Source organism: Uloborus diversus, chromosome 7, assembly GCF_026930045.1.
Source record: "Uloborus diversus isolate 005 chromosome 7, Udiv.v.3.1, whole genome shotgun sequence".
NCBI classification, from domain to species: Eukaryota; Metazoa; Arthropoda; class Arachnida; order Araneae; family Uloboridae; genus Uloborus; species Uloborus diversus.
In genome coordinates, this window is record NC_072737.1 from 121,820,535 (window position 1) to 121,951,675 (window position 131,141).

The following is a 131,141-nucleotide window of genomic DNA, read 5'->3' on the forward strand; positions in this document are numbered from 1 at the left end:
CGTATGATTTTTTCGCTTTATTCTTTTTAAATTAATTTTCAAAGTCTTGTGGATATTCTGGCCCATGTAGAAAGAAATGAGAATTCAAGAAGCATTACTAAACGTCAAACATTAATGCAAAATACGTAGTTGGTAGTTCTAAGCAGCCATTTCCACGATGTTGAATTCGATATTTATCAATTCTTGATAAAACTAAATAATAATTGTGGCCTAACAAGAATAACAATTAATGCTAGGAAATTCAATATGACATTACAAATTGTTATCGAAAGAAGATGATACTTTTTTGCCTTGCTTGGCTAGCGCTTATTGTTTTCCATTTGTAGCTGAGTTATTTCTCTCGAATTCCCGAATCGGTTAATTTAAAAATTTTCTGTTTCGATTTTTCTAATTTCTGAGTTACGATTTAATTGTGTCATGTTATGCAAATCATCAACAAAATTCTCACGGATATATGGTGGTAGTTTTCTTTTCAGTTGATTGACCATTATTTCTTTTCACTTATCGAATTCTGGAATCTTACTACCATTTTATTCCACTCATGATAAAAATTAAAAATGGTTTAACTAAAAACGCGAAATCTCGCCAAGGCTACTTTGCTCGCACTATACTAAAACTATAACCCTAAACAAATTTGGCGAAACCTTTCAGCTGAGAATAAAAGGAATAAAGTAAATTCTTTCTCGGTTATTCATTTTGTTCTACGATAATATATTCAAGAAAATATTTTGCATACTGTCCATTCCAACTAAATGCTGCTGTAAAATATGGTAAGTTTAATTAATTTAAGATTAAAAAAAACCCCATATTCTTACAAATTCATACAAAACAATAAAATTTTTTACCTTGTATAATGTTATCCAAGTTTGTTAATCCAGAATTTTCGCTTTCACCAATTATTAAGGAAATAATGAAAACTAACATTATTTTGAGAAGCTCAAGAATACTACTAAGGGACGAATTAATTTCTGTAGCTGAAAGTAAACTAAGACACATCGATTGCGTTAATAAATACTCGGAACAAACTGCCTGTGTTTACGTCAACAGACACACGTGGAACGCAATGTGGCAATGTTTTAGTTTCATTTGCAGTTTTGTAAATCACCGCAAGGTAGCGTATTCGAGCGCTGGAGTTCCGAATAAAAGGTTTCTGTCGGGAAAAACTAGGGACATTGTGTTTTTTTGTTCCTAATTAGTACCAATGAGAGGAGCATTATCTCAAAAGTCCCTCTCCCCCCAAGTTGGTTTTTCCCGTGTTTCTGATTATGAGCATATCTTGGGCGCTGTTCCCTCCAAATGCATCAATATTAAACTATTTAATTCCTAAAAATCTATTCTTCAACCTGAATTATTCAGCAAAAATTGTATTCGCTCAATAAATCGCGAAATTACGAATAATATTTTGTTGAAAATGTGTATTTTCTATTGGTTTTAGAAAACCGCCTACATTTTTCATAACATCTCAAAACAGCTGGGGAAAAGTAGTAAAACATATTTTAACTTTTCAAACGATATAATTCTTGTCTCCTCCCCCTGCTACACTTAAACATTCGTTTTGAAAGCATTTCAATAATGACCATATTTCAGTCACTTTTTATTTTAAACTCATTAACTTTGCATCATTTTATTTTTCAAAATATTATTTAAAACTAATATATTTAAGACATTTTCGAAAACATATTTATTTTAAAGAAAAATCTCCTGTTTTGAAAATAATTGAATAGAAGTAGAAGCACTGTTTTTAACCCCTATAACGGTGATTTTACGTATCACTCTTAGGAAATATCTATGAACTCTAACAGATACGTACTAGAGAATATGCGACCGTCACTGTCGTATTATCATCACAAACCTAACACTCACCTCCAATTAGTTTAATTAATTTTTTTTCCCATTGTTTTTCATCAACAAAATTCGAATCAATAAAATTCTTTAAGGCAATAAGAGTAATATAGAGTAGTATTACTCATTCCTCATGCATTAATTCTTCATCATGGTCTACAATTGATGCATTGTGACAAGAAATATCCGTCACAGTTCTCGCACATCGCTGCGGAACGTAAACCTACACAGGGCCAATGAGAGGCCGTGTCAGCCTAGTCGGAAACTAGGGGTCTGACCTTTGGGTGGACTCAACTCGAAATCAGACCAGTTTTTATTTTAAGTTATATAGAGGAAGGGATTCGTCTTGGCTCTCAGCAACCCTGAACCCACCCTCGTATATATACAATGTTTGCCACAATCATGCTTACATGAGCCTGACACCAAATTTAAAAGTTCATTTGGTGCAAAAGTTTTTACAGAAGTTTAATGGCAGAAGTTTTTTTTTCCCTTTCTGTTTTCGCTAAATTGACTCCAACTTCCATCCCATTCAGATTGTTGGTAAAATTGTTCCTACTTTAGTGCCGGAATTGCAGGAAAACTAGTAGTACATGTTGTTGGCATGCCCTGGTTGTTAGAGGTAACTTTGACGGATCAAAATTTGATTGCAGGGTTTACTTTTTGGGTAGGCTCATTAACTTATAGTAATGAGCTTCATGCAAGTCCATATCTGCTCATTCCGAAAAGTCCAAGAGTAAAATATTTACTTCAATTAGTAGTTTGTCTATTGAAATATTTTCTAACAAAAATGTTGATGCTTGCTGTTGAGTTTCCGTTGAAGATTTTATCATTTCAATGGCTTTTGTCTTTCCCAATCCATAAAAGCATGATTTTGTGTCACATCTAGTGATTGCAGGAGCAGTCAAGAGACTTCTAATGTTGCTGGATTAAAATGCGAATGTTGTAGTAGACTTGGTTCCTTGCCACATATATAATCTTGTAAAAAATACATTTCTTTCTTTTCCGAAGTAAGAGGGAGTCACAAAGACAACTTTCGAGCATTCTTTAAACTTCTGAATACTTAATTTTACTATATTTACATCAGCATCATTTTACGCTGTCAATTCTGGTAATCTTTTTTCTGGCTAGCTCTAAAACTATTGTTTGCAGCAGTCTTTTTTTTTTCGTTTCTCGTATTTTCTAAACAAATTTCCTTTTGTGTCATGCATACTGTGATGTCCTCAAAATGCAAAGCACATGAATTTTTCTTTGAGGCTCTTCTACTTAGCTCTTCGTTTTTAGTAGTTGAATGATCTGGATATCCTTCAAAGATTACAGTGACGTTTTATCCATAATTAGAAACAATGTAGTTGCAATAGAAATTCAGAACTGCTCATAAGTGGTGCTATGTGGCTGTCTTACATAATGGATTAAATATACTACGTTAAGATCAAAAACAAAAAATTATAATGTGAAACGATAACATAAATTATAATCAAGGCAAGTGTGAATTTGACAACTTTATCCATATGCCTCTTAAAAAACCTTTTTGACAATGTCAATAACACTCTTAATTATCAATTAAAAAAAAAAGTATCTGAAAACTTGACCAGTTCTAATGTTCCCCTGTATGAATCTTACGTTTTGAACAAGCAAAGTTTCTAACGAAAATTAGTCACATTTAAGTACACATTGCACTGCATTTTGAACTACCCAAAAAGTATAACCAAAGGGTTAAAACATGTGTTACTACTTTTCTTCAACTGTTTTGAGACATTATCAAAAATTTAGGCTTTGTTTTCTAAAACCAATAGAAAATACACATTTGAAACGAAAACTGTTTCATAATTTGACAATTTATTTAACTAACTTGAGGGGGGAGCCAAAAGGGGAGGGGGACTTTTGAGATAATACTCCTCTCATTTGGTACTAATTACGAACAAAAATACAGCCTGTCCCTAATTTCTACCAACAGAAACATTTTATTGACGGGGGTAAGAAGAAAGTTTCTAGTGCATCAGCAAGTTGTTGTTTGCCATCCTCTTGCGACTTCAATGCGTAAAGTTGACTGTATAATTCTATATATGTATATATCTTTGGAAAACTTGAAAGCTGCTCCAAAAACTACGGTGCCTGTTTTATTCAAATCATAAATGTCAAATGTAAAAAGCATCCAATACTACATCTTTAAAAAAGAAAAATGAGGTAATTTTGCAAATTACAAAAAAAAAAGTATTATAAAAAATTTAAATGTTAACTCTCATTTATCATGTTATAAGGACTCAAAATATGTTAAGTTTAAAAAATTTGAAAAATATTTAACATAGACATAAGCGTTTGCTTAAAACCCTATAATTGTATACTTAAGGGGGGGGAAGCTCAAGGGGAGAGGCGGGGACTTTTGGGAAAATACTACCCTCTATGGGTACTAACAACTGCCAAAAATTTAGCCAGCCCCTAATTTGTTCTGACATATACCCTTTATTGACTGGGATAAAAGAAGCAGCACAGTCCATATTGATTTTTCTCAAAATTAATAATATAAATTTTCAGATGAGGTTCAGTTGCATCACTCTGGAAGCTCGCAAAACCAGGTGACATTACACACTGGTTTGATTTCTCTGGCCAATGAACCTAAGCCAACTTCATTTTTGACCATAGTCCACTAGCAATATTGACATATTTACAGCCAATAATTGAAATGCTTAAGAATATAAGTCAAAAAACAAATGTCCTTCATGTCTTTTGAGATGGTTCAAGTTGCAGTATGGACAAAAAAAGAATTTCTATTTGTTTAATGAGCATGGTTTCTGTAAAGGAAAATGGAACGTTTTTGAGAGTGGAAACGAGCTGATGGCATTGGTGCAGCCTTGAAACGAGGAACTGATGATTTAGTTGCCCAAGGAGCAAAAATTCACAATGCCGAGTCTTTTTTTCATGAGCTCAAATGCCGTACAACTATCGATTTGTTTTTATTGATAAAGATCAGGTAAAAGTTATTGAAAAAAATCTTCCAGGCTTCAACTGCATTCCACAATTGCCAGAAACCAGAAAAATGCGTCAAATTACTATATAGAGAAAGAATGAGCTAAATTATGGAAACATTAGCCGTATCTGTTCCTCAACTGAAATGAAAGACAGAGGGTTTTGTAAGTGTTTTGAAAGTCAAGAATTTCTTATGGAACAACAAGAGCCCAAATTTACACCTCAGCATCATCAGAGACTGATGAGAATATCATTTCTGAAGAAAATGCTGATAATGTTTCAACACATTCGGTTTAAGATTCCATCACTGAAATTTCAGCTGGGTGTTATGTTCTCGTTGTATTTACGACAATATGCACCATAAACCGGAGAGAGATCCCGCGGGGCACACAGTCACCCCACTCTAATCCAAACACCTATTGCAGGGTAAATAATTATCTGCAATCAATCACCCTATCAATATCTTCCTATGCAACATTCCCCTCGGTAGGTGAAGTGTTATTTTTAGTTTTCTTTCTGCCGGTTAAGCAATCATTTCTTAGAATTCACGTGTTAATGGGGTAACTCACTCTCCCCACGCGACTGTTACTGCTTCGAAATTTCTCGTTCTAAGCATCGTAGAGTTTTACGTTCTCTAGCTCTCTTTTTGCATTTATATTGCCTGGCGCATACAGGAGTGAACACGTAAACTTGCAGATTATGAAAAGATAGAAAATGGTGATTTGTAGAAAATTTTAGATAAAACTGATTGTGGTAACTCAGTCACACCCCGCGATCTTTTTTGTCACTGTTAGGTGCGTGATCTCTCTCCGGTTAAGCACTTTTGGGGCCAGGTACAGGCTTCGACTGACTTAGGAGTATTTGTTAAGTTTCTGAAAGATAAGGAATCGGAAAAATCACTCATGGTCAAAATTCCTTCATTCGTTAATTGATGTTCGTACTTTTCTGACGCTGAAAATATACTTATATTTCAATCTTGTTAAAATTTTAATCAGGGTGTCTACCCACCTGGAAATGTCACGGAAACTTACTTTTGTAAGTAGAAAACCTGGAATTTTTTTTAAATTATAACCTGTTTCATAAGATGTTTTCTTTTTATACAGTTTAGTAAAATTAATTTGGATAGAAATTCATGAACTTGAAATTACTGAAAGAAAACACTTATTTCCTTAAACCAGTTCTTTAGCACCTCCTTTTGTTCTTTAGTTTTGCACATTCCAGTTTCCTTGGTGGTTGAGAATTTTACACCCCCTAACAATGGTAGTTAGGTTGCTACTGCAACTACCAATGAAAAATCTTAGTTTTCCCATACTAGTTACAAATAAGCTCTTCAAATTAAGGGTAAACCAGTTCATAGATTATTGTTCAACTTCAGTATTACTTAGGTGTTTGTGTAGTTCTTTATCTCTGTAGAGACGAGTTTGCTAATTTATGTTTAAGTGCTTTGAAGCAATTCCTCTTAAATCAGAGTGAATCAAAGAAAAGTTTTCGTCTGAAATTTTGTTCGATTCGGTGGGTAGAGAACTCTGCTGCTGCACAAAGGGCTTCAGACATTTTGGCGCAGTTAAAAGTCTGTTCAAAAGACAGAGGTTGCAAATGTTGAATCGAATACAAATACCTATGACACAGTTAAATCGATGTTGAAGTGTAGTGAACCTTTGGAAGCAAAGTTGGGTTTCTTTATTTCGGTGGCATTAGAATTACAAGGTTTTTTAATATGATTACAGGCTGATAAACCATTGGCCCTTTTCCTGTGTGAAGAGATGTATTTGATATTTAGCACTTTAATGAAGCAATTTCTTAAAAGTTCTCAAAGTCCCCCCCCCCCCCAAAAAAAAAGTCAGTTGATGGATGGATGTAATAGTTTGAAATTTACATTAAACAGTGATATAAATGTAACTTATATCACTCAGGGAGCAGTGGTGGAGAGCATAGAACGCCCTCCCCCACTGCTCCCTGGTATACAAATTGTGTGCATAAGTCTTTGGTTAACTCAATGAATCGGAATAGAATTTCATGTTGCAGGTAAAATGTACCCCCCCCCCTTTTTTTTTAAAAATTAGGATTGTTTTATTTTCCCCTCTAGCTCTTTTTCTTGCGAAACTGTTTTGTAATTTTTATTTTAATTATATGATTAATTTTTGGAAAAAAAATAAAATGAAAACTTTTTTTTTTAATCAGTCAAAATGCCGTTCTTTAGCTGCTGTGCCCCGGCCAGAGCCACTCCTACCAATCCCTTTTGTTACGCTACTGATTACAACATCAGTAATGAAAAATTTGAGAGGGACGGTGCCCTCCACCCCACCCCCGCTACCCTACTGCAATGCACCCCAAGTGCTTGGTCTGAAGAAATGCCGTCAGAATTCGTTTCTTAGCAAGAAAGGATACATTCTTTTTAAAAAAAGTTTTCTTTGTACATGACAGCTTTATACTTCCTATTTGACATATTTCATCGGTGTTATATAAGTATTTTTTTATACATAAAACATATCTTAATTATGAAACATAAAAATGGATGATGCACTTAAATTATCAATTGCTTCTAAATGAATTTTTAAGATAAAACTTTATTTATATACAATGATTCAAGTACATTCACCAGCATTTTTCTTGATTTTACATAACGTATGTTAATTGTAGCACATATTATCAAACATTTCAAAATATTTTTGTACAAAAAACAATGTTTTCTATACAAAGCATACCATGAAACTTTTATTATGAACAAAATCACAGTTTATATATATTAAGAAATGAAACTCTTCTAAAATTAAATACACTTCTCTTGATATCTTTGCTCTCTTTTTAATTCTCATCCAATGTAAGTGTGTTCAGATCAACAAGCACAATATGGCCTAAAAAATAAAAACGAAGATTAAATGCTTATTTTAACGCATATTTTAGTTATTTGCTTATATAATTAATTATTTACACAATTATTTATAGGTATTGATTTCATAAGATATTGTTTTTCTCAACAAATTCTGCAACTGTTCATAAAAGTATTTCAGTGATTTTAAGGGTTTTTCTTTCTATAATATTCACCTTTTTAAGGGTTTTTTCTTTCTATAATATTCCACTTTACCCAAAAGTTGTCACTCCGCATAAGTGGTCAAATGTTTTTGGTCTTTGAGTGACGACTTAACGAAGTTTTACTGCATGTATTAAGATCTCTTTTCAAGTATCCATTTGCTTTATCATACAAACTTGCATTTTGTAAGGAAAATTCTTAAAATAATTATCTTTAATTTCTTTCACTTGGAAGAAACCTGCCAACCCCGGTTCCATCTTTCAAAGTTTCATCCACATTTTACGTTCTAAGGAATCTATTGTACTTTCAAAAATAATTTTTAGCTCAAATAGAATTATTTAAAACAAACAAAGAGCTTCACTTTTCCCAAAAACATGCAGAAAGGTCCTTTTTTAAACAATTAAAGAAAGTATACTATTAGACAATTTTGACAAAATTTATCACATTTTATTCTTTAAAAATAATTTCTTGCTAATGCTTATTTTAAATTTATTATACACTTAACATTTACAAAACATTAAAGCATAAAAAAAATAAATAAATAAATTGTAAATACTGATATTACTGAATAAAATTACTATTAGTTTTTTTTTTTTTTTTTAACACTCCATTTTTAATAACACTCACATTGATTTATTGTTTCATTTGTAAAAAGGTAGTTGAATTTACCTTTGAAAATCACAGGTTGCAGATGTAAATTTGTTTCTTACAAGAAATGTAGCTATTGCTTCAGCGACCTATAAATGAAAATTTGAAAATGAATTTTAAAAAATTAGTATGCCTTAAAGTTCAGTCCATCTTGCAACAAACATGTTATTATTTTCATTCATAAATTACTAAAAATGTTGCCTCTATTTCATCAAAATGTAAATAATAAAGTTTATTTATCTTTTTTACTGGCTTTAAAGTGAAACTGTAGCAATGTTTTAAATTTATCTAAACTTTTAAGATCAATTGTAAATTTATTTTTAAAAAAACGCTTTGAGTTTCACTTTTTTCTTTGATTGACTCGAAAAATTCCTGCACATACTTATGACTGAGCATAAAACTAATAAACCAAGTTGCCATACATAGCTGTTTATTAAGATTAAAAAAAATACAGGGTTGCCAACCTTGAAGAAACTATTTGAAGAGCATCTGTGATGATTTTGAGGAGCATTTTAAAATTTTGCGGAGCAACTCGGTATTTTGTATAAAAATCAATATAAAAAAATGAAACCTCTTATCTAAAGTTATTTTTGTGCTTTGATAATCATTTTAAATACTAGATTAAAAATAATTGTCTTTAAATTAATAAAACTGCTTTAAACATTATGTCATGCTTTGAGTACAAGCATCTTTAATTTACCATATTTATACGCTTTTAATAATAAACTTGCAAAATAAAATGAAAGTAAATTTGATTTATTAAAATCTTTGGTAAACTTGGTCAGAGTTAACACCAAACGGGAAATGCAGAGCAAAATAACCTCTTTGCGGAGCTGCGGAGTTTCGCTATTTTTGCGGAACAACTCCGCAAAATGCGGAAGTGTTGGCAACCCTGAAAAAATAATATTAAGTAATTATAAAGTTAAAATAGATTAACTTGTTTCAGCTATAGTATAGAGTAAGTGATGCTTGTGAATTATTTTTGTTGTTTTACTTCATGCGACATGTCTGCTGGAAAGGGCAGTAGTTTGGCCTCTTACGTCTTTGGAAACGGTTTTAACCCGGCTCTAAGATATTGTACTTTCAAGTTGCAGAAAATCGTCAACATCCATGTTGTATGATCATGTGCCATGTAAAAGGTCACTTGAGTACTTATTTGTCTTGGATATGCTTGACAAAATTCAGCGCCTCCATCATGGAAGCTACATGTAAAGATTCTTAATATGCTGATAGTGGTTCTAATGAAAGAATGATAAAAATCCTGGAAAATGCACATAATGTCTGCAAATGGCCAAGGAGTGTGAATATGTAGTGTTTAGTTTCGTGTTAATTAGGATGGCTTACCTCAATATTTTTTTCTTTCTACATTAAACAATTATTTGATATAATAGAGAGCATGGACAATGGGAGAAAATGAATAAGGGATCTTTTCTCACATGCAGGGCTGAATTTGAAATCTGCCGGCCCCCTCCACTAAAGTGATTTATCCAAGGTCAATTTAAATACTGAAAAGCACTTATTTTCACAAGGCTTTAATTTTTATGAGCCTGTAGTAATAGCGAAAATTTAAGACTAGTGAAATATTCGCAATAGTTTTATTTTCATGAAAATATATGTGTATTAGGGTGGTCCTTATTTTTGAAGTTGTAGATATTTTACGTGCCACCCCCTCAATTTGTTCCATTATACAAATAAATGATCCTTGCAAAATTTTAAGTCAATCCATGAATATTAACCCATGCCCCTAGGGCCCCCTTTTTTGAGTTTCAAAGAAAAAATTGTGGATTTTCTCATTTTTATGTGAAAGTATTCTTACATTCCAAATTTAAAGTAATTTTGAACCTCTATAGATGCTGCTACTTCCAGGTTGACCATTCTCTCACTTTCATTCTGTAAAATTTAACATGTTACAGAGAATAAAATGTACACCAATGGCCTTGGGTCAAGCAAACCACTCTTCTTCGCCAGTTCCAACCAAGCGGCAGGGGAACGTTTCTTCCCATCAAGATGGACACAAGGAATTCAATGGGCCATTAATGAATGGCCTAGGCCAGTAATGAACGATCTTTGACAACAAAAAATTGCCTGCACCAGGCTTTGGGGGTGTTGATTTACAAAATTCCCTGTGTATGTAATAGGTGTGGCAAATAGGGTCGCTAGGTTTCAATGCAATAAATGTAAGTAATGGCACTTATATTTAAATTTGCTGTTCTTTAGTTATAAATATACGTTGATGTTTATGTAATTTTTAATTCTTAAAATATAAATTTTGAAAAATCCTCGATTACTCGAACATAAAAATATACTGTATTTTCCATACGTAAAATATAAATTTAAAAAGTATGGGAATAGTGTAAAAATCTATACTTTAAATTAATTTTCTTCTATTTCAGTACATTATCCTTTATTATCATCAAATTCACCTTGCCATTCATAAGATTTAAAAACCAAAATGGGTATCTATCCTAATCTGTTGAACCTTTTTTCTATATCTGGTCTACCACAATGCAAAAAATCTTGACAGCTATTGATATCTGCTTTCCTTTCATCACTGTTAGACAAATGCCATATTAGGGATAAAGATGTTGTTTATTTACAGCCTAAGTAGATGCAGTAAATTTAAATCCAAATAACTTAGTGATCAATCGTACACTCCTTAAGAGAGCAAGAGAAAATCTTCGAGAGGTAAAATTAAATTTCATGAATTTAAATTTAGGTTCTGTAGTTATTCACTGGGATACAAAGCTACATCCAGATATAATGGGGAAAAAACGCCGACAGGCTTACCGTGATAGCTTCAGGTCCTAATATTGAACAGCTACTTGGAATTCCTTAGATATTTCTTCAGTTGTATATGATATCTTAGATGATTGCTCTTTATTGGTAACTGTTCAAGCTGTAGTGTTTGATACAACTCTTGGCAATACCGGCCGTATAAATTGTGCATGCAATTTTTTGAGCAAAAAACTGAATAGTGACACATTACATTTGGATTGCCATCATCACGCACTTGAAATCGTAATGCATGTGTGTCTTTAAAGAAGGTCTTGCCTTTCTTAGTTCTAGACCCGATATTCTATTATTTAGGCTCTTCAAAATTTTCTGGAAAGATCTCCGTCATTCAGAACTTATATTTCAATCAAGTACACATACCACTTAAATTCTGAAAGACGAAGTTAATGACACATTATTGTTAGTAAAAGCAGAATTGAGAAAGATTACAGAGAATTCTCATAACTTGCAATAATATTTCCTTGTGAAGTCCCTCTTAGAAGGATATGTTTTTGGCAATCTTCAGCTTATGCCTGAGCCAGATGGGTGGCAAAAGGAATTTATTGTTTGAAAATTTATATTTTTAGGAAACAATTTAAATTGACCTTACATGAAGAGAAAGCCCGTAAATGCCGTTTTGAATCACTGTTTTACAGTAAAATACTGTATGAAGATATGGTTTTTTGCAGCAACCCAATCTAGGCTCCTTTAAATAATATAATGAGTCTAAAGAACTAGTAGCATGGAAAATGATTGACTATCGGGGAAAAATGCACATGATTGATATACATTCAGAAAAGCGTATGATTAAGGTAAAGTTTCTAAAGCACTATTTCATTCTTATTCAATGTAAATTCTTTAGATGATGTGAAGTAATTAAAAGGATTAATTTTAGTGCTACCTCACTGTAAAAATATTTTGCAAACCTAGGAGAAACAATGCACAGGGTCTGAAGTAAAAACTCGAAGATTTGTGGGAAAATTATCAAAAGTGTTAAAGTTCAACATCGTAGGGGCATGTGTTATTATTCACCGATCAAGTTCAAATTTTGCATATATTACTTTTTATTATAGTGTCACAAAACTAGGGGGCGTCACTTGTTGAATTCAGAATTTTTTTTTTCCCATATTGCGTATATTTTCCCTAGAGTGTATGTACTCTTTATACTACTTCTAGCCATGTAGTGCATGCACCTCATGTTTTTCCTTTTAAATATTGCAAATATTTTGACTACTATTAAAATTTGCAATCACAAACTTTTCAGGCAATCTGTGAATATCTATGGGGTTTAAATCTACACAAGGCTTACAGAGTTTTTTTTTTAATTCTTCTTAGTTTGTTTCAAAAGTGTGATGATTTCAAAAACTATTTATTGCAATTATATTCTGCCAGTTAGTATTTGTGTGTGTGAAATTTTGCATTCGATTTTAAACATTTTCATAAGATAGTGACAACAGCATTAAAATGGATAAAAATAGAATTTAATTCATTTCTTCGTTTACGAAGCAACTGCACAAAATTAACTGAGAAATAAAAAACACCGTAGTTTCAAAATCATTCGGTTCACTTACTTTTTTTTCAATATTCAAATACATATATTAAAACTATCAAATTGTGGCGTTTTAAAGCGTCATATTTTGTAATATTAAAAATTCAAAAAATATTGTGATTTGTTCTACAAATAAGTGGTTTCTACAAATAAATAGACAAGCAGTATTTAGCAGCTTTTCCGAAGGGAAGCAGTAGGTTAGTTTTAACTAACCTACTGAGCAGAAGTAATAATCCCAAACTACTTTTCAACTCTTTAAACATTCAAGTAATGTTTTGTGATGAGCACTCCCAAAAGGAATAAAATGCTCTTTTTTAATCAGGAGATAATGGTCACTCAGCCCTTCCAATGCTGCACATAGTCTTTTTAAGAGAAACTAGATGTTATGTCTGTTTTACCTGAGGCTCTCTTCTAGATGCGCTTCGAGAGGACCTTCGTTGAGTTAAGGGAAAGAAATTCTTGGAAGGTATAGATCAAAGTGTTTTCTATAGAAGATGTACTCCGTCCCTGGCGCAAGCTAAAACTGAAACTGGTTACTTATTTCTGGAAGTGTGTCACACCACATTTTCTGTGGTTTCGACAATTCAGTTTAATTACGGCTGCTGACAAGTTAGGATCAGTTATGTCGCTGTTTTGGGGAAAATTGAAAAAGAACTGATGTTTTATTTTCAAAAAAAATAATTTAAAAAATGAGATTGAAGCAAAATTTGCTGCCCTTGGCAGCTGTTTACTCTGCCTATTGGGAAATTAGGCTCTGCCCACATGTGCATAAGCAGGCTTCGACAAATACCGGGCATCAGGTTTTCCGAGGGATTTTTTAAAAGAATAATACCTTGACAACTAGTTTTTCCAGAACAAAGAATATTTAAGACATTTTTTTTTTACAGTGAATTTACCTAAAAACTCAGTGAAATAATTTCTTGGGCCCTTAAAATGTTTTCCTGGCTCCTAAGATTTTACAATTTTTGTCAGTCTAGGAACATAAGTATTATAAATAATAGATTGTTTTAATGGTTTTAAATAAAACTTTAAATTTCATTTTCAGGATTCAAACATTCTACATCACCTCTTCTTTTTTAAAAAAAAGGCTTAGACAAATTAGTTTATTTCATTAGTACTTCAATTAAATGTAGTCAAATACAATTTCAATAGCTAGTGCATTCAGTTCTGGAGCAAAATCATGCATGAAAGCACTTCAACTCACTTCAGCACTTTCTGAGATTGTTTGGTTGTTTCAGTCAGTCAGTAACAAAACAACCTGTACAATACCAATGCCCCCTTAGTATAAATGCCTGGTGCTTTCGCCCTTTTTAACATAGAGCAGAAGTAAACCCAAATCAAGGGAACGAGGGTAAGCAAATTTTGCTACAACTACTACTGCCATCTATGGAAGGTATTGAAAATTAATACCTAAGAACTCAATTAGTTAATTTTTAAATTTAAATTTTGAAACTAACCAATTAACAATTTGATTTGAATTGTTTGGATACATCGCCATAGCAACGTCTTTTGTCCAATTACCACTAGGTTCATGTTGCCAGTTGTACCGGAAGTCAGCATGGGAGTTGACTTTTAGGGGAAGTACACATTTTGAGGCAATTGCGATAAACATTTAGTATTGAGGGGGCTTATTTCAGGCTATGTAACATGTTGCATTATTAACGTAAAACATCGCTCTGGCTCAAAAGCAAGTAAATATTGTAAAAAAACTTTGTAATCACACCTGGCATAAACACAGCTATGTTCTCGGTTTCAGACTCTTGGCAAAAGCGCGTCTTTTCCTATGGGGTCAAGTCGGAGTGGAACTGTCCCCATTGCCCCATTTGCCTGAGTCATTTTGGGCATCTAAAACTGGTAAACTGCAAACGCAGTAGGCACGGGGTGATTCAGGGTGCAATGCTATGCAATACTTATTTCAGGAGTTCCTATCACCAAAAGCGTTGACATACTCCTTCAAAAGTTGCAGAGAACTTCTTCCATGAAGAAACAAACTCTCTAAAACAACCCCCCTAAAAATTTTAATGGCTCAGTCTGCCATATGAATCCCTGCTAATTTTCATCCCTGATACTATATTTCATTTTTATTTCAAAAACTCACAATTGATGCAATATTTTTTTTTCCTACTGTTTGTACACACATTTATACCTCAACAAAATATTAAATACCTTATCAGGATCATCTTCATGCACAGCATGACCACACTGTGGCAGAACTTGCATTTGAAATTTACCTGTAAAATATAGTAAATATGTTATCTCAGAAAATTGTGACAGAAAAAAAAAGCTACTGCATAGAAAATATAAAAATTAATTCAAATGAAAACTTGAAAGATCAAAATGCATTCCTTTAAATCAGTATACATATTCCTCACCTTGCATTTGTCCGATTGTTAAATCTTTGTCAAGTCTGTCAACACCTATTTGTTCAAAGTACCACAATATTATATATGGCTACATAATAAAATTTAGCTTAAAATGTAAGAAATATTAAATGCAAACTTTCAAAAATGGCAATTTACCATAAGCAAAATTTACAAATAAAATCTGACGTTACAAAAAAGTAAAACTTTTGGTCTTTCAGAATTAAAAAAAAAAAAAAAAAACATTTTTGTACCAGTTTAAAAACAAAACAAGTTGAATAATTTTGATGAAGTATTTTGAACTAAAGATGAGTTTTAAAAAGGTCCCAAATTATAAATAAAACAATTAAAATGAAACTAAAAATCTTGATTATAAGTCATAAAAGATTTAACGAATTAAAGATCTTTTTCTTTAAATCACAATAATTATCATGTTGAGTATCTTAAAAAGCAAATTGACACATACACACACACAAACAAATGATTCACAAAATCTACAGTTAAAAAAAAAATAAATAAATAAAGTTTCACATATTACAATTAAGACTCTCATAAATAGTAAATAATTGTACAAAAAAAAGTTAAAAAATAATGCAACTTAAATTTCACAAGTATGATAAGCACTTCTGCAGATAAAAGCTACATTTTAAATTCTTTTTGTTTTGTGAGTGATTTTTTTTTCTCTTTTTTTTAAAAAGTAAGATGGCTTACCTGCTAAAAGTAGCAATTTGGGGATAGAAGTTGATAAGAACATGTTTGATAGTCCTTCAAACCAACCTAATAAATAGCATGCATAATTAGACATCTTTAGTGCAAACCTGTTACATAATGTATACAAGACTTGACAACAAAATTACTGCTTGCCAAATTTGTTAGATTATAAGAAAATATGGCTTTAAGACAAAAATACAATTCAAAAATACACTAATTGTTCCGTTAAAATTTTTTTATTAATCAGGCATTAAATTCGTCCTCAAACATTATTTCTTGAAAAAGTCTGTAGTTATCAAAAATTTTAGCAAAAAGAGCAACATTGTTTAAATACCTTTAAAAAAAAATAATTCAGGGTGTTTGTTTTTTTTTTTAATGTATAAGGGAACAAAATAGCATACCTGACCAAAATTTTTCTGTCTTTGATAACTCTATTCTCCAGACATATTTGGGGGTAAGAGAAGGCTAAAATAAAACATAACACAAATGTAGAAAATATTTCTACACAAAAAGAAAAAAGTGGAGGAGGGTAAAGCCTTTACATCTACAAGTATTAATTTATTAATAAATTTAAAGAAATTTACAATAAATAATTCATTTACCGTGTTACAGGAACACAAGAATGAGAAAAAAAAAGGCACACACAACAAACTGACAAATCATAAAAGAACTTAAAATGAAACATTTATATTGCATGCTCTAATTTTAAGAGCTCTAAATTGCTGGTCTTAAAGGCACCAAATGCTTAGAAAAAACTCTGAATACTTTATAAAACTTTTTAGCAGAACTGTTATGCACAGCATTCTGTAAGTAGTTAAGTACAACAGAACACAATCTATTGTATTACTGATGACTTTATTGGAAAAGTTTTTTTTTTTTTAATTTATATAAACATAGATCACTTAAATATTTTTAAGTATGAATGTTAAAAATAGTATGTAAGTAAGAAACTGAGTAAGGAGAATATTACTTTTGAAAAATAAAACGTGTTAACTATCTATTCTACACCAGTTCAAGGGCTTTAACTTTATAACTATATTATAAATCCCAAATGTGGGCAGCAATATTTAACATTTGAGCAAACTAGATCATATTAAGCAAATTAAACTGGTACGTGTTTTGGAATAAATTCATGTTGAGATATTGATTTATAAATACCACAAATTGAAAACAAATTATCTTGCACACAAGAAAAAAGCTGAAAATAATTTTATATTTGATATAAGAGTTAACTGATACCAGTAGCACAGTCAAAAATACCATTTGTGGGTTGGTTTCTTGATCAAAAATACATCCTGCATGGGGGGGGGGGGGGTTGAAAAATACCTTCTGAAGGGGAATCTTTTAAATCAAAAATACCTTTTGAAGGTTTTTTTTTTTTTTTTTTTGATCAAAACAGCCCTTTCATATGCATAAACTACTGTATCAGAATTTGCATTTATGTTAAAACCAAGGGCTCTGAGGGGTGCTTCTCCTCCCTCCCTTCTCTGCCCTACTGACTGATACATATCTGCCTTCATTTTAATTTTTTAAGTGTTGTTGTATAATTTTTGTTTCATTTGATAATTATTAAAACACACAACAATCTGTTTCTTATAGATTAAAGAACTAAATTTTGATATTAATTGTTCAAAATTAGATAGGTTTATACGTCTTGCAGTTAATTAACCACACTTTATCTATTGGAATTAGATACCGATTGGATTTTAAATTTACATTTAAGGGGTGCAATAATTATTAATTATTTGTTTCACTTTTCTCTTTTGTTTGTACTCTTACGTATCCCAAAAATATGTTGAATTCAAAATATTTTCCAATTAAAAAAGCATTAATAGTTGGAATTCACTGAAACATAACTTATATTGATTTCAGAATGAATCTGATCTTTTTCCCATAAATAACAGCATTTTTTTTTTTCACACAGAAAGTACATCTTGTTTTGGGGGAAATTGTTTTAACCATTGGGAAAAAGTTTGAAATAAACAGGAAATTAACATAAATAGCAAATGCCAACAAAACTCATATTCATTAAATAAGCATAATCATGCATCAGACAGTATGATCAGGCTTGTAATTGCGAATTCTTCTGTGTGTGTGTGTGGGGGGGGGGCTAGGTTATAAATGGAATGCTAATTATATTTTTAAAACAGCAAAAACATGCCTAATCAAATTCACATTAACTTATAATAGCCAGGGAGAGACAATTGCCTCCTCCTGATCTCTCTAAATAAGAGAAAAAAGAGTGTCGCAATCTGCACCAGTTGACACAGATTTTTCATAACTGCACCCCAGTATCACAAAGTGACTAAATATAGAACAAAGAGATACTCACAGGGCTATTGGGAACTTTAAAAGCAGTTTGAGAAGTTGCAGGTGATTTGTGCTCGTCATCTTCTTCACCTTCTTCTAAAATGCTGTCAGAAGGGGCAACTTGTCTTGGAGCTAAAACATCAATGTTAGCTTGTTCACTGGAATTTTGAAGATGAATGTCCTTTGTAGCAGGTTCATCAGTTGCAGAGCTAAAAATGAAAAATAAATTTAAAGATTGTTGTTTTAAAATTTAGAAATAAGTACAGTTCACTAAATAAATATTTTATAAAATATAATGTAATTACAATAATCAGCTACGATATCTAAACTGCTATTATCAATTGAGACGTCTGAAAAACTCTACATTTTTTCAAAGTAAAAAGGAAGTTAGACTGGTTTGTTCACTTCTAGATTGTGCAGTGATATATGTTCTGTTTCAATCTAATATAAATAAAAGTTGATTGTATGTGACTATCTATGTCATCGCTACTCCTTGGAAAAGACAGAAAACTGAGCATCAAACCAGGTATCTATAGACTCGAAAATTTTCTGGCTACTTGCTTGACTTGGTTGCATAATTATACAACTTTAATTAGTGGAGATATCAATTAAAAATATTTTCCATTCTTCCTCACAAATTAACTGGTTCTCCATTTTTCCTTTTGACATCTTCGTTTCAACCATCCTTTCTTTCTTTTCAAGGCTATATCGCTGACACATTTCTAGCTAAAATGGACCACATAATAAGGCAGGTTTTTTTTATGCTTTTGAATTGTCTCATTCGTTCTGTTAGAGGAAAATCAAAGCTGCACTGACCTTGGAATGGCTCCAGCAAAAGTGGGTCAAGTAAGAGGTATGCCCACATCAAAAATTAATCTACTGTCCATCAATTATTGTATCACCGCAGGGAGCAAAGTGGGGTGAAGCTCACAAAGTACACCAATTTTGGAGAAGTAAACCAATGCGCTGCAGGCGGCTAATATAGCCGACCTGGCGGATGGTTTAAGACTTACGAACTGAAATTTATGAAGTTGAAATTTTCATTCTGGCTCATTTTATTGCAGGCAAGTAAAAAAAAAAGTTAGATAGCTTCTGAAATTTGTGCTGCGTATGGAGAAAGTGAGAACACAATTTAAAGGAGGTTACAGAAATTTAACTGGAAATTACAACCTCACAGAGGAGTTGACTCTTTACAACCTTCACCTGTAAAGGAGGATATCTTAAAAGAAGTTAACACTAAAGATCCACATCACACTGTTCAGCAACTTATGAATTGAAACTATGAGTATATTTTATTAATACAGACAACTACAAGAGAAATGGTTACAAGGCAATAATGTAACAACAAAAAGTTCATGGGCAAGCCAAATGAGCCTCCTAAAGTAATATCAAGACAGTCCTTTACAACAAATGTATTTAAATGCCATTGCAGTTCATATGAAATCAGCAGTAAAAAACAAGATTCTAAACCCAATCACGGGTAACAAATATTTTATCACAGAAACAAGCGTTGTTTAAAATGCTAGAAGTTATACATCAATCTTTTCATGGAAATCATTTATTCTTTTAAAAAGAGAGAAAAGGAGCAAATTAGAAAAACAAATTTATTTACAAAATAATTATATTTTGCAAAAATATTTCCTTTAGTAATTAAGACAAATTAGAATTTATGCTTCTTAAACTCTTTTTTTTTTTCTTTTCCATTTTCTATTAATGAATAATTTTACTGTTCTACATGATTTTTGGCCCCAAAACAAAAATATTAGCATCTTATAGCATTTTCGACACTGAACTCAAATATGCAGTTAAATTTTTTCTGTCACCCACCAATTTTTTTATAAGCGTTTTTTTATTAGGTATGTTACACAATTTGCCCAAAATTGCATACATATTAGCAATATGAACTAATTTGTTGAAAATTCAAAAATAACTGTTTCTTCATATATTTAATAATGGAAAGTTTTCTTTCCTTTTTATTTGGTCAAGTCACCAGTCAGTTTAGACAGGGTAGCGCCGCAATGCTTAAGCAAGCAATGTGATTGTGTTCTTTGGATACTTTAGTTTGAATGAAGATCTTGCTCAAAGTGGATGCAAAATAAGTTCATTTAGTTTTAACTGTAACAAAATATTTTGTTTGTTAACATTTTTAGCAAAATTTAGTTCAAAAAAGCCACGGACGTACTCCAATCATCCAGATAACTTTTGTTATGTATGTGGTGAAGTTACGTTTAAAGCACAACAAAATTTTACTATGCTTTTTGAAAAGTGCTACGAACTATATTCCAGATGTCAAATTGGCGATGAAGATAAAAAGTGGGGGCCTCATATTTGCTGTTGTACCTGTCTAAGAAGACTCCCGGAGTGGGCAAAAGGAAAATGTCATAGGAAATTTGCAATACCAATGGTGTGGCGGGAACCAGCGAATCATACCACAGATTGTTACTTCTGTTTGACGAACATCAAAGGGGTCACAAGCAAATCAAAACACACAGTAGCATATTCAAATTTGCCATCTGCTATACGACCAGTTCCACATAGTGAAGATTTACAAGTGTTGTGGAAATGTGAATTTCCACAACATTTTATGATTTCAGATGAAGACTCTGAAAATGATGTACCGAATGAACCTGATGAACAAGAAGATTCTCCTTTTCCATCAAGTTCTTCTTCTTCTGAGCCACATTTCTTAAGCCAAGGGGATTTAAACGATTTAGTGCCTGACTTGAACCTATCTAAGAAACATGCTGAGCTATTGGGATCTAGACTGAAGAACTGGAATTTACTTCAATCAGAAACAAAAGTATGTTTTTTTTCGCAATTGTCAAGACAATTTCAAAATGTATTTCACCCAGGAAAATGATTTAGTCTATTGGAACAATATTTCTGGCTTGTTTCAGGCAGTGAATCACGAATATATTTCAAATGATTGGAGACTTTTCATTGACTCCTCTAAAAGTAGCTTAAAAGGGGTACTATTACATAATGGCATTAAATTTCCTTCTGTGCCAATTGCTTCTGCTACGAATATGAAAGAAATTTATGAGAGCATGAAATAATTTTGGATAAATTCAATATGATGAACACAAATGAAAGATCTGCGCAGATTTAAAAGTAGTTGCTTTATTTCTCGAGTTACGACTTGGCTACACTAAATTTTGTTGTTTCTTGTGCAAATGGGATAGCCGTAATAGAAAACAACATTACATAAAAAAGCAGTGACCAAAGCCTAAGTCCTTTATTCCTGAAGAAAAGAATATACAAGAAGTTCCACTTGTAAAATTGGATCAAATTTTATTACCACCGCTGCACATCAAGTTAGGGCTTTTTAAAATTTTGTTAAGGCTATGGATAAAGAGGGTCCTTCATTTGCTTTTTTAATGAAAAAGTTTCCTCAAAATTGTCATGCCAAAATTAAAGAAGGAATCTTTGTTGGTCCCCAAATTAGAAATTTAATCAATGATTCAAGCTTTGATGATGTGTTAACTCCAATTGAAAAGGAAGCATGGTCGTCATTTAAGAGTGTGACAAAAAACTTTTTGGGAAATTATAAATTTGAAAATTACGAAGAAATAGTGATCTCTTTCGCTCATTTAAAACGATGGGATGTAACATGTCCTTAAGAATTCATTTTATGCATTTTCATCTCAACTTCTTTCCCGAAAACCTTGGCTCTGTCAGTGATGAGCAGGGTGAACATTTTCACCAAGACATTTCAGTTCTAGAAAAAAGGTAGTAAGGAAAATGGAATGTGAGTATGTTGGCTGATTATTGTTGGTCACTTAAGAGAGATGTTCCAGAAGCCAAATATTCCGGAAAATTGTCATCCGCAGCCATTTTTCAATCCAGGGAATTTGATACAGGTAATAGCTTAAGATATAAATATGTGTATAACTGTAATGTAGGGCATGTGTGTCACAAAAAAACTGTGGGTCATAGAAAAATTCTGATTGTGGATCTGAAATCAGCATTGAAAATACTTCTAGGATCACATATTTTTTTTGTTCGTGGGCCAAAAAAAAAAAAAAAAAAATTGTAAAGGGAATTGTGGACACAATGTTAAACATCATGACATCAATTTTTTGCAAGAAATTTTGAAAAAAAAAAAAAAAATTCAGAAATAAGATGGAAGGAAATCTTTAGAAAATACAACAGTCCTCTTAATGGACTAAAAATTAAAATTTTGTTTTGGCAGAAATTTTTTTGGCTTGTAGTAATTTTACGTAAATGCATTATTAAAACAGAATTTTTTTTTTTTAAATCTCACCTGAGAACATAAGAAGGAACAACATGAGAATCTTGCTTAACAGTAAGTGTAATACAAATAAAGAAAGCCACTTATGTGCATCTATATATAAGTTAATATAAAAATAGAAAATCTCAAATGGCATATTGAAACGTAAAGAAACTTGATGCTTTTGATATCATCTGAAATCAACTGCTAAAATAACAAAAACTGAATGGAATGTGCAAAAGGAGCATAGATACATTAGAAAAATGCTTTAGAGTGAGGAGAGGAACATTTTAAATATCTACATCTATTATAGCTTGTAGCAAACTAATGCAAGAAACAGTTATAATAGCGATTGTTGAACCTTTCTGGATTTTAGATCCTGATTCCCAAAATAGTTAAAATATCGTATTGTGCGATATTGAGCTTGTTTTTCCAAATTCAATTTATGTTTAAGCCAATTTTTTTTTTCTTCATCGATCTCAATCAAAGCATACTTGGGGGGTGGGAGACAAAATTTTCTGGGTTTCAGGTCTGCAGGATTTCAAAATTGAGTTCCTATACTGTATTAAACTTACCTATACTTTATTTGCACTGCCAAGTGAAGGTTTTACACTGAATTTTGCATCATTTTTTGCACGAGATATCAATTTTCACCATGGAAATTTTAAACAATAGGTACTTTATAAGAAACATTCTTAAATTTGATTTTAAAACATGCTCCATACAAAATTACAAAGAGAATTTAGTTGAATTTTGTTGAGAATATTAAATGATTATCATGCCGTGGATCAAAAACACATTTATTAATGTTGAAGAAACTATCTACATAAACAATGAAAAATATGTAATACTTAATAACTAAAGAACCAAAGTAGAGTAAGCACATAGACTATTTATAGTTTTAGTCCAGGATTAGTAAGTTAACCAATTAATATGCTTCTAATGTAAAACAACCAATGAGAAATAAATGAATAAAATATAGACAACAGAAAAGGATTAACTTAAGAAAATTGAGGACCTCAGAGAGAGCTTCAAGTAAGCCTTGACCAATAGCAAAACGTTATTTTTCCAAGTTTGCTTTAACCAATTAAAGTGCGATTATAGATATTTCAACACTCCCCCCATAATCGCACATTATACAAAAAGAAATTAAACACATTTAAAATTACAAATTGACAACAGTTCCTGAAACTTGAGTTTCGGCAAAGCTTTAGTTAAAATATCAGCCACTTGCTTACTTGTACAGATATATTCTATTTTAATATTATTTGCACTTAAAGCATTACAAACAAACTTTAACTTGATATCTATGTGCTTCATTCTATCAAAATTATTTTCATTAGATACAAATTTAATGCATGACTGGTTGTCTTCAAAAATAACAAGAGTTAACATTTGAGATCTCACAAACAATATTTTTTAACCATAGAAAATTTTGTAATCCTTTGCACAAAGCAATAACTTCAGCTTCTGTTGATGAGAGAGAGCTATACATTTTTGCTTATTGCAGCACCACAATACAGGACAATTACAAAACATTATAAAGTATCCAGACACTGACTTTCTATCGCTTGAATTTGAGCCCCAGTCGGCATCAACGTACATAGACAATTTACTGTAACTTAAATCGGACTTTTTGTACTCAATTTTCATATTTAATGTCCCTTTTAGATACCTCAAAATTTTCTTTAATGCACACCAAGCGGAATCAGTCGGGTGCTCTTGAAGCTGACTCAAACAATTTACTGCAAATAGAATGTCAGGTCTAGAAACATATGCTAAATACAACAAGGAACCCACAAGTTCACGATATGGTCCATGAAAAACATTACCTATTTGAAAGTCAGCAGCAGTAGATTTTGGCTCCATAGGAATAACACTAGGTTTACATTCTGACATATTATATTTAAGCAACAGATTTTCAATGTAAGACTGCTGATCCAAAAATAGAGAATTTGAAGTAAATTGCATTTTAATACCTAGAAATTCACTAGCTTTTTCTATTTTCGACATTTGAAATTTACGAGATAAAAGAGAAATAATAACATTAACTTCCTGATTATCTGAACCAGCAATTAGCAAGTCATCTACATAAAGAGCTATTATGACTTTCTTTCCCTTTACATTTCTTATGAAAATACATGACTCACTGTTTAGTTGTGTAAATCCTAACTGTATTACAAAGTTAGAAAAATTTTGAAACCACTGTCGAGGAGCTTGTTTCAAACCATACACTCTTTTTAAGTTTACATTTCTTACCCGAGTTGTCATCGAAACCTTTTGGTTGATCCATGTAAACTGTTTCTTTTAGATCACCGTTCAAAAATGCAGTTTTAACATCAAGCACAAAAACATTTAGTTCTTCATTCAGTATAAGTATTAAAACAACACGTAGCGCAGGAATGCTGATCACTGGCGAATACGTAAAAGAAAAATCCCGGCCTTCCTTTTGCATGAATCCACGAGCTACAAGTCTGGCCCTGTATTTCCCGTCTCTTTTCCGTCGGAGAACCCATTTGGAGGAAATAGACTGTTTGTCAGGAGGCAAATCTTCTAAATCCCAGACTTTATTTTCTTTCAAGCATTGCATCTCTTCAGTCATAGCTTCTTTCCATCGCTGTTGCTCATCCATTGGAAGAATAACATTTCTTCAAACGTGATTTCTTGGTGAGCAAACATTGCTTCGTATACTTCAGGATTAGGATAACGAATAGGCGGCCTTGAATGTTGTACAGATTTTCTTTGCATATTTTCAGCATCACAAGTTTCATCATCTCTTTCATGATTTCCATCTGAAAAATTCTTCTCTTGAACATCATCATGTTCAAAGTCAGATTCACTTGTGTCAACATTTTCAAAAATATATTTTCTTCTTTCAATCACAACTTTCTTTTCTTCATTAAACTTCACATTTCTAGACACAGTTATGCGTTTTGTCACTGGATCCATCAGACGAAATCCCATTGTAGAATAACCAACGAAAATCATTTTCTTACTCTTTTTATCCAATTTCTTTCTTTGCGATGCAGGAAGAAGCATATAAGCGTTGCATCCAAATACATGTAGATTACTTAAATCTGGATCTCTTTCATACTTCAAGTAGAATGGCGTTTGGTTTTCAATTGAACTGTTAGGTAACCAGTTTAAAAGGTAGGCTGCAGTAAGAACTGCTGGTCCCCACAATTTCTTTGACAAATTGTACTCGTAAATCATTGCTCGTGCTTTATCCAAAAGACTTCTGTTAGCTCTTTCGGCCACTCCATTTAAAGATGGAGTATATGGTGGAGCAGGGTCGATTATAATTCCTTGACTATTAGCATATTTAGCAAGTTCTCCTGTGACATATTCCTTAGCATTGTCACATCTGATTCTTTTAACTGAAGTGTTAGTTTTTAAAAACTGTATCAGTTCCTCGGCCACATCACTTTTTCTCTTGATTAAGCGCACTTCCATAAACCGTGAATAATCATCAACTATTGTCATGAAATATTTTTCACCCGAATATGTTTCTGGCTCAAAGGCTCCACAAACATCAGTATGTACCATGGTCATTGCTTTTTCTTCTCTTTCTCTAGGACCCTTTCCCAATGGTGAAGCACTTTGTTTAGCTTGCACGCAAACCTCACAGAAAGATGTTGACGTAGGTAATCCTAGGACATGTAAAACTTTATTTGAAGAATGTCCATATCTACGATGCCACAAATCATTTTCAGTAGCGGAAAACACACTTTCATTTTCAGGCACAAAATCACTAATGTATATTCATTCCACTGTCAACACGATGACCAAACACAATACAGTCATTTTCATTTCCTATAAATACTTGTTCATTTTTAAACACCACAGTAAGTCCTGCTGCTTCAATTTTTCTTACAGACAGCAGATGAGAACTAAGATCAGGAACAAAAAGTACATCTTTCAGAGTTATCTGAACTCCACTAGAAGTTTTCCCTAGTATATTTCCAATGCCTTTCACTTCAAGCAGTGTTGATTTTGAAGCACATTTAATATTTCCAGAAGCAGGCTTCAAAGAGGAAAACCATTCCTTGCAAGAAGACATATGAGACGTACTACTTGAATCAATAATAAACGTATTAGATCCTGATTCACCCGATATAAAAGATAACGCCGGAGATTGTTGTTGTTTGTCATGTGATTTAACAGTTTTACAGTCACGTTTATAATGTCCCGATTTTCCGCATTTGTAGCACACATTTTTCTTCCTACAAAACTTAGCAGTGTGTCCTTTTGTTTTGCAAAAACCGCAAAAGTAATCCTTATTAGTAGTTTTAAAAGCAACATTGTTAGAGAATGATTTCACATATTCACTCTTATTTTCACCTTTAAAATCATGTATAAGTGCTTCAGCGTCAATAAGTCTTTTAGTAACAAAATCTAAATTCAAAGATTCACTTGGTTGATTCTCAAGTGGTATTCTAACAGTTTCATATTCTTTTGGCAAAGACATGAGAATGTAAACAATAACATCAAAGTCACTTACTTCCGTTCCGGAGATGCGTAAATCACTAACTAAATTTAGCATATCGTCAATGTGACTTCTCATTGCAGGGTGGCGACAGGAACTGTGAAAAAAAGTTCCCTGACTTTTCCCTGATTTCCCTGATTAGGTTCACCAAATTTCCCTGATTTACGTTACCAATGATAATGTTTTCTTTCTTTGCTCTACTTGAAATCCATTGTATGTTTGTATAAAATGCAGTATTTTAAACGTTTTAAGTTGTGTAAAGTTGTTGAACTAAAGATATTTTAAAAAGATGCTACTTTTTTAATAAGATGGTTTTAAAAAACATATCAAGTCAATTTTTTTGGGAAAAAACCCCCTACAAAACAGTATATTAAATTTTTCTACACGGAAAAATTATAGAAAATTTAAAAAAAAAATATATTTTACTTCCAGAAACCACTTAGCATAAGAATTTTGAGAAACTATTAAAATTACTCTTAAAAACATGTGTATTTATGATAGAACTAAAAAGTAATTGAAATTATTTTGAACTAAGTTTTCAAACAGTATAATAATTGTTGCAAGAATAACAAGTAATAGTAAAAGAATTGAAGTAATGTAGTTGTTCTTATATAACTAATTGACATATTTATGCAAAACAGATGAAACCATTTGACATCCATTCATAAGGAGCTTTTCTCTCATCAATAACATAGGTTTTAATGAATGAATACAGCATTTTAACAATAAAAAAATAAAGATATTTACTTAAGTACACAAGTTAACTCTATTTCAAATGATTTCAGTATGTAATGAAAAAAAATCTTAGATTGCTTTTGTAACAAACAACTTTGAAATGCAAGAAAAAAAATCAATTAGTTAATTTCAAAATATATGAAAGAAGAATACAATTTGGTTATAAAATTAAAGAATCCCTTAAGTCTGAAGAAAAGAAAACCTTTATAATCTGCGGTGACAACAAATAGTATAACAGCAAAAAACAAAGTTTTTTTTTTAATTGAAAGTTCAATTCTAGTAATTAAATTAAAAATGTGAAGAAGTAATAACTTTTAAGGTTTTAAGGTCTTAATTCAAAAATCAAAGATTTCTTCTTGAAATCATGATTACAGTACACTAATTTCTTCGAGACAATGGAATAAAGGCAAAGGAATGAAGGCTTCCTCTTTGCCTGTATGGTTGTTTATATTATGTAGCATTGAAAGCGTATAAGGAAATTTCAAGCTAGGTAAAATAAACAACCTAACAGACACAGAAGCAATCTTAGGAAGTTCATCCTGTGGTTAATAAGTAAGATTCAATACTTTGACGTTTAGTAAAAAAGATGCACAAATATGCGGCAGTGTATAATCGCACGTCATTTATTTTACTTTTTTTTAAAACAAATAATTGGCAGAAAATGCATAGGGAATTAGAGTACTTAATTTTGTAAAGCAAAAAAAAATTTTTTTCTTCATAAAATCAATTTTCCCTGATTTTTTGTTATTTTTCAAAATTCCCTGATATTTCCCTGACTTTTCCCTGATTAATAAAGTTCCCTGACTTTTCCCTGATCTCCCTGATCTGTCGCCACCCTGCATTGACACGTCATTCTGTTTTCTTGCCATTGCTAAACGTTTACGTGTCAAAATTTGACGGTTCCCTTATCTTTATATGTAGACTGCAGTTTCTTCCATATTTTACATGCAGTGTCTTCACTTTGAAGAGAAGCAAGAATATTGTCATTTAAAAGCGCAAGTATTACAGCATAAGCCTTTTTTGACTTCAAAACATCTGCGACATTGTCCGCCGCTGCTTCCTCTTCCAAAAATATATCCAGTTCCTTGGCCGAAAACACAACCTGAACTCTGCGACACCACACAATAAAATTAGTTCCATCAAATGGCACAACACCGAACACTTCTTTTTCCTTAACATTACTGTTACTTGAAGAAGCCATATTTCACTAGTAATAATCTCGTGAATGATAAAATTCAGAACTCAACGGCTGCAATCGCTCGTGTCAAAAATCTCAAGAACCACGCTCTGCTGTTGAGAATATTAAATGATTATCATGCCGTGGATCGAAAACACATTTATTAATGTTGAAGAAACTATCTACATAAACAATGACAAATATGTAATACTTAATAACCAAAGAACCAAAGTAGAGTAAGCACATAGACTATTTATAGTTTTAGTCCAGGATTAGTAAGTTAACCAATTAATATGCTTCTAATGTAAAACAACCAATGAGAAATAAATGAATAAAATATAGACAAAAGAAAAGGATTAATTTAAGAAAATTGAGGACCTCAGAGAGAGCTTCAAGTAAGCCTTGACCAATAGCAAAACGTTATTTTTCCAAGTTTGCTTTAACCAATTAAAGTGCGATTATAGATATTTCAACAAATTTATAAAATTGATGTATAGCAATTTACTTCTTCAGCTGTCCAGGCATGGATACTTTAGCCGATTCAACATTCCTAACTTGCCCACTACGCACACTGTAAAAGGAGAGAGAAAAATTAACTTTTAACATTATTATGTGCCAAAAGAAGCAATACATGACTGTATGATAAAAACACAGCAGACAATGCATAACTCACATTACCACAAATAATGATTTCAGAGTAGAATAAATGATTTAGTGCTTGAAAAGCTAAATAAGAAATACACTCAAACCTCATTAACACGAACTCCACAGGGACGCCAAAATATTTCGTGTTAACCGAATTTCGCGCTAACTGGTTTCGAAGTTTACTGGATTTTGTGTAAGCAGAAAAGTTTTTTTTTTTTGTTTTTGTATCTCAGAAAATATAGGAACCTAAGTACCTTTGTACAAAAATGTACACCCAAGGATCAAAATTTATAGTAAGAAACACAAGTAATTCGAAAAAGACAATGGCGATTCGGATCATTTCTCTATGACAGTGTATTTTCAAACATCTGATTTTTCTTTGATCGCAAGACTGGATTTTTGCTGCTGTGTTGACAGGTAAAAAAACACTTTATTGCTTTTAGACCATAAACCTCTACATCGGCAGAACAGGTGTCCGGGATTAGACTTTTTTTTTAAACCATGAAATTTTAAATCTAGGTTTGTCAGTCACTTGGTGAAGATTCCACTCTTCATCCAAGCTTTTTTACTGCAAGCATAGGCGACAGCTAAAGTTCGTACTTTCTTGAAGCAATGTGGTTTTCCTACTTTCCCACAGAAGGAGAGGATTTTTTTTCGACTTTTGAAAGTAATTTCATGTAAAAGTATGGGGATTTTCTTTTTTCTCTTCCCTATTTTCTTCAAGACCTTAAAATTGTATTAGTCTTTTGCGGGATTTCGGCTAAATCTTCTTCGTGTTAAGTGATTGATTTAACACTAATTTGTAGTTTTATCTGAGGGCATTTATTTCACACTAATCGAAATTTCGCATTAAGCGAGTTCATGTTAACGAGGTTCGACTGTAATATCGATTAATTAAACAAAATTGCAGATTACTGTATAAAAGTGTTTCAGGTTTTAAGAAATTCCTTTTTCAATTGAAAATAAATGAGCTCATGGATGAAAAGACAGCCAACATAGCTTGGACATTTATCATTCTGATATCAATACAAACTTACAAATTATTCATTATTTTTAAGCTTGCTGAATCATGGAAATTGTGAAGCCTAAAGTGAAGCTTGAAAAACCGCTAAAATGCATAAATTGTGCACTTGATCTCTAAAATTTGGCAAATATATATGCTCTTGAACTCAAAATCCCTGACGAATTTTCAGTTTCCATGATTTTTGAGCATTTTCTAAAAATCATGACTTTCCACGACTAAATTTGATCATGGTCAAAATCTATGGCTTTCCATGATTTTTAGATGAGCGGATGCCCTGTCTCTACTACTTACTTATGAAAAAAGAATGAAAGATGCCCATGCTTACAAAAAAAAAAGATACAAACGAAGAAAATAATCAATTGAGCAATGTTTTGAAGCACAAAAATTGCAAATTACTGCAGACACGTATTTTGGTTTTACAAGGAACAACTTTTTCAATGCAAAGAAGTGTGAGCTTCTGGATGAAAAGTCATCCGAGAAAAGAATTTTATCGGGTGACTTTTCATCCAGAAAAGCTCACACTTCTTTGCATTGAAATAGGTACTCCTTGTAACCCCAAAACACGTGTCTGCAGTAATTTGCAATTTTTGTGCTTAAAAAGTTGGTTAATTGATTATTTTAATTTGCAGCACAAAGGTATTTATTCGTTATATACAAACAACTGCTTACAATTTTCATGGGGGGGGGGGAATAAATAGATAGATAGCTTACCACCATTCAATAGCTGTTTGGAGATTGAAAAATGATGGGGGACGACTACGCAAAAAACTCTGCATACTTTGTAACGCATCCATTGCTGTTCCTAAAAATGAGAGAAAAAAAAAATAATACGAGTTCTAGATTCAGAGTAACCTCACGTTTGCTCTGTGATAATATTTAAATTTTGAAATAATACTACATCAAGACTTAAAGTCTTGCACACAAAGAACAAAAAGAATAATTTAACAGGTGCATTTATCAAGTATTTAAGCATGTGGGCCATTCCATGGTTACGATCCTGACATTCACCTCCGTCGCTCAGATTTTATCCAAAAATGCTGTTTAAAGTTTAATAAAAACAAGGAATGATAAAGTTTAGATCCAATATAATTATCACCTAATATTAGTTTGAGATAAATAGTGGAAGTTGTATAAAAATCTAGAAAATGTGTGGTTACGCGATAACAAATTTCTTTTCTCTTGCCCAAAATATGAAAATAAGGCCCATATATAATGGTCTAAATTCAGCTCAGCCACTTCCTATGCCGGGCTGATGAGTGCTAATAAGCACAAAACTGCAGTCCTCGGCTGGAATGACTGAGCTGGTTGTGTATTTCATGTATTTTTGCCTTAGCTCTGGTTATAGGGCGGTAACTTACTGAAAATATGCCATTGTTTGCTCCTGCAAAAAAAAAAGATATATTTGGCAGCTATGCATTATGCACAAAAAAATTTAACCAGTAGGTAAAGGAATGTCTTTCTCAGGCATAATAATAATTTTTTTTCATTGCAAGCTCATTGCTCCTGTACTATTCATCGTTAAAGAAAAGTAAATTGAATTATTTGTGAACTCAGATAAATATACTAAAAAACTGTAAACTTGTTTTTTACTTGCATTCTCACTTCACTTGCTTAAGCTCTCTCATCAAATGATCAGTAGAGGCACAGAGATGAAGAATGAAATTTGATCAGTAGAGGCACTTTGAAAATGAAATTTGAGAGAGACATTTCTAGCAATCATAATTTCTGCTGATTCAATTAAACTCATTTGACCGTTTGTAGTTATTTCTTTAGAGGTTATCATTGCCGGTTGTTTGTAATAGCATTTAATTACATATGTTACTATTCGGGATACTTATTTCAGGATAATTTTTCAACTTTAATCTTTGTGCGTCAAACCTGCCTTAAACGGGGAGTTTTACCCGATTTGGACTCTCTTGAAAAATTGCCAATAAAAAAATGAATATACAATTTAAAGAAAAAAAAGATGCAAAAAGTTGCCAGTCTTCAAAAGGACATACATATTGTCCATTCGGAAAAATTCTAACGGTCAGAAAATAATATAAAATGTATTTGTGAAAAGCGGTTCAAACTTCCAGTTTTCCGTATACAGCAGTTTCTTTCTGATTGCTCAAAACAGATCATGATTTATTCAATGCATCATATCCAGTTGAATTATCTTTATTTAGCAAATTACACCCTGTTTCTTTTGTGCAGGACTCACAGAAAAGCATCCACACTTTTGGCAAGATTTACGCACATGCAAACTAGTTGATCACTCCAATTTAGTTTCAGAAAGTTTTCTAAAAGTATGACGACATGTTTAGAGTTTTATCAAGCACAAGAAAATTTAAGCACTTTCAAAGCATCATCCGGATTTTGGTCCAATTAACTTTTGCACAGATTAGAACATGAAGCCATGGGGAGAAAAAAAGGTACTCAATGAAATCCTGGTACAACACACTTCAGGAGACCCCAAATTTTGTTTGTTGTAAAGGGAATTTCTTTGTAATGGAATTCAAGCAATGAATGGTTTTTGAAGTGAGACTGAAAATCTACCTTGTTAAAATGAATATAGAGTTGTATTGTTATTCGTTGTTACCGGATTTCACTAGCATTTTTAAGAAATATAAACATAATTTAAAAAAATGATTTTACTTACCTTCCACTACATCAATCACAACTAAACCTATTGCAGAAGGTATTAAATCTCTATATACAGTATGAACAGCAACAGCACCACCCATGCTAAAATATAAATAAATGAATGAAAATTAAAAAAAAAAAAAATCAAATAAATACAAATAAAATTATAAGAAAGAAATAAAATGAGCAATGTACATGCACAGGGCAACCATAATTAAATTTCTCATTCCAACACACTATATTTTAAAAACTGAAAGTTGTGTGAGAAAATAAAAAAAATAATCGCAAATTTTTATGAAAGATGGCAGTTTATTCTTGCAGAGATATACTAATTACTAAGGTAAGATATGTGCACTGCAGACATAGCTAGATAAAAAGTAGAGACGTACCGAGTAGCACTTTGGCCGAGTAGCCGAGTACCGAGTACTCGGCCTTTCACTACTCGGCCGAGTACCGAGTTACCGAGTACTCGGCCTTTCACTACTCGGCCGAGTTACCAAGTAACAATTATGTTTTAAGAACCACCACCAACACACATGTGATGAATTTTGAACTTATTGGAATAGTAGTATAGACCTCCTTGTCCATATAATAGTTTTTAAAACTAAATTCCTGCTGAAATTTAATTACGCATTATATAAACAATTTTGTTTGTGTCTAAAATTTTACAAAAAAATTATTTTTAAAATTAAAAATAAATAAAAGGTATGATTAATCGAGTTGGAATTAAAACAAATTACAGTAAACTCCCTCTAAAGCTGACACTAACAGGACAATTTTTTTTGTCCGCAATAGAGAGGTGTCCGCAGGACAGGAGTTTAAGAATGTTATTTGCATTGGAACTGGGGAATTAAAAATTGTCCGCATAAGAAGGGTGTCTGCCTTTGAGGGGTGTACGTTTGGAGGGTTTTCACTGTATACCAATCAATTATAGTTCTAGTCTGCCAAATATAAATAATTCTTAAAAGCAGATAAAACAAATGTGCAGGAACACAGCAGACACGTGTTTCTGCCCCCTCCCCCCATTACAAGGAACGTCTTTTTCAGTGCATAACATGTGAGCTAAAGAATGTAAAGACATTCGACAAAAAAATCCGAGTTTTGTCTTTAAATCCACGAGCTCCCATTCTGTGCATTGAAAAAAGAATTCCTTGTAACGCCAAAACATGTGTCTGCAGTATTCATGCACTGTACTTTTAACGTTTTCCTTTTATTTTTTAAGCAAAGATATTTTTATATTTTTTATAACTAATTTTTGGTTGAAGCAAAAATCCATTTTTAATATAAAAATTCCATATTTTCTATACTTACCTTTTTTGCATAATTTTTAATAAATAAGTTTTATTAACTTTGGAGACATTAAAATAAAGATTTATTCCATTGAAGCATTACAAACTTCATTATTCTCAAAATTTAAATTTGACTTATAAATTTTAATTGTAAATAATTGCAGAATATAATGTTTGCTCTTTTTTTTTTATATATATATAAATTTTAGTATCTGTCTTGGACAATATTCAATTTTTTGCAACTACTCGGTATTGGCCGAGTATCTGATCAGAATTTGGCCGAGTACCGAGTACTCAGCAAATTGGCCGAGTAGGCCGAGTACCGAGTAGTTACCGAGTACTCGGTACGTCTCTAATAAAAAGGCAGTTACAGAACATTACTTGCTGTTAAAATACCTTGTTTTATGCTTCATACTAGTAGCAAAATACAAAAGAATGGAAAAAAAAAAAAAACTCATCAGAATGAAAACATCAAATTACTCGAATTTTCTGCCTGGTACATATATGTACCTAATAAGAACAGTTTCATTGATAAGAAATGTTGTATTAATTTTTAAAATAACAAATAAAAATTTTTGAAAATTTTAAACACCAATTTGAATTCTGACATTTTGAATTGAATTATGTTTTTTACAATAAAAAGTTCTGATAGGATCCTACTAATTGGGTTTCTTGTTTCTATAATTGGCTAATGTCTCCCAGAATCAACTTAGTTAATACTCTACCTGCTCAACACACCTGCCCAACTCTTTACACAATCCTCTTTAAACAAAAACGGCATCCAGCGCACAAAAAACTTCCGCAAGCATGCCCATTCTCCTGAATGGTGCAGAGCATGTGTGTGTAAGACATGGACACCACCACACAGAGGGGGATCAGAGACCCAAAGGGACATCAACTGTGGTCATGTGAGAGTAATGAGCAATTAAATTCTTATGATTAATTTAAAAATAAATAAAATAACTACCTGGAAAACTTGCATAACAATCAAAAAAATAATTTTCAGATTTTATTAATCCATTGTTTATTTTTAAAGCTTTGCATAAATTGGATTATACATTTTACATTTACTAATATGTTTAAAATATGTGAAAACATATGGGGGAGGGAGGGATTTGGTTGCTCAAAATATAAATTAATAAAAACATCTGGCATCCAGCACCTAGCATTCATTTGAATTTTTACATCTTGAATTCAAATTATGTTTTTGGCAATTAAGATTTGCATGAGGACCCTACTTGTTGGGTCTTTTGTTTCTGCAAATGGAATGAAAATGGAGAGGAAATTCACACCTCTTACATTATGACTGGTGATTTCTTAGATTTAGCAGTATGAAGCACATCCATGAAAAAGAAATGGTATTAGGATGCGGTAATAAAGATATAGTTATTATGGCCGATTTGCACTGGTACACTTATCATAAAGATTATATTTACCACTGTATCAATATGGTACTTTTATTTCTTATCAATTTTAAATGATGGGAATTAGTAATCTGGAAATTTGGTATTTAGATGAAGTTTTGCTACTTAAGTTCATCTATATAGGTGTGTTTTCTGAATAAACGTCATTTCATGCACAAAAAAAAATGTTTTTTAATGCAAAAATGTGCTTGAGTGAATGAATCTAAACGATTTGTAACAATGATGACAAAAATTAGTCTCTCAACACAAATATTAAAAACAACAAGCTTAGAGAAGTAAAATTTCCGAAATTTTGAAGTGGTGGGGGAAAAAAACTGCTTTTTTTTTGGAAAAATTGGAGAAAATGGAAAGTTTGATTTTCCTACCCGACTGCGCGTGCGCGACGCAAAGGAGGGTAATATGTTTATAAGTCTATGTATGTATGTCCATTCCTATGTGGCGTTCTAGGGGTTAAACACCTTGTCCAATTTTGTTAATTCTTACGTCAATCGATTTGTCTTAATCTTGGGAGTGTCACTAAACACGTGACAGTAATAAAAATTCACCATATTAACAACTTGTTGCCATATTTTGTCAGTTCTGCATCGACGCACGTTGGGTGTTGCACACTGTGTTGCACGCTACCTACGTGCGACAAATGCAGGTAGTTTTTGCTGTCTGAATTTTTTTGTTTACAAAATCTACTAATTGGGGTTTCAATGGCCAAGTGGTCTAAGCGATTGCTTCTCCCACTTGAGGCGGTGGGTCAAGACACCCTCGCTCCAGATGTACTTTCGCCTCTTTCTGATGTAAATTCTTTCATGTGTTCGTTATATGTATTCTGTACTGTTATAAAAAATATATTATGCATAACGAAGGCAAGACACTCAGATTGTAGTCCTCATCAAACTAAACCCGTGCAATAAGCACCAAAAGAAAGAAAGTCTACTAATTCGATTTTCATCTCTAACATGTTGCATTTGTTTTTGCCTTGATTCAAGGGACTTGTTGGAACTCGCGTACTACCGTGGATGAAATACCCGAAGTTTAGGAACTAAAACGGGTTGTTGCAAGCCCAACAGAAATTGTGGTGTGATCTGCTCGGGGGAAAAATGGAATTGAAAAACACATTTAACAGTCAAAAACAATTTTATTCAAATAACGATAAATATATCTTAAAATTTGTAATATCAACAAGGGTAAATAAACTACTTTTAAAACCCAAACATTTTGACTGAAAACAAACCCCCCCCCCCCCCACAAGAACATTTACAGGAATACATTTCATAATTCAGTACCGTTGAATTCCAAAACTTAACGGACTAGTCAACGATAGCCCACCTTGAGTCCATTGCCTAAAAATAGAGTAGTCCTGATAATATTCAAGATGGAAGTTCATACCATTCAGGATATTCACTCTTTAATACTTGGCATATCAAAACGTGAAGGCCTGATCCTTCCATAGGATCCTACGTGAAAATTGATTGCAGCCCGTACCACTCGTGGCCAGCCGCCATGCTGGACCTTCCATAGACTTGACCTCTCGGACACCAAGAAACGCCACATCCGGTGAAGAACCCTTACACGCGGACATCCAATCCAGCCAGACTCCAGGACATCTTTTAATACAATCCAGCATGAACCTTCGACGGTCTTGTGAAGCCTACGTCCAACAACATCAACTTCCGTGAAAGAAACTCCACAATCTTTAACCTTTTCATCCTTCACCACCAAAATGCCTCAAGGTGACCAATGGAACCTGCCCGCTCTTTTAGCCGGGCACAACAAACTTATTTCCTACATTTTTCTAAAAATGAAGTCCACTCAACAACGTGGAACTGATGAGAAACTGGAGCACACCGCTCCCAGTAACCACCAAACTGCAGTTACGGCGACATGTATCAAAACAGATAAGATAAGAATAACAAGAGGATTGATTGATTGGGTGCACTCACTTAAATACATTTCCCCATTCCACCACGTGATGATGTGACGTTTATCGAATCACATGCATAAATTATCACTGTGAAACAACACAACAGTTTATATTTTAACTGTGAAACCTTTTAAAATAGTTGTTCACCTGCACTCAGCAAAACGTTACTCAACTCGGTAACAATGACTTCACATCATCGCGTTGTGTAAACAAACGCATCATTCTGTTGGAGTTTCTACTTTGGGGAACAATTCGTCCGCCGGTTAGGTAGTGGGATAATTTTCAATTTTTGTAATACAATGAATTAAGTTACTAGAACTTTCTTAAACCTTTGGGAATTGTCTTCAAGAACTAAAATTTCATATTTTTGCTAACAGGACTGAATTTCACAACGTGTACTTTCTTGCCAGGTTTTCGTAATTTTGCCAGAAAGATTTGGTTGATGACGTTTTCGATTTTGCGTCATATATATGTTTATATAGCAGGCTGTTTATATAGCTGTGCTGTGGTTGACTTAAGTTCGCACATTTTTGCCGAAGGTCAAGCACATTTAGCTTTAAGCCGAGTTGGATCCCTATAGGGACTAATTATCAGTAGTTTAGACCACCGCAAGTTACTTAATAAACCTCACAATACAAACACTCTCAATCAAATGAAAAGATTGCGAAATGTATCATCTTATAATCATAATAACTAAGTCAATGAAAATTAACTAAAAAGTGTCAAATAAAAAATTATTAAATAAAAACAAAAAAAACCCGACTGCGCAAAAACCAAAAAAACTAAAACGAAAAATGTATAAGCCCAGTAGTTTAGAATGTTATTAAGTACTACTGAATAACTACACCGTTGAAATAGTTTTATAACCGTACACAAATAAGACAAATCATAAATTCAAAAGCAGAATAGAAGGATCAACAGTCGGGGCTCATTCAAATTTTACGGGGTTCCTTGAATCAGAAAGGAATGGGCCCCGACTGTTGATCCTTCTATTCTGCTTTTGAATTTATGATTTGTCTTATTTGTGTACGGTTATAAAACTATTTCAACGGTGTAGTTATTCAGTAGTACTTAATAACATTCTAAACTACTGGGCTTATACATTTTTCTTTTTAGTTTTTATGCAGTCGGGTTTTTTGTTTTGGTTTAATAATTTTTTATTATGAATAAAAATCGGGTTTCTTATTTTTTCTTGGAACATATAAAGGGTTAAGCATTAAAACCGTATGCAATCCATGCATCTTCTTTTTCTGCTTGACAGAAATACACATAAAGGTAAGTTTCGTTAGAAAAAATAGCCTTTTTGTTTTATAACCAAAAGCTTTCTTGGTCAAACATGAGAAATAAGTCAAATCATAGTTCAACCAATAATATTGGGTAAGGTGTATCTACTCATAACAATCAGGTTTTCTATTTTAGATTACCTTTGAAACTTGAAATCACAATAGCAATCATTGACATTCAAAAGTAATTGATATTGTTTAAAAGAAAAATAAATATGATTTCCTTCCCTTGCAATGTAACTTTACTGTCTGAAAATGAAAGCTTTTGAGTTTTGTTTTTCCAATCCAGTCTAAGTCTAAATCAAAACTAAATTAGTTTTTCTTTATCTTTCTAACAGAAACCCCAAACCAAAACTGTGTACCATATTGCCCTGCATTATACGGCATGCCAAGTTGTTCTCGATTTCGCATTTTACTTAATAAATGAAATGCTTTATGGTCATTTTATCGGGGAAAAATGTATGGAAGAGCCAAACTTTAAAACGCACTATCTCAGTTTGAGCTCAACTGCAGATTCCACTCCTTTTCTTAGCACGGAAGAGTATGTATGAATTTTTTTAAAGTGGTGTTTAATTTACTGCTATGTGAATTTATAATAATTAAATTCTGTATTTTTCCAAAACTTGTTATTTAAGTTTAAGTTTTGTTCTATGTCATGAAAAAGTTGGGTTTTGTTCAACGGAATGTAAAAGTTAATAATAAAATGAATATTAGGGTGTCCCCCCTAAAAATAATTTGGTATTAAATTTTTAATTTAATACCAAATTATTTTTGAAACAAATCCTCGTTAATATTGAGTGAAGTATTGACTGAAGTGATCTCAAAATTTTTTTTCTCAAACTTTTTAAATTTTGCATCTTTAATAACTATTTTAAAAATGGCAATTCTTGCTTTCAACAAATTAATGGTATTGCTATGGGTGCTAACTTTAGTTCTACCCCAGCTAACCTTTTTCTTTTGTTTTATGAAAGAAAATTTTCTATTGATAATCCTAGTACTACACATTTTGGTTGCAGATATATTGATGATTTATTATGTATCAACTACTGCAACTTTTCTGAACTCAGCAAAAATATTTATCATAACTCCCTCAAATTAAAAAATACTAGTTCTAATGGTAAAATTTTTAACTTCCTTGACATTAAAATTAATATTGACTTCAACTGTGAAACCACTATTTATGATAAAAGACGTGAATTTCAATTCAAAGTTAACTGTCTGCAAAGTTTTTCTTCTTGCCTCAGTAAAAAAGTTTTATTGGCATCATTGTTTCGCAAGCCATCAGATTTAAAAGAATCTGCAACATGGTTACAGCAATCAACCAAGAAATTAATCTACTTAAAAAATAAAGTACTTGAAAACCATTTCCCAAATAATCTCGTAAATAATATTTTCTCTAGTATTGCCTTTAACCAACACTTCGCTTCACTGTAACCGTCTTATTTGCCACATGTATGATTTTTTCCAGAGTAAACCAAATGTTTGGACTCCAGTTTATGATGCTTTTGTGAATTAAGTTTTTCGGTCGACCCGGAATGTCTTTGGAACTGTTTCTATGGATGACACACTTATTTATTTAGTTTTTATATTTATGGGCTTGATTTTGTTTTTATTTTTATCGACTGGCATGGAAATGACCCATATGGATGCGGATTTTACTTTTACACCCAGACACATGGGTAAGACTTTTTATTTTTGCTGGCGGTGCGGTGGAGGGACATTATTGATATCCTTGGCTTCTAATGTCCGAGACGAAACCCCAGTGCTCAGTTTTAGGTCCTAATTCCAAAAATCTGCATTCATTTTTTACATGTGGTGCTTTTGCCCAATGTATTCCTGAATGTTGACTTTTTCGGAATTGGACATCCTATTCTTAGTTTTAGTATTAAAATTTTTGGTCTTTCGACCATAGGATGAAGTTTCCACTGCTGAAGAGTACTGGCTTCATCTCTGTCATTTATCTGTGTTGCAACCTTGTCTGTTTATTGTTTTATTGATGTTTATATTTACCTGGTTTATATGTCTGGCTGCTTTGCGCTTCTTTGGGCTTCTGGTTTATGGTACTCTAATTTTTTCCTATTTAATACGTTTTTAATATATATATATATATATATATATATATATATATATATATATATATATATATATATATATATATATATATACTAGAAAAAATACCCAGCGTTGCCTGGGTCAGTAATAATTATGAGAAAAAATCATTACTTGCTTTTGTTTTCCGTTTTAAGTGAAAGAATTTTTTAAAAAAAAACATCTTTTTGACGCGATTAAAAATCGAGTTTCTTCCTTACCCATAAAACTAAAATAGCAATAAGTATAAAGAACAAAATCGTAATGATTTAGAAACGAAAGCACTATATTTAAGCATATACAAATTTCCAAAACATGAAATAAATCTTCTCATGTTTAAAAAGTTTAATCTGTTAATACTTTTTTTTTAACATGGAGCCTAAAACCTTCTCTGTATGGCTAATGAAGTTCGAAGTGATTAAAAAAAGTAGCTGCGCTCGTAATCCACTTATACTTGCTTTGGTTATATTGGGAAATTTCAATCATTGTGGGCTCTTGGTGCGATTTTACCGAATTTGCGAGAGTCGTTTTGGAGTACCTTCGATGATGCTCCCCCCTTCTTTTCCTACTTCGTAAAATGATATGATATTAATTTTCGTTACAGAGATATCGTCGCCAGATGCTGAGATACTTTCGGTCACCATAAAATGGCGATTAACAGTTTCATCCGAAATGTTTCCAAAATAAGTAGTAAAATTTGGTGATTGTTTGAAATTGTTCAAAAAGGAAAATTAATGGAAGTTTTTGTGCTGTTTATAGATTTGCCTAATTTAGTTGCTGGATTATTTAACACAGTAAAAAAAGTTTTTTTTGAAAATTCTTTGATTGGCAATATTTTGTTTACATGGTGAAAGCTGAGAAACATTATGACGTAGTCTTCGGCTTCAAAAACAGCGACGTTGAAAAAACTGCCAAATGCATCAGCTACGGAAATCTTTCTGCAAAAATTTTGGCGATCTGCTGGTTGATTGGATAATGAGTAAGTGTTCAATCAGCATAAATAATAATAAAAACCATTAATTACATTAAAGTTCCGTTTAAGTGCAAAATGATCAGCCAAATCATGTATTATTTGCCAATTTTGTGCAAAAATCTTACTTTGAGAGTTGACTTGAGAAAAGCCTTGAACAGTCACGAAAAGCAAAGATAGTAACAACAATTGTCGCTATTGACAGGGAGTTGAGATGATACACTAAATACCGTATTGAGTTGAGGAAAGCCTTCGAACATGGAACTAAAAAGCTCATAACTCGTTTTTTATTCTACTTAGAAATTTTGAACAGGTGCCATCTTCAGCAGAAAAATCAGAGCTTTCGATGGACATATAATGTAAATATGTGCAAGTATTTTTTCATCCCAATATTAGAGAATTTATACAAAAATTGTATTTTATTGCCCCCTAAGGGGGTTTTGCCCCCCATAACGGGACGAAAACTACCCTATGTGTTATTCTGATGCATAAGCTATATTAATGTAAAGTTTCATCAAAATCCGTTCAGTAGTTTTTGCGTGAAAGAGTAACAAACATCCATACATCCAGACAAACTTTCGCATATATAATAGTAGTAAGATATATATATACAAAATAAATAAAAAAATCACCATTTAGTTTAAACCACAATTTAAACATATGTGGCTAAAACTAATTAACCCTGGCTGGTAGCATCATGAAAAAAAAACTATGTTAATCTGTGGTTACTGTTGTTTTTTGAGCCCACAAGACAGGCTACATAACTAAATTAAATATATGTAGTGAACATTTTGAGCTTGAATAACAACTAATTTTGATAAAACCTTTAAGTAACAATAAATAATTTAATGAATTACCTATGTCCAATCAAAATCACAGATGGCTGATCTTCATCCCCATATAAAGTGTTGAAAACCTCTCCAACATCACTAACATAAAGACACAGAAAAACATTAAGAAATTGGTAATGCTGAAATTGTTCGAGCTTAGAAATGTTAAAAATATTGAATTCAACTAAAAACCTCTAACTTTTTATTCCAATAAGCTCTCAAACGAGACATAAATTTTCAAACTCAGTCATTAAGTTATTTGAGTCAAACTCATCAAAAAGTTTAGAAAGTAAAACAAACATCAATTGATCTTTTTTTTTTTTTTTTTTGAGGGAAAGGGGGGACATTTTCATCTTTTCTTTATTTTGGAAGAGGGGTAGCTGCCCTCCCTTGCTCCCCTTTGGATACGTCCAAAGAGACAACCCCTCCCCCTCTCCTCCCAAATTCTTTGGACACTTTTCTTGCTGTTTCTTATGCAAAATGAACCCCTGAATCCAAAAGGACACCCCCCCCCCCATGACATCCACCTCTTTCAGATATAGTGGGGCAAATTAAAAAAATTGTAACACAAACCTCTAGAAGAAAAAAAAAGATCATTTTTGGTGATTTTTAAAAATATTTTAGGGAGAAATACCCAGATGAGTCTCCTAACTTGTTACAAATGTTCATGCTTTTGAACTATTCACATCTCTAGCCTCTCAGAAGAGTGTTAATGGTTAATTCAAACCTCTCTTCCTCTTCAAAGAAAACTAATAGCTATAAAACTGTCAAAAACTGAAAACAATGGGGAGGGGGGCATTTACAAAAAGTGTGACCTGATGGGGAAAACTATGGTCATATTTGGATCGAGGAAGTACTTCTTTATAAGAATCAGCAAGAATAATGTCAGAAGTATTTTGAAGATTTATGTTTTTCAGTGTTAAGGTATAACACCAGTAGTGGCCAGTGCTTCAGAAGTGGCCACTTCAAGTTTACTTTTGTTCTTTGAAGAAAGAAATGAACAATAGTAATGTGATTTTTTGTTGGTACTTAATATAACTATCATATTGAATAAATTTTATTCATCAGTTATTCGAATTTAAAGTAAGTAATGTTAATTCTTCGGATGGGAGAATGTCAGATGGCCAATGCTGAAATTTTCAGATTTTGGAGTGGCTAGTACTGGATCAAATTTGAGGTTTGGGGAAAAATGGGTTAAAAATGGAAAACATTGAAATTGTGGCATTTTTATAAAATGGGACGATTAAGGAAGAGTTGGGCTGTAACATGCTGGAGTTTCAAGAGAGGTTATTAATAATGTAGACCCACAGTTTAAAAATATACTTCACTGTGGCAACTACTAGTGCGTTTTAAACCTTGAAGTGGCCACTACTGGTGTTTTTTCTTATTATTTGTGAAAATATTATTTCTGTCATACATAGCCCGCTTAGGATTTCAAAGGGTACCAAGTGGTCTTCAGTAGTGAAAAGGTAGAGAAGCACTGCCTTAAATGATCAAATATTGCTTAAAACTTCATCTTGGGTACTTATATTTCAAAAAATTTGCCCCAAAACTCGAAATTGTACCGTGACACCATACTTTGACCACTTCATTGTAATAATGCCCCCACCCCCCACCCCAACCAGAAGCAGTTGAATCATACCATCAAATAATTTGTATATTGCACAGAAAAAACACACAAGTTGTCAGCACTACAAAATGAAACTATACAAACCTTGATAATCTGATGGCAGACAGATCCTCATCATTGGAAGAGTGTGTCTCCCCTGTTCAAAAGAGAAAAAGATACGTTACATAGTAGAAAACAGTGTTATACAATATAGTTCAAACTGTTTACTGAACTCAAATGTTCAAACATGCTTCCATTTTGGAAAAAGATAAATTAACTAAACCTGAAAAATTATGTAATTACAGTAAAACCCTGCCTAACAGACACCCCTCTTATGCAGACAATTTTTAATTCCCCAGTTCCAAGACAAATAACATTAAACCCCTGTCCTGAGGACACCCCTCTATTGCAGACAAAAAAAATTGTCCCGCTAGTGTCTGCATTAGAGGGATTTTACTGTATTTTTTAGTTTATTATGTATATATGTATCTGGCACAATCTCCCGGACAAAGGCCAGAAGTTTGGGGTTGAGTCGAGATCAGTATCAAAAACTCTTTTTAGGCTACTTTAGTTTTGTATTTATGTAGTACTTTTCAGTATTATGGTCCAGGCCGGTTTCACCCTCGACTGGAATATGTAAGTGTGGACTGAAATATTATATGTTTCAAGAAATAGTGGCAGGATGTTATAAAATTTTACAAAATTGACTTCTGGGAATTTTTGAATGAAAGAACTCAGAGCATAAAAGGGACCGTGAGCACTGTTACAAACAGCTTCAAAAAAAATTTCAAACTTCATTTCTTCTCAATTTATATTCACATGTAAATAGTCAGAAAGTAAAATGAGGATTAATTATAGGAGCTGGATTACTATGAATTCTGCTAGCGCATAGTCTAAATTCGAATGTTTAACATTCAGAAAATTTATAAATTTTCCCTGCTTTTAGGTGACTGCTGCTTCGGGTCAGAAGTTTATAATTTTTTTTTTTTAATTTGGGCAGTAACAGTGTTGAGTTTGCCATTTAATATTAGCAAATTAATCTCTGGTTACTCTTCAGCCAAACATTAACAGACAAGCAGTTTGACTTCTTAACATTTAGCATCATAAATTCCAATACCAAGTTTTAATTTATATATTATATACATAACAAAAAAGAAAGAAAGAGAGATGAAAATTTCAGATTGATAACATTTCATGAAGCTAACAGACAATAACTGTAATTATACTTCACAATTAATAGAAAAGAACATTCAACAACTCCATGTCAGCAGTCAACTCTTAAATCCACCAACCTACAATTTGCAGTTCTCTAAAATCTGCAGCAGATTTTCCATGCAAAGAATGGATTTGAAGGTAAATCTGTTGACTAAAAAAAATTAAGATGAAAATAGCACTAAGAATGTTAAATAGTCAAAAAAAAAAAAAAAAAAGATTATTTTAAAGATTATATTTCAAGGTTTAATTAAAATAAATATAATGTGCATTAAAAAGCTAACATAATTTTCACCTCATCTTACTATTATTTTAGATAGGCTTTGAAACTTTTTGGGATTGTTTTTTCAATATTTTTTATTAATCAGCAATTTTACAAACTTACTTCACCATCTGTTTTATTTGGCCGTATTCATACAGATATTTAGAAAATTGAACAGTTATATAGGTGACAAGAGTGTAGCATAGGAGCAGTTTTTTTTTTTTTTTTTTTTTTTTTTTTAATACCATAGAAAAGGACTAAAACTAATGATATCTCCTTCCAAAATTAAAATTAAACCACATCCTTCTGAGAGAAACAAATTCTGGTAACCTGACTGTATAGTGATATTGAAAAACGAAAACATATATAATTAACATAAACCTAAAGCAAAAATAAATAGACAGTCAAAAACAAAGTGCAATAAACAAAATACATATAACACTTACTTTAAAAATAATCTTATAAAAACAATAGTTTTCTTATTATACATAATTGATTGTTTCTATGAAAATATTTTGGTAAACAAAGAGCAATACCAAGTTTGTACAAAAAAATCAGGGACCTTGAGATTCAAACTCTAAAATCGACAAAAAGCTGTGGACTTGAAAGAGTTGACAGTATATGAAATAACAAATAATCTTACCATGTCCTCTTAAATCTAAAGCAGCAATTTGGCATTCAACTAACTGATGGATACTTGTCTATAAATACAAAGAAAAAAAAAACATATTAAAAGTTTTTAAAAAGAATTAAGCATCTTTTTAAAGTTTCAAATACAAAGGAAAAAAACATATTAAAAGTTTTTAAAAAAGTTTAAGCATCTTTTCAAAGTTTGTCTGATGCAATCAAACAAATAAACACGAACAAGGATTCTTTTTTTTTTTCTTTTAACACAGTTTTTTTTTTCTTTTGAAATTTGTTTCTATTTAAAATTAGTTTAATTTAAAATCTTAGTAATACATCTTTTCTTTACAAAAGAAAAAAATACACACACACAAAACCATACATACAAATTTTTCCAAACTCTAAAATTTATAAATATAAACCTTTTTTTAAATGCAGATGTATCACTAAAATATAAATAAAATATAACCATTTGAAAAAAAGAATATTGAAACAATAAATTCTCAATGGCAATTAGATTTTATCCAAACTTGAATGTTAAACCATTAAGAAAGCTTCTCTAGAAAAATGGCTAGGCTGCTATGCTTAGAACCAATGCTGTAGTTGGGAAAAAATAGTTCAGGGGACTTACCTTGGGGTTTGAGAAGACTAACCCCCAAAAAAGGGGGTGCTTAGAAACCAATTTACATTACATTTGCACTGTTTTTACAATAAACACCAAATAATTTGAGGATTGGTTCCCCCTCCCCCCTTCCTTCAACTACAGAAATTGCATAGAAATAAAAAAAACATCCAAAGCATAGAAAAGATAATCAATAACGAAAGTAATAGAGAATTTGAATATTGTAGTTAATATATATTATACATAGAAGTAAGTATATTTAAACTCTTGCGTATTCAGAAAAGTTTGGAAATATTGAGGAAAACTTTAGAAGACAAAGGTTGTTGCTAGTAGAGCTATACATTTTTTCAAAGCAGAAAAAATTAACAATTTGCTACTGCACATAAAACAGCAAGCGGTGCCTACTAAGAGAAGGGGGAGGGGAGCTTCATGGCTCAGGGAGGGAGCTACTGTCATTTACGTTTTTATTTATCATAGCTAGCTATGATAAAGAGGAAATTTAAAACTTACAAGAATTCTTGGTTATTTGTAATTAATAATGTCTGAACTATCAGAGTAAATTATTTCTTTGAGTATTTACACCAAGGCCTATTTACTATGTACTGTATTTTTTATAATAGTTAAAGATTTTCAAACGATATTCCCCTATAGAAATCTCTACGTATGAGGAAATGAAGTTACAAGATTTTTCTATTACAGTGCAGAACCTTTAATCCGGGAACCAAAAAACTGGGAAACCAGAAAACCGGGAAACCAGAAAACCGGTAACTTTTTCCCGATTTTCCTTCCATTTTTTAAAAATACGTCATTTTGGTAATTTTCGAAAAATGAGGCATTTTTTCTGAATTACCAAAAAGAATATGAACGATTTCTTAATAAACACCATATTACTCACCGAAAACTCAAGAAAATGTTTGCAAACACTAACTTCAAATGGTTGTCCTTTATGAGGGGCAAAACATCCCAAATATTTTCTTGAATAAAAAAGTACATTCGTAAGTCTGAAATTTTAGTGTTTTATTCTAATTGAAAGCTAAGGAAATGAATATTGTCGCATTCTAATGCAGTATTTTATTGAATGGCCTCTAATTAAAGGCGTTTGGCATAAGTGACGTTGCAAAAGTGTGGGAAACGCCGAAAACCAGATTCGCAAATTTTCCGGATAATTAGTCGATCGTGAAATCTAGAAATTCATTACGCGCAAGATTAATTAGGCTGCAAGAACTCGTAAATCAAATTTCTGTTGATACTAACGAAATGCAAAAGCTTAGTTATCAATAACTACCGCAATCGCAAACACAGAATGTGAGGGTCTCAGGTATTATGAATAACTTAAGTTTTTTGGTGTTTAAATTATTCGTTCACTATTCTTTTTTAATATTTCAATATTTATAAGCATTTCTGAACAGTTTTCATCTTATTTTAATATGCATAACTATTTATTATAGTAATTTAAGTTTTACAAACAATCGGCCAACAGCACTTTTTAGCGATCCAGAAAACCGGGAAATTCAGATATCCGGGATAGCGATGATGCCGAACTTCCCGGATAATTGGTTCTTTACTGTAATTATTTAATTAATTACAAAGAAATTAGGTACAAATATGAACATTAAGCATTCCTTAATAATTAATTGATTAAATCTTCATTTTTCTAAAATAAAATTGTTTTTCTTACAAATAGTGTTTAAACTAAATAAACCCAGTTTAAACCAAAAAAACCTGGTTTAAAAAGGGTGTAAAAAAACAGGGTTTTTTTTGTTTTGTTTAAAAAAAAAACTTTTTAAAACCAACTCTGATATTATGTTTTAAGTAGGTTTTTTTTGGTCAAATCAGGACATACATTTTCGGACACATCCAGACTCTAGAATGAAAGTGACAGTAGATAAGCTTCTCTGAATCATTCCTAACCCCTGATAGAAATAATGAAGGGTGTGAGAAATTTTAGGAAACATTCCTTGAGTTGTTTCAAGAAAATAAACTGGTTTTTCCGGAAAAATTAAATTTGACTTCAAATAATATTCGACACAACAAGGTTTTGATTGAAAACACTTCGACAAAAGAATGAAAAATAGCATTAGATCAATGCCCAAAATCAAGGGGGAAAATAATCTTTTGTCATATCAAGGTTTTCGAGATATCTAGAGTGTACTGTACTCTGATTTCCAGCGGGGCCCTTCCAATGGTCAGACCCCTAGTTTCGGAGTAGGGTGACAAGCCTCTCGTTAGCCCCAGGGCAAGCCATTGCTCTTGGGGAGGGGGCATCTCTGTAAAGTGAAACAGTAAGTAATCTTTGACACTTAAAAATGAAGCACATTCATAGTCTGCTAAAATATTAATTGAAATGAAATGGGAAATTTATAAGTGCAACAATCTAAAATCAAGCTAAAAACAAATAAACAGTAAACAAAATGCCCCCATATTAAGGACAACAACATGTGTACATTATTACCGATAGAAGAGCCCATGTTAGTCCACTGTAGCCCCCACCATGCAACAACAAAAGCAAGGGTCCAGAACTACCCTTCAGGTAGACACGGAACGTCTTAGAAGAAGTTAAGGTTCAGTTTAAGTAACGGTACATTTCAGTAGAAAACTGGACACAAAAATAGTAACTTGGAAAATAATGCAGAAAACATTTTGAAAATAAAAACTTTTACTTCATCAGCTTTAACATGAGACTAATTAATATTGTGACACACAATTATAATCATTTTTCAAACTCTAAACACAAAACTATCAACTAGATTTGCAAAATTGTATATGTCATTTTAAAATTAATTTTACATGGAGAGATCTATTAACTAATGCTATGGTAATTAAGTTTTAAGACACTGAATTAAAAGAATAAATATTTCAGGAATTATAATACTAAAGAAGTTCTTTTAGCTTTATACAGAAGTTTAGTTAGACCATTTTTTTAGTAGGGTCAGGTGGGGTGGAATGGGTATAAAAACCGGTATTTTTGAAATGATTATCAAACTATTCAAATTTTATATCCAACTATTAAAAATCCTCAACTGAGTTTTTACATTGCAACAGTACACTTCACATATCCAATTATTAATACTGAAATAATTTTATTTAGTGAAAAAGCTATTATTTCAAAGTCTGTTTTTATACCCATTCCACCCCATGGGGTGGGATGAAATGGGTAGTATTCTTTTAAATTAAATTTAAGAGTGAAAATATGAATTTATGTATTACTTTTTCACAAAAATCTACTGAACAAAGTAGTCTGTAATTTCACTGCAATTAAAGGTAACAATGTCCATGATTATTGAGGATTGGTTGACTTAGGTTTTGATGATCTGTTCTTCTTCAATCTCCATTTTCGCATTATTGGGGAAGGAGGAAAAATCTCCCATCAAAGACTTCTAAAGAATTTTTACAACATAAGCACAAGTATAAAAAGATTCTAGAACCTGAGCAATAAAATACTTTTTAAATTTCTTAACACTGTATTCAACTAGCACCCAATCTCCTGTAGATATTGTACTTGAACATAAGCTTAGTGGAATGGGAGTTTGATCAGACTGGTTTTCAATTTATTTAGTCAGCTCTGGCGTTGTCTAGTGGTTGCATGGTATGACTTGTATTAGGCGGTAGGTAATGATAATTTCATTATCAATAGGTGATAGCATGCTTTACAGTTTCGTAGGTGAGTTGGCTTGCATGTCTTTTCAGATGCTTTGCGAAAAGTTTGAACCATTCTTTAAAGATTGTGTCTTCCATCCAACCAGATTTAGTACAACCATAAGCAACTCCATAACATAAGGATTTCAGAGTATAAAACTTTTGATAAAATGAACAACTTACTTCAGAGAATAACTTTGAATGAGAAAAAATGTTAATTCGACAGCCTATGTCATTAAGCCTAATATTATACCCATTCCACCCCACTTAAAAAATTTTAACACATTTCTTAAAATCTATAGAATTTTTCTTTTCTGATTTTTACAGTTGACAAAAGGAGACTTCCTTTTTTGAAAATAACAGCAATCAGAACTAGAGACGTACCGAGTAGCACTTTGGCCGAGTAGCCGAGTACCGAGTACTCGGCCTTTCACTACTCGGCCGAGTACCGAGTTACCGAGTACTCGGCCTTTCACTACTCGGCCGAGTTACCAAGTACCAATTATGTTTTAAGAAGAACCACCGACACACATGTGATGAATTTTGAACTTATTGGAATAGTAGTATAAACCTCCTTGTCCATATAATAGTTTTTAAAACTAAATTCCTGCTGAAATTTAATTACGCATTATATAAACAATTTTGTTTGTGTCAAAAATTTTACAAAAAAATTATTTTTAAAATTCAAAATAAATAAATAAAAGGTATGATTAATCAAGTTGGAATTAAAACAAATTACAGTGAAATCCCTCTAATGCAGACACTAACAGGACAATTTTTTTTTGTCCACAATAGAGAGGTGTCCACAGGACAGGGGTTTAATAATGTTATTTGCATTGGAACTGGGGAATTAAAAACTGTCCGCATAAGAGGGGTGCCCATTAGGAGGGGTTTCACTATATATCAATCAATTATAGTTCTAGTCCGCCAAACATAATTTTTATTAGCAGATAAAACAAATGTGCAGGAACACTGCAGACACGTTTCTGACCCCCCGTTACAAGGAACGTCTTTTTCAGTGCATAACATGTGAGCTAAAGAATGTAAAGACATACGACAAAAAAATCCGACTTTTGTCGGATGCCTTTAAATCCACGAGCTCCCATTTTGTGCATTGAAAAAGAAATTCCTTGTAATGCCAAAACACGTGTCTGCAGTGTTCCTGCAGTGTGCTTTTAATGTTGTTTTATTTCCTTTTATTTTTTAAGCAAAGGTAATTTATATTTTTTATAACTAATTTTTGTTTGTAGCAAAAATCAATTTTTAATATAAAAATTCCATATTTTCTATACATACCTTTTTTGCATAGTTTTTAATAAATAAGTTTTATTAACTTTGGGGACATTAAAATAAAGATTTATTCCACAAACTTCATTATTCTTAAAATTTAAATTTGACTTATAAATTTTAACTGTAAATGATTACGGAATATAATGCTTGCTCTTTTTTTTATAAATTTTAGTATCTGTCTTGGATAATATTCAATTTTTTGCAACTACTCGGTATTGGCCGAGTATCTGATCAGAATTTGGCCGAGTACCGAGTACTCGGCAAATTGGCCGAGTAGGCCGAGTACCGAGTAGTTACCGAGTACTCGGTACGTCTCTAATCAGAACAATATTACCTAAATTCAAACAAAATCCTGAAAACAAAGTTTCAATGATATCAGTTAGTTTCAAATTTTGCAATATAGGGGAGAGTGGTAATGAATGGGCCACTAACAAAATATGAAAAAGTATTTGCATGAAATTATTTTAGATGCAACTAACAGATGGAGCTATTTGTTCCTACTAAACTAATCCAATTTTCAATTGTTTGAGAGAAGCCATTTTTTCATGAGAGTAGAATGATCAAGAATCTGATTCAAAAGTCATTTTTTCCCTTTTCAGTAAAATAACTACTAGTTAAAAAGTATCCGTTATTTCACTGCCAATATGTGTGTTAGCAAGTCTTTTCACATCTGTAAACTTATTTTAAGATGTATTTTGATGTTATTTGCAATTTCGTGTATTAAAACAACTTGAATATATTCTAGAAGTATAGGTGGGGCTGAATGGGCCACTATATCATGGTTATGAATGGGCCACCAAAATATGGTTTTTTCTTCGATTTTTCAGATTTTTTTCTTTAATATTAGACAAACCTTTCTATCTTAGATTTCGACTACTGTCTTATTAGAACAGGCTTATAGTAGTTTCTAAAATTTGCACATTTAAACTCCAAGAAATATTAGCTATTTATTAGAAACATAAATGAAATTCTATAAATGATTAAGATGAACTTTCCATTTATTGACCACACCTACCAGTATTTCACCATTTGGATTTGACATGAGTGATTCCATCCAGTATTTAATAAATAGGTTATATTAGAATCGTGTGCTTTTAATTTGCTGATTTTATATGATTTTTTGTAAATGTCCTATTGTTTGCTTTTGTAGGCTGGTGTACATCTAAATAATACATCCTTAAAAAATTACTTGTCTATTTAAAAATTTAAATAATAATTCTTAATTATTTTCACACTTTGTCAGATAATATTGAGTTTTACCAAAGCAATTAAAATTCTAATTATTAAAAAATATATATAAAATTTAAAAGTAATTTAATGAAATTAATAAACATTTTTGCTTGTATTTTTATTTCTTTGAGGAAATTGTTTTGTTTTCAATTCCACATGTTTTCATTGAATTCATTTAATGGCCCATTCATTGCCTTCAATGGCCCATTCAAACAAATTTCTATATTTTTATTTTCTATTATCATTCATTATAGACATTTTCTGATCCAACTTCTATGACTTTTTTATGTAACCAAATAAGTAAAGTAACTAAAGAGCCAATTTTGAGCTAAAAAAAAGTACATAAATTAAAAATTGGCCTATTCACTACCATTTTCCCCTAACTTACAAGACGGCTGCCACAAAACCGACTGTTTACATTGTTTTTTTTTTTTTTTTTTTGACACAAAATAAAGTATAACTATTGTAAAAAACATGAGTGTTTTTATTCATTTATTTTTTTAATTATTTTTCTTTTCTGTAACTCGAAACATTAATAAACTACCTATTCCACCCCAGCTGACCCTAAGTTGTTCAGTTTTGGAAATATTTTAATTACTTATTGAAAAAGGTTCAAAGGGAGGGCTACTATATTAGTAAATGGATTTCCATATTGAGATTATGATTTCAGGCTTAAAAAGCTTAATATGTACAATTTTGAACAAATGCGAGTCAGAGGAAAGGACACATGGTCTAGATTTAAATTTCTCGAAATGGAAGATGTAGGCGAGTTGAATTTTTGTACAGATAATAAAAACAGGGAACATTGTTTTAAGCTTTGAAATTTCACCCAAATCTTGAAACTATGAAAAACTACAGCTAAGATTGTAGGTTCTTGAAATAGATTGCCAAAAGTAGATGGTTCTTGTAATGGGGTTAATAGTTTTGAACAGGGCTGTGGAGTCGGAGTCAGATTGATTTTGGGGTTAAAGATTCAGAGTTGTTGAAAAACATGCTGACTCCAGGCTTTTTTTTTTTCCTTCAATTTTCAATGACTCTCCTTGCATTATTTAAAAAACTGGCAACCAAATGGTTTGATTAAAAGTATAAAGATCTACTAATAAGAAAACAACTGGCTACCAAACTTTCTGTAATAGCTACCATGCCATCCCCTTTGTTTTGTAACTATCTTTAACTAATAGCAATTGTCAGCAAACGATTTTGTTGCCACACATTTTCTAAGTTATCACTTTCAAGTAAAAACGAGCTGATGTGTGCATCACATGACTTCTTTTTACACCAATTTAATGTTATTTCCCCATTATTGGCAATTTTAATGTGACTCAATAGTTTACTCTCTAAACATCACCAACAGTGGCCAAATTAAAACCAGATCTTAAAAAAAATATTAAAAAATCGCCAAGTTGGCGACCAAAAAACTGGCGATATATCACCAAGTGTCCGCCAAATTATAACACCACTTGAGTTTGCATTGAAACTAACAATAATTTCCCCCAAAAAAGGTGCAAAACACCTTTTTAGAAATACCTGAATGCAACCAAAAGGGGAGGTGCACAACTAGACCCTACTAGGAGACTACATACCAAATTTCAACTTTCTAGGACATACGTTTCTTGAGTTATGCGAAATACATACGCACGTCACGAGAAAACTTGTTATTATTAACTGGGGGATTGTCAAAATGGATTTTTTCGGGGTCTATATGTCTTAGCCACTTATCCACGTGTGGTCAGGTTGAAGAAAAAACCTCAACATTCATTCAGGGGTGAGCAAAATGGAAATTAAAGCCGATTTTTGAGTGAAATTTTTTTGCAAAAACAATACTTCCTTTTTTGTAATAATAGCATATTTGTTACTTCGATCTCAGTTACAAAATAGTAAATGGAATATCCCTTGATCAAATCGGGGCCCATACCGCAAGTGGAAACGTTTGAGGGTGTTCAGAAAATTCAACTAAGTTCCAGCAAGAAAGCAGGAATTCAAAAGATGTGGTAAATTATATCTAATGATTTTTAAATCTAAAGATTATTTCTATAAGCTTGGTTTTCACTAAAAAGTATGAAATCAAATAAGTAGGATGATTACTTAGATATAATGTTCAATAATTGCAGTTAATCTTAAAATCTTCATATTTTAAAGTTAATTCTTAAACAGCTGAAATTTTTTTTATTAAAAACTAAGCAAAGAAGAAATTATAGGTATAGTAAAAGCTATTCGTTCAAAGCTGTATACCGCAGCATTTTGTGCAAAATTTGCTCCAGACCGTACATGTACTCAGACGATCCCTGAAATATGGAGAGCCCTTTTACTGTTGAAATTTTATAGATGGAATATAATTTAAGATTTATTGGGGGAAATTTTCAGAATTAAAGTATTTATATGTTTTTAATAAACTTTTGTGAGGTGTTACATACCAGATGGGAGCCTTCCGAGGCGCAAACTTCTCAAGAAAAGGTTTTGGACTAAGCAAGAAGACTTTTTTTTCTGAAGCTACAGCTTTCAAAAATTGAAAACGCACAATTTGATCACCATCTATTTGTTAAATGTTAAAAGGGAAGCAAATTAATCCTTTTTAATTTTTTAAAAAATAGTATTTAGTAACCATCTCACTTTAAAAATTGCAACTATTGGAAACTTTGACCATCAAATTGAATTTCTAATGCTGTATGCATATAGGTTTATAGTAAAATACAACTCGAAAATTTCATAAAAATGAATATTTCAAACGCTGTTTAGAGGTTTTTTCACTTTCGCATGATGTGGGGAAATTAAAAAAGTAATAAATAAGAAAGCCAGAAGATTCAAAATCCAGGAGTCGGAGTCGGCCATTTTCCTTCCAATTCTGCAGCCCTGGTTTTAAAGGGGCTTTTTGATCTTTATTTTAGACTAATAAATTGATTAGGCTTGCCTAACTGAGCCCAGGGCATGCTGCTGGTCATGATTTCCATACTGGCATTTATATTTATTCTTTTAGAAATTTCAAAAACTGAAAAGAAGCATGAATACTGAATAAAAGGATACACTTCCATCTGAGATTTTTACATCACGATACGTATCAAAATATTTGTCCCATGAAACAGGTGTATAATCACGTCTGCGATTTATTTTTCGAGCTGCCAACCTGAAAATAAAAAAGAGTATATCTCAATGTTAAGAACTGCACAAAAACTTGCGTAAAAATTTTCTTCATTTTTCATTTTGAAGTCTGTGAGTATTTATTTCTTTAAATCTACTGGACAGTTAAAGCAAATTTTTGTTAAAATAAATCATAAAATCTATGGATTGTCTGTAATTGCCTATTGATGACATTTTATCAGTATTTTAAACATCTCCTGTCATACTACATTGCATTAAACATTACTTGCTGGTCAGAAACAAAGAAACAATGTATTGTGTTGCTATAGATCATATTTCATTTGTTAAGCTTCAACCATGTGCTTTAATGAGTTGTGAGCTAACAAATTCTTCGAGGAGGTGTGGAGGGGGGGGATTTAAAATAAAAGCCACCAGCTCTAATACTACTTGAAAAATGTAAATAGCAGTCTTTAGTCATAATTTGATTCTGAAATTTATTTACACAAACAGTTATACATCGTATAAACTGATTTGATGATGGGAAATAGCTTTCAAAAAAGAAAAAAAAATGCTTCAATTATAGGAATATCCTTTTAAAGTAGGCGGGAGGGGTATGAACCCGGGACTTTTTAAAATTCTAAATTTTAAAATAATGATATCTGCATTATAATTTCCAAGACATATTAATACTTTTCCCATTTTCTTTCAATTTCCCATTCTTAAAGTTTTCAAAAAATTATTTTTTAATTGAAGTAGCGTAAAATATAAAATGGTGATTGCGGTAGCATCAGTCGCAAAGTCATTAATTTTACTCTCAGTTAAATATCTGAGCAGCTAAAAGAATGAAAAAGACTCGAAATGAGTAAACAAACACATTTCTGAAAGTCAACTGCATTCAAGACCACTAAATTCGAATCAAAACGTAAGAAAGCTTGCTGAGATGAATAAAATAAGCCGAAAGCAAAGTGACTGAAAATAAACAAGTAACAAAAAGCAGTATTAACGCACCCGGTAGATCCTGAATACATAGGCGGTAACTTATTCTTCAAAATTTCCTTTTGAAGAGCCGACATGATAGTGATAAACTTTTTAAATTTAAGTGTACATTGCTTAAAATCCAATCGTAAACATCAGACTTCAAAACGACAGGACAGTTGTTTCGTTGCCATACTTCAAAAACAAACTGTGTAAGAAATCGGCGAAGACAATTTTAACCATTTCTTAATGGGCTGACGTCATGGGGTTGCCGGAGACACGTGGCTGTTTCCACCAGAATATCCCCATAAGCTAAACTAGGGCATAAGCTAAACATAGGCAGTTTGTTATGGGTATTTATTAACATTAACGCATTCTATGTGTCTTAAATTACTTTCAGAAACAGAAATTCATGTCTCCCTCAATGGCATTCTCGAGCTTTTCAAAATAATGTTAGTTTCAATTAAAAAGGGAGTTGATTGTTGGAAATAGCGAAAGGGGAAATAGAAGAAAACTTTGGATTAACAAACTTCGCAGCGGCATGAAATTAGCGACGAATAGATATTCGGATCATAGCATTTTGTTGTAAAAGCAGCAGTTTTTAAAATGTAAGAATTCCTAAGACGGCAATAGACAAGTGAAGCAAGTGATGTAACGGACATTGCGCATTAAAATGCACACCTAGTTAAATTTGTCTGGTTGTCTCATTTAGAAACGCGTGGATGTGTTTACCAATCATCCCCGCGTAAAATGGAGCTCTGTGTTCGAGAAGGCGTGGCTAAGTTCAGGACCGTCGCCATAGGGGGGGTGAGGGTGGTGTCTCACCCTCCCAGTGATTTCATCCAGTCGGCAAAATCAGTTCATAAGTCGGCATTTTCAATGTTTCGGAATTTCAAAACTTTAATTGACAGAAATTTTTTAAAAAAAGTTAGCATATTCATACAAAGTTATACATCTAACCTTTTCATACTTTGCGTGAGAGAAAATAATGAATGGGATCTCCGTTTACTTTCAGTTTTACATTGCTCACACTATGCCGATTGCTTAGTTTGCGACTGCTCATTTTGCCGAGACAATAAGCGTCCACTCCGAAAATTCAGCTAGAGTCGGCGCTTTTGCTTTTTCAGTTGATTCTGTATTCAAAACCTTGGAGTAAAGTAGTATGTAGCTTGACCATGTGCACGTTTTCACCTTTTATTGAAAAAGGAAAAACCAAAAAACATGTATATTTTGCGTACTGACGACTATTCATCTGAGAGCCCACCTGAAAGACATAATCAATTCGCCGACTGCTAATTGCACAGTATTCTCAATTTACCGACATTAACTTGAACAAAGTATTATTTTGCCGACACTGTATCCAGGGACACCCCGAACTTAAATTCTTGGGGAAAATTCTCAATTTTCCGAATGATAAAATACGGATATGCAATTCACACATGAGAAGGGACATTCAGGAATTTAAAAAAATGCAATAATGTCTTAAAATTTGCCGACTAATCAGACAAATCTGGCCGAATAAGGACTTTTAGGGAGGCCACTGGGACCTCCCAATGGGCGCCGCCTTCCTGTACTCAGTCGGCAATTTCAGCTAGAATCAGCAATTTTTACTTTTAGAGTGAATTTGAAGTTCACTATATCTTTGATAAAAGTTAAATGGAAATGTGCACATTTTTATATTTTCCCATTTTAACAAACTTACAATGCAAATCATGAGTTCTAATTAGTGTTTATACTATAAATTTTAAAAAGATAATTCAATCTTAAAATATTATTTAGAAATTTCTATGAAGCTGTGTATCACACATGAAGATTACCTGTGAGCAGCCGAGATGTAAGATTCAAATATTTTTTTCAAAATAGTTATTCAATAAACTATATAGAAACCCACGGAAAGTCTCAGTTTAAAAACACAATTACATTAATAAAGATGATAGCTTTGGACAGTGCACAGTGGACATATTTATAAAATTGATTCATCAATAAAAAATTCTCAGCAAAGTAGATTTACATAGGGTGCCGAAATGATAAAAAAATTAAAATAGAGAGAAAGATTTTATTACAACACTAAGTCCCATTGGTATGTATTTTAAGTGTTTGATTTTGAAACGAACTTCTGAATACACATTCAGCACATTTCCCCTTTTTCTAGGCTGACGGGTAAAAACCAAAATAGTATTCTACTCTCAGGGGTTATGCCTATTCGTCGACCACACAAGTTTATTGTGTAACTAAAAGCAAGACATTTGTCCGCCAATCGTAACACTCAGAAATGCCTTCGTGGAGACGGCGTGGCGTAATCGCGTGTAGGGGTGACATTAGAAACGTCAAACCTTCAGAGGTCTTTTCTGTTAAAAACCTTTCTCTGGAATCTGGAACTAGGAGCTCGAGGGAAAATTAGAGAAGAGTTGGATCAACTGTTGTTGTGTGCTTAGGACGGTCTGTTCGGCCCCTGCTGTGTGAACTTTCTGCCTGAAGGACAAAGAAAGTTATTGGCGTTGGGGCCTTGAAGAGATACAAGTGCATTGAGTTTGTCCGGCTCCCGATTTTCGCAGAAGACTTGAGTGACTATCCTGCATAGTTATTTTATTCATTATGAATTCCAAAAAAAAACTAATGTTTTGAACTTCATTCGCATGTGAACAATAATTTTCATTGTGGCAAGTAAGGAAAAATCTGAAAAAGCATTTTACTTGAATTTGAGAAAAAAAAACGCTTATTGAAATGCAGCAGAAAAGGTATGATTATTTTAACGTAATATTTTCAAAGCATTATTTTAATCTTTCCCCATTTATTCCCCATTTATTATATATATATATATATATATATATATATATATATATATATATATATATATATATATATATATATATATATATATATCTTCCGTTAAATATTGAAAAATAAGAGTTCTAAGTAAGTTGCTGGGATAAAAAAGTCGGTGTGAAGAGTTTCAAAAAAAGAAAAGAAAAAAAGAGGGGGGGGGGGACAAATGAATGTTTTTTTTTTTTTTTTGCTGCAAAATTTCAGAAGAAAATGCAATCTTAAAATATTTTTTAGGAACATTCAAACATGTACATCATTAAAATTACCATTTACCAAACAAAAGACAGCTGAAATACGTTTCAAACATTTTTTTTAACCAATAGAGAAAAAAAATAGCTAGAGCGTTATAGAATTACATAACAAGTTTCAATTTAAAACAACCCGTACAAAAGTAAGGAAACTATGTTTCAAATAGAGGAAAAGATTCAAAATCTTGTCTAGAAAAGTCACACCAGTAACTCTAATGAGTGTTTAAAAAATGAGTTATAAAAATTTAACGTAAAATGAAAGTTATCAAGAGATTCAGGATTCCTGATATTTAAATAAAGTAAAAAAAGTTATCTTATTAGGCATCACTAAAAAATACCACCTGTATTCAAAATATTAAACGTTAAACCGTTAACCCTACTTCAATCTAAAATAAAAGCTTTAAATTATCTTAATCTGTAAGTTCAAAATGTAAACAGATTGTTTTAAGGTTGTATAATTTTGTACTTTAAACAATTAAAAACATTAGAGTGAAAATTGAAAATTTCGTCGCGAAAAACTAAAACAGCTAAAATGTCTTTTAAAAAGAAAATCTGGAGGAGGATCTCCTACCTTTTTTTTCTTTTAATAAATAAAATGGTTTAGGGAAGTAGCTTAGGATGGAGAGACGGAGGCAGGGCCGCGCCGTCCCTATGTGTAAGGTCGTGCAACGCACGACGGCGCCGGAGTCAAAAAAGGCGCCGAGCTCTATCAATCAAAAATGCTTTAAATGTGGGGAAAACTCTCCAACCAAAAAATTAAAATTGAATTTTTCATTATATCTATAAAAGTAGCTTGAAATTATACTGCTCATTAAAACAAGCAATCCTCCTTGTTGCCTATCTAGAAGGAAAAATTATTGTCTTGTTGTTTTTGAATATGCTATTCAAAAGCGTAATCTTTTACACTGAAAACAAATGATGCTAATTAATTAGATTTTTTTCCATAATGGAATGTTATTTCAGTATGTCTATAATTTCACTCGGTTGAGCATACGAAGCAGCGCAAGAAATTTGCTATTCCTCATTTTGGTTCTTGCGATGAATATGTTATATTATAATTCGTTCAATATGGCGTTTTGTGACCTTTGACTATTGTTCGTGGTAGTTCCACTGCATCATGTCATCATACATTAAAAAATACGGTGAGGACATTTGCATATTATGTACTTGTGAATGTCACCCCTTCGGTGCGAGACTGAGTTATGAAATATATATCATGTATTTGTTCGTAATATGCATATATTGTAGACAATTATTTAGATTAACTTTTTAGTTCCGGAAAGTAACGACTTGACCATCCTCTTTTTCTTCAGCTATTTCTGTATTAAATTAAAGAAAGAGCTTTAGACAATGTGTTTGTTTTAGATATTAAATTCAAATTTAATTTTTTGCTTTTTTAACGATTCGTACTTTAGATTTATTCGTTTTACCGGCAAGTTTCAATTACAGATTTTAAGGTGGAATATCCTCTGCAATATTATTCTTCAATTCAGAAATATAATCAGTACCCCCTGTTTCGTGTCGCAATCAGAGGGGGGTAGGGTAACACGACCCTGTTCCACTCCCTCCCAGAATACTTGATTAAATATTTTTCAAAAATATTTACTATTGAAGGGAGAAAAATCGCATATTTGGAAAACAAAGTGATTTTAATAAGGAAAAAATAATGATGTTGGGATAAAACTTTAATTTCTTTTTAAAAAAAATCTTAGAGCAAAAAAATTCTCAATAGTTTCAGCTAATTGGTCACTCCCCCTCCGTCCTATTTCTCTTATTTTCTCCTTTCTATTTTTCTTTTTCCTAGTTCGCCTGAAAATTAGAAAGTTTTCAAAATGCTACTCCGACGAATCTCCCCCCCCCCGCCCCCCAATAAGAAGCATCACTGAGTGTCTCCAATTTCGTTTTCAGGTTTTCAATTTCGCAAAAGCTCCCGAATACGAAACAACATCGCTTGAAAATCCGTTCGAAAATCACTTAAAATTGCGTTTTTAGAGCTTCAATTTCGAAAGATTGCCTGCCCTAATGTTACCAAATATGGTCTTACAATCACGTTTTTAAGACTTCCAATTCAGAAAATATTCGGGCAAGGACCCCCGAACCTCCTTTCTTAAATATCATCAAAAATTACGTTTTTCAAACCTGAATTAAGAAAGTTAGAATAGTCTCTGAACCACTTCTAATATCATAATACTGCTTATTCTTTTTAGGACTTGAATTTTGAAAAATTTTCCGGGGGAGAGCTCCAGAATTCCTTTCTTGTTAAAATCTTCAAAGTTGTCTACAGTTGCATTTTTGGAAGTTCAATTTCGAAAAATTGGAGGTTAGAAAAGAAAATTGAATTTTATCTATTTTTCAAAAAAAAAAACGAGCGGGTAGAATCTTAGAGTTCCATCCCTTAATCTAACGTCAATAAATATGACCTATAATCACGCTTTAAGGCCTTCCATAAATTTCCGTGGAGCCCCTTGTACCTTTTTTCCCCATAATACCAAGGAAAGTTTATCGTTGATAATACAACCAAAGACAGTCTAAAATTGCGTTTTTCAAACTACAAGTTTCAAAATGTTTCCGGGGAGAACCCGGATCCCTCTTATTAAAAGAGATTTTTTTTTTCAATTTGTACCCCCTCTAAAACTACTTTCTAGTTGCGCCACTGTTCCTTTTGTCATGTTTAGGCAGGCATAAAAGTTTTATTAATTGTTCATCACTTAGAGATTAGATACATATTCAAAGTGGCTATGACTTAGATGTTAAAATATTTTCTCCTTCCAAAATGCATTATTAGCAGGGGCGGATCCAAGGGGGGGCAACGGGGCAATTGCCCCCCCCCTGGACAAATGAAGGGGCGCCCGTGGGGACGGGCGCCGGGAGCCGCTGCCTAAAAAAAAAAAAAAGAAAAAAAAAAGAGGTTACGCACAGTCACCAAAAAGGCAAGTTTCTGAGGACTCCCCCCCCCCCCACCGCCACCAAAACAAAAGCTCTGGCTTGCTTTAGCCTGCTCTGCTCTCCAAGTATGCAATAAAATATTACACGCGCCCTCAATCATCAATCACATCAATGGTTGCTAACTCCTGGCTTTCGATTAGTTTAACATCGTTTTTCTATTTTCGATTTTACGCTACTAACACCGGTTCTCATCATGCATGCAGTGGGGCGAATACACGGCCTTCTAAGGGGCGCAATTTCCGCTATTTATAAGTTTTCTCTCTGAATTCAGAGGGAATGTTTTGAATCTTGATACAAAAAAAAAATATTTGTCTCCTTCACCGGTTCTCAAACAGTATGTAGTGGGGCGTATCCGCAGCCTTCTTAGGGGCGCAATTTTTGCAACCTATAAGTTTTCCCTATAAATTCAGAGGGAATGTTTTCAAATTAGCTGCAAAAAAGGGGGGGGGGATATTTGTCTCCTTCACCGGTTCTCAACATGCACGTAGTGGGGCGCCTTCGCGGACTTCAAAGGGGCGCAATATCTGCAAAGTTTCCCTCTAAATACATAGGGAATGTTTTGAAAATTTTTACAAAAATAATGAGAAAATGTTTGGAAAAATGTTTTGTCTCTGTCGCCGGTTCCCAACCTGTATGAAGCGGCGCTCATCCACGGCCTTCTATTGGGTGCAATAACCGCAACAAATGAGTTTACCCTCTAAATTCAGTGGGAATAGTTTGTAATTTGTTTAAAAAAAGGAGGGGGGGATTATTTGTCTCCTTCACCGGTTCTCAACCTGTATGTAGTGGGGGCGCATCCCAAACCTTCAAAGGGGCGCAACATCTGCAATTTATAAGTTTTTTCCCTCTAAATTAAGAAGAAATGCTTTAAAATTTGTTACAAAAAACAAAATAAAAGAGAAAATAGAAAGGAAAACCAATTTTCTCCTTCACTGGTTCTCAACCTGTATGGAGGGGGGGGGAGGCTCATCCCCGACATTCTAAGGGGCGCAATATCTGCAATTTATAAGTTTCCCTCTAAATTCAGAGGGAATGCTTTGAAATTTGGAACAAAAAAAAATGGAAATATTTAGAAAAAAGAATTTTCTCCTTCACTGGTTTTCAACCTGTGTGGAGAGGGGCGCATCCAAGGCCTTCTAAGGGGCGCAATATTTGCAACCTATAGGTTTTCTTTATGAACTCAGGAGAAATGTTTTCAAATTTGAAGCAAAAAAAAAAAAAAATATTTGGAAAAAATATGTCTCCTTTAACGGTTCTCAACATGCACATAGTGGGGCACATCCACGGTCTTCTAAGGAGCGCAATGTCCACAATTTATAAGTTCTCCCTCTACATTCAGAGGGAATGTTTCGAAATTTGTTACAAAAAAAAAAAAAAAAAAAAAAAAGAAAATTTGAAAAAATTATTTGTCTCCTTCACCGATTCTCAACCTGTATGTTGTAGGGGCGCATCCCCAACCTTCAAATGGGCGCAATATCTGCAATTTATAAGTTCTTCCTCTGCATTCAGGGGGAATGTTTCGAAATTTGTTACAAAAAAAAAAAAAAAAAGAAAATTTGAAAAAATTATTTGTCTCCTTCACCGATTCTCAACCTGTATGAAGTGGGACGCATCCGCGGCCTTCGAAGAGGCGCAATGTTCACAACTTAAAAGTTTTCCTTCTAAATTCAGAGGGAATGTTTTAAAATTTGCAGCAAAAAAAAAAAAAAAAAAAGATGCTGGAAAAATTAATTGTCTCCTTCACCGGTTCTCAACATGGATGTGGTGGGGCGCATTCGAGGACTTCAAAGAGGCGCAATATCTGCAAAGTTTTTCCTCTAAATTCAAAGGAAATGTTTTGAAACTTTTTACAAAACGAATGAGAAAATATTTGGAAAAATGTTTTGTTTCTCTCCGTCGCCGGTTCCCAACCTGTATGAAGCGGCGCAACATGGGTGCAATAACCGCAACTTATGAGTTTGCCAAGGCCGTATCCAGAAATTTTTTTCGGGAGGGGCCCGGATTAGCACATTGCCCTAACACACACACATATAGTATATATAGACACACCAAACGCATAAAAATGTTAACATAGAAGACTTTTTGTGTCTATTTTTAATGATTCCACTGTTTGAACTATTGTTATTTTAATTTCTTATTATTTTTCTTGTTCACCTTGTAGTAGTAAGGATAACAGGAGAGTGTCCCTTTAAGTCGGATGTAGAAGACCCATAATTTCAGAAGGTCCAGGGGTTTCTACCCCCGAGAAATTTTCGAAAAAAAAATCTGTGTTTTGAGGTCTTATATTAGGTAATTGAGACTACAAAAATGTAAAAAAAAAAAAAAAAAAGCAAATTCTTTTAAAAGTTATACATTCTTTTGCAAATCAAGATCAAACAAAATAAAAATTGCTTGCTCGACAAATCATGGAACTTAATGGACAGAGAGGAAAAATGAGAGAGGAGAAAAGAGAAGCACTTCGTCATCTGCTCATATCGGCTTTAAGTGAAGTTTGTTTTCGATCACTCCCCCTACCCCCATTTTTTTTTTTTTTTTCATTAAATGCCCTACAGTATGAAAATTGTACAAAATAGTTTAAAAGAAATGGTGTAGATATTCAGAAAATAAGAACGGAAGAGTAATATTCTGACCATTTGGACAATTCATACTTTATAATCTTGATAAGATACAAAACTGAAGAACTTTTCAAGGAATTTCAAAACTTAAATAATTTTCAAAGACTCTCGAACAGTTGAAATTATTTAAAGCTCTTTATTTACACTTTTCAGAAGTTGATTGCACAGTCTTACAAAATGATTATAACTTTCTAAGACACACCCGTTTTAAGTTAAAAATAAATGCAACGAAATATTTTTCGAAACAAACTTTTTTTTTCAATCACAAGTAGTGCAGAAAATTAAAGAGTAGAGTAAGTGTTATTTTTTTCTCATACTAAAGGTATTAACAGTATGCAGTAGAAGTAAGAAAAAAAAAACAAGCAATAACCAAAGAACTTCCATGATACTGAATTCGGCATTAAATAAATGCAAGACAAGAAACATATCAGTCACAAAAATGATCTTAAAAATTATGCTACAAAAACGTGAGAATCGTGATTTTTGCATTTTTTACTCAGGATGTATCAAGGAGCTGAATTTGGTCCATCTTGGTAACAAGATACTCGCCCAATCGGAAACTAGGGGCCCAGCCTTTGGGGAGTCCCCGGCTCGAAATCAGTGCAGTGTAAGTTTTATAAGAGTTTTAGGGGGAGGAGGGCAGGGTAATGCACAGAGGGGAGGAGGGACACCTGTTGGCCCCGGCCCGAGCTTAAATGGGGCCCAATATTTTTAAACCTAGGGTTGAAAATATGGGTAAACAATATAGGGGGCCCAAAAAAAGCATTTGTGACAGCCCCAAAATTTCTGTGCCCGCCCCTGGAGGAGGAAGTGCGCAGAAGTCAGTTCGGTAGACTTGAAAAGTCTACCGAACTGACAAAGGGCCTGCCTTAACCCTGCACTGCCCTGAATTGAATTGGGAAAGAGAGCGGGAAGTCCTAATTAAAGGTCTAAATTTCAAGTGTGCCTTGCAGCTAATCAGAACTAGAACTGCTTTTTCTGTATTTCTTCAAAATATTATAAATTTTGAATAGTAGCAAAATTAAGAATAAAAAAAACCTTTGTCATTTTCCTTTTCTGACATTAGGAATTAAAAAAAAAAACAAAAAAAAACCCTTCTGTGTTACGGTACAAAACATTTCTGGTTTCGGGGGGGGGGGGGGCCCGGGCCCGTCAGGCCCCCCCTCTGGATACGGCCCTGGAGTTTGCCCCTAAATTCAATGGGAATGGTTTGCAATTTTTTACAAAAAAAAAGGGGGAAAGGGGGGGGGGAATTATTTGTCTCCTTCGCCGGTTCTCAACCTGTATGTAGTAGGGGCGCATCCCCAACCTTCAAATGGGCGCAATATCTGCAATTTATAAGTTTTCCCTCTATATTCATAAGGAATGCTTTGAAATTTGGTACAAAAAAAAGTGGAAACATTTAGAAAAAATAATTTTCTCCTTCACTGGTTTTCAACCTGTGTGAAGAGGGGCGCATCCGAGGCACTCTAAGGGGCGCAATATCCGCAAAGTTTTCCCTTTAATTTCAGAGGGAATGTAATTATATGTTCAATTGTTTTATTTTCGTACTGCGATTGCGACGCCTTATTTTCAAGAAAAAATAACTTAAAATGTCATATAACGTTATGTATATAATGTAAGTGTTAATTGGCTCCAGATTTTGCAACAATTTTGGTCAAACTCCGGTTACCAGGACTTTTGCGCTGCTCAGAAAAAGCACTTTTTTCTTACAGTTGAAATGCTTCCAGTAAAATAATGAAAAAATCTGGAAAAGCTTAACGTGGGAATTTCTGAGAAGCGATAACAGTCTTGTGTTAGTGACAGTGTAGTCTATCCTTTGAAGTGAGGGACAATAGGAAGGAACGCAAAGTAAACAGGGTCATATGGATTTTAAAACTGGACAAAGCTACCTTTAGCCAGGACTATAGGTCCTGACCTTTAGCAGTATTTGCTCATTGTAAGCTTCTCCCATGAGGGAAAGAGGTAAGAGCCTCTTATTAGAGTGACAAAGACCACACATCCTTTGAAGTATACCAAAGAATTAGAAACCTTTTAACACTTTTAAAAGGTAGAGATGAGCTGCCAGAATTGTAACAGGTTGCGGCCAGATGTGAAGAATATTTTAATAGGGTTATTTCCCACTGATAGTTTGATTTTTCCGTCGTGAGTTAAGGGGGACATATTTTTAGGAACTGGCAATCCTGGTCTTTGTCCGAATCACTCGTGTTTACTGGGCTTGGATAAGTTTCCTGTCAAAATTAGTTTTGTGCATTTAAAATTTGATTGATGTCTACCAGTAAAAAAACATCAGGCGCATTTAATCGTAAAAGGAAATTACGACAATTAAAAGAAGATGAAAAACAATCAAAAGCTTTGCAGAAGTTTTTTTCAGCTTCCGCATCGGACTCCAAGAAACTGGATGACAGAAATGTGGATCAATCTTCCGAGGGAATGTCAGGACCGTCGACAAGTCAAACTGTAAGTTTAATTTGATTCATATTACATTATAAAATAGTATCAGTAAATTGAAATTAAAGCGACCATCATTTCAATTGTTTTAGCTATGAAAATTAATTGTGCATTGACTATTGACTTATTCTATAATTAATACAAATTGATTGTTTCTGAAATAGCATTGTACACTTCTCTCATTTGGTGCTTAAGCCGAACTTTTTGCTTTAAATTGCATTTTTGTGACAAATCGCTGTTGAAGAAAAAAAATGCTTGTTCAATGAAAGGATAAAAAAACAAAACATATTTATGTCCAAAATATTATTTCCAAATACTGCAATTTATAAATTTCCCACATTTTATAGTGTCTCATGCTTTAAATCAGATCACCATTTGGACTAGTTATGTTTTTAATTAATGAAAAGCATACTTAGCATTTACACTTCTGTTTTGACTTATATATAAAATTGTAATTGTAGTTTAAACTTCAACTATGTTAAACGCTATATTCATTTTTGCACAGCTGAATATTTCTATTTTTTCCCTCTATGTGATTTCTTTCTTTCTTCCTTTCTTTTTTTTTTTTTTTTTTTTTTTTGAGGTTTTTAAAATAATTATAATATTGGCTTTACAGATGTCTCTTTCTACTTCAATTTCCACTCCCATGAGACTGAATGAAAATTTTGCTTCTGAAATAGAAGTTGACGATCAATCGGTCGAAGCTATGTCAGGACAATCGACAGGTCAAACAGTAAGTTTATTTACATTACATTATAAAATAGTATAAATAAATTGAATTTAAATCGTCCGTCATTTCAATTGTTTTATCTATGAAAATAGATTATGCATTAACTTATTTTATAATTAGTACGCATAACTCACGCTTCAACTCAGATTCAGATTACCATTTGGACTAGTTATGTTTTCAATTAATGAAAAGCATACTTTAGCATTTACTTCTGTTTTGACTTATACATAAATTGTAATTGCAGTTTAAACTTCGACTATGTTAGACGTTATATTCATTTATGGGCCGGATACTCCTTTTTAACCCCCTCTATGTGATTATTTATTTATTTATTTTAATAATAATTATATTGGCTTTACAGGTGTCTCTTTCTACTTCAATTTCCACTCCCTCGAGACTGAATGATAATTTTGCTTCTGAAATAGAAGATGACGATCAATCGGCCGAGGCTATGTCAGAACAATCGACAGGTCGAACAGTAAGTTGATTCATATTACAGTATAAAATAGAATAAATAAATTGAAATTCAATCGTACATCATTTCAATTGTTTTAGCCACGAAAATAAATTATATATTAACTTATTTTATAATTAGTACAACGCATTGCTCACTCTTCAACTCAGATTACTATTTGAACTAGTTATGTTTTTAATTAATGAAAAGCATACTTAGCATTTACACTTCTGTTTTGACTTATATATAAAATTGTAATTGTAGTTTAAACTTCAACTATGTTAAACGCTATATTCATTTTTGCACAGCTGAATATTTCTATTTTTTTCCCTCTATGTGATTTCTTTCTTTCTTCCTTTCTTTTTTTTTTTTTTTTTTTTTTGAGGTTTTTAAAATAATTATAATATTGGCTTTACAGATGTCTCTTTCTACTTCAATTTCCACTCCCATGAGACTGAATGAAAATTTTGCTTCTGAAATAGAAGATGACGATCAATCGGTCGAAGCTATGTCAGGACAATCGACAGGTCAAACAGTAAGTTTATTTACATTACATTATAAAATAATATAAATAAATTGAATTCAAATCGTCCGTCATTTCAATTGTTTTATCTATGAAAATAGATTATGCATTAACTTATTTTATAATTAGTACGCATAACTCACGCTTCAACTCAGATTCAGATTACCATTTGGACTAGTTATGTTTTCAATTAATGCATACTTTAGCATTTACTTCTGTTTTGACTTATACATAAATTGTAATTGCAGTTTAAACTTCGACTATGTTAGACGTTATATTCATTTATGGGCCGGATACTCCTTTTTAACCCCCTCTATGTGATTATTTATTTTAATAATAATTATATTGGCTTTACAGGTGTCTCTTTCTACTTCAATTTCCACTCCCTCGAGACTGAATGATAATTTTGCTTCTGAAATAGAAGAAGACGATCAATCGGCCGAGGCTATGTCAGAACAATCGACAGGTCGAACAGTAAGTTGATTCATATTACAGTATAAAATAGAATAAATAAATTGAAATTCAATCGTACATCATTTCAATTGTTTTAGCCATGAAAATAAATTATATACTAACTTATTTTATAATTAGTACAACGCATTGCTCACTCTTCAACTCAGATTACTATTTGAACTAGTTATGTTTTTAATTAATGAAAAGCATACTAAACATTTACTTCTGTTTTGACTTATATAGAAAATATTGGATTATTTACATATCTTTCTAACTGACTATGTGTTTCACTTTTTCGTAAAAAAGCGAAAATGCCTTACTTCATTTTCGCTATTGAGATAGTGTTTTCGCATTTTGCGAAAAAATGCGACCATAGCGGAAACCCTAGTGTATGTGTGTGTGTTGTTTTACAAATATTTTTATTACCGTCCTTACAGTTCTCTTCAACGAAACTGAATGAGTTTGACGCTTTTGAAATCAAATATGGTGATCAATCTGGAGAAACTACGCCTGGTCAAGAAATCAATATAACTGTAAGTTGATTCAATGTATAATACAAGACAGTACAGTGGAAGTTAAATTTCACTATGATTCTTTAATGTGATTTTTTTTTTCATAAGTTTCTTTTTTCGTCTGAAAAATAACATTCAGTCTGGCTCTGATAAAAAGATGTGTGGCCTTGACCCTGCTAATATCATCTCTTGTTCCAAATCAGATGAGAGTTTTCTTCTTCATTTGTATTAGTTTTCTCCAAATTCTTAACATTGGCTCTTATATCGTTTTTCATCTAGGCGTTTTATGTCAGATTTAATTTTCCCCAAAAAAAATAGCTTTTAAGAGAAATAGTACTACCTGAGCAAAACTTAGGTTTGATTGAATCGACAAAGCCCTTCAGTCGCATGTTTTCTTTTGTTTGTTTTGAAAAGTGAGAACTATTTGTTGAAATTTGAACATTTCAAACACACTTAATCTTTAACTGCGAACGTGAAAAAATTTAGTACTATAAGTGACATGACGTTTCACAGCTTACTGTTTTCAAAGTCAATTTTGTAGCAAAAATAATGAAGAATTTTAAAAATTTATGTGCCTACTTAATTATCGGTGTGTAACAAAAAACCTATAAGTAATTTCAATAAACTTTATATCAAATATTTATTAAAAAAAAGGAACGAGATATAACAGTTTGTAGTACTTTTCAGCCTTAATCTACATGAGATGCTTGTTTTCTTATTTTAATTGACCCTCTACAAGTATACGATAAATTTAACACGTGTCACTTAAAATTTGATCTAGAAAGAAAGAAGAAAAAATCAACTACGTATTTCTAGAAACAAAATAATAAAACTCCGAGAATGACTAAGGCATGGGATCTGATCAACGGGAGAAGTGATCCATTCCATGAATCAATTTGACCTTCATTAAAATATTTTTTTTTTTCTGCAGGGTAGTGGACAATTTTTATCAACAAAGAAGCAAATCTCTGAAGCTAGATGCATTGAATCCTTTTTCCAGCCTCCCCACAGGCGTGATGTTTCAGATTGCGTTGTTCAAGCAGCTTCCAAGTCCGTTGGAGGTGATATATTAAATACTGAAGAAATGACTGTTCTGCCTTCTGCCGACTCTACTGCATGTAAAAAGTCAAATGTTCCTTACGATATTGGAAATTTTTTAGGTAAAAATATAGATGATTACTCCAAATACCAGCTACTGTCAAACCCCTGGAGGCCCAAGGATGATTACAAATTTCCAGTTTCCTTGCACACGGTCAAAGGAAAGGTAGTGAAAAGATATTTTTCTCATAAATATCTTATTAAATATCCTTGGCTTGTGTTTTCACATGCTCAGCAAGGTTTGTTTTGTAAGTACTGCCCTTTTTTTGCAATCGGTGGCGTTGGTGGAAGTCAAAAAACAGTGCCTTTGCAAAAGCTTGTGACTAAACCGTTGCTAAACTTTAAGGACATTGCAGGACACAATGGAGATTTGGAGTTGCATTCTAATCATCACTACCACAAACGAGCAGTAGAACAGGGGATTGCATTCCTGCAAACATTTGATAGGCCAGACTTGGAAATAGTTAATCTTGTGAATGAGCAGCATCTCAAAGAGGTAGAAGCAAATAGGGAACGTCTTCGTCCGATTGTTGAAACAGTTATTTTTCTCGGGCGGCAAAATCTTGCATTCCGTGGACACCGAGATGACGGGTCAATACTTTTAAACGCTGATACATCTGGTGGTGCCTCCGACGTAGCAGTTAACGAAGGGAATTTTAGAGAGCTTTTGAAATTTAGAGTATCTGCTGGGGACCAAAAACTGGAGAAGCAGTTACAGTCAGCTTCCGCTAATGCGACATACATTAGTAAGACCACACAAAATGCTCTCATTTCATGCTGCGGAAAGGAAATATTGGAGAAGATTTTGTCTAACGTGCGAGCGTCGCAGTATTATGCACTACTTTTTGACGAGACAACAGATCTGTCACACTCGTCACAACTAAGCCTTACGATTAGATACGTTAATGATGGTGGCATTCGTGAGGATTTTATAACCTTCGTAGATGCATTTTCAGAAATAGATCCCACTAAACATAATGATTATGGATCTGAGGAAGATGATTGGAAGGCTATAGAGAAATTAATCACTAACGAAGAAACTACAGACGAAACCGCCACACTAACAGAGTTGTCCTTGACCGGTAAGGCTATCGGTCAAATTGTGTTATTTCAACTGAAAAATAGACTGCAGCTTCCTTTAGAACTCTGTGTTGGAATAGGAACAGATGGATGCGCGGTCATGCTTTCTGAAGTTCGCGGTGCAGTCGCGGAGGTTCAGAAAGAAGCAAAAAACGCCATCAAGACACCGTGCTACAGTCACAAGCTGAATAATTCCATTTCACGCAGTTCAAAAGTGCCCACTATCCGAGATGCTGTAGCAGTTATAAAGGAAATAGTTTCCTTTTTCAAGGCCCATCCAAAGAGGAAGACTGTTCTCTTGAGCACCTTGGGATGTGCCCTGACATCCTTATGTGAGACTCGGTGGGTGGAGAGACACAAGGCTGTGCTTCAGTTCTCTGTCGACCTCCCGAAGGTAGTTGAGACCTTAGAAAAAATATCAGGATGGCGTGATCCAAGCACAGCTGGCAAGGCTACTTCATTAGTGACAGCAGTTTGTAACGCCCAATTTATAGTGGCTATATTGTGCCTCAGCGATATACTGTCCTTAACTCACTCTTTGAGTAAATTGTTGCAAAAGAAAGCCCTTGATATTCATGAAAGTTCTGTGCTGGTAAAAAATACAATAAGCATTCTAGCCAGACGAAGAGAGAATTTAAGTTCTAGCTTTAGCAGAATCTGGCAACGAGCACAAAACTTAGCCGAAGAGCTAGAGATTGAGCTAAGCATTCCACGGATCCCTTCCCGTAAAGGACGGCAAATCTATCGTGCAAATTACGATACAAATTCAGCAGAAGAATATTTTAGGGTTTCAGTATATGCACCTGTTCTAGACTTCGTTCTAGCAGATTTGCGAGAAAGATTCTCAGCTGAAACATTAGACACGTTTCAGCTGTTCATTATCATACCAGAAAATATTGTTAAGATAAATCTTTAAGAAAATGATGAAATTGTAGCATCCCTCCTCGATCGCTTCGGACTTCTATTTGACGTCGAAAGAGGAAGTGCCGAGTTTCTGCTGAAAGATGAACTCTTATTATGGAAGGAAAAATGGGTTGAAGAAATGGGAAAGAAAGCAGAGCTTCCCGTAACTGCTTTAAACGTATTGCCTAGCTGTGATGCATTTCCCATCATACGAAAATGTGTCCAAATCCTTGCAACACTTCCAGTAAGTAATGCATCCTCTGAAAGATCATTTTCCTCGCTGCGACGCCTTAAGACGTATTTAAGGACAACAATGGCTGAAAATCGTCTTGTTGATCTTGCACGTATGCATATTCACAGGAATATTACAATTGATATAGATAAAGTGATTACGAGGTTTGCAAAAAGCGGCAATAAAAGGAGAAGACAATTCAGAATATAAAACTCAGTAGCGTCACTACAAGTAGGGGAGAAAGAGGATGGATTCTGACCCGGGTGTCACCCTTCTGAGGGATGACACTCAAAACGAATATAACATTTACAGAAAATATAAGTACCGGAATTTCCCCCAAGTTTCCCCCAATTCAATCAAATTATAAAAATATACCTGAAATTAGATAACTATCTTGTATAAATAATTGAGAAAATTAAATGGTGAAACACCTTGATCAGTTTCCTCATTTTCTCCCCAAATTTTCTACCAATGGTGAAGTTCGTTCACAAACTAACCATGAAAAATAAGCAATTTTGTACGGTACGGCATATGTTTGTTTAACCTTTTTGAGTCACAATTGGACACTGGCTGTAGAGACAGTGGTAGTAGTCCAGTTATAGTTTATTGAAGGTGAGCATTAACCCCAACTGCAGTACATAGCGGTAATAGTTTACAACTTTTTCCGTTTCTTCATTCTCTCGAAATGACACATTGTTAGTAAAACAATTAAGTTTCTGGATCCTGTTCAACCTTGGAAGCAAAGCACTTCTCTGCTTGTCAAACTGTCTCTGTTGCCATTAAATATTACTAAAATGTAAATGAAAGTATTGAATTTTACGTGCTTCCTTCAACAATCTCTTGCATGATATTGCGCGAGTTTCATTCTTGATGATGTCAGAGCGTTAGGAGATCGCTTTTGGCTATTATATAGATATTTCTGAAGTGAAAACTTCTTAAGCCATGTTGGGCATTTTTGAAGATGGGAAAAACAATAATGTTTGTTATTGGTGATAATATCACCAATATCAGAAACATTATTGTTTCAATGTTTCTCGAACACACATATTATGTGTGTTCGTCGCTGCCACGCTGAAAATGGACTGCTAATTTTAATAAGCGCAATACGAGAATTTTTGCATGAAAATTTATTTATTCATTCATTCTTCAGACTCTTCTGAATTACTTCAATTTAAAATTGGGAAGATATTTAATAATTTGTCAGGGGGCTTTCAACATTATGTTTGCAAATGATAAAAATCTACCATTTCTGAATTTTAAAATAGAAAATTTGATTTAACGATGTTCAATGATTTGAATCTTAACACAACGAGACAAAAAACTATAATTGATGCAGTCTTTGTAAGATATTTAAATAAATTCGAAGAAAAATTGCTTATTTCCTATTTTAGTTAAAAAAAACCTGTAGTATCAATTTCGGAACTAAGTGATAATAATGATGATAATGATTGAAGAGTTGTTAAAATTGTGGATAAAAATTTATAAGTCTTATTGGTATTCATTTCTAAGAATACCAACTCCTTGAATTTCATATTACATGTGTCTGTAAATATACGTTTTAAGCAAAAGCTTGCAATGTTTGTATGTAAAATAATATGCATTATTTTTGATGTACATTAGCGCATTAAATAAAAATTGTAATATAATTTTTTGTAGTAGTAGTTTATAATAACGAATAAACATACACCTCAATTAAAAGTATTTTCTGCATAATAAAATATTTGTTTACGATTCAAAAAATACACACGTAATTGTTCAAATTTTTACGTCAGTCAGCACTCGCGGAGTACCGTTTTTTACAAGGGGAGGAGGAGCTAATTACCATCCTCGGTGTCCCCCGTGCTAGAAACGCCGCCATAGAGCAATATTATATTTTGTTTCATACACGAGTGTATTTTTATTTTATACTTTTTTTACAAAACGGTCAAATGGCTGAATTTTTAAATGAAAAGACAATGTTTAACAAATCAAAATATAATTTTTTCCCCACTTCCTGAACTTTTTTTTTTGGGGGGGGGGGGGGGGGGGGCGTCGGCATCTCATTGGAGGGGGGCGCCAAAATGAGAATGAAATTGCCCCCCCCCCTGAGAGAAATCCTGGATCCGCCCCTGATTATTAGCGTAACAGAGGAGCAGCTGAACTCGGAAATAGGAATCGAGATATGAAGTAAAAACGTACACCATATTGCGAAATTAAATATTCACACATTTTTTGTATAAATTAAATGCCAAACGTATTTTTTTCTATTTAATATTTGTCTACAAAACTTCCCTCCAGGTATTTAACCATATTTTCCTCAAACGCCATAGCATAAAGGCGCTCAAAAGACATTTGCACGACGGCGCCGATCAGGCTTGGCGCGGCCCTGGACGGAGGAATCGCAGAACCTAACTATTTCCTTTTATCTTATGGTAATGAAATGTAATCTAAGTTGCGTTTTTAAAAACTTACTGCAGGAGGGCCCTATGACATCAACGAAGATCGTCTGAAACTTCGTTTTTTGGCATTCAATTTTAGAAAGTTGTCGAGAGAGAGAGAGTCTCTGAACCTCGTTTACCACAAATGGCCTACAATGGCACTTTTAAGACCTCAATTTTCAAAAAAACTTCAAGCTAAATCACTTCGTATCATTTTCTCCTAACATCACCAATAGTTGTTTAACTTTTAAAACTATGTGTTTAGAACTACAATTCAAAAAACGCTTGGGGAAACACTCCGATTCTTCTTTCTTAAATCCTGTGGTGTAGCAAAGATTCTGTTTCGGAAGAGGCCCAGGTTCTTAGGTTCTTACTTCAAAGTGATTATGACATTAATTATTTTTCATTGAATTGGTAAATTGGTTTCATTATAAATGATGCTAATTATTTATGTCTGCTAATTATTAATTAATAGTTGTTTAAAACACCAATACACTCCTATTTGTTAAGTCTGGGTATTTTAAAAAGTGATAAATAACCTCAAAATTTATGCATGGATTATATTCTTAAGTAGAGGACAGAAATGCTGACATGTTTTCTCCTTCAGTATTTCTGAATATGGTGTTTGGGAGCTGACCCTGCTAAGAACTTTGAAAAGGCTATGTTTTGCTAAGTTAGATGAGGGGGAGGAGTGGAAGGTCTTACCTAAAATTTTTTTAAACTTAAGACCCGAAAACCGCATTTTTGAAAACATTACGGAACTGCTCGGGAATCGGGGGCTCGTCCCCGAAAATCTTCCAAAATTAAAAGCAGAAAAACAAGGTTTTAGGCTCTCTTTGATCTCCAAGAAGGGTTATGCCCTCGGCCCCTCTCCCTGGGAGCTGGGCCCCTCCCCTGGCTACGCTGCTACCCAAATCTATCAAAGTTGTATAAATATTTTTTTTTTCAAGGCATACATTCGTAAAATTTTTCCGGGAGACAGCCCCCAAACATCATCGCAGATCGCGTAAAAGTACATTTTTCGAACATCATTCGCAGAAAATTTCCGGGGAGAGTCTATGAACCCCACTCTTTCCCACAACACTAAAAATATGTCATTCCTCTCTCCTTTCCTTAATATCACCAATGATGCCCTATGATTACCTTTTTGGAACTTTAATTTCATGAAATCGCCTAGGGAGTGCCCCTGAGCCTCAGCGGAACCAAACACGACTTACTATCACCTGCTTAAGTCTTCAGTTTCGAAAAATTTCCCGAGCCTGCTCTCCCCCTAACATCGTCAAAGACTGTCTAAAGTTTCATTTTTAGAATCTTTAGGGGCAGAAACCTCCGAACACCACATTTTCTAGCCTAACACTACTAGCATGATATAACTCATTTTGCAAACTATTTCTCCCATACAAAGCAATTCTTCTGATTTGTATGCTTAAAATCCCTATTTGTGCGCCATGAAAATGTTCAATCAGAATCAAGGTACTCAAAGATAGCGAAACGAATGATTACCATGAGGGTCTCCCTCCCCCCCAAAAAATTATATGAAACATAAATTAATTCACCATTATATTACAAAACTTTTTGAGTAGAAAATGTTCTTATGTGTTAAATTTTATATGGATAAAATACGTTTTCTTTTTCTCTTTTTTTTTTTTTAAATTTCCTCAGAATGTCTCCTCTAAAATTCCTTTTAATTCCTCATTGCAGTTTTATCTAGCTAATCTGCCACTGTCCACTGGACATCTGTAAATACCTACCCTCAGTGCCAAATTTAAGGGGACTTCTAGGAGGCGGCAAATTCACTTTTTTTTTCGTTGGAACTCAATTTTAAAACTTGAAAGATGGATAGGGGCGGCAGTTTCGATATTTGTCCCGACTCGGAAAAAAATGTAGATCCGTCACTGCCTACCCTCTCCCCTAAAGTATCCTTAAATAGCCTAAAACTGTGTTTTTAAAACTTTAATTTCGAAAAACCTTCGGGGGGAGGGCTCCCGAACCCCCTATCCCTTTTCTTTACGTCAATAAAGATGGCATAAAATCTTTGTTTTTAGAAATTTCTATGGAAGAACTCCCGAAAACCACCTTTTCTAGAAAAAAAGTCCCATATTGACTCCAGCGAAAAAGATGAGAATGAATCCAAGATCCTCTTGCTTCTTATATAAACCAAAGCCTATAATCATGTTTTTAGTATGCCAATTTCAGAAATTTTCCGGAGGACAGCAGTCTATCTTGACTTTAATCGAAATTAATGCATCCCTTTAGTATCACTGAAGCACTACTGTGTGTATATATATATATATATATATATATATATATATATATATATATATATATATATATATATATATATATATATATATATATTGTGTGTACATATGTATCTATTGGGTCGGCAAAATGTTAGGAGTCAGTCGGCAAAATCAGTTTAAACACCCCCCCCCCAAACGAATGTACCTGGCGACGGCCCTGGCTAAGTCCCTTTTCTTGAAAAACGGACAATATAAGTATGAGGTTTTTTTTAGATCTTAAACTCGAAAGAAGACTTTGATAACATTAGCTGAAGAATTGGGGCTTTCATCTCTAGTTTTAAAAATAATTAATTTAACTATTTTACTGCAGCATTTAGTTGGAACGGACAGCATGCAAAATATATTCTTGAAAATATTGTCGCAGAACGGAAGGAAAATTTTTCACCGAGAAATAACGTTTAGAATTTGAAGTAGCTAAAAGAAAAGCTGAGAATTTTACTCGCTAAAATAGTGTGCGCCAACCTATTTTTATTGCTAACATTATCGGCTCAAGAGTTTTGCCAAACATGTATTTAGGGTTATAGTTTTAGTATTGTGCTACAAGGAACATTTGTGAGATTTCGCTTGTCTGCTAAAACCTTTTTTTTTTTAATGAGTGGAATAAAAAGGTAAATTCGATAAGTTTAAAGAAATAATGAAATATCAATCTAAAAGAAAACTACCACCATTTTTCCGGGAAAATTTTATTGATGATTTGCATATTATGGACAGAATGAAATCGTTTAATTGAGAAATTAGAAACATAAGAAACGGGGGAAAAAATAAAATTAACCGATTCGGCATTTGAGAAATAACTCAGCTACAAATGTAAAACAATTAGTGCTAGCCAAAGAAATATCACCTTCCTCTTTTGATAAAAAATAGTATTGTCACATAAAATTATCTAGTATTAAAGGTTATGAAAATGTAGTTCTATCAAGAATTGATAAATATCGAATTCAACATCGTGGAAATGGCTGCTTCAGAACAACAAACTACATGTTTTGCATTACTTTCTAATGTTGCTATAGTAAGTAATGCCTCTTGACTTTTCATTTCTTTCTACGTGGGCCAGAATATCCACAAGACTGAAAATATTTATTAAAAACGAATAAAACGAAAAAATCATTCATTGAAACAAAAATTACTAGGCTTATTATCATTTTATACGCTACGGCATGCGTTTGTTTAACCATTTTCCTGCGCCATTAGACGGTGACTGCGGTGTTCCCTATAGTTTATTGGAGTTACGAATACAGCACTCAAAAATTACAGCTACTGACCTGTGCAAAACGTTCACGATTGTAATTTATAACATTGTTGTTAAAATACCATACAAAAACACTATATGAAGGAATTAAAATACGTACTATTCACGAGGTAGGTAGAAAATTTCCAAATTCAACTTTCGATTGACGTGATAACTTTTAATAAAGCATATCATGTAGTGTTTGCTTGTTAGAATGACAGACGCTGTTTTGCATTAGCACGCCAGTAAGTTTCGGAAGTGCAAAACGTTTCTTTTCTTTACTTTTCTTTTTTTTTTCATCGCCGATAGCGGTAAAAGCATCTTTAAAATGATTTCTTACTTCTGAAGTTTCCTGAAGCATTTAGGAAGTATATCATAAAAAATGCTGTTCCTACAAAAAGAAAAAAAAAAGAAAAGGAAGAAAATAAATAAATTAATAAACAACCGTGAGAAATAATACAAAAGATTTTTCGAAAATTTGATTCCTAACAGCAAGTTTAACCCTAGTGTCAGTGGATTAAACGTAAACTCGAGTAGATAAACACCACACTAGAGACTGGTGTTGAGTAGATAGTGTAATTGTTGACCAATTCTTCATGACAGTCTTACCAGTAAAACAGTTAAGTTACCGAATCCAGTTCAGCCTTGTCAAAATAAAGCATTTCCCTGCATGTCAACCATTACCGAAATGCCGTGGCGCGAATTTCATTGTTGATGACGTCAGGAGCGTTACTCGATCATTGGCTATTATCTATACGAGGATAGCAATTTTAATCAATATTTTTACATAAATCCACTAATATGAGGACGAAAAATGCTCGCAAAAAAATAGAGTTATCGATAGAATTCACTGATTTTTCTGCATCAGACAAAATTTGCTCCAGTGTTCCAAAGCAATTACAACTTGATTTATCATTGTTTTTAACTATTTTCATGCCAAAATGTAGGTACGCCTTCAAATAAAAATTTATTGTTGATCACGGTCGTTGTTGAACTGATTTATTAAAATGTACCTCAAATTTTTAAAGTAATTTAAAGATGATTCCCACGCACAGATGATGTCTGGTATGGATTAGCTGGATTAGACAATGAATTGACAGGCAATTTATCGGCGCAACGTTTTTGAAGCTCGACTGTTGCACCTTTAGGAGTATCATTATTCTTTTTGAAGTTCGAGACATCTCCGTTGCGAATGTTGGCCAAGTTATTTTTGGCGGGGGGGGGGGGGATTTCATGAATATAGAAAATCTTGAATTATGTTAAAATAAAAATTTTTTCGTAAAACAAGTGAAACTAAATAATAATAATAATAATAATAATAATAGTTTAAAAACTAAGGAAACACGCTTTTGTAGCAAGATGAACTAAAAAGTAAAAAATAATCTTCGGATGTTAAGTATGATTAAAAAAATAAACCAAACAATTAACTTTAAAGTGAAAAAAAGCGTGGGGGCTTCATATCAACTGTCTTAAATTTCTTCCATTTGTTGTGCTTGAAAAATGTAAATAGACAGCACATCTCAGTTTTTTTACATTAAAGTTAATTGTTCGGTCAATCATTTTATCATAATTAACATCCAAAGATTATTTTTTACTTTTTAGCTCATATTACTATAAAAACGTGTTATTTTAGTTTTTAAAATATTATTTTATTACAAAAATGGCGCAACTTTAAAGCAAAAAAAAGGTTAAACGTTTAAAACCTCTCGTTTTGTACTTCACAACATCACAAGATTTCTATCATTAGATTGATTGTAACGTTGCAGGAAGAACAATTGCAACTTCATAATAGCTTTCAAACATAGTTATTGAATGATGCAAGGAGCTATGTACAATATTTTCAACTGTTTTTTTTTTTTTTTTTTCAAATTTGAGCAATTATAAATTGCTTATTATCTACATTGACAAAAGTTGATGTTGCTCTGATTTTTCAGATTACCATGCAACGATTGTTTTTAATATTCATTTAGAGAGCGAAATTTTCGTTGTTATTGTTACAAATCGTCTGTGGTTTGCTTTTTCTCATGTTTTTTTCAGGACTTAACTCAAGCAGACTTAATATCTTTACTCTTTACTAATAATAAAGCTGAAAGTCTCTCTGTCTGGATCTCTCTCTGTCTGCATATCTGTGACGCGCATAGCGCCTAGACCGTTCGTCCGATTTCATGAAATTCGGCACAGAATTAGTTTATAGCATGGGGGTGTGCACCTTGAAGCGATGTTTCGAAAATTCGATTTTGTTCTTTTTCTATTCCAATTTTAAGAAAATTTTACCGAGAAAATTTTACAACGTGGAAAAGTAAATTACCAAGTTATCATAACGTAGAACCGTAACATGGGCAAGCAAATGAACATAGCCAATTGGCGAGAAATTCATCATCCATTATTTGTAAATATACATGAGAACCAAATGGCCTTTTAATTTTCTACTACGGGCAAAGCCGTGCTGGCAGGCGCGGATCCAGGATTCCGTTCGGGGGAGGGGGGCAATTTTTTTCCAATTTCGGCGCCCCCCCCCCCCCATAAATTCAGAAAGAAAAAAAAAATCACATTTTAGTATTTTGCCCACATTGTCTTTACTTTTAAACATTCAGTTATTTATCCGTTTTGAAAGAAAAATAAGAAATAAAAATACACTGGTACATATAAGAAACAAAAAAATAATTAAAACAAACAAACAAAACGTTATGGTTTTATGGTGGCGTTCCTAGCACGGGTGATTCCCGGGATAGGAATTTTTAATGTACCCCTTCCCCGGCAAAAAAAAAAAAAAACGCGTCTTAAGTACACAAAATAGCTATAATTTTCAAAGTCAACTTTTTCTTCCAATGACTTCGCGGAAGTTTTAAAAAAAGAAAAAAAAATCGAATTGGACGGCCTAAAAAATGGTGAGAATATTCTTTAATCCTACTTACAAAAGTTAACACATTTTTGATGTAAACAATTGTTTTACCATCGGCTTAGTAACGATTACAAAAATAGAAAGGGTAAACGCAGAAACAAAGGGAAGGGGATGAGGACGGTCGCCCCTTCTTTCTCCACCGGAGATAATTCTACATTTTAGTTCAAAAATCGCAATTTTAGACTAAAAACACGATTGCATTCCATCTTTGATGATGTAAGGGGGATGTATAGAGTTTAGAACTCCTTCCAGGAAGTTGAAGTTCTAAGAGGATTGCAATTTAAGACTACCTTTGGTGGTATTAGAAAGAGGAGAGGTTCGATGGTTTACCTCCGGGTATATTTTTGAAACCTAAAGTCTTAAAATCGCTATAACTATTCCAAGTAATATTAAGGAACGAGATGGGGTTCAGGTGTAATTTTTTGTAAAAGTTCCGCGAATGCAATTTCAGACAATCTTCTGTGATACTGGGAAAAGAGAGGTTAGAGGGCTCTCTCCCTTGGAAATTTGTCAAAATTAAAATTTTAAAAACACAATAATTGTAGGATATCTTTTATGGCGCTTGGGGAAAGGTTTGGGTACGAAACTCTCTCTAGAACATTTTCCGCAATTGAAGTTTCAAAAACTCAGTTTTGTCCAATCTTCGGTGATGAAAGAAAGGAGAGAGGTTCGGCCCTTCCTTCGGACATTTTCTAACACTGTCTTCACTTCATACTCCAGGGTCCCACATACATGGTTTTACTGGTTGGATGGGACCCTGAAGACAGCTCTGTTTTTTTGATCCAGACCAAGAGCCGAGCAACCCCTGATCCAGCACCCCCAGAGATATTGATTTGGAATAGGAACTTGGAGGGCTTTGTGACCACGAACGTATTTAACGTGCCCCAGTCACCATTAACGAATACGGAGGATCTTCGACTGTCTGGCATCGTACCCGGGACTCTCCAGTAGTAACGAGTCCAACGCCTTACCGATCAGGCTACCTCGGCCTCCGTGTTGTAAACCAGAATACGTAGTAAAGGGTAAGTAATTAAAATCAATCCTTCCCGTAGAAATTTCTGGATCCGCCCTTGAGAAAGGGCAATTCCTATTCAAAGGGGTATCAATTTTTCGTAAGTTAAAAAAAATATTTGTGCATATTTGCATGTTTTTTAAAAGTATTGTTTTCAAACTAATCTTACATTGGGTTTGAATTTTGGTTTTTACTGAAAAAAATTCTTTGCTTTTCCTCTCCCTTTTATTGCATTGAACGAAAGAAAAAGCTTGCTACACATGAATTTTGCTATACATGAATGCTTAAATATCTATTAAAATGCCTAATAATTCTAAATGTTCCAAAAGGCTATAAAAATTACAAAACAGAAAAACACACACACAAATCAAGTAGTTAATCAATCTGACAGCAATTGAAGGTCACGCGTATTTGGTCATTTTGTCTAAACGGGTAAGAAATTTAACAAAAGGAATTGCTAGAAAGTAAATTTTAGAGCAGTTGTTTGATGAGCCTACTTTTTTTTTGAGCAATCACGATTGCTTATTGTTCTCATTTGACAGTCCTTGACGTTGTGGTTCCTTTTTCAGCTTGGACCAGCAGCACCACCGCCCACCGGCGGCGGCACGGCTGCTCTGGTCCTGAGCACTGTCCCCCGGAATCCACTTCTGCTGGGTGGTGGCTTCCGTATCCTACACACGCATGCTCATACACCCTCGCCTACACGCGCGCGCCTTTACACACATACACAGGTGTTGAATTGGTTATAAAAATGATCATAGTTACTAAATAGTAGATTGGATATAAAGGATCATTTTTTTTATATTAATGATGAAATTAATATCTTAAAGCGTTGTGTAAGAATAAATGCAAAAATTTCATATATTTACGCATAGTGGAAAATTACAAATCAACAATAAATTCATAAAAAAAAACAATTCAATTTTGTGAAAACTTACCATCATTCTTTTTATTTTATTTTGATATCACGTTTTTATCAAAAATACTAAACCAAATCACCAACAACAAAAAAACCATATCAATCAATATTATATATATATATATATATATATATATATATATATATATATATATATATTCAATTTGATCTATGCTTAAACAATACTTGAAATTGGATAATTCGTTATGTAATTAGTTGATATTTTGGATAGCATCGAAATGCGACGATTTCTCTGCTCATCTGAAGTGCATTCAAAATTTTAACGGCTATTTCCTTTGTTTTTTTTATCGAATGAAACGGCTATGTATTGCTTTATCACTATTGAGACGTTTGAAGATCACATGCTTGAAGAAACTATCGTTGGTCCACTGAAGATAATGACAGGAATAAGTAGAACAGTTCATAGGCTATATAGTTGAGTGTTCAATAAATTTCTTGGAATGTTGATGAATCGGCAAGTTCATGGTTTCTGGAGCAACATCAAGTGGATATTGAAACTTGTTAATTTTGCGACTATAAGTAGAAATTGGCGTCTTGAAAAAAAACTTGAAGAAGTTTTGCAGTTAATAAATTTCTTGGAATATTAATGAATTGGCAATTTCCATGGTTTCTGCAGCAACATCAAGTGGGTATTGAACTTGTTGATTTTACGACGAAGACCAAAAATTTTAATTCTAGATAAATATTTTCTTGATTATCATAATTGAACATTCATTAAAATACATATAGTCCATATCTTACTCAGGATGTTTTCAGATGTGGAAGAAACTTGTATTTTTTCCTTTTTAGCGGCTGGAACAACACACAAAGATTTCGCACCCACATCATGCCGCTTCTCCACGAGTACTGCACTGGACTTTTTTGTAGATAAATCAGAATCACAAAAACGAAATGGCACATAGACGCTGTGTCTCAATATCCAATCACATTGTTGCATTTAAAAAGTGACAGCATAAGACTCCACCCTTATTTTTTCAAATTTAGGTGAACAATTTTGGCTCGTGTTGGTGCTGCCCTCTATCAGTACAAAATAACAATATTGTAAAACTCCCAAAAATAAAAATGTTAAAGTCTGATTCTTTAACAACAGGCCTACGTGCACACACTTAAGCGTGCACACACACAACTATACACACATAACCACCCAGGAAAAGGGACATGCTTGGGGGGGGGGGGAGCCATTTCTAGAAACAATAACTCTAATGAGTAGGGTCTTGTCGCAACTCGTGATTGCGAAAAACATTATTTGAATTCAAAGTTTCAGAACACAAATTAGAGTTGATTGGAGGAAGAGGGTCACGTTTTTTTTTTTTTTTTGAAAATAAAACGTTTCATACAGTAAATGAAATTTTAAATTTGGGGGAAACGTTTCTTAATCGAAGTGCTGATATATTTCATTAGCTCTAAAATCTACTTGGGTGTGAAATCTCTGAAGAGTCTAACCTAGCGCAAATGATGCTATTCGCTTTGATAGATTATACGTAATTTAAAATATTGGGGGAAAACTCAGAAAGAAAATATTTCGATTTTTCATAAACTTTTAAATTACATTTTGGGTGACATCTGGAGCGGCCCTTCCCTTCTCCCCTTAAGAGATGCATCTGGGTTTTATACTCTGAATTCTAATCTTTTTTTACTACCGCTTTTTGCAAATCTTGTGATTATCTTATCGATATCAATAGGGGTGTTCCTATGATTATGCAGAAGTGCAAGACCAACAAGACGATTTTCAGTCATTGTTGACCTTAAATACGTCTTGAGGCGTTGCAGGGACGAAAATGATCTTTCTGTTGATGCATTTGTTACTGGAAGAGTTGCTAGGATCTTGAAAAATTCGTGAATGATAGAAAATGCACCACAGCTAGGCAGTATGTTCAGAGCTGTTGCGGGAAGCAACATTTTCTTTTCCATTTCTTGAGTCTATTTTTTTTCCCACAATAAAATTTCGTCTTTCAACAAAAATGCGGCAGTGCTTTTGTCAACATCCAGGAGAAGTCCGAAGCGAGCGAGAAGTGAAGCTACAATTTCATCACCATCTTCTGGATTGATCTTAACAATATTTTCTGGCATAAAAACAAACAGCTGAAACGCTTCTAATGTCTCATCCGAGAACATTTCACGCAGATCTGACAGAACGTAGTCTAGTACGGGTGTATAGATAGCTGCCCTAAAATATTCTTCCTCTGAATTTGTTTCATAATTGGCACGATATATTTGCCGTGACTTTCGTGAACATTCATTCGTTAGCGTTAAAATATATTTTTCTTTTAAACCAAGTTAATCCTTTACTTTAAATTCAAGGAATGCGTTACATTTTCGTGAGACGATGAAAATTTGATAGTTATATTGCTTTTTAAAGTAAATAAGACTGACACTTTTGGATGGTGTAACTGACGCCATATTGAGTAACCTTTTAATTTAAGTTCTTCAGAGGTACATCTCAATTATTTCTCATTTATTAGTTAAGAACAGTTGCCATGATTTCATGAAAAGAAACGATATCGTCTCCCCTGCCCTGTCAGTGAGATGTCCTCATTTTTAGTTTGAAAATCCAGGTCACGATACAATACTTTTCTGAAATGAGCAATTTGTACTATTTGTAGAATAAATTAATACATAATTCACAATTATTACTAATCTAATTAAAATAATTGATAATTTCAATTTATTTATACTATTTAATGATGTAAATTGAAAATCCACTTACAACTTTACTGATATCTTCACTTGTCGACTGTCTTGACGTAGCCAATGTAGATTCATCATCATCTTCTATTTGAGATACGATTGCTTCATCCAATTTATTGGAGACAGCCGAAACTGAAAAAAACTTCTGCAAAGCTTTTGACTGCCTTTCATCTTCTTTTAAGTGACGTAATTTTCTTTTACGATTAAATGCGCCAGATGGTTTTTTGCCATTATACATCATTTCAATTTTGAAAGAAAAAAACAACTTTAAACTGTAAACTCTCACGTCGCAGCAAACATGCGATTGATTCGGATCACTCCATAGTTGCCAACCGCTAAAAACGTTTCTCCATTTACTCAAGTGAGAAAAATCAAATTAGCCGCTGGAAGAAACCTGTCAACGTATTCATCACTTCTGACCGCAATCTGATTCTATTCTGGAAGCTAATCCCCACCTTTTGAAAGTGAAATATGCGTTCTAATTTCTTTTCTATACTTTAATAAGGTTGTATCCTCCTTTTCACTCTAATGAGGGGCTTTTAAGCTCCTCATTTGAGGGCCGCCTTCGCCGCCTAGAAGGATTCCGCCTTCTCCCATGATCTCTCATGAGAGAAGCTTACAATGACCAACTCTCTTTTCCTGTTACTTCTCTAGTCCAGTTTTAAAATCCATTTACTTTGGCTTGGGTTCCTTTTATTGCCCCTCATGTCAAAAGCTGAAGCTCATCGCTTTCAGAACCAACAAACACGCCCCGCCATTCATGAGCTGACAGACATGGTGTCTACTAACACAGGTTTTGTTATCGCTGGTCAGGGTCAAAAACTCCTACCAAAACATTCCCAGAAGTATTCATTCTTTTTCTGAAAGTATTTTAATCCTAAAGAAATATTCGTTCCGGTCTGAGCGTGGCTTTCGAGAAGGCGACGATTAGGATCTGAGTCTGAGTAGCTCAAAGTCACCCACAAAGTGTTCTGATAACAGGAGTTTAACCGTAAAATACTAACATACAATCAGGAGTCATTTAACATTTAGATTATATACTCCATAAGTTCAAGACTAAGAAAATGCGACGTGAAATCTGGGCGTCAGAAAAAGCATATGTAAATAAAGTAAAACATTTGAATATAGCCTTCCAAAAGGTAAGCAAGCGGTGAAATTATAGTCAGATAATGTAAATTACTCAAGCCGAAGATAATTAAATGGAACATATAATTCACTTAATCATCCACCGTGGGGATGGAATTGAACCTTGATGGTGTGCAATGCACCCGATTCCAAAACTTCCCTCTAAATTTCGGGGAAACGCACTAATTTTTTAAGTATTGCACCCCTAAGAGGCGCGGACGTGTCCGACTCCCGACAGGTAAAAAACCGGCACATGAGACAAATTAAGTTTCCGAATATCTTTCTTTCTTTTATACCAAATTGCATAACATTCCCCCTAAATGAAGAAGGAAAACTCATAAATTGCAGGTTTTGCACCTCCAGGGAACGAATAGTTCCCTAACAACAAAGTAACTCGAAAAGATATTGATGACTTTATAAAATATAGTGCAAGAAAATAATATTTGCAATTATTATCTTACGTTTCACACGAAACAGAATTTATGCAACACTCATCGATGTTTTCCCTTATCGAATTCCAATTACATCAGCTGAAGTAAGTCCAAAAAGTTCATAAGTTGCGGATATTGCTCCCCCCAAGGCAGACGAGAATGTGCCCCACTCCACACAGGTTGAGAACTGGAGGATGAGAGAAATAAATTTTCCGAATATGTTTCTTTCTTTTTTACCCAATTCAAAAACTTTCCCTCTAAATTTTAGAGAGAAGACTCATAAGTTGCAGATATTGCACCCCCGAGGGGGACGTGGACGCGCCCCACTCTACACAGGTTGAGAGCTGCTGAATGAGACAGATATATTTTCAAAATATCTACCTTTCTTTAATGCTTAATTCAAAAGCCTTTCTCTCTAAATATTAGGGAAAAAACTCATATGTTGCGAATATTGCGCCCCCCCCTCCCTCTCATCCCAGGCGGACGCGGATGCGCCCCACTCCACACAGGTTGAGAACTGGTGGATGAGAGAAATAAATTTTCCAAATATGTTTCTTTTTTTTAAAACCCAAATTCAAAAACTTTCCCTCTAAATTTTAGAGAAAAGACTCATAAGTTACGGATATTGCGCCCCCTCGGAGGACATGGACGCGCCCAACTCCACACACGTTGAGAACTGCTGAATAAGACAAGTACATTTTCTAAATATATATCTTTCTTTTTTACCCAATTCAAAAACTTTCCCCCTAAATTTTAGAGAGAAGACTCTTATGTTGCGGATATTGCGCCCCCCCCCAATACCAGGCGGACGCGGATGCGCAGGGCCCGATTAAGATGTCGAGGGGCCCTTGGCCAAACCCTTTTTCAGGACCCCCTGTAGTCAAAAAATTACCGTTTTATTTATTAGGTAAAGCAATTTAAGCAATCAGCAAAAGCACTGATTTGTCAGGGGGGAGCAATTGCCCCCATTGCCCCCCTCAGAGCGTGCGGGTACCACTAGTTAAAAATAAAAAGTTTTTTTTTTGTATAAAATTACTGTTTATTAAAAAGAAACACCTATACAAATGAACGAAAACAGCAAAACTTCATCTAATTACAAAATTTCCAGATTACTAATTTTCATCATTTAAGATTGAGAAAAAAAAATGCATTACGTTATACGCTGTAAATAATCTTTATAATAAGTGTACTGGTGGATAAGGGCAATAAAATTTTAACCTTTATTACCTCTTCACTTCACCATTTCTTCTTTTTTTTTATGGATATGCCTCGTATTACCTATTCTAGAAAATCGCCAGTCATAATATGACGGGGGCAACTTTCTTGGTCATGTCCATGCCATTTGTAGAAACAAGAAACCCAACGAGAAGGGTCCTATCACAATTCGTGATTGCGAAAAACATAATTTGAATTCAAGGCGCCAAAGCTCTTTTTTTTTTTTTTTTTTAATGTGAAATGAGGAGCATCAAACTTTATAACCTTACCAGGAGTGCGCAGCTCTGGGACTCCTAGTTCTTTTTTTTTTCAAGACACATATCCTAAAAAATGTAATGTAGCGCAAAGTTAATAAAAAGTGGTTCGCATTGTTTGAAAGTATTGGGACCTAAGTTATGGTAGTGATTTCATTGGGGTACTATTTTTAACATTGTTAACTTCTTTATATGAGCCCAAAAAATTTGAATTAACTTTATTTTACTATTTTTTCCCTAGAATATTTAATTAAAAAAAAAAAAAGGTCGAAGAGTGTTGCTCTTCGTTGTGCAATGAAATTTATTCTATGATGCAAAACGGAATCCCAGACGATTGTAATGATTGTCAACTTCGACCATAATTCCTTCATGAGTTATTAAATTCAGAATGGAAAACGTCAACTTGCTGTTTAAACTCTCGGCCGTTTTGCTTATTTTGTTTTACAATCAGATAACAGAAGAATTTACTATCTGAGGAAATCAGCTGGTTCGGTTTAAACCGGTTCACTTCTAGTTTTATTATGTCATCCAAACCAGTTAGTTTCGTATATGCTGCATTCCTAGCCTGGACTTGAAAAAAAAAAAATTAAGGGCTGTAATTCTTTGCTTATAAATTGCTCTAAATTTGATCTTGATGATGAATTTAATATTTTAGAATTGTATCGTTTACTTTTGAAATATCGTTGATAAAATATGAAAATATATTATTATGTAGATTCTTAAAAAGAGCCTTGAGTTTCCCCCTTAGAACAACATTAAGAGTATTTTCACATCTTCATTTTTAACTTCAGAGACAATCAAAAGTAACACGCTAGCAAAAATTTAAATTACGCCAACTCATTCTTCTCTGATCAGTGGTGGACCTTGATTTTGGAGAGCCCTACACTCAAACCTGACTTAGGGGGCCCTTTTTTAACCAGACTCGGTATGGATGCTCATTAAAATGAACAATGTAGAAAATCATAACTTTTTTAATTTAAAAAAATTTTTTATTAATAAAAAAAAAGAGAAAGAAAACCCCAGCCACTTCAAAGAAAAACAGTGAAAAGAGAATTCTCGCGTAAAAAATCACCGTAAAATGTAAAGACGAGGTTTCAGCAATCTCGCATATTGCTAATTATTAAAAACTAGTGGTACCCGCACGGCTTTGCCCGTATTAGGAAATAAAAAGGCCATTTAGTTCTCATGTATGTTTACAAATAATGAATGATAAATTTCTCGCCAATTTGCTATGTTCATTTGCTTGCCCATGTTACGGTTCCACGTTATGATAACTTGGTAATTTACTTTTCCACGTTGTGATAATTTGCTCCGTAGACTTTTCTCAAAATGGGAATAGAAAAAGAACAAAATCGAATTTTCAAAAAATCGCTTCGAGGCGCACACCCCTATGCTACAAACTAACTTTGTGCCAAATTTCATGAAAATCGGCAGAAGGGTCAAGGCACTTTGCGCGTCATAGAGATCCAGACAGACAGAGAGACTTTCAGCTTTATTATTAGTAAAGATGAGCAGTGTTCTATATTAAAAGAGAAATTAACTTTTTTTCCCTTCATTCTTGAGAACTTCTCAATAGTAGATTCATTATTTAACAATGAAATAATATCATCTGTTTCTAACATGAGTGTCGAACTGCTTACACAAAATTGACATAACGAACAAAATATAAGCAAATACTAACTCGTTTAAGCATCGAAAATAATTGTTCACAGCAGTATCATCTACAGGAGAAATTAGATGAAGACCGTCAAACTTGGATTCCTTAAGGGGGTCCGGGACACAAAAATTGTCAAGTTTGACTTTTTTTAAAAAAAATCATTTAAAACATTCTCCGTTTTTTCTGCTTAAAAAGACGTTTGAATCTTGTTTCTATCGAAATGAGAACGAAACATATAATTATTTTTGTTGAATGCATTTATTTAATATTATTTTTAACTTTAAAACTTTAAACGCGTTTTTTTTTTTTTTTCAAAAATGCAATTTTCCCAATTTTTTGCATTCAAACTCAAAAAGTCAAGAACTGATAAAGATAAAGTAATGAAATTTCGAGCATATCATTTTCAACCAGTTTACTTTAATTTTTATTCGGCAAATTTGAAAAAAAAAAAAAAAAAAAATGTTTACTTCAAAAAATGTGATTAAAAAAAAAGTCTTAGAATTTTTTGAAATTTTCCTTCAAATATTTAAGATATTTAATTGAATTAATATTTTTGAAATTTCCGAATAAAAAGTAAAGTTTAGATATTTGTGCATAAGATTTTGAAAATTGTCCAAGAATATTTTGAGTTTCAGCGATTTAAAGCAGCCCCATTTAAAAAAAAAAATTAAATGAAAATATTTTTTTTAAAAATAGTTATGTTATGATTTTGCTTGTTAAATAGATGGTGAATCAGTGCAAAAAATTTAAAACTCTAAACTATTTAATAAACATTTTTTCAAAATGTGTCCCGGAACCCCTTAAAAACAGGAGGCCTGTGTCGGTATACTTGAAGCAAAATAAAATAAAATAACAGGACACCATAAACCAAGTTTCAATCTTAAGTAGACACAATTGCTCTAAATCTGAAAATAATTTCTTAATAAAATATTTTAGAAGTAAAATTAAGTCTCTTCTTTGCTTTGGCATTCCTTTGGCACAGTATTGATGCACTCACTGGTGGCATTTCATGCCTTCAATCATACCTTTAACTTTTTCCTGGTAACAAAGATTTTAATGCCAGACATTCTCTCATGTTTTTCACTACTTTTCAAGCGACTTTTTATTTTCTATATCTATTTCAGAAATGTCACTGACATGAAACACGTGAATATTCAAAGACCCAACTTCTGTTCTTGGGAGAAACAACTCGCAACATATTGGCCTTCACTCTTGCAGCTTATCCATAAGATTTTCTTAACGAGCATCCTATTTGGTATTGAGTTGTATGTCTCATTGGATGTTCTCATTTAAGAGCATCAGATATTCGAGCAAACGATTATATACTAATGTTCTTCGGACCTTTTTGGATAGTGTAAAAGTCAGTTTCATGTACTTTAAACATTTCAGTAACAACTAAATTGTTTTGATCTACAATCGTTTTTGAAACATCAAATAATTTCATCATTTTCTCCCATTTCCCACTTTCAACTCGTTTCTAAATCTGTGCAATAAATAATTTGCTTCGGCTGTTGCTCAGTTAACTGAGCAGTAAGTTCATGAAATCTTTATGACAAATATGCTGCTCTCACGAAGTACAGGGTGTCCCAGAATGCCGTGTACAAACTTGGAAGGGAAGTAGAGAACATCGTGAGGAGCCAAAATTACACAGGAAACGCAATGCTGATGCGCTACATGCACGCAAAGCCAGAAACTGACGGATTCAAAACAGGTTACCAATTTGTTACACAAAGACGATTTCATACAACATTTTGGTTACTAAGAATGCCTTAAGTCCGTTGTTAAAATTTGCGACTTGGCAGCTACATTACAGTCGTGGCAAAGATAACGCAACAGACGTCGCAATGACGAGCCATTTTCACAAGCTTTCATCAATTGCTGCGCTGTCGTTGTGACGCGTATATCATAGCTACAGGTCGCAAATTTCAAAAACGGCTTTAAACCTTTCTTGAAAACCAAAATGTTGTATGAAATCATCTTTGTGTAATAAATTTGTTGCCTGTTTTGCATCCCTCAGTTTCTGTCTTTGTGTGCATGTAGCGCATCAGCATTGTTTCCGCCCATGCTTTTCTATGTAAATATGGGTCCTCACGATGTTCTCTACCTCCCCTCAAAGTTTGTACACGCGGCATTCTGGGACACCCTGTATATAAGGGGGAAACCCATAAAGAACGATAAAAACAAAGTGCAAAAAAAGTATTTTTTTCTTGGACCAATACTATTTTTTTGTGCAAATTTTATTTGTAACACCATAAGAACAGAAGTTGTTTTGGAAGATACATTGAAATTAAATATGTAAAGTTTCCTTTTAACAATCAGGTGAAATGTATACAGCTGCTAGTTTTATTTCACCTGCAACACCTTCTCCATACACTTTCATTAAACAAGCCTTTCCCAAACAAGGAAAATCTTTTAAACACTCTCATTTCTTAGAAGCAGGACAAGCATAAATTCTGTAGGACATTTGCAAAGTCAGTCAGACAAAAGCTAACAAGTGCATTTAAAGTTCCTCCTATATTCAATTCAACTACAACACACATGTTTTATTGCAAGGGCGTATCATGAACTATTGCAACACTAATGAATAGCGATGATTAAGCATGAATTGTATGGTCACTGAAACATTTTTGTTGCTTAAGAACCATGTTATTTGTGCTCAAACGCACAACTAAACATAGTTGAGTTAAATGCATTTGAAATTGTTAAAAAAATTAAGTTTCAGTAATTACTTAAACGAGTTCTGATGTTAAACTTCTTGACATTCGCAAATTACCTGAATAGTAGGGGAGAGTGGTAAGGAATGGGCTAATTTTTGGTTTTCAATTTTTCTAATTTTTTCTAATACTTTGTTTTAGCTCAGAATTGACAATTAAATTCTTTACTTATTTGGTAAAATAAAAAAAAAATCATAAAAGTTGGAGAAGAAAATGACTATAATGAATAATAATAGAAAATAAAAATATAGAAATTTGCCCCATTCAGTCCCACCCATGAGGCGGAATGAGCCACTAAACGAATTCAATGAAAATATGTGGAATTAATCTTTTATTTACTAAATATGACAAAGCTTGCACTTGACATGATATGACACAAAAGAAAACTAAAACAGTAAGTAATACACACTAAAATTTTATAAACATCAAGTGATGCGATTAAATCACACACCAGTTGTAGCAGAAAAATGACTAAATAACGAGATTGTAAGAAAGAAAGAACATAAAATATGCATAAAAATAATAGATAATACACATTATGACTTAATGAAACTTATATTTTTCAAAATTTAGATTAAACGACAGTGTTGTAACAGCTCGGGGTGTTCCACCAGTAATTTCTGGAAAACACACACTATTCTACTCCAATTTTATTTATTAAATACTGGATGGAATCACTTATATTAAATCCAAATGGTAAAATACTGATGGGTGTGGTAAATAACTGGACAGTTCCTCTTAATCATTTATAGAATTTCACTTATGTTTCTAATAAATAGCTAATATTTCTCATGGTTAAAATTTGCAAATTATTTTTTCAACAATCAAAATCTATGACAGCCAGTTATGTTTCATATTAAAAAGAAAATCTGAAAAAGAAAAGGACGAAAAACTACACTTTGGTGGTCCACCCATAATTCGTGAAAAATTTCGAATTTAGACGTATTTACGCGTTCTGAAGTGTGCAAAATAAATTTTGACCGTCTTTGGACAATCTCTCTTTCTCTCCCTGTGTGTCTGTGTGTGAGTGTGAGGTGTGGGTATGATTTTTCGTGGACACTCGAGCTCAAAAACTACTAAATGAAATCGAACGAAGTTTGTACATGTCACTAATGAGGCACGAAATAGTTGGAAACATAAGCTTTGAAACGGAAATTGATCATAATGTTTTGGGCTTTACGATTTATTAGTACGCAAATTCCGCCGACTTTTGTAATGATGAATTACTTCCGAACATGAAGATCGACACGAAGTCATCGTTTCACATATTAGTCAGAATTTCGCGGCAACTTTTTTTCATTCTTAGAACAATAGTCAAGACTAAACCAGACACCAATTCACTTTCACTTTCGATTCCTAAAACAATCAACAACGAAGAATAGACAATGTCAAGTTCATGCCATAAAAACGTAGCGTTTGTTTGAACTCTGTTGTCAAACAAAAGAGTCGCTTGGGAATTTTTCATATTTATTGCTGGTTACGTGAAAATATGTTATTTCTAAGCAACGTGAAAGGGCTGGTATAAATGTGCAAATTATTCTGTGAGTTGATTTTTGTCAAGCCATAAAATATAATTCGTGCCATGAACATATTTTTAAAAATGCTCATATTCTAAAAATAATTTAACGTCTGATTAAGAGGGATTTGATGAAATCGCCTTATCACATACTTTTTGCTTCAGATTTAAACGAGGAATTTATGCTTTCAACAATATTGATGTTCACTTGCGCCAAGTTACGGTTTTTTACGGAAGAAGGCGATAAAGGTGTCAGTCCCTAGAGGGGGCGATGGGCTGAAAAAGGTTGGGAACCACTGGCTTAGATTGTGAAGAACATGGTTATGAGAGGGGGACCTGGCGCTAGAACTGATATACATGAAACTGGGTGATACTTGATTAATAACCATCAGGTTTTTTTGCTTAGTTAACAACAAAAACTTAATGTCGTAGTCACTCTGCGGCACTCCTCGCCAAGGAACGACTTTAGTTTTTGAAGACACTGGGCATGAAATTTATTTGGTGCCCTCCCCCTCCCATGAGCTTTTTTTTATATCTGTACTAAATTTAGTGGTACCTTATATTAAAAAATGTATGCGTTATAAAAAAAGAGAAGTGACATAGTATTACGATTACAAACATGATAATATAAAATATCGTCAAACTTTGCTCGTTGCAAAAAGCCATTAATATCAAAATTATCTATGGTATAACTTTAAAAAGTGTTGTAAATATAGACCAAACTTGTAGTGGTTTTGGGATTTGGGAAAGAGATTAAATTTTTATAGGGATGGTTTTTTTTTCTTGATTTAATATTTACATCTTGCTATAGTGCGATATGGAATGAGTCCAAAATCCAAATTTTACCTACGGATTTGGTGCCCCCCAAATGTGGGTGCCCATGGCCCGTGCCCCATGTGCCCTTGACTTAATCTGGCCCTGCTCCTCACTTATCCTTATGGCACCCACTTTAAGAACCCCTGTCTTAGTAGATAAATTTTGTGTGTTCGTATATGCCAGCGTATTTTAACATTTTCTTTTGTGCAATTGGTACACTTAAAAGAAGAGCTAAAGAACAACCTAAATCCATCGTTAACTTAAATTTTAAAAAAATTTGACTCACAGCACTATCAAGCTAAAACTCCCACACAGCTTTATTGATACTTCGATTAAAGCATTGAAGGGGGCAAAAAATCATGCTTTGTAGGCCAAAACTAATTTTTGTAATTTAATTGAGTTTAATTATAACACAAATAATTTCTTAAAGTTGAATTTTTCTATCTAACTTAAAAGAGCTAATCATCATAGAACTAAGTAGAAGAAAAGAAAGCTAAATCTCTTTTTTTAAAACCTTTGTTAATTGAAGCATTGTGTTTTCGCTGCAAGAATAAAATATATTATTTCATTTTCCTTTTTAATTTGTGTTTGACATCTTATTTGTTGAAAAATTTCTTTTAGCAAGGTCAAAAGATTAATAAAATAAATGAAAAACAGCCTCCCCCTCCTCACGCACACAATTTTCAACTAGAAAACCCCAGCTGATCTCTAGCTTTTAAATTGCATTTTAATAAGTTTGAATGTAAAACAAAGTTTTGAACAGAAATGTCTATAGCACTAACATCACAATATTAGTATAGCAAAAGTAAATTAAGAGAGGAATCGTCAAAAGTTGTTTTTATTGTATTAACGAGTGCTTTTTGTACATTCAAAATTGCATTGTCGTAATTTTTATGAAATTTTTATTTAATAATTACATGTTTTAGTTTTGATCTGTCAGACCCTTTGTTCAAAAGGATTTTCCAATGACTTTATTGTTTAGCCAGACCTTTAACTGTTGTCTGCAGGACAAGTAATTTATTCAAAGAAGTCTGGAAGCATGCAATTATCGAAATATTTATCTTCATGCTTCTTAAAATAGTTGCATACGAGGCCAGTGGTTCTTTCGTGTTTTTACATACATGATTTAATTTTCTTTCGTGACTGATTTTTGTTTTTAGAGATATTTTCATCAGACACTAGAGGATCCGACAGACGTTATTCTGTTCAAACCTTGTAAATTGAAAAATTTAAAAAATTCAATCAACTATCAAGTGTTTGAACCGTTCTGTTGAAAAAAATTTCAGTGACTAAAAGTACTACTTTTGACTGAAGGAAACAACCCCATTGTTTGCTTTTGCCACTATCAGCAAGGCCATGGCCGAAGTACATTAGCCCTTGGTCTTTGGCGTCCACCAATTTGGCGACAATTGGGAAAATTGCTGAGACTCCTAGTTTTCAAACTCTTTCCGCAATTTCTACATTGTCTTGGGGAATTATCATAACGTAGATCGTAAAATATGCAGAATTGGCGAAAACATTTCCCCATTGCTTAAATTCCGTGGTGCCAAGTTTGTGGACCTTTAAGAAATTAAAATGAAGCGAAGCTAAAAGACGTAACCATGGCAATGCGAAACAAAACATCAGTAATTTTAATGGAGATTAGATTTATTCGAACTTTATTTTTAACGGCTTGTAACTTTTTTTCCTTTGGAGATAGAAAGTTACTTTTCCGACCATAGGTCGAGATATTTCTGGAGTAAAAAATGCCACTTTTTCCAACGGTGTCAAAAAGAAAACTGTGGGACAATTCCTTCACTTTTTATTGATAGATTAAATGAAGAAAGTATTGCCAAAATTTCAGCTAAACCTAAAAAAGTTCGAGATAAAAACGCAAATTGCTCCCGTCGTAATGAAGTTAGAGCATTGAACAAATTGCTTAGAACGCGGAAAATTCTACCCTTTTCAACGATATAAAATATTAATATGTGCAAGTAATTTTTCACCCCTCAATAGCCAATAATAGGCAATTTACGTGAAATTTGGGTCTAAATTTGGATTAAAACAAGAAGTTCTGTCTAGAACTAGACGAGCCTACTTTCCCGTATACCCATACTACTTTCTAGTACCTGATCAATATTCTCAAAAATAGCTAAAATCGCAAATTTTTTCAAACATATTTTTAAAATATTTTAAGCTGATTTCCAGGAATAAAATATTCCTCACTCATTTGAAAAAATTAGATGCGAAAAAAAAAAACAAAAAACGAACAAATAAAATAGCAGCAACTTTTAAACAAAGCAGATAATACACTTTTTTACATTAAAAAAAATCTTTAACAGCTTTCAAAACGAAAAATTAATAATTAAAATTAATAAGCTCATTAAAATAAATACATCATATCAAAAAAAAAAAAAAAAATCGTTTCTTTTCCCCCTGTTGTCAAAAACATTTTTTAAAATGAATTAATGCACAAACTAAAAAAAAAGACAAAACAAAACAAAAAAAAACAACAAAATGTCAACTTAAAGAAATAATTTTGTTTGTCAAAAAATAAATAAATAAATAAATAAATAAATAAATAAATAAAAAATCGTCAGCGCATATCTTTATGTAGAAACATAAATGACTTCGAGTTTATTCGCCGATAACTGAATACCTAAATTAAAACTTTAGCGTGAAAATAAAAACAAGTCATATCAACAATAAGTATTTCACAGTTAAAACCATAGCTGCGGAGTCGGAGTCGGAGTCAATCTCATTTTGAGATAAAGGAGTCGGAGTCGAATATCCAAGAATCGGAGTTAGTCATTTGTCCTCCGTGTATAAATTTTTGCCAAAGCTACGAAGTCAGAGTTGAAGTCGGGGAGTCGGAGTCCGATTAATTGTCGGGCACAGGAGTCGGAGTCGGAGTCAGGTGCCTCTAAATTCTCGGAGTCAGAGTCTGGAATTTGGCGTCAAGAGCTATTTCCAACGAAATTTGTTTGAAGTAAATCCGCCTTCAAGTACGGAATCTACATTGACTTTCAGTTTCCCCGTAAGCGCTAATGTTAAGGGATTTGAACTGTTCAAAATTGAACGGAAAATTGTTCAAATCAAAAAGATATTTTATATACAAGTTTTTCATCAAAAGCTTTTTCCTACAAAGTTTGTTTGAAGCAAATTCGCCTCACAGTTCGGAATTGCCTTGAATTTCCCCATAGGCTCTAATGTTAAGTTTTTTTGAACTGTTCAAAATTGAGCGAAAAATAGTTCAAATTAAAAAGTGAAATATCGGAATGAGGTGTCCTCGCCGAGATCTTTCGAACAAAAAAAGTTTGTTCGAATCGGACTATTCATTCAAAAGTTATTAGGGTGAAACAGACAGACAGACCGACAGACCGACGGATCGACGGATCGACGGATCGACAGACCGACAGACAGACCGACAGACATTTTTCCCCATCTCAATACCCTACTTTCCAATTTTTAATTTTTCGATATTTATTTAATTATTTTATTTATTTTTGACTTTTTTTTGTTTTTCGCGATATTTTTAAGATACATTAAGCCTTCTTTCGTGCTTTTTTCTTCTTTTTCTGACTTTTTACTAGAATTTTTCGAATAGGTGCAGTGGTTCCGGAGATTACCTCGAACATATAAACACACAAAAATCCGCCCTCTCTCTTTATAATATTAGTAAAGATTAGGTCTTCTATCATTGCTATTTTTATATTTACTCCCTTGTACAAAGCAAAGAAAGCGTTGCATTAACGAAACGTACTCCATCCAAATTTCAGCCTAAATTGGCATTTTAGCCATATCTAAACGAATGATGCCTAAGTTGGTTGTTTGGGGGCCATTTATTAATTACGTAAGGAAGATTTTGGTAATTTTGCCCCCCCTCCCTCCATGTAAGGGTACATAAGATTTTTCAAACCCCTCCCCTTAACTCTTACGTAAGATTCCATTTCGTTCTTCAAAGTAATAAAAAAACGAATCTTACATCACTGGAATCGTTATTAAATTCACTATTATTAATTAAACCTTTTTGTGTAAATAAATATTTACTAAAAAATTGGAATCTAGACTAAATGTTTTATCGACATTTTTATATATATGATTTGATACTAATTAAAAATAAAACGTGCCATACATAGTGCTATTTTTTTACTATATTTTACACTATTCATTATTTGTAAAACAAATAAAAAAACAGCTCATCCTAATACGATTTTTACCTTCCAGACACAAATGAAATAGGATCTCTGCCAAACCACTTGACCGCGCGATTTCTAATGTAAAATATCGACTTTAAAAACATTACGTGAGAATGGGTTTGACCCCCCCCCCCCCCCAAGTAAAGGTATGTAGATATTTTTCCAACCCACCCTCCCCCTCGGGACCCTCACGTAATTAAGGATTGACCTTTTGTTTGTTGTGTGCCAGCTAGACTAGCAATTTTGGGTGTACGCTGCTTCACTTTTCCAAGTGTATCGTAGTTTGATGTGATGTTCGACTTCTATAAAACACACATGCCAGAAGGATCCGTTTATAGGGTAGGCAATCATTCACAGCACACCAACACTTTCACACAAAGAAAGGACAAGGACAGGACAGAGAGAGTACATCCATTCCCGTGCCGGGATTCGAACCCAGAACCTTTTGATCAGCAGACATAATTTTCTGACCACTAGACAAGGTGGGTTCTAATGATGTCTAAGTAACAGAAGGAAACAAAGCGTTGATCAAGCACGCATTAGGCATCTGCTTGCAGACACGTGTTTTGGTTTTCCTTGGGACCCCTCTATCAATGCAAAAATTATGATCTTTTGAATGTAAAGCTTTACATCAATTTTATTATGTGTTTGAAATTATATTTTGAATGTATTAATAGGAAAATATTTCTCTAATCAAAATAAGAAAGCTTAAAATTTCTGTTTTATAGATTTAAAATGTGTTCTTGACTGAGATGAACTATTTGACCATGCGAAGGAATTCGATCATTTTTTTTTCTTAAAACTTTGCGACCTGATGCGTTACATGAGTCACGTGTCTCATTGAACACTTTCTCTCTCTCTCACTCTGTGTGTTATTTACATGCGTAATCTCAGTAAATTCAAACTAAAATGATTACTTTTTGTCCATTCAAAAAAAAAAAAAAAAATCTGTTTAGTTTACATTTGCAATAAAAATTGCCCACATGTGTTTCAGTTAAAAAGAATCTTCAATGGGAAGGATGACTAAGCAGAGTATTTCTATGCCACTATACGAGAAAAAGGTTATCACGGGACGCAGGAGCGTCCCGACCGCCAAGAAAACTAAAAACCTACCACCAAGGAAACCAAACGTAAGCAGGTATCTCAGCCCCATGTAGAGTTGATTTTTGGTATACTCAGTTTCTAGTGGCCCCTGACGACGTAAACCAAAATACAATGATGGTACCCCCAATTGCCACAATCCCCCTGGGAATCAGAGGGGTGTAGAGATTGCCTCTATTGTTGACCACGCTGTAGGGGGTAATGGGTTGGGGTAGCTGGCGGTTTGGAATACAAGTCTTTCTTTCCTTGTGGAAAAAAGTTGGCGAGATATGGCGACTTAGCTTGAATCCATGTAACTAATATAGGGTTGCTTTGGCTTTAAGGCTTTTCGATCATAATTCGCTCGCCCCTCCAGTCGAGCGGAAACTTGATGAGTGAGCTACGCCCTCAGAGGGGATTACTGTGAACCAAAACTAAGGGAGAGAACTCGATTTGCAAGATAAGGTAGAAAAAGAATTTTTCATTTCCCTTTTAAGACACGTGTTTGCTGCGGTCTTTTTTTCAGTTCACAATTTTTCTTCGCATTCTCGTTTTTCTTGCTGTTTATTGCAAGCACGTTACTTGCTTAAACATTAATATAAGTTTTATTTCATCAAAACGAGGATGTGTACGGCCCCACAGTGCAAAGCCAGAATTACGTTAAATGAAAAAAAAAAACTTCCAACACTATCTATATGTTCATAGTCACAAACCAAACATGTAGTTCTAAAAATGCATTTTATTATCTTTGGTAATGGTAGGGGAGAAGAGATTTGGGGGTCCCCATTTAAATTGTTTAAAACGGTAGCTCTAAAAATAGTTTTAGACAATCTTTGGTGATGTTAAGTAGATGAGAGATTACAGGGCCCATCCCAGGAAATTTTTCTAATTTGTAGACTTAAAAAAGCATTCTTCACTATTTTTTGGGTAATGGTAAGGGTTGAAGAGATTCGGGTGTCAACTCCCAATTTTTTTTTCAAAATTGAACTTTTAAAATTGCGACCGTAGAGCATCATGATTCATGGGTAACTTTTAGAGGACCAGGAATGTTTCGAAATTGGAGCTCCAAAAACGTAATTCTTGATGACTTTCAATCATGTTAGATAGGAGGGAGTTCTCGGAGTTTTCCCCGGAAACGTTTCGAAAATCACTCACACACAAGAGCTAAAAAAAAAGTTTACGCCGATTTTTAACGATTTTGGCGAGCAGAAGAGACGGGAGGCACATCCATTGAAGTTAGCTTTTAAAACGCAGTTTGTAGACAATCTTTGCTTTGTTATTTTGTTATAGCAAGAGTTATAGTTTCGAGGGTCTCGTATCAAAAAGATAATGAAGAATAATCACATAACAAAGCATAAAATGCATACAAGCGTCTCGAAATTACTTCAGTGCCTGAAAAACATGGTTTAAATTATAGGGGGAGGGGGTACGTTGAACCGCGGGGCACGTTGGACCGGTCTCAATTATTTTAATACTATTGATATATTTAATTTTATTTTATGACCAACAAATAGCACCTATGGTCCTACAAATCCTATAATGAAATCACATGGTACAGTTATATTGAACAAATTTTATTCCAGAAAGTGTTATTTTAGTAGTTCTGAGTAATTTTCAGAAAACTGTAACTTTTTATTTTTTAATGATTTTCATTAAGAGTGCGGGGGAAAAAAATAGAACTCTTTTCTTAAAGTAAGTTTCTTTGGTTCGTAATAACTGGCAAAACCATGTTCAAATAATAAAATTTATCATATTATGCGTGAAATCCACTATAATATTAAAATCTGTTCGCGTCCGTCTGTCTGTCTGTCTGTCTGAAGATCGATCTTCTCGAGAACCACTGCGAATCGGGAGTCAAACCAGATACCGATCAATTCGAAATTTTCCAAAGAAAACAATAGGACCAATCTCATAATTGTACGACTTTAATTAGCGGAGATATTAATTAAAACGTTAATTAACATAACGCTATTCGGGAATTTTTATTTCTTTCCTGTTGCCATTTTGCATATGGGTGAGCAAATAAAATTCTAATAATTGTGTCAAAAGAGATTTTTTTGGCTGCTGTCCAAATCTTTAAACAACGTTTCCATCTAGAATTTCATTTTTAATTAGTTTAAAATTGGTTGCTCTATTCGGACATTTATCGTCTGTCCTTTCTTATTTTTTCACATTCAACGTTCTTAACTCTTTTCAGCATATGAAAAATGTTTCTTTAGTAATGTTTACTGATTGAAGTGTAAGTTTATCATTCACCGGCCTCATATTTGGATACATTTAGGATGTGCGACTAATTATGTTTATTTTGTTGGACTTTTTTCCGTCATATGGGTGAGTTTTCGAATTGTAATAAATCTCTTTTTCCTTCCTGTTTCGATTTTTGCAATACAGTTTGTATCGTTAAAAGAACACGTTAAATTAAGATTGATTGGATTTCTTTAAGTGAAACAGAGTTGAACAAAAAAGATTGTTTTTAAGGATTTTAACTAAAGCTTAATTGGAATCTGATGGCTTGATATTAAATTAATGCTTATTATTGGTATTTAATAAGTCTTGGTGCTTTAGTTTCACGTAATCAACAAAAAAGTGTGTATCATTTTATGTAAAAAGCTGATTGTAATTGTACATAACTATTTCAGATATATTCTATCATATTTAATTCAGTTTAAAGTGAGCACATATTATAGTTGAGAATGCATATATTTTCATCTTTTGTGCTAATTGAAAATACTCATAACTTGTATTATTGATAAATATGATTAACGTTAAAGAGGTTTTTGCCAAAAATATGCTCTACTGGTGTTTTGCAAACCTTGCATTACGCGTAATTATTTACTCCTTAGCGCTTTAGAAACTGATGTCAGAATAATACAATAACATCAATTGAACAGCTCTTTCATTTTTTAAGTAGCCCGTGCAACGCCGGGCACGCAGGCTAGTATTTAAATAATCACTGCAGTAAATATGCTTCAGAATTAAAATATCAGTTCGCACGTGTAACCCACATAACACCTCAAACATCTAAACATAAACTAACTTTACTGAGGTCACTCCATGTGAAATCATAAGGAAAGAAAAAAATGTTGCTCACTATTTTTGATTTTTAAATGTTTTTGCCTGTTATTTAACTGTTATATTGTGAGTTTGAAACAGTAGTTTAAAAATTTTTAAACCTTCAGAAATTTTTTTGGCAACCACTTTTAGTATCTGCGGAGTCGGCTTTTCATGAAAATAGTACCTAAAACTCTTACAGCTTTTTTATTTATGAACATATCAAAATTATTTAAAAACATTTAGAGAGCAGAAAATGGCCTAAATTTCTATATTAGTTATTTTAATGGCAAGTTTTAACAAATTTGGGTAACATTTTCTTAAAAATAAGATTTTCCGTGTAAAATTTTACATTTTTAGCACAAAAATATTAGTGGAAGGAAATAAGACTCAATCTTACTTTTTTCCCCTTGAATAGATATTTTATAGCACTATTCTCAGAAGCAGTATGAAACGTCTGAAGCAAGTCAATTTTTCATATAGTTAGTCAAACTTGCCATCTTCGAGAAAAAAATGCTAAATTTAAGATTCAATATCCGAAAAGCGACTGAACGAAAATCTGAAAATTTAACTGTACACCCTTTATATAGTAGTAAATATGTGGCAAAAATTTTATATTTGATCCCTTAATAGTTTTAGAGATATGGAGCCTCAAAGTTGACTATATGATTTCACATGGATTGACCCCTGATGAATTATGTTCTGACTAGTCGACCCGTGCGGAACTCCGCACTGTACTTCGAATCGTTTCATAAGGCATTTCGCTCTTTGAAAATTTAAAAGAAAGAATATTATGAAGAAAAACCGAAAAAAGTAAACGGAGAAAAGTAAGCGCACAAGAGAAGGCATGTAATTTGAAGACATCAGTAACAAAACCTCATTAAATACAACGTTGTGATAATTTGATCATCGCTCCCCTTTTGGTTGTACGTATTTTCAATGCAAATATAAATATCATTAAAAGTGTGACTGAGTGACACGTGAAAAATCAGTAATTTTGCATGTAAAAAAAAGGTTGTGGCAAATACAGTCCTGCCCATGTGAGCATCTGACGGAAAAAAAAGAAACATTAAAGAGATATTTAGTGGCACGGATTCGAACTGGCGCCATTCTGATTAACAGAACGACGCTCCAACAAACCTAGCAACTGCGCCTTCCTTTTCGAGTGCTATTTATTGAAGGAATGCGTAATAAAATACAGTAAAAAAGTTTTTCGCCGAAAAAAATATAATAAGATCATGCGTCTATGTTTTGTCATTAGCCAGCATGATACGATTTAAAATTATTCGTAAAACATGGAATTTGATTAAAGAATGAGGAAGATCTCACGTAGCGAATGAAACAAACTTTCTACAGAAGTAATAAATTCGGTTGAAAAAATCAGTGTTTCTATTTTTGAATATTCAACTATTTCCCATAGCAAGCTTCTTTAACCTGTACGGCTTAAAAGCCCGCACTTGTTTTTCTTTTAATCGAACACTTAAAATTCAAAACCAAAACCAGTTGAACTGAGTCCGTTTTTTAAGTGTAATTTTTCGAACGTAGACAAAATGTTTTTTTTTTTTTTTTTTTTCAGCCGAAAGCAGAGGAGTAGAAAATGATTTCTTACTAATGAAGTTGATAATAATTTTAATGTTTTATATCGTATTCGAATAAATAATTAAAGATTTACTGGTTGAAACTCGTAGTTTTAATTTGGCGTAGTATTTTTTCATTTGTACAAAAGTTCGAACACTACTATTAGAAAAATCTACATTTCAGCATACATTGAATATGTTTTTCTGCACAAAAAGGATTCCCTTGAGGTATATCTAGTACTTTTTTTATGCATACATTATGCTCAGTGGTCTGGATGGAGTCAAGGCTTAAAAAAAGGGGAAGAACACCCTTCGATTAGCAGTCAACTTATCTGAATGATAACTGTAGCCTGCATAAAGAAGTCGAAACACCAAATAGCATTCCCACTGCATTTATTTTATTACGTGTGTTATCTGTTGTATGTTATGAGTACATGTAATGCGTAATATTACTGTAAATTTACTATTATATCGGACAGCCCGAACTGGCCCGAAGTTCAGACAGTTTATAGCCGAATGCTATACGGAAAAAAAAACACAGGTAATTTTAATTTTTTTTTTTTTTTTTTTAACCGAGAAGTGTTTTTATTTTTGAAAATTTTTACAATTTGTTATTGCAGGCTGTTTGAACCGTTATAACTTAGATGGCAGCACGTGTTCATCATTTAACAGCACGGTTAAAATACAAAATAATTTGAACTAAGTTCTTTTTTAAGCGTAGCTTTTCGAATGTAGTAAAAATGTGATAAGCTATTTGTTTTTTGCAAAAAGAAGAAACAATATATATATATATATTACCCTTCAAATTGAGGTAGTAATTTTGTTATCTGTACAAAGAGTCAAAAACTCATTAGAAGAATCTATATTTCAATATACGATTTATTATATTTTTCTGAACAATAAACAATTCCATTGTAGTCTGAAATCTTAAACCTGATACCTTTATTTTCGCTTACATTATGCTTTAATTTTCTTACCGGTGTAAAAGCTTTTTTAGAAATAAAAAAAAAGCCTCACATTTAAAAATCAATTTAGCTCCATTTTGCATCAAGTTTTCATAACCGCAAGGAGTGTCTCCTTCTCATCTACTCTACTTCCTCATATTTGTTATTCACTGTTCACTTAATGCGCGATATTTTTCTAATTTTTCGATGCAGATTGTCCGGACTTGAGACCGAACACCTATTCTCCTGGTTACCAGTCGAACGTTCTGCCGATCAAGCTATTTAGCTCTGTCGGTCAAAGTGCAAGTTAAAGTTATAAATTTAACCGAAACTCTTTCTGGTTCTTTAAAACAGGTTTTTTTTCTCGAAAAAAAAACAATTTTTAGACGGTGGGTCTATTTTTCGTCAGTAGCGTGCACGATAAGCTTTAAAATAAGTTGTAAATCAAAGAAATCGATCAAGAATCGAGGAAAATCTCGCGTAGAAACCAAAAACAGGTTACAGAAATAATATATAAGGATCGGAACGAGCTTCATCTTTATCTACTTATTAGATAATGTGAAATTTTAGCTTAAAAAGTTAATTAAAAAAAGGTCTGATGTAATTTTGTCCTAAATTTTGAGACTGTTAGGTTTAGGATCTCTTAAACATGGGACAGCTATAGACTCAACTTAATTGACAATTTTTGTTCAAAACATTGAGAAACAGATATACATGTCTAAGAGATTTGTCTGAAAAGTTTGATATTGTGATTTAACATTAAAAAAAATAAAATAATTCACATTACATTTTATTTTGTTTCTATACTTTCCTTACTCCTGGCTTTGAGTCGCCGTATTATGAGTAGCAAAAAACTTGAAGCTGAATTTCGCTAAATAATTTGCAAAATCAAGACTTAAAAAAAGGCATGTTTTAGCCTTCATTTTGTTTCAAATACAATATTATTGAAAATTGTTACATCAGAGTTCTACCTAAAGTTATAAAAAGCGAAATATTTGTCAACTAACTTTTACTTAAAAGCATTCGATTGATCAATATATCCGTCTACAGTACGTATGTGAATTAAAATACGTACCAGAACGTACAGCCACGAGAAATATATTAGAAATTATTTACGGAAGATAACAAAAATGTATTACCTGTATTTCATTGAAAAAGTACCAGAATTTAAAGTTGGATACCCTCTCCTTAATTCACACACCATCTATAAAAGGGAAAAACAAAAAACACTCATTTAGAAAAGCGAGAAATTAAACTCATTGTCAAAAAAGAAAAAAATAATAATTTGAATTTTAATGTCTTGAACTCAAATTATGTTTTTTTTTGCAATCATGAGGTGCAAACTCGTTGGGTTTATTGTTTCTACAAACGGTTCTCGTCCGCCGGAAAATTTACACAATTCTCTTGACAAAAACAGCATCCAGCATACAAGAAACTTCAGGGAGCATGTCCCTCCTTCTGAGCGGTGGCGTCCATGTCCTTTGGTCTAGGGGCCTAAATTATGCCCCTCCTCCTGGGTGGTGGCGTGTGTATAGGCACATGGGTATGTGTGTTGGCATGTGCTCGTGTGTAGGCGCATGCGTGTGTGTAGATGCGCTACATGCGTGTGTGTAGAATTACGTGTGTTAGTGTGCGTAGACGCGCGCGCGCGATGTTTGAGTGTAGGCTTTTGTGTAGGTATGGGCGTGCACAGCGAGGAGAAGGGACGCCTGTTGGCCCGGGCCCAAGCCTGAAAGGGGCCCAAAAATTGTTAAATGAGGAGTGAAATATATGTAGGGATGTAGCGGTGAATACTATGGAGGGGGTCCGTAAAAGTCATTTTTGACGGGCCCCAAAATTTCTGTGCACAACCCTGTGTGCAAGCCATAGACGACACCGCCCAGGAGGAGCAGATTCCGGGGGACAGTGCTACCCATAGAAGCCCAAGACCAGAGGAGCAGCACTTGCAGGGGCTGGTGGATGGTAGTGCCGTGATGCTCATAGAGGCCGAGCTCCAAAAATCACAGGAACATCAACTTTAGTCTAGTGAGAGCAATAAGCAATTCTTCGATTGCTTTAAAATAAGTCAATTGAATCGTGCGAAGAATAAGATAAGAAAAAAGAAATTTTTCAAAAGGTAGGAAAATATTGATAAGAATTTTCAGATTAAGTTCCTGTCATGAAAAAAAAAAAAAAATGTAGCAAAACAAATTCAGAAATGCAAGCAATAAGGAACATTTCAGTTACAGCATTCAGAGATTGCTGTTTTGCTCTCATTTTGGACTCATCAGTCTGAAATAACCCATACTTGAGGTGCAGGCAATCACATATAAGTGCATCTTCACACTGATAGCTAAAAACATTTTTGTACACCAGCGAGAGGTTTGCACCAGTGTGAAGATATACGCAACGGTTTTTAAAGTTATTTGCCTGCAGATTGATTATAGCTATTCAAAAGCTGATGAACCCAAAAATAAGTGTCTCTTTAAGGTGTAACCGAGCTGTTCGGTATGGCTTGTAAGTCTGCCTTAGCTGCAGCCATTGAGCAGCGGTAAATGTTAAGTTGTAACTTCAAAACCAGTAGCTCTCTTGGTGCTGTTCATATTCAGTATTGAGAAGCACAAAAACAGAAAAATCTGTTTTCGATGGGACATTAACACCGTTACACACCTGTGCAGCAAGGATGAAGAATGACTGTCGCTTTGTCCAAGATACACCAGGAAGGAGGCCTCCATCCCTTGAATAGAACATATGAGAGGAGAGTGCCTATAAATATCGTTAATTAGTTGATGATGAGAAAAATCAAAATGTTGTTCCATCGATAAAGTTTAGTTGGATATACTTACCTAACCTAAAAACAGTTTCCCAAACTTTTTATTTTTGACCATGGTCTGCATATGTCGATATCCCCCTGACGATGTATAACACTCACATCACTCAAAGCATAAATGCTTTTTTATTTACTTAACTCTTAAAGAGATTCGGTTTAAGGGACATTATTATAAAAACAAGCCATAAAGAGGCAACTTTGGCAGTTATATTTATTTATTTATTTATTCATTTGATTTGTGAAAGTTGGTAATGAGAAGTGAATATTCTGACATTTTCAGCCTTCCAAAAATGTTTGTTCGCTCAGTATAAATTCCCAAAATTTGAGGTTTTGCAACGCTTTTTACTTCTTTTTACAAAAAAGGAAGTATTGTATTCGCGAAAAAATTTTCACTCAAAAGTCGGCCTTAATTTCCATTTTGCTCGCTCCCGAATGAATATTGATTCTTTTTTTCAACCCGACCACACGTGGATACATGCCTAAGAACGTATAGACACCTGAAGAATGCATTTTGACGACCCCGAGTTAATTACAACGAGTTTTCTCATGACGTCTGTATGTACGTGCGTATGTGTGTATGTGTGTATGCGTGTATGTATCTAACATAACTCAAGAACGTTATGTCCTAGAAAGTTGAAATTTGGTACATAAACTCCAAGTGGGGTCTAGTTGTGCACCTTCTCTTTTGGTTGCATTCGGATGTTCCAAAGGGGGTCTTTTACACCTTTTTGGGGTAAAATCATTTTTAATTTCAATGTAAACTCAAGCGGTGCTATAATTTGACCAACACTTGGCAATATATCGCCAAGCTTTTGGTCGCCAAGTTTTGTCGCCAATTTGGCGACGAATTTGGTGGGTTTTTTTTTTTTTTTTTTTGAAATTTGGTTTCAATTTGGCCATATTTAGAGAGTTAACCATTGAATCACATTAAAACTGCCAATATTGGGAAAATTTATCTGTATAAAACGTTTTCTCTGCTTCGGTTCGCAACAGACTTGGAATGAAAGTATTTAAAGTGTTTTTTTTTTCTCACTCCGAGACACTATTATCTTTAAATTGGAGTAAAATGAAGTCATGTGATGCACACATCTGCTCGTTTGGAAAAAGGACAGCAAAGAGCACTTCAGCGCGCTGATGTCCTTTACAGCAATCCACTTCACTGTTATGTTTATATTTATTGATTGTATTGTGTTCGGTAATGATTACTTCATAGTTGTTTTGGTTGGGGATTGTTGCTTTCTTTCGTTACGCGGCCGCAAAGTATAGTTTTCAATCCGTTTTCGTGCGGTTTTAATCTTGATTATTTCCGCCAAAAAGCAACACCCCAAAATAAATTTAGCATAAACTGAAAATTTATACCCTGAAGATAATATGTTTCATAAAATTTTTATCGGGTTTACTTGCTTTTGAGAGAAAAGGGGCCTGATATTTTTTAAAATTCATGGTTTTTAATTGCATTTTGCTCAAAACGACATCACACGGGATTTTTTTTTTTTTTTTGTTATTATACCTGCAGATGAGAGTAATGTATTTGTGAGATTTTCTGAAGCAGACGGGAAAGAAGCTGTTGTATAGATACTAGACAAAGGCTACAGTGAAAGCATTTGAGCCAATGTTACATCACAAGATGACACTTTAGGTCATTTTACTAATCCAGAATCATCTAAATCATTTTATCCGAGTCCCAAACAAATATGTGTTCACTACTGTGTATCAAGACGACATGAAATTTATCATGCTAAAGGCAATGAATTGCTTATACCAAAACCAAAAGACAACAATTATTCGTATTGTTTTATTGTTTCAGGTAAATCTAGATTCTTTCATTGTTCGCTAATTCAAAAAATGTGTGTCTCACTGTTCCCACTTACAAGGGAAACAGTGAGACAAAATTGTGTTTCATTTTCATTTTTTTCTCTCGTTTTTGTGGATTTGAAATTTTTTCTAGATTCACTTTTATAATATCTATTACAGTAATTAATATTGTACCTATAATATCTATTACTGTAACAAATATTGTACCATTTGAAAGAATTTAATTTCTATGTTTTTTAATGATAAAAAGTTTTATTGAAATTTCGTGTTTTGTTGCACCTACACTTCCCCTACTTTTTCATAAACATTTTTTAAAAAGATAAAGAAGTATTTCAATTTTCTTTTGTCTTACAGTATTTGAGAAATACAGCCTTTTAACTTCATTGGTCTCAAACGTAAAACTTTTTCTTTAAAAATTTATTGATGTTTCATTTTTAGAGAGACTGTGGAAAAGTGAATAACGATAGAAATTAAGGTGTTTTTTGTTTTAGTTTTGAGAAGCATAAATCTTTTGACGACTGATAACTCTATGCAACAAAAAAGAACTTTTTATCTGCATTCTGAGTAATTTTAGGTTGAAAAAAATGAATTTGTAAATTATTTTTTATATTAGTTTTTAAAATAACACAAAAGCTCACAGTTGAAAGATGCGCAACAACCACACATTGATCTGAAGGTAACTTTTTTAAAAAACCTTACGCAATAAATGTAAATAAGTAGGCCCTATTTCGTTAAACAATGTTTAGTTTTCAAATAGTTGCAGTTGCTTTTAGCCTATTACTGCAATAAACAATTTTTTTTTGCAAACGCTTTATTTTCGAGTACATCTTGTGCGGCAAAGAAGAATCATATCCTGTAATAGTTAGCACTGTTTGACATTGGCGGCGATTAGTGGGGGGAGGGGGGAAATCGCCCCCTTCCCACTTTTTATGGTTAATTTATTTTGTTTTCTAATTTAGAAATAAAAACTAGAAATATAAAAAAAAAAGCTGAAAATGTCAAAATTTTCGGAACATAATTATTTGTTTTATTTTTTATATCTGTTTACGAAATATTATTTAGCACAAGCAGTAACTTTTAGTTTATATGTTCATTGTTTAGATATTAGTAAATCAATTGTTTTACTTTTACAAACCATACTTATTTACTGAAATTATTACCAAGTGTTTGGAACTTCTCAAAATACTTTTGGGTTAAATGTAAGTCTAATAAGTATTTCTTCGGGGAAGGTTATTGCGTACATAATTCATCAAAAGCATAAGGAAAACGTAAGTTAAGTTGTTAGATCTACATCAATTACCTCTGATTTACTCTCAAAAATAGCCCTAACAAAATTTTGTACTTTTTTTTTTTTTTTTTTTGCTGCTGCTCAAAGACCTATGCCTTTTAGTTGCCTTTTTTTTTTTGCCCCCCCCCCCTCCCCACTTATAAGCTCCAATCGCCGCCTCTGGTATTTAACGAGCATCAACTCAGCTCAATGACTCCGATATCTGTGTTCCATTGTAAAGATACCCTAGCGAAACCTTTCTCCTATCTTATCGTTCACAGCTATTGTTTTTAGGCAAAATATCAAAGAAGAAATGCAAGTTTCAGACGCTGTATCAATTGTTACAGAACTTCTGTAGAAATTGGACCATTTATGCAGGGCCGTAGCCAGCCCGAATGTCCTGAATAGGTCGAAAAATGTTTTGGACTGGCAAAAAAAGGGGGGGGGGGGGCAATAAAGTGGCTAGTTTTGAATCAAGTCTTTGCTGCAATGTTATTAATTTCTATTGACATCAATTTTTATTAATATACTCGGGGGTTCAGCCTCTGCGGCGGTTGCTTCGTCGCTCACGGCGAATTGGTAAGTTTGCATCGGCCGTCGGCAGTGTAATTCAATAGCATCGCCCCCTCTATTTCTTTTTAAATGTTTAAAAGGAAACATTTAAATTAGTCGTCGTTAAGATGTCGTTTTAAAAATTAAGTTTTAGGCGATCTTTAGTGATGTTAGGAGGAGCAGAGGTTCGGAAATTATCCCTCGAACCTGTTTTTTCTGAAATCAAAATCGCAAAAACGCGATTGTTAGACAGACATCTTTGCTAACAATAGGGGTCCGGCTGTTTTTCGAAATTGAAGTTCCGAAAATGTAATTTTCGTCGATCTTCGGTTATGTTTAGAGATGCAGTTTTTGAGAGCTTTCGCCCAAAATTTTTTTGAAATTAAAGCAAAAAAAAAAAAAAAAAAAAAGCTATATAGTGAAAAGAATCGGTGACGCTTCTCTGGAAAATTTAGAAGTTGTAAGCTGAAAAATTCAGTTTTGAACTACCTTTGGTGATTGCTTTGAAGAGAATTTCAGAGGACCATCTCTCACCAATTTTTCAAGATCGAAATTTCTGATACGAAACTATCGATACTCGATGATATAACACAGGGAGGAAGTTTGAAATTGAGGCCCTAGAAACAATCATTTACAATCTTTGGTGGTAATCAGGTGAGGGGAATTCGGGGAATTTTCAAGATCGTTTCGAAATTGGAAGTCCTGAAAGTGAAATTTCTTTAATGATGGGGTTAAGGTAGCTGCAGCACTCTCTGCTGGAAGTTTTTCGAAATTGGAAGATCTATAAATATGCTTAGTGTAACTTCTTTTTTGACGTTAAAGGAAAGGATGGGGCTCGGGAACTCTCCTCCGAAATTCTTCCAAAAACCAAAGTTGAAATAGCTCACTTCTGGCTAGGCTACCTTTGGTGACTTAAAATGAAGGGATTAAAACTTCAAGAACACCCTACCTTTCCCAACCTTCCTGTCTCCTTTTATTTTAATAAATGATAAATATATTGTGGAATACCGCCCCCCCCCTTTTAAAACCATTTGGCTGCTTTAGTTTTCTATAGAGAAATTTTCAATTTCTAGCCTAACATTTTCAGTTGTATAAAGTACAAGCCCCTCCGAGACCCAGTAAAAAAATTTCCAGCATTTGGATGCGTTTCTTTGAACATATTATATCGAAATACTTCTGTTGAATTTATTTTTTCAAAAAATAAAAATAAATTTAAAAAAAAAAGAAAATTAATTTGAATTCTGAAATTTTGAATTCAAATTATGTTTTTCGCAATCACGAACTGAGACAGGACCCTACTCATTGGAGTTATTGTTTCTAGAAACAGCTCCTGTCACCCCCCCCCTCCCAAGCCTGCCTCTCCTCCTGGGCGGTTACGTGTGCATAGTTGTGTGTGTAACTGTGTAGGCTTGTGTTTAGACCTGTGTGTATGCACGTAGGCGTAAGTGTGTATGTGTGTGAGCGTGCGTGTGTGTAGGACATGGACGCCTCCGACCAGGAGAAGCGGATGGCTCAGGACTGAAGCAGCCGCGCCTGCAGAGGACGGTGGGCGGTGGTGCTGCAGAGGCTTCTGGTTCAAGTTGAAAAAGGCACGAACCTCAAAAACGGTCAAATGAGAACAATAAGCAATCGTGAGTGCTCAAAAACCCCTCACATATCTTAATTTAATACAGTAATAAAGAATATTTCTTTCAACTTATTTTTTTTAAATATTTGTTTAGTGGAAGCAGAAAATTTCCTACGGCAGGCGGCACCTCCCTTGGACTGTCCTTGGTTACGAACCTGTACGAAACTATTCCAATTAATTTCTATTAATGTTTCAATTTTTCGTATTTTTAATGTGAAAGTTATTTTCCCCCTTGCTTTACTTCACTTGGAATGTTAATAATTAATCATCATTGTTTTTAGATTCTTTTTTGACAATTCAAAAATCTTCTAATTGAATCAATTAATTGCTGTAAATTTAGTTCCAGCACTAAAACATTTTTAGAATTTATTATGCACAGAATGGCGACAGATCAGAGAAGTCAGAGAAGTTTCAATCAAAGAAATCATGAGAAATATCAGGAAATTTCGAAACTAACAAAAATTCATGAAAAATTGATTAAATGAAGAATTTTTTTTTTTTTTTTTTTGCTTTGCAAAATTAAGTACCCTAATTCCCGACGCATTTTCCACCAATTTTCTGTTTAAAAAAGTAAAATTAATGGGGTAAGATTACACACTGCCGCATATTTGTGCCACTTTTTTCATCAACGTCAAAATATTGAAAAGTAATGAACTTATTAACCATAGGATGAACTTCCCAAGGTTGCTTCTGTGTCTGTAAAGCTGTTTATTTTACGTAGCTTGAATTTTCCTTTCACTTGTTCCGTGCTGCGTAAAATAATCAACACTACAGCAGGGGTGGGAGTTGTAAAAATCCTAAATTTTGTAATTTTGTGAATAAAATTCCAGAAAATTTGAGTTTTGTCCTAAAATTCCTAAAATTTTCATTATTTCCTTCCCTACTTGCACAGAAAAAAAAATCAACTTAAAATTGAAAGTTTTCATGGCGATATGCCTTAGGATAAAGCAAATTTGGTAGACCCTAAGAAATTTTCAATAAATGAAAAAATAATTATTAAATAAAAACAAAAAACCCGACTGCGCAAAAAAACCAAATAGAACTAAAAAGAAAAAAAATATAAGCCCAGTAATTTTAAATGTTAAAAAGTACTACTGAACAACTAAGCCATTGAAATAAGTTTTATAATAGATACACACATAAGACAAATCATCAATTCAAAAGCAGAATAAAAGGATCAACAGTCGAGGCCCATTCAAACTTTATGGGGTTTCTTGGTTTGTCAAAGAGGAATGAGCCCCGACTATTGATCCTTCTATTCTGCTTTTGAATTTATGATTTGTTTTATGTGTGTATCGATTATAAAACTATTTTAATGGCGAAGTTATTCAGTAGTACTTAATAACATTTTAAATTACTGGGCTTATTTTTTTTTTCTTTTTAGTTTTTTGGGTTTTTTGTTTTTATTTAATGATTATTTTTTTATTTTACACTTTTTAGTAAATTTTCATTGACTTAGTTATTATGGTTATAAGACAATCGATTTCACAATCTAGTTTTTTCATTTTTTATTTATTTATTTATTTTTTATTTTTTAAGAGAGAGAGAGATAGAGTTTATAACGTAAGGATTATTTAGTAACTTGCGGTGGTCTAAACTACTGATTATTAGTCCCTTTAGGGACCTAACTCAGCTTAAAGCTACATATGCTTGACCTTTAGCAAAAAAGCGCGAACTTAAGTCAACCACAGCTATATAAACAGTCTGTGTAACTCATGATGACGCGAGCTCAGAAACGTCGTCAATCAAATCTTTCTTGCAAAACTAAACGAGCTGATGTTTCACGTGTCTATACGTTCTTAGGTACTTATCCACATGTGGTCGAGTCGGAAAAAAAAAAGAACTCAACATTCATTCGGGGCGAGTAAATTGGAAATTAAGGTCAATTTTTGAGTGAAAATTTTTTCGCGAATACAATACTTCCTTTTTTGTAAAAGGAAGTAAAAAGCTCTTCAAGAAAGTACACTTCACGAAACTCAGTCTGCTGAATCACGACAAAAACAAATACAACATGTTAGAGATGAAAATCGAATTAGTAGACTTCGTAAACAAAAAGTTCAGGAAGTGAAAACGCTACCTGCATTTGTCGCATGCTGGTAACGTGCGACACGATCCCTCACTGACAATATGGCGACTGGTTATTGATATGGTGAATTTTGATTACTGTCATGCGTTTAGTGACACTCCCAAGGTTAATTAATTTTCTTCATGCAATACTAGTAAGTAACAAATGCAAGTAATGAAAAAAGCAACCTAGTTTTCAGTAGGTTGCTTTTTTTATTCATTTATATTTGTTACTAGTATTTCATAAAGAGAAGCCAGAGGCTGCAATATTTTGATATTACACAGGCAACTAAACTAAACTAAACTCAGCGGCACAACAGCCCATGGGGACTAAATCCTATTGTGCCCAGAGGCGATGCGGGGGGGGGGGAGATTAGGTGGGTGGGAGACCTTTGATCTGATTTGTATTATTTTTGAAAATATGTTTATACTAGTAGACCCGTGCGGAACTCCGCACTGAACTTCGAATCGTTTCATAAAGCATTTCGCATTTTAAAAATTTCAAAGGAAGAACATTATAAAAAAGAACCGAAAAAAAGTAAACGGAAAAAAGTAAGCGCACGAGAGAAGGCATGTAATTAGAAGACATCAGTAACAAAACCTCGTTAATTACAACGTTGTGATAATTTGATCATCGCTCACAATTTGGTTGCACGTATTTTCAATGGAAACATAAATATCATTAAAAGTGTGGCTGAGTGACAAAAAGCAGTAATTGTGCATGTGAAAAAACAGGTTGTGGCAAATACGGTCCAGCCCATATGAGCTTCTGACGGAAAAAAAGAAACATTATAGAGATATTTATTGGCACGGATTCGAATTGGCGCCATTCTGATTAACAGCCCGAAATCCCAACAAACCTAGCAATTGCACCTTCCTTTTCGATTGCTATTCATTGAAGGAATGCGTAGTAAAAAACAGCAAAAAAGCTTTTTGCCGAAAAAAAATAATAAGATCATGCGTCTATGTTTTGTCATTGGGCAGCATGATACGATTTAAAATTATTCGTAAAGCATGGAATTTGATTAAAGAATGACGAAGATCTCACGTAGCGATTAAAACAAACATTCTAGAGAAGTAATAAATTGGATTGAAATAAGTGTTTTTATTTTTTAATATTGAAATATTTCACCTAGTTGGCTGCTTTAACCGTTACGGCTTAAATGCCCACACATGTTTCTCTTTTAATCGAACACTTAAAATTCAAAACCAAAACCAGTTGAACTGAGTCCATTTTTAAGTGTAATTTTTCGAACGTAGACAATTTTTTTTTTTTTTCAGCCGAAAGCAGAGGAGTAGAAAATGATTTCTTACTAATGAAGTTGATAATAATTTTAATGTTTCATATCGTATTCGAATAAATAATTAAAGATTTACTGGGTGAAGCTCGTAGTTTTTATTTGGCGTAGTATTTTTTCATTTGTAAAAAAGTTCGAACACTGCTATTAGAAAAATTTACATTTCAGCATACAATGAAAACGTCTTTCTGCACAAAAAAGGATTCCCTTGTGGTATATCTAATACTTTTGTTATGCTTACATTATGCTTAGTGGTCTGGACGGAGTCAAAGCTTTAAAAAAGAGGAAGAACACCCTTCTATTAACAGTCAACTTATCTGAATGATAACTGTAGCCTGCATAAAGGAGTAGAAACACCAAGTAGCATTCCCACTGCATTTATTTTATTACGTGTGTTATCTGTTGTATGTTATGAGTACATGTAATGCGTAATATTAATGTGAATTTGCTATTATGTCGGACAGCCCGAGCTTGCCCGAAGTTCAAATAGTTTATAACCGAACGCTCTACCGAAAAACACTTATCAATTTAACCGAACAACTAAGTCTAGTGCTTTTAAGCTTTGTTTAAAAAAAGACATAGGTTAATTTTTTTTCCCTTGCCAAAAGCGACACAAAAAATTGGAAAATTGTATTAGAACTTTGCTTTAAAAAAAAAATTTGCATAAGAAGTACAAGCTGCATCAAGGTTTTGCAACAGCAAGGGGCGTTTCCGAAAACTTGATTTTTTGACCGTAAATCTGTTTTTGTCATGACTTTTAAAATGGGGGGATTTCTTCAAAAGATAAGAAAGATCTCGCATACTGACGGAAAAATAATACACAGAAATAATACATAGGATAAGATATTAAAGAGAAGTGTTTTTATTTTTGAAAATTTTTACAATTTGTTATCGCAGACTGCTGGAACCGTTTTGGCTTAGATGGCAGCACGTGTTTATCATTTAACAGCACGGTTAAAATACAAAATATTTTGAACTAAGTTCTTTTTTAAGCGTAGCTTTTCGAATGTAGTAAAAATGTGATACGCTATTTGTTTTTTTTTTGCAAAAAGAAGAAAAATATATATATTTCCCTTTAAATTGAGGTAGTATTTTTTTTATTTGTACAAAGAGTCAAAAACTCATTAGAAGAATATATTTCAACATACGATTTATTATATTTTACTGAACAAAAAACAATTCCAATGTACTCTGAAATCTTAAACCTGAAACTTATATCTTCGCTTACATTATGCTTTAATTCTCTTCCCGGAGCCAAAGCTTAAAAAAAAAAAAGAAACCTTACAATTGAGTATCAATTTAGCATCAAGTTTTCATAACAGCTAGGAGCGTTTCTACCTCATGTGTTCCCTCATATTTGTTATACATTACTGATGTAATCCGCGATATTTTTCTAATTTTTTGATGCAGATTGTCCGGACGTGGGCCCGAACACGCATTCTCCTGCTTACCTGTCGAGCGCTCTGCCGATCAAGCTATTCAGCTCTATCTGTAACAGTGCAAGTTAAAGTTATAAATTTAACCGAAAACCTCATTCTGGTTCTTTAATACAGGTTTTTTTGCTCGAAAAAACAATTTTAGACCGTGGGTTTATTTTTCGTCAGTAGCCTGCACGATAAGCTTTAAAATAAGGTGTATATCAAAGAAATCGATTAAGAATTGAGGAAAATCTCGCGTAGAAACCAAAAACAGGCTACAGAAATAATATATAAGGATCAGCCAAATGAGCTTGAACAAGTTGAAATAGATGACAAATCCTTGTTTGAATGAAAAAAATGATTTTACTATAGTTAGATTTTTTTTTTTGCAACAAAAAAGTGAGTTTCCCATTATGTAGACCCATTAGCGGATAGAATGCAAAATTGGATTTCTAGAGTTTGAAATAAGTTCTGATAAAAGTGTAGTAAATGAGAATGAATGTGGTAAGCTGCTTATATCCAGTTGGGTTGAGCGGAACTTTAAGAACTACAACAAACGAATTGTTTGCATTTGACTTTTCAGGTTTTAAAAGAATATACTAGGCTTTTTCTTCTTTTTTATAAGTATACTGATACTAACATTTATCTTCCTTCTTTTTTAAAATTAATTCAATTGATAAAACTCTTAATTTTACTATTGCAAGACAAGAAGCAAGTAAATTAATTTTTGTGCTTGTCATCTTATTTTTTATTTTTATTCGTGTAGCTTCTTTAAGCTACTTTAAAAAAATTGTTAGTTTTATTTATAAACTAGTGGCACCCTCACGGCTTTGCCTGTAGTAGAAAATTAAAAGGTCTTTTGGTTCGCCTGTATATGTACAAATAATGTGTGGTGAATTTCTTGCCAATTGGCTTGCCCATGTTACGGTTCCACGTTGTGATAACTTGGTGGTCCATCTTATGATAATTTTGCTCGGGAAAATATTCTTAAAACTGGAATAGAAAAAGAACAAAATCGAATTTTCGAAAAATCGCTTCGAGGTGAACACCCCGATGCTACAAACTAATTCTGTGCCAAATTTCATGAAAATTGGCCTAACGGTCTAGGCGCTATGCGCGTCACAAAGATGCTGACAGACAGAAAGAGATCCGGACAGAGAGACTCTTTATTATTAGAAAAGAATATATTGGTCATTGTAAAATATAATGTATTGGAGAATAAGTAACTGATCAAAAGCATCATAAGAGTTCATTAAAGTTGCGGACATTTTTTTTACAAATGTCCTAGTGGAATTTAAAACAATGCTTTTTTGTGTTCACATTATTATGTTTTAATAAAAGAAAATAAGAAATAGTGTTATTTTTTAGAAACATTATGTAGAAAACTAAAATCCCTAAATAAATTTCTGATCTAATGAAAAGTCTACGTATTTTCTCGGTGGGATCAAGTATCTCCCATGAAGGGATCATGTATCCTATGGTGTGGGGATACATGATTCTTTTATGAAATTATTAAAAATAATTATTCTACCAAAACTATCTGTTTAATTTCAACTAAAAAAGTACTGTCAGATAGAGGAAAAAATTACCTTTGTACACGTACTTAAAAAAAAAAAAATCTGATAATTTACAGCAGAGGAAAAAAATTGAAAACTAAAGTGGGGATCAAGTAACCCCAGTCTCTCCTATGTGCTATCATATAATACTTAAATTTTCAAAATAAAATTTACAAATATGTCTTTCTGAAAGCGTGGTAAAGGTTCCCCTATATTTAAATTAAAAAAAAAATTAATTCTTTATTTAATGTTCGCTAGCTTGATAAATGTGTCTCACCGTTCCCACTTACTGTGTCTTACTCTTCCCCCTCACTGGGGGAACAGTGAGACGAAATTGCATTTTGTTTTTATTTTGCGTGAATTTGTTGATTTTTCTAAGTCAACTTTTATAATACTTATTATAGTAACATAAGAATTACAGAATTTAAAAGAAATTGATTTCAGTGTTTTTTCATATTAAACTAGTATGTTGTGGCCATCACGAAACTTTCTTCTATATTTTTCTTTTTTTTCTGATCCCTCCCCATGCTTGACGAGGAAGCAATATTCCCAACAAAAACAAAATTACACATGCAAAAACTTGACGACCATCCCAATGTCTGAATTATTGCAAAAGCAAAGCAAAGAGCGAAAATTGAAAGTTATTTTAAAAGCCTTGCTTGAATTAATTACAAATATTTTATTTGTTAACAAACATAAGATGGCAACAGTTAAAAATTTTAAATCATTGAGATAATATTTCCGATCATTTCCATTCAATTAAAATCACGAGAAATACGCAGACGACAATCTATTACGATTTATCTTTCTTATTGTTGCATTAATAAAGCTATTTTTATTCAAAAAAAAAAAAAAAAAAATCAACACCTCTTGGAGCGATTGGCGTCAAAATTGAACCAAAGCCTGTTTACATATGGATTCACATATATTCCAAATTTCAACCAGAACGTAGCATTACTTCTTGAGATAGGGCACTCACAATGGAAAAAAAGAACGGGCCGACTGCGCTACCCCCTTTTTACTTTCTTCTATATCTAATACATAGAAGAAAGTATTGGATTCGTGCAAATTTTCGAATTTCGAATTTTGACGGATTCGAACGTTTTGAGGTGTGCTGAGTCCATTTCGACTATTTTTGGAAAATGTCTGTCTGTCTGTGTGTGTGTGTCACGTCTGTGTGTGACCAGTTTTTTGTGGCCGCTCTACAGCAAAAACTACCGCATGAAATCGAACGAAATTTGGTACACATATGTGCCCCTATGTGAACTTGTGCCCATTGGTTTTTGGCGCGAATTCCTCCAAGGGGGGTGGAGCAATGGGACGTTTTTTGAGTTACGCGTGCTTGCTATTCCTCAGGAAGTAACTGGCGGAATCAGACAAAATTTGGTCCATATGTTGCCATTAACAGGAACAGGTGCTGATTCAATTTTGGTGTCAATAACTCAAACGGGGGTTGAGCTATAGAACGTTTTTTGTCGTCAATTGTGACTGCTGTATCTCAAGAAATAATGAACAGAATGAAAGAAAAATTTATCGGCAAGTAGTCCTTAGTGGGTATAAGAGCTGATTTTATTTTGGTGTCAACAGCTAAAAAGGGGGTAGCGCAATCGCCCGTTCTTTTTTTCCGTTGTGAGTGCCCTATCTCAAGAAGTAATGCTACGTTCTGGATGAAATTTGGAATATATGTGAATCCATATGTAAACAGGCTTTGGTTCAATTTTGACGCCAATCGCTCCAAGAGGTGTTGATTTTTTTTTTTTGAATAAAAATAGCTTTATTAATGCAACAATAAGAAAGATAAATCGTAATAGATTGTCGTCTGCGTATTTCTCGTGATTTTAATTGAATGGAAATGATCGGAAATATTATCTCAATGATTTAAAATTTTTAACTGTTGCCATCTTATGTTTGTTAACAAATAAAATATTTGTAATTAATTCAAGCAAGGCTTTTAAAATAACTTTCAATTTTCGCTCTTTGCTTTGCTTTTGCAATAATTCAGACATTGGGATGGTAGTCAAGTTTTTGCATGTGTAATTTTGTTTTTGTTGGGAATATTGCTTCCTCGTCAAGCATGGGGAGGGATCAGAAAAAAAAAGAAAAATATAGAAGAAAGTTTCGTGATGGCCACAACATACTAGTTAGCTGTTGACACCAAAATAAAATCAGCTCTTATACCCACTAACGGCTACTTGCCGATAAATCTTTCTTTCATTTCGTTCATCATTTCTTAAGATACAGCAGTCACTATTGACGACAAAAAACGTTCTATAGCTCAACCCCCGTTTGAGTTATTGACACCAAAATTGAATCATCACCTGTTCCTGTTAATGGCAATATATGGACCAAATTTTGTTTGGTTCCGCCAATTATTTCCTGAGGAATAGCAAGCACGCTTAACTCAAAAAACGTCCTATTGCTCCACCCCCCTTAGAGGAATTCGTGCCAAAAACCAATGGGCACAAGTTCCCATAGGGGCACATATGTGTACCAAATTTCGTTCGATTTCATGCGGTAGTTTTTGCAGTAGAGCGGCCACAAAACACTGGTCACACACAGACGTGACACACGGACACACACACACATACACACACATACACACACATACACACACACACACACATACACACACACACATACACACACATACACACACATACACACACACACACACATACACACACACACACATACACACACACACAGACAGACATTTTCCAAAAATAGTCGAAATGTACTCAGCACACCTCAAAACGTTCGAATCCGTCAAAATTCGAAATTCGAAAATTTGCACGAATCCAATACTTTCTTCTATATATTAGATATAGAAGAAAGTAAAAATGATTGAAATTTTCCGTCTCACAGTACTTCCTCTTCCCCTAATCTTAGGTCGGTGCTATTTCGGCCGATTAATCGGTGTATCTATTGAATGCACCGATTAATCCGCCGGAATAGAAGTCGGCCTCACTGCCGATTCTTTAATCATTGGCCTTTTGCATATTATTCGGCGAGGGGATTTATTTTTTGATTGTAATTATCTAAAAACGCCTAGAACGAGGACATATGCTCGGTGAATTTCTTAACAATACTCCAATACACGAATACAATTTTTTTTTATTGCTTAAACGTTAAGTTTGTGGTTATAAAATGGGTATATGCATTATCAAATTCTTAAGGGAATATTATTCGGGAGAAAAAAAATCAGTCATCATATTCATCTTTTAAATACACTACAACATACATTTTACAATTTGTTTTAAAAACTGCTACTTTTCGTTCTGTAAATATTTGTATTCAAGGTGTCCTTTTACATAAGAATCAGCCAGAATAGTGTATGTTTTAGTGCCATGCGACTCGTATGCAACACGCGACACTCACAAGATTGTTTTCAATTTTTTTAAATTATTTTTTCACAGCGGGAAAATTTTTTCGGGCGTAATCATAGGAGCGAATCTTTTCATAGATTTTGCAGCAAAAAAAGTTTTAATCTTCTTTAAAAAAAAAAAAAAATGCAGAATAAAAAGATACTTTTTAATGATTTTTGAAATTTTTTTTTTTTTTGGGGGGGGGGGGGGGCATGTCCAGGGCCCGATTTGAAATTTTGGAACTGTAAGCCCGATCCATCTGTGGGACCCCCTGCACAATCGAAGGAAGGGGCGTAAGAAGCGCAGCCCCACATTTTTATGTTGCCTTTCCCCATCGTCGTTTAACAATTTTAAACTTTGAGCCTCTCTTGCCATCCAAAATAATATTAGCGGATGCTCCTTTAGCCTCCAAATAAAAATAAAACTCAGAAACTGAGCAAAACTAAAAAAAAAAAAAAACTGCTGGGGAGGGGGCTTTCTACAAAATTGTTACGTGTAGGGGGAAAACGGTGGGCATATTCGGATTCAGGGGCCAAATTACATAAGAATCAGCCAGAATAATGCAGAAGCATTTTGAAGGGTTTTTTTTTTTTTTTTTTTTTTTTTTGCCGCACAGTGATATTGGTTTACTTTAAATATTATCAAAGCAAGTGAGTAATTTTAAATTTTTCGTCTGGAGTGAGGGGAAAGATGTATATGTTGCATACTCAGTATGTCATCTGCCATCAGCTCGGTTATTCCCTATTCCAGACTGATGAGTTCATCTTAAGGACAAAACTGCAGTCTTTGCATGGGATAACTGGGCTGTCGGTATATCAGGGGTGCCCACCTAAGGGGGGTCAGGACGCAAACTGCGCCATTAAAATTTTTAGGAGGGAGTTGTTTCAAGGAGTAATTTTCTCCTTTTTAGGGTGGGCGGGGGGGGGGGGGTTGCGCCCTTGCTCTTAAAGGAGGTGGGCATCCATGGGTATATCACATGTGATTCTGTCATAGCCTTAAGGGCGTTAACTTAATGCTTAGTTAAAATGAATCTCACACAAGACACTATTATTACTTTAACTTCAAAAAAAAAAAAAAAAACATTTTACGTATCCTTACGTATCCTTAAAGCAATTTTTAAATTAGCTCCAATTTTGTAAAAGAAACACATTGTTATCTTGTTGCTTCTAAATCATATTAACGTTTGATTTTGAAACATTTTATTAAAAATTACAATTTTAATCTTTCAACAAACCATGCACAGCAATTTAGAAGAACTCAAAAGCGGACAATAAGCGCTTGAATTTGTTTATTGCTTTAATATATTTCTTTGAAAAACAAAAGATGTATCAATAACTGATGTTTGACTGAAATATTTCATCGTACGAAGTTTGTTTCACTTTTTGAATTAATATTAAACTCTACGATGAAAATAAATATTAAATGTTCTTATTTCGCGCAGCTATAAAATGTGTGCGTACTTTTGCAAACAGTTTTGTATTGTGTCATACTCTTCCTGAAATTTAAGTTTTGAATAAAAATAACCATTGAAGAGGAATGTATTACCAAAATTTCTGCAATTATTTAAAAAGAAACCAAGCATTAAACGTAGAATGCCAACTCAAAAATCGTATTTAACCTAACATTGTTGCCTATTATAACATGCGCGAAACTCACTGATGGGTGATAATGCTGGAAGCGGAGGTGGTTTGTTCAATTCTAAGTACAAGGTCTGTAGGTTCATTCCATCAAATGGCTTTTATCACTTACTTGGCGTAAAACAAAAAATTTTCCTACGACGGTGGTCATTAATGGAGGACACTTGGTCTTGCTTTTCGAATTTTGAACGCAAAGGATTACTCGCCAGGTGGTCTTTCCGGGGATCAACACAATAGCTCTAGGTTTGTCATATTTGGGGAAGGTTTAGCACATTAGTGGCAGTTGGGAATACACCGATTTGGTGTATACATATTCTTGGGGGGCCACTGAGTACAAAAATTCATCCTCCAGGGCAATCATGGTCCGGAGTAATTACAGTTTGAAAATCACTAATTTCCCCTATGTTTTTTGTGCTTACACTCAGCTCCATAGGGTTTGTTAATCTCTGACTGCAATTGCAAGGTTAGAACAGATCTAACAGTTATTCAAAAGTTGCTTTAGGAAATGAAATTCAATCAAGACTAAAGCAGATCCAACAGTTGCAACTAGACGTTAAATCGCGGATATCTCAAATTTTCCACAGCGACTTCGTATGAACGCGGACTTAGCTCATTGGGCTTTCTGTTTTAATATTCCATGTCGTTTGTTTATATTTAAGCAGAGAAACAAATTAATGAATGAGATTAGAATGCCGTCCCCCCCCCTCAGTTTTGCCGATACGAAATTTCCTTCCCCCTGTTTTTCAGGTTTGATATATTTATGGAGGGAAAAATTTTTAAATGTCGGCCCGAAACTGGGGTTAAACCGTTAGAGTATTTTGCGTGAAATATTATATGAAACGAAACGCATATGAATATGATACATCTAACTTTATAATTGAAAGCGAAACATAGCACTTTTTTTATTGGTTTGCTAATTTTCTAAATTAATGCATTTTTCACAAACATAACACATTATGAATTGAAAATATATGAAATACGTGTGTGGATATCCGTGTTTCGCAGTAATTTGTTAACAGGCAAAATTTTTATAATCAATCTAAGCAAGACCTTTAATGAGCTAAGTCCGCGCGCATCATGCGCAATCGTTGTGGTAAATTTGGGATATCTGCGATTTGACGTCAAGTACAGTTGTATAGATCTTCATACACATTCAAATTAAAATATTTATTTAATGGCTTAGCTTTTTTTTTCTTTTGCTTGGTGATGCGTTATTTCGTCTTTTTAATGAACTTTTAAACAAAACTAGGTATTAAACAAGACAAAGACTTCCATCAAAAGAAAGATAAATCACCAAACAATTAAAATTATCCCATAAAACGTAAAATAATCCACGATTTAAGAAAAAAAGTCAATAAATAAAAAGTGGAAAAGCTAGATTAAAATAGCCTGCAAGCTGTAAAACATTTTAAAAAACCTTCATGAAAATGTTGAATAATCCGTCAAATAAAGAAACTAATAGAATTTATTGCGAAGCTGTAAAATACTCGAAAACAATGTAATTTAAAATATAGTATTTTATTATCCAAGAAGTTTACTTTGCAACAGAGAGGATACAAGGATTGCAATAAAATGTAAATGGCCCAATTCTCGCAAAACGAACATAGAATCTTAATGGTCAGAAAATAACTTGACGTAAAATTTGGCTTGCCGTTATTGTTCCTAAAAAACACAAAACAGTGTAGTTATTCTGACTTGAAGTTCTCTATTTTAAAAATACAGACAAAGTAATAATACCAACGCAAAAAGATGTGATATCTCATCAAAAACAACCCTGTTGTAAAAATTTCCCCGCCAAGAAAACCTTTAACTTTTCTGCACAAAAAAGAAGGCCTTCATAGTAAACCCAAAAACCATCAGCCTTAAAAAGTTATGATATCTAGTTTGCCCGCCAAGCAACCACTTCAAAGCTTCTCGCCAAACAGGATAAACAATTTGAAGGATCTATCCATATTTCTGAGGAGTTGAAGGTGGGAGGAGGTTCTAATGGAAGTAGGTGTGATGAAAGAGGTGAAGAGGGAGGATGATAGTTTGGCAGATACTTGGCGGGCAAACTAGATATCATAACTTTTTAAGGCTGAGGGTTTTTGGGTTTAGGATGAAGGCTTTCTTTTTTGTGCGGAAAAGTCAAAGGTTTTCTTGGCGGAGAAATTTTTACAACAGGGTTGTTTTTGATCAGATATCTTTTAAAAGAAATTTAATGAATTTATCTGAAAAGACCAGAAAGAGTAGCTGGGTGATGAAATTTTTTGAAATACATCGAAAAAGAAAAAAAAAAGCATTTAGCATTCAGCATTCATTTGAATTTTGACTTCTTGAATTTAAAGAATATTTTTCGCAATCACGAGTTTTTATAGGAGCCTAATCGTTACGTTTCTTGTTTCTACAAATCGAATGGAATGGAAATGGCCAAGATTTGCACCCGCCATAATATGACTAGTGATTTTCTAGAATAGTTAATACGAGGCATATTCATAAAAAAAAAAAAAAGAAATGGTGATTAGGATGAGGAGGTGATAAAGATAAATATTTTATGGACAAGTAAAGATAATAGGCAATTCGTGATTGCTATAAAAAAAAAAAAAAAAATCTGAGTTGATTGCTCTGCAAACCGGCTGTTCTCCATCAGGGAGGCGAACATTTAAAAAAAAGAAGAGGTTTCAAACATTTTTCTAGCTGAATTGGTAGTAAGTAGTCACTTCTTACGATACATTTCCAAAAGGAAAATGACTAAAAATGCAGTATCTGTCCACTGGTTGGGAATGTTCATTCACTGTGTTGGTGCACTTTGTTCCATTTCAATTCCCAAAAGTCCTTACACAAACCGGAAGTTTTCTCTCATTTTTTTAAAAAAATATTTGCATTTGTCAGATAAAACGTTTTTATTGCCATGTGCCAAATGCTACAGTTGTCCACTGGTTGGGAATGTTCAATCACTGGATTGGTTCACTTTTTTTTTTTTTTCATTTCAACCCCCAAAAGTTCTGGCACAGAGCCGTAAGAGTTCTCTCTCTCTCTCTCTTTTTTTTAAATAGTTGTATTTGTCAGCTAAAATGTCTTTAATGTCATATGCTAAATGCTAGTTTTTAACGATGTCGGGAATTTTTGAAAATGAAATTTCTCTTAAATGTTCTTTCACCGCTCTACAACTTATATTCGTCACCTATGGT

The 131,141-nt window shown here is 33.3% G+C and overlaps 1 protein-coding gene across 1 annotated transcript; it reads right to left on the reverse strand.

Moving 5' to 3' along the window:
• Nucleotides 1-7,367: 7,367 nt before the first annotated feature.
• Nucleotides 7,368-57,623, reverse strand: LOC129226629 (protein phosphatase methylesterase 1-like). The gene is made up of 16 exons (XM_054861259.1): nt 57,478-57,623; nt 56,416-56,515; nt 49,691-49,783; nt 46,636-46,693; nt 44,624-44,675; nt 42,937-43,008; nt 33,127-33,212; nt 31,197-31,287; nt 29,322-29,387; nt 18,210-18,396; nt 16,279-16,342; nt 15,878-15,943; nt 15,179-15,223; nt 14,973-15,037; nt 8,507-8,574; nt 7,368-7,661 (listed from the first exon to the last, which is right to left on the reverse strand). The coding sequence occupies exons 1-16, from the start codon at nt 57,540-57,542 to the stop codon at nt 7,643-7,645; spliced, it is 1,197 nt and encodes a 398-aa protein (XP_054717234.1). The 5' UTR covers nt 57,543-57,623; the 3' UTR covers nt 7,368-7,642.
• Between the last annotated feature and the right edge of the window lie 73,518 nt (nt 57,624-131,141).

Bases quoted from the DNA above. Each gene is read 5' to 3' on its own strand.
- LOC129226629 (XM_054861259.1), bottom strand. From the start codon at position 57,542: ATGTCGGCTCTTCAAAAGGAAATTTTGAAGAATAAGTTACCGCCTATG. The intron at 33,213-42,936 runs GTAATTCATTAA...TTTATATTTTAG, and splicing joins GTGATTTTGATTGGACATAG to CATGGGTGGTGCTGTTGCTG. The intron at 15,224-15,877 runs GTAAGCCATCTT...TTGAACAAATAG, and splicing joins CAAATTGCTACTTTTAGCAG to GTGTTGACAGACTTGACAAA.